This window comes from Ranitomeya imitator, chromosome 6 (assembly GCF_032444005.1).
Source record: "Ranitomeya imitator isolate aRanImi1 chromosome 6, aRanImi1.pri, whole genome shotgun sequence".
Lineage (NCBI taxonomy): Eukaryota > Metazoa > Chordata > Amphibia > Anura > Dendrobatidae > Ranitomeya > Ranitomeya imitator.
In genome coordinates, this window is record NC_091287.1 from 433,436,370 (window position 1) to 433,580,548 (window position 144,179).

The 144,179-nt window shown below is 46.4% G+C and overlaps 1 protein-coding gene across 1 annotated transcript; it reads right to left on the reverse strand.

Annotated features, from left to right (window-relative positions):
• Positions 1–26,965: 26,965 nt before the first annotated feature.
• On the reverse strand, positions 26,966–108,092 carry SDR16C5 (short chain dehydrogenase/reductase family 16C member 5). The gene is made up of 7 exons (XM_069731373.1): positions 107,973–108,092; positions 78,340–78,699; positions 47,327–47,458; positions 41,372–41,471; positions 30,056–30,200; positions 27,523–27,648; positions 26,966–27,362 (listed from the first exon to the last, which is right to left on the reverse strand). Exons 2-7 carry the CDS (start codon positions 78,658–78,660, stop codon positions 27,269–27,271), a joined length of 918 nt encoding a protein of 305 aa, XP_069587474.1. The 5' UTR covers positions 78,661–78,699; positions 107,973–108,092; the 3' UTR covers positions 26,966–27,268.
• Positions 108,093–144,179: the final 36,087 nt, after the last annotated feature.

Consider the following 144,179-nt stretch of genomic DNA (forward strand, 5'->3'; position numbering starts at 1 on the left):
TGATCCAGAATCAGACCCTGATGAGACTATGTTGCCCCATCACGAACGCTCTACCACCGACTTACACGGTGACACAGACGAAGTTGCGCACGAGCTAGAAGAGGAGGTTATAGATGACCCAGTTGTTGACCCCGATTGGCAGCCATTGGGGGAACAGGGTGCAGGCGGCAGTAGTTCTGAAGCGGAGGAGGAGGGGCCGCAGCAGGCATCAACATCGCAACAGGTTCCATCTGCCGGGCCCGTATCTGGCCCTAAACGCGTGGCAAAGCCAAAAACTGTTGGAGGACAGCGTGTCCATCCGGTTAAAGCTCAGTCTGCAATGGCTGAAAAGGGATCCGAGGCTCGAAAGAGTGCAGTCTGGAATTTTTTTAAACAACATCCAATAGATCCGCACAAAGTCATCTGTCAAAAATGTTCAACTAGCTTAAGCAGAGGTCAGAATCTGAAAAGTCTCAATACAAGTTGCATGCATAGACATTTAACCACCATGCATTTGCAAGCCTGGACTAACTACCAAACGTCCCTTAAGGTTGTAGCACCCTCGGCCAATGAAGCTAGTCAGCAACGCTACATCCCTTCCGTCACTGTAAGGCCACCATTTTCCGCACCACCAGCAGTATCTGTGCAGGTTTCTTTGCCAGCCCAAAGCAGTCAGGGTCAGGGAATCACCAGTTTCATAGGAGGAAATACTGCATCTAGGGCACCAGCGGAAACAATACCGTCTCCAACCGTCTCTCAGTCTGCCATGTCCACCGGCACATCCGCTAGTTCCACGATCTCCAGCTCTCCAGTCCAGCTCACCCTACATGAGACTCTGGTTAGAAAAAGGAAGTACTTATCCTCGCATCCGCGTACACAGGGTTTTAACGCCCACATAGCTAGACTAATCTCGTTAGAGATGATGCCCTACCGGTTAGTTGAAAGCGAAGCTTTCAAAGCCCTGATGGAGTACGCTGAACCATGCTACGAGCTACCCAGTCGACACTTCTTTTCGAGAAAAGCCATCCCAGCCCTGCACCAGCATGTTAAACAGCGCATCGTCCATGCACTCAGACAATCTGTGAGTACAAAGGTGCACCTGACTACAGATGCATGGACCAGTAGGCATGGCCAGGGACGTTACGTGTCCATCACGGCACACTGGGTGAATGTGGTGGATGCAGGGTCCACAGGGGACATCAATTTCGGGACAGTTGTGCCTAGCCCACGGTCTAGGAAACAGTTGGCTGTAGGCGTTTGCACCCCCTCCTCGTCCTCCTGCAGAAGGGAGAGCTCTTCCACAGACCGCAGTCGCCCAACCACTCCATCGGCAGCTGTCACTGTTGCACACCAGTTGTCTCATTATGGCCCAGCTACTGGCAAGCGTCAGCAGGCTGTATTGGCTATGAAGTGTTTGGGCGACAACAGACACACTGCGGAAGTTCTGTCCGAGTTCTTGCAGCAAGAAACGCAGTCGTGGCTGGGCACAGTAGATCTTGAGGCAGGCAAGGTAGTGAGTGATAACGGAAGGAATTTCATGGCTGCCATCTCCCTTTCCCAACTGAAACACATTCCTTGCCTGGCTCACACCTTAAACCTGGTGGTGCAGTGCTTATTGAAAACTTATCCTGGGTTCTCCGACCTGCTCCTCAAAGTGCGTGGACTTTGCTCACATATCCGCCGTTCGCCTGTACACTCCAGTCGCATGCAGACCTATCAGCGGTCTTTGAACCTTCCCCAGCATCGCCTAATCATAGACGTTGCAACAAGGTGGAACTCAACACTGCACATGCTTCAGAGACTGTGCGAACAGAGGTGGGCTGTTATGTTTTTGTGGGAGGATACACATACACGGGCAGGCAGTAGGATGGCAGACATGGAGTTGTCAGGTGTGCAGTGGTCGAAGATACAAGACATGTGTCAAGTCCTTCAGTGTTTTGAGGAATGCACACGGCTGGTTAGTGCAGACAACGCCATAATAAGCATGAGCATCCCCCTAATGTGTCTGCTGATGCAAAGTTTGACGCACATAAAGTATCAGGCGTCTGCACCAGAGGAAGAGGAAAGCCTTGTTGACAGTCAGCCATTGTCTGGTCAGGGCAGTGTACAGGACGAGGTAGCGGGCGAAGAGGAGGTGGAGGACGAAGAGGATGATGGGGATGAGTATATTTTTAATGAGGAAGCTTTCCCGGGGGCACTGGAAATTGGTGGCGTGGCAAGGCCGGGTTCTGGTTTTGTGAGGGACACAAGTGTCGTAGATTTGCCTGAAACTGCCCCTCAACCAATCACAACCGCAGATTTGACAACTAGAACTTTGGCCCACATGGCGGATTATGCCTTACGTATCCTCAAAAGGGACACACGCATTACTAAAATGATGAACGATGACGATTACTGGTTGGCCTGCCTCCTTGATCCTCGCTATAAAGGCAAATTGCAAAATATTATGCCACATGAGAACTTGGAACTAATATTAGCAACCAAACAATCAACTCTTGTTGACCGTTTGCTTCAGGCATTCCCAGCACACAGCGCCCGTGATCGTTCTCACACGAGCAGCAGGGGTCAGCAGAACAGAAGTGTTAGAGGTGCAGAAATCCGAAGTGGCGTTGGACAGAGGGGTTTTCTGACCAGGTTGTGGAGTGATTTTGCTATGACTGCAGACAGGACAGGTACTGCTGCATCAATTCAAAGTGACAGGAAACAATATTTGTCCAGTATGGTTACTAACTATTTTTCATCCCTTATCGATGTTCTACCTCAACCGTCATTCCCATTTGATTACTGGGCATCCAAATTAGACACCTGGCCAGAATTGGCAGAATATGCATTGCAGGAGCTTGCTTGCCCAGCAGCTAGTGTTCTATCAGAAAGAGTATTTAGTGCTGCAGGTTCAATATTAACCGAAAAAAGGACACGTCTGGCTACCCAAAATGTTGATGATCTAACCTTCATTAAAATGAACCACAACTGGATTTCGAATTCTTTTGCCCCACCTTGCCCGGCCGACACCTAGCTTTCCTATGAAAAGGTATTGCCTGTGGACTACTCTGAATGAATTTACCAATCTCGTAATTTGCAGCAGCTGATGGTCCAGCATACGACATGTTTACACCTCCCTAAATGGCCAACCTCCCCACACGGGGACGTGGTATCACCACTTGGCGCAAGCACCCGTGAGAGTGCTGTTTGTCTGAAGAGGTGGGTGTGCACGCTTTTGGTCGACGGCACTGCCACTGGGTCCCTCATAGTACAATAAAGTGTCTCTGGCGGTGGTGGCGCGCACCCAACGTCAGACACACTGTTGTAACATGAGGGGCCCTGGGCATGTACCGCCGGCCACAAGAGAGTTCCCCCACCCCCAGCTCAAACATTGCTCTACCACTTGCACAATCATCTCTCACAGTTCCACCTATGTTTAGTCTATGCGCTGACATCCGTAAATTCCTGCCACTGACAATACCATTGTGTTGACATGTATGATGGTACTTAACATAGTCAGGGGCAGTGTCCTATATTTACCCAAGTAAATACTTTGTGCCAAATTACTAGGTCTGAAACTACGCAGAGGAGCCCACTCCTGTACCTAATGATTGCACCCTTTTGGTTTTTCTTTTTCTTGTAATGCGAGACATTAACATGTATTTATTTTTTGGGACTACTAACTGGCAGACACTCATTACAATCGGCCGCCGCTGACAACACCAATGGTGCCCACTGCCTGTGTGCCCCTGCAAGAGAATTCAAAGTGCCTACAGCCCAAATTTATTACGTTAGGCCTTCGAAGCCTGTCTGAGGTCCCTCCTTCCACTAGGCCTCCACTGACCTGTCTACTGCTGCCCGTGTTCCCCTGGAACCAATTTTAAATTGCCTACAGCCTAATTTTATTATGTTAGGCCTTCGAAGCCTGTCTGCGGTCCCTCCTTCCACTAGGCCTCCACTGACCTGTCTACTGCTGCCCGTGTTCCCCTGGAACCAATTTTAAAATTGCCTACAGCCTAATCTTATTAGGTTAGGCCTTCGAAGCCTGTCTGCGGTCCCTCCTTCCACTAGGCCTCCACTGACCTGTCTACTGCTGCCCGTGTTCCCCTGGAACCAATTTTAAATTGCCTACAGCCTAATTTTATTATGTTAGGCCTTCGAAGCCTGTCTGCGGTCCCTCCTTCCACTAGGCCTCCACTTACCTGTCTACTGCTGCCCGTGTTCCCCTGGAACCAATTTTAAATTGCCTACAGCCTAATTTTATTATGTTAGGCCTTCGAAGCCTGTCTGCGGTCCCTCCTTCCACTAGGCCTCCACTGACCTGTCTACTGCTGCCCGTGTTCCCCTGGAACCAATTTTAAATTGCCTACAGCCTAATTTTATTATGTTAGGCCTTCGAAGCCTGTCTGCGGTCCCTCCTTCCACTAGGCCTCCACTGACCAGTCTACTGCTGCCCGTGTACCCCTGGAACCTATTTAAAAGTGCCTACAGCCCAATATTTTATTATGTTAGGCCTTCGAAGCCTGTCTGCGGCCCGTTCTTTCTACTACTCCTACACTGAGCAGACCACTGCTGCCCGTGTACCCCTGGAACCTATTTAAAAGTGCCTACAGCCCAATATTTTATTATGTTAGGCCTTCGAAGCCTGTCTGCGGCCCGTTCTTTCTACTACTCCTCCACTGACCAGACCACTGCTGCCCGTGTTCCCCTGGAACCAATTTTAAATTGCCTACAGCCTAATTTTATTATGTTAGGCCTTCGAAGCCTGTCTGCGGTCCCTCCTTCCACTAGGCCTCCACTGACCAGTCTACTGCTGCCCGTGTACCCCTGGAACCAATTTTAAATTGCCTACAGCCCAATATTTTATTATGTTAGGCCTTCGAAGCCTGTCTGCGGCCCGTTCTTTCTACTACTCCTACACTGAGCAGACCACTGCTGCCCGTGTACCCCTGGAACCTATTTAAAAGTGCCTACAGCCCAATATTTTATTATGTTAGGCCTTCGAAGCCTGTCTGCGGCCCGTTCTTTCTACTACTCCTCCACTGACCAGACCACTGCTGCCCGTGTACCCCTGGAACCTATTTAAAAGTGCCTACAGCCCAATATTTTATTATGTTAGGCCTTCGAAGCCTGTCTGCGGCCCGTTCTTTCTACTACTCCTCCACTGACCAGACCACTGCTGCCCGTGTACCCCTGGAACCTATTTTTAATTGCATAGAGCATCCTTTTTTTAATAGTAGGCGTACAAAGTCTGTCTGCGGTCCACTATTGAAATTGTCCTCCACTGCCCAGAGCAATGCTGCCTGTGTACCCCTGTAACCTTTTTTAAACTGCAGTGAGCCACATTTTTGGTTTAAGGCCTACTACCTGTGTCTGTCTGCGCCACTCAATACAGCTGTGTTCCTTTGAAAAAAGCTGAGCGTCAATAGTCTTGTTTTCAGCCTCTAGGAATTTTAAAACTGCATTGGGGCTACAACTTTGGTAGGGCCTACTAACTGTGTCTGCCGCCCCAAGGTGTGCCCCAGGTTTCGTCCACATTGCTTCGATCTTCCTACTCTCGTTTAGTAGTTGGTGAAAACTACACTGCATTAGGCCTACAAATTGGGTATGGGGTGTAGAGACGGTGTGTTCCTCTCCAAGGTGTTCCCCAGGTTTCCTCGCCATTGCTTCGGTATTCCGACTCTCGTTTAGTAGTTGTTGGAAACTACACTGCATTAGGCCTACAAATTGGGTATGGGGTGTAGAGACGGTGTCTTCCGCTCCAAGGTGTTCTCCAGGTTGCCTTTCCTGAGCTTCTATCTTCAGGCTCTTGTTAAATAGTGGTTAAATGGAACAACTGCATTTGGCGTACTGGTTGGTTTGGGGCCTACTAACAGTGTCTGCCGCTCCTTGCTGTTCTCCTGGTTTCCTGTCCTGAAATTCCATTTTCAGGCTCTCGTTAAGTAGTTGTTAATGTTAGACTGCATTTGGCCTACTAGTTGGGTTGGGGCCTACTATCGGTGTCTGCCACTCCTTGCTGTTCTCCTCCACTGAACAAAGCTGTGCCGCCTGTTTACTACGGTTGCCAATTTTGAACTGCATTTCGACTACTTACTGATTTGGGCCTACTCTCTGTGTCAGCCTCTCATTCCAGTTGTCCTCCACTGCAATGCCCCCTGGTTACTCCTGTGTTACCAATTTTGAACTGCATTTAGCACACTTTGGGCCCATATCTGTTTCCTCCTCATCCTGCCCATTGCCCTGCCATTGATAGATGAGTCTGCTGGTACATTGACCCATAACGCAACATTTCCCGTGCACGCTACACTGCAAGATTGTGACCCTGCTGAAAGTCAGGTCCCCCTTCCCGCATACCATACCACCTTACACGGGGACAAAGAGGAAGGTGCAGATGAAAGTGCAGGTTCCTTCATCAGGTGGGGGGAGGAATACTAGTTGGCGACGTCACTGGCACAGGGCCTCTCATAGTACGCAAAAGTGTTGCTGACGGTGGGAGGCGCCCCCGCCGTGCAAACACACCGCTGTACTTTGAGGGGCCCTGTGCCAGTGCCAATGCCAACGAGTGGGCCCCCCCTGCTTGCTCAGGATCACAGCACTTGCAAAGTTGATATACTTACCTCTCCCTGCTCCACTGCCGTGACGTGGTCCAGATTTACTGGGCCCACTAATTACTTGAACCAGCCCTACCCCCCACAACTTTAGCCAAATGACCCCCAATTTCAAATGCTTTCCAATTATTATAAGCTAAATTACGATTGACAAGCTTCTGTAACAAGAATGGATGTTTTTGCCATTAAAATGGGCAGTGTAGGTGTTTTCCTGGCCTCTACTCACTGCCGACTATGCTCCCCCATTGACTTGCATTGGGTTTTGTGTTTCGGTCGATACCCAACTTTTCGCGATAATCGGCCGATTCCACTCGACTCGACTTCTAAGATAGTCGGGTTTCATGAAACACGGCTCGACTCTAAAAAGGACAAGGTCGCTCAACCCTAGTGACATTAACCCCTTATTACCCCATATCCCACCGCTACACGAGTGGGAAGAGAGGGGCTAAGTGCCGGAATTGGCATCACAGATGCGCCATTTCTGGGGTGGCTGCGGACTGGTATTTGTAGCCGGGGGTGGGGGGGGTTTGAAAATCCATGTATCCATGGCCCCTCTCTAGGCTATGAATATCAGCCCGCAGCTGTCTGCGTAGCCTTTCTGGCTATAAAATATAGGGGACCCTTTGTTATTTTTTTTGGGGGGGGTCCCCTATTTTAATAGCCAGTAAAGGCTACGCAGTCAGCTGCAGGCTGATATTCATAGCCTCGGAGGGACCACGGGTATTACCCCCTTCCCAGGCTACAAATTTTGGCCCCCGGCCATCGGCTTTCCCCCTCTGGCGCAGAAAATTGCGCGGGACCCAACGCCATTTTTTTTTTTTTTTTTTTTTTTTAACTGAAACATTGTTCATTAACCCCTTTCTGCCAGCTGATGGAATAGTACGTCAGCTGGCAGTATCCCCCGCTTTGAGGTGGGCTTCAGCGGTGAGTCCACTTCAAAGCCGCAACAGGTCAGTTGTTTTCAGTACAACAAAAAAAATTTACATGATCGCTAAATGGCATAGCGATAAAAAAAATCAAAAGTCAAAATTATGTTTTTTTGGTCGCCGCGACATTGCATTAAAATGCAATAACGGGCAATAAAAAGAACGTATCTGCACAAAAGTGGTATCATTAAAAACCGTCAGCTCGGCACGCAAAAAATTAGCCCTCACCCAACCCGATATCTCAGAAAATATAGACGCTACACGTATTGGAAAATGGCGCAATCATAATGGCAGGTCAGTTTTATGCTGTGTGCACACCTTGCAGATTTGGGTGCAGAATTTACTGCACAAAATCTGCATCTCCTTGCAGAAAACGCAGCTGCCTTTTTGATGCATTTATTTCATGGTTTTTGCACAGTTTTGATGCAGTTCTTGGTGCGGTTTTTGGTGCATTTTTGGCGCGGTTTTGATTCCGTTTTTGCTGCAGTATTTGGTGCGGTTTTGATGCCATATTTGGTGCAGTTTTGATGCAGCTTTTGGTTGCGGTTTTGATGCAGTTTTAATGCAGCTTTTGGTTGCAGTTTTGATGCAGTTTTTGGTGTGGTTTTGATGCAGTTCTTGCTGCGGTTTTGATGCAGTTTTGGGTCATTTTTTGCGCGGTTTTGAGGTTTTAAAAAAAAAATTTGGGTGCGGTTTTTGAAAGCTAAATAAAGATGTATTATTGAACTAAAAATAAAAAAAAGGTTTGTGATGTCATTATTGTCCAACCTCCTCTTTTACATTTGTCCAACCCACACTCAATTACACACAGATAGACTTATAGATGATAGATGAAATGGATAGACAGATCTATATATAGACAGATCTATAGATGCATACATCTATCTATTCATATATCTATCTATAGATATATCTGGATAGATATATCTATTGATAGATGTGTGGATAGTGTAGGGTGCGTGTCCACTGTACGGATTACATCCGAATTAGCTGCAGATTGGATGCTGCGTACTTGTAGTCCCATCGGATGATGCCTGCACACACACCCCAAAAGACCCCCGGCACACACCCGAACACACCCACACACATCCGAACAGCCCGCAGACCCCGCACACACCTGAACAGTCCCGCACAGCACCGCACACATCCGAACAGACCGCAGAGCCCGCCTGCACACACTCGAACAGTCCCGCACACATCCGGACAGCCCGCAGACCCCGCCTGCACACACATACACGCACACAGTCACCACCCACACACTTCCCTCCTGCCGAACTGCTGCGTTTCTTGGACCCACATCTGCAGCAAAACTGCACATCTTTTTTACATCTGCGATTTTTCTGCGGATGTGTCCGACTCAATGAAAGTCTAAGGGTGCAGAAACGCTGCAGTTCGGCACAAAAGAAGTGACATGCTGCGGAAAAAAAAAGCTGCGTTTCGGTGTGGCTTTTTCCGCAGCATGTGCACAACAAGTCTACAGCTCCCATAGACTTACATTGGTTGTGCACTACACTGCGGATTTGATGCAATTCTGTGCAGCAAAAAGCCCTGCGGATCTGCAATCAAATCCGCAACGTGTGCACACAGCCTTAGCACTTAGTGAACCTAGCAAAAAAAGCCAAGCAGAAAACAAGTGTGGGATTGCACCTTTTTTGCAATTTCATCGCACTTTGAATTTTTTTCACATTTTCTGTTACACGACATGGTAAAACCAATGGTGTCGTTCAAAAGTAGAACTTGTCTCCCAAAAAATAAGCCCTCACATGGCCATATTGACGGAAAAATTATGGCTCTGGAAAGAAGGGGAGCGATAAACGAAAAAAGCTCCAGGGGTGAAGGGGTTTAGAAACATGGATATGGACATATCTATGGAAATAGACATATATATAGATACATATCTATCTATATCTGTGTGTAATGGAGTCTGGGTTGGACAAATGTAAAAGAGGAGTTGGACAGAAATGACATCACAAATCTTTTTGAAGAGAGAGGAGAGGAGGGAGGGGTTTGGGTGTGTTTTGGAGTGGGTGTGGTAGGTTCCGGCTTAGTGGCCAGTGCAATGCATCATGGAACTTGTAGTATTAGAGCACAATAACTCAGGAGAAAGGAAGTTGTTGATTAACCCCATAAGAGCTGGATCCAGCACTGAAGATGTGCTGCTACAGCATGATAAAAGGTAATATTGCTAAAATAAACAGTGGATGTTTTCAGTGGCACATAATAGCAAGATTTATGAAAACAAAAACAAACAAACATTGTTGTAGTGGACAACTTCTTTAAAAGGCACAAACCCATTGAAGGGGAAACCAATAGTCTTGAAGTCTTCCCAAAATTTGGGCATATATGTAGATCAGATACTCAGAACTTTTGTAGAATCACTCAATTCACATGTACGTAACAGCGTATCTTTTGAGCAAATTAGATGGATTTGTACTGAACCTAGATATGATCTTGGGAAGCATAGATGTTGAGGCTATACTATATATTCTTGTATTCCACATGATAAAGGCCTCATGGCTGTTTCACATCTAAAGCCGCACAACAGTATTCACATAGAGCCACTGTTGTCTTCAGGGTAAGGCAATTCACATGCCTACATACTCGCAAGAAAAATGGGCAGGTTACAGATTTAAAACCTGTGCCACAGGTCAGTTTACACTCCATAATAAAGAACAGGACATGAGATTTATATAAATCCCATCCAATCTGCTAGCACTGGAAAAGCTGCATTTTGGCACAACCAAAATTCACAGCATCAAAAACTCATCATGTGGAATACGAGGGGCGATCCAAAAGTAATGATAATCAATACTAAACACAATGAATATAGTCAAAAAATAAATTTATTTTTCTACACAGTCTCCTAACAAGTCTATACATTTAGTCCATCTCTTTTCTAAACTTAGAATTCCCTACAAAAAAAATTCTTGATCTTGACCCTCAAAAAAATCCCCAACAGCGGTTATCACGTCGCTATCGTCATCAAATTTCTTGCCCCGGAGGTGTTCCTTGAGCCGAGGAAAGAGAAAGAAGTCACTGGGGGCTAGATCTGGTGAATAGGGGGGGGGGGAGGGTGTTCCACCAGTTCAAAGCCCGCTTCTTGAATGGTAGCCATGGCAACAGCAGCTTTGTGAGCCGGCGCGTTATCTTGGTGAAACAACACTCCAGCCCGCAGTTTGCTGCGCCTTTTCTCCTTGATAGCCTCCCGCAATCTTATTTGTTCAGCGTAGTAGGAGCCCGTAATAGTGGCTCCCTTCTCCAAATAGTCCACCATAATAAATCCTTCAGCGTCCCAAAAAACGGACGCCATAACCTTACCTGCTGAGCTTGACACTTTGAATTTCCACTTTGAGTTCGTCGGCTCGTTTCCATGTCATCGATTGTTGTTTAGTTTCGGGATCAAAGTGGTGGATCCAGGTCTCGTCCATGGTCAAAAATTTTTTGGAACTTTGAGATTTGCTATTGAAATATCAACTCGTTTCTTCTTTTGTTCATCGGTTAACATTTTTGGCACCCAACGAGCGGAGACCTTTCTCATATGCAATTCTTTTGCAAGGATTATTTGAATACTGCCATATGAGATCCCTGTGACCTCAGCTACATGCCTGATAGTCACTCTTCGATCTGCCAATACAACTTCAACTTTTTTTCACGTTTTCTTCATTGAGGGACGTGGATGGGCGTCCTTCACGATGTTCATTTTCCGTCAATGTTCTTCCCAGCTTAAATTCCTTGGCCCAGCGTGCAACTGTGGAATATGGAGGAGAAGAGTCCCCCAATGTTTCCACCAAGTCACTGTGTATGTCTTCGGTAGTCATTTTTTTCAAGCAGAGGTATTTGATGACAGCTCTGAGCTCGTTTTTTTCCATTTTGATGTTCACTCCTCAACAGTTCATATTCAAATGAATGTAGCTCCCGGGAATCGTGGTCTATTTAAGTAATTTTTTTTCCTGCACTAGTGGGTACCTAAGAGAGAAGAAAACATTTTATTTTAATTTCTGTGTGCAATAGAAATAACCGATCATTACTTTTGGATCGCCCCTCGTATTAGCAAATTCCTTATGGGCAATGGCCTACACTTAAGGAAATAGGATGCTGTCCCTGGCTGCCAACAGATTCTTATGAAGAAAGGTGGTCAAAAACCCATGAATGACTGCAAAATACCTGCAGCAAGATTTTGGGGCAGCAGGCACTAAGATTTGTGGGCAAAATAAGGCACACAGTAAATGCTGCGGATCTCCATGCCTGGACTCCAAGATGTTCACTTTTACTGACCCTCAGCACAAGAAAATTGTGTTCCAATAAGCTCAAAACCACAAATAAGCCACAGAAGTTGTAGGATTTTATTGTTGAGCTTAGTGATGCTCTGGGGCTACTTTGTTTCCTCTGGCACTGGAGCCTGCAACATGCGGACATCAAGATGGAGTCAAAGTATCAATAAATCCTTGGAGAAAATATCTGGTCTTCTGTGAGAAAGATGGAGTTCGACCTTCCAACAGGACATTTATCCTAAGCATACCTCAAAGTCCACCAAGACTTGGTTCCTGAAGTACTAGTAGATTCTTGAGTGACAGTGTCTCCTACATCAACCCCTTAGAAGATCTTTGTTGAACATTGAAGAAGGCAGATGTAGCACACAAACCCAAGAATATTAGTGACCTGTAGGCCACTGTGCGTGACAATTGGGCTACGAATCCTTAGGAACGGTGGCAGAATCTGGTGTCATGCTATACCTCACATGTGCAGCAGCCAAAATGTGCTTTATTAAGTACGAAGAAAAAACTAAACACTTGTCATGAAGGGGTTGCATAATTTTGAACTTTCAGTAGGTGGCATTTGGTGTTAAATTTGAAGAAGCCATTAGTTGTGTTGAGCTTTTTAAATTGTTCTTGTTCTGTTTAGTGCAAACGTCAGAAAGATTTTGCTAATAAATCTGATATGCTCAGGCGGTAGGATAATTTTGAGTGCAACTGTAATTGCGATAGTTACAGAGTTAAATGGAAAGCACCGAAATTCTCTCTCATCCAAGCTATTAGGCCAACATATCCGACATTCACGGTCCTAGCTTTAACGTCAGAGAATCTCCTGGCCCAAATTTAGCCTCCTAGGCATATACCAGGCTGTTGAGTCTGGGCCAGGAGACCCACTTCCAGTCCAGACATTATTCAGACCTGAAAACCTCCAAGCATTTTAGACTGGATGGGTGGCTAAACTCAACGGCTCTACGGCTAGCAATTGCATGAGCACAGTTGATGTAAGGTATAAGTATGGCAATGTGTGGGAATTGCCTCCCAGTAATATCATCTGAAGTGTCAGATGATATAACATATATTGTATGTCCTAATCAGGTGTAATAGGGGGTATGCATACAATGTAGTGATATCATTTGGCCATAGTACAAATTGTGGACACTTTTCTGATAGTGTATAAAACTCAAAATTACTAGCTTTTAGCGAGTATACTCGTTGCTCGGGTGGTCTCCAAGTGTTAGTGCTCGGAGATTTAGTTTTTGTCGATGCAGCTGCATGATTTACGGCTGCTAGACAGCTTGAATACATGCGGGGATTCCCTAGCAACCAGGCAACCCCCACATGTACTCAGGCTGTCTAGCAGCCATAAATCATGCAGCTGCGTCAACAAAAACTAAATCTCCGAGCAGTTACAAATACTCAGGAGACCACACGAGTGTGCTCGGGAAAACCCAAGCAACGAGTATACTCGCTCATCACTACTAGCTTTATAAAAAAAAAAAACTAACACACTGGACATGCTAATAAAATATTTAATAAAACATTTTTTTTATTAAAACTTTTGCAAGATACAGCAGAAATATGGAAAAATCAAGAGACTTAGCAACAAACTGCATAAGGAGCTGGAATACGAATAAAGCCTCGCTGTATACTATACGCACATCTATGTATAGGCAGCGGCATACAGTATATAGTATATTTAGTGCTATTACAGCAAGCATTTCTTCACCCTTAATGACCGCAGATTGAGGATTATATATCAAGGGAAGCCATCATCTAAAAATGATCTATGTATTAAATCAAGTTTTTGTGTTAAATGTATTTTAAAATAGAATTTGGATTTTTTTTACATCACAATCAGTATAAAAAATTAAAAATATCAATCTTGCAAATTTTACACTGGTCAATGGGGTGTTTTTAAAATCCAATTACCGTATCTGTTTTAGGAAATGCCACATATAGATAGGTCAGTGATCCATCCATTGTGGCTATCGTTTGTACTTAAAGGGAATCTGTTGGCACAGAATGACGAGCCACTTTTTTTTTGCTATGAATATTGTAATATAAATACACAATAAAAACAAAAAAGCCCCAACATTGGCAATAAAAAAATAAATAAAATAACTAAAACCTGATGTCAACAGTGGATCAATTTCTGGTGAAAGCTTTGCATTAAAACAGGTATCTGTTTGCGAAAGCAGCCCATGTTATCTTTGTGCCCAACGACAACATCTATAATTTGCTGCAGTATAAGGCTCTGATCACCGCTGCATTTTCAATTCCATTTTTTAGGACAGAATTCATGTAGAAACCGGATCAGTTACAAAACCGATATAAACTGAAGAAGGCCCCACTGACCACAATGGGGGTCCGCTTGGTTACTGTTTTATGAAAGGAAGAAAAAAAAAAAATTCTCCATGCTGTATGTCTCGTTCCATGTATAACAAAACAGAGAGACCCTATTATGGTTAGTTCCGCTTCAGTTTGCATGGGTTTTGTAACGGATTCATTTTCCACATGAATTTTGTTTTTCTGCTCAAGAAGATGTAGTTAAACAGTCAGGTTATTAGAAGATGTGAACATAAGGATGAATGACCTCGGGGAGATCAAAACATCCAACACCGCAGAGACACCATCACGTGTTTCTCAACGCAGTGATCCAGAACACTGCCCCCATCCCTTATGGGAAATATGCAAATGCATGTAGAAAAGCCGCGGAGACAGCATCACGTGTTTCTCAACGCAAGCAATAAATAGCCAGGTCTTTCACCGGGAAGGAACAACTACGGGAAGGGCAGCATCCAAAAGGAAAACCACCTATGCCAAAACATGGTATCCATCCACAGACAGCTGTTTCGGGGTATTTGCCCCTCATCAGTGTGGAGTATGAAACTGGCTATTAGGAGCAGTGCCTAGTAAAAGGACTATAAACATAAGGATGAATGACCTCGGGGAGATCAAAACATCCAACACCGCGGAGACACCATCACGTGTTTCTCAACGCAGTGATCCAGAACACTGCCCCCATCCCTTATGGGAATTATGCAAATGTTTATAGTCCTTTTACTAGGCACTGCTCCTAATAGTCAGTTTCCTACTCCACACTGATGAGGGGCAAATACCCCGAAACAGCTGTCTGTGGATGGATACCATGTTTCGGCATAGGTGGTTTTCCTTTTGGATGCTGCCCTTCCCGTGGTTGTTCCTTCCTGGTGAAAGACATGGCTATTTATTGCTTGCGTTGAGAAACACGTGATGGTGTCTCCGCGGCTTTTCTACATGCATTAGAAGATGTGATGCTGAAATTAGTACAATGCCATGTTCTATATTCAGAAGCAAATAACCTATCGATATGGATCACACAAAAAAAACCTAAATATATTTTTACTGGTTCAATGCTCAGGTCTACAGTTTGTGTGGTCCCAGAACAATGGATGGTAGGAATATTTGGAGATAATGTACATGTCTGCGGCAATCACTGACCACTACTGCACATAGAGTCATAAGGGTCTATTCATACTGCATTTCTGACGTCTCAGATGGAACGGTATAGGCCTACAGTGGCATCAGTGTTCCATAAGGCTCCCACCATGTTTGCTGAACAATATACTTACTTGCAGGGAGACTTTGTAAGGCATGGGGTGTTGAAGACTGCAACAGTCTGTGCAGCAGAAAGGAGAAAAAAAAAAAAAAAAAACGCATGCTGCCATATATCAGCCCAACAGAAGCCATAAGAGACACATTTTAGCCTGTCGAGCTAATAGGGGCTTTCTTGCACAAGTGACAAATGTATGCTGCAAACGCTGTGTGGCTGCACCCTAAAAGTGGCAAGTGCTCCTTCACCAACCTACATTCATGAGGTCAAATGCAGAACACTACATATAGGGTCAGAAAGAATAAGGCACATAGGGCCCTGATCTTGCTGAAGAGAGAGAGATGTCAAAGATCCAGTTTTTACAACTAGGAATGGGAACTCTGCTTTTACTACCAGGGCTTGAAACGGACTATAGTTCATGTGATGAGCATGGACTAGTTGCTGTGCGTTTGAAAAACTTTGCATAGAATTCTCCAGATTAGGTGGACCTATCCCTACAGCCTGTTGTTGCTCACACCTAAGTGTTTGTGCTGTTATTTGTAGTTCGCAAAGATAGGTCATCCTCTTGAGTTTGCATTCAGGAAGCTGATCTACCATATAGTGCACAGATTTCCAGATATACAACATATAGATCTTTATATGCAGTGTATTAGGGCTGCAGAAATTCCTAAAACCAGGTGTTTTCTTAGGCTACTTTCACACTAGCGTCGGCCCGACGTACCGACGCAAGCTGTGAAAAAATGAACAATGGGGGCAGCGGATGCAGTTTTACAACGCATCTGCTGCCCCATTGTAATGTCCGGGGACGAGGGGGCGGAGTTCCGGCCACGCATGCGTGGTCGGAAATGGCAGACTCGACGCACAAAAAAAGTTACATGGAACTTTTTTTGTGCGATGTGTGGCCATACGTCGCAATGCGTCGGTAATACAAGTGTATTGAGAAAAAACGCATCCTGCAGGCACATTTGCAGGATGCGTTTTTTCACCAAAACGACGCATTGCGACGCACGCCAGAAAACGCTAGTGTGAAAGTAGCCTTAATGTACAAGAACACTCTAATTGTCAGACCATAAAATAGTCTGAGATGTCGGAGGATCTGACTAATAATATATAAAAGTTGCCGTATTTTTCAAACTAAGACGCACCTAAGTTATAGAGGAGGAAATTAGGAGAAAAAAAAAAATTGAAGCAAAAAAAAAAAAAAAAAGTGGTCAATTCTGTACTTAATATTCCTTATCCTGGTATATATGATCCCTATCATGGTATGCATGGCCCCCATCCATCATAAAACATTAAAATAAACCAAACCATTACACTTACCTTCCCGGCACTACCTTGCGGCGTCTTGGTCCAATGCCAGCAGCTGCTTTACGCTTGTAAGCAGCGCATGACAGGGACGTTGTGCGCTGCTTGCAAGCCGAAGGCCAGCTGCTAGAATACTCATTGCTCTGCACATGGGGACTATGTGCGTGGAGAACAGTGAGTATTTGTTGCTCTTTAATAGCAAGCACAGAGTCAGCTGGAACCTTCTTGCAGCTGCCGGCAGTCATTTTTTGATGGGGCCCATGCATACCAGGATTGGTGTGGGGGGCCAATCATACCTGGATGCTATTAAATAGAAATGAATATTCATTGCTCTCCACACCCATGGGTGTGGAATGCAGTGAATATTCATTTCTCTTTAGCAGCGGGCACAGGAGTTAGCCGCAGCAGCCAGCTCCTGCCTCTGGCAGCGGCGAAGCAGCGGGTCACACTCTCCCCCCCCCCCCAAAAAAAAAAAAAAAAAAACGGATTACTTACCGGTAATACTCTTTTATAGAGCCACGACAACACCCACTTGAGAAAGGTGATCCACCCCTAAGAACAGGAAACCCTATGGAGAGATAAAAGGGGCGGTCCCCCTCGCTCCCACAGTTGGGTTACAAAGAATGAGAGGAACCGCCCACCAGTATTAGTAGGCAATCCAATTTACATTTTATATTTAGTTAACTTAAATATGAGTAACTAAAAAAAACTATTCACCCTTAAAAGTGCAAAATAATTATTAGGGATGGAAGAGAAGGGGTGCTGTCGTGGCTCTATAAAAGAGCATTACCGGTAAGTAATACATTTCTTTCTCTTCGCCACGACAGCACCCACTTGAGAGACTTTCAGAGATAGTCATTTGGGAGGGATCACTGTGTTAAGAACTGATCTACCGAAAGATAAGTCAGATGAGGAAGATAAGTCCAATCTATAGGGACTATAAAAGGTAGTAGGAGAAGACCAAGTTGCGGCCTAACATATCAGTTCTATTGGGACCTCCGCTCTCTCAGCCCAGGATGATGCTATAGCCCGGGTGGAATGTGCTTTTAGGCCGGCGTCACACTGGCGTATCGCATCCGATGCGAGATCATCGGATGCGATATGCTAATGACTCTCGGCTCCTGCTCGCAGCAGAGCAGGAGCCGAGTGTCATGCGTCTGTGTTCCGATTCTCTCGCACAGGGAGGATCGGAGCACAGCTGGGGAGGAGGCGGAGAAATGAATTTCTCCATCTCCTCCATTACTGGGGTCCGCTTATAGCGCACATCACTCGGATGTTATCCGAGTGATGTGCGCTGTCTCACTCGCACCCATAGGCTTATATGGGTGCGAGTGAGCCGAGATTTTTCCTCGGTCCGAGACAATCGCAGCATGCTGCGATTGTCTCGGACCGAGGAAAACGGCCGACAAAAAGTCGGCTGCTGGGAGCGGCCCCATATGTTAACATTGGTCCGAGTGCAATGCGATTTTTTATCGCATTGCACTCGGCCGTTTTAAACGCCAGCCTTACGGTCTCAGGCGGATTCTCCCCTTTTGATGAATAGGCCAGGCATATTGCATCCCGAATCCACCGAGATAATGTACTTTTCATGACTCCAGATCCTTTTTTATGACCCTGGAAGGAAACAAAGAGCCCTGCTCTTCCTCCAGGGGCTAGTTCTGTCTAGGTAAGCTATTATGGCCCTTCTTACATCTAGTGTATGGTATTTTTCCTCTTCCTGATTTGCGAGGTTATTATAGAAGGAAGGAAGGAAAATTTCTTGAGATCTACAAAATTTGGTGCATACTTTAGGTAAATAGGAAGGGTCTGTTTTTAGGACGATTCTATCTGGAAGTATTGACAGAAAAGGAGGATTTATTGATAATGCCTGATGTCACTTACTCTTCTTGCCAACACCAAGGCGACCAGAAGAGCTGTCTTGAGGGAGACCTGTTTTATGTGAGCTGAGTGTAGTGGCTTGAAAGGGTGCCCTGTTAAAGCTTCGAGAACCAAATTAACATCCCAAGGTGGTATGTGGGGAATTTGGACTGACTCTGACCTTTGGCATGCTGAGATAAATCTGGCTACCCACTTGTCACCTGCGATATTGTGACTATATAAGGCTCCTAGGGCAGAAATCTGTACTTTCAAGGTACTGACTGATAGCCCTAAATCACACCTTCTTTGGAGAAATTCTAAAATAACAGAAATGGGAATTTTGTTTAACAAAGTTGTAGGGTAGAGGTTAAGAATTCTTCCACACCCTTACATATATAGATGTGGTGGATTTTTTTCTACTTTGTAGAAGGGTATCAATCTATCTGAAAAACCTCTGTTTTAGAAGCTGCCTCTCAAATTCCAGGCTGTCAACCGTAGGCCCTTCACATGAGGGTGGTTGAAGGGACCCTGGAAGAGAAGATCCTGAACCTCTGGGAGAATCCATGGATCCGAGATTGACATGGCTCTGAGCCAGGAAAACCATGGTCTCTTGGGCCAAAGTGGAGCAATTAGAATCACATTTGCTCTGTCCTCCCTTATCTTCCTGATCATGGTTGGAAGAAGTATCAATGGGGGAAAGGCGTATGCTTTTCGGAATGTCCATGGAACTTGGAGGGCATCGAGGATATTGGGATTGTCGGTCAAAAATAGTGAACCGAATTTTTTTACTTGTCTGTTGCTCCTTGTAGCGTAAAGATCTATTTCGGGTATGCCCCATTTCTCGATCATTATAATAATAATCTTTATTTTTATATAGCGCTAACATATTCCGCAGCGCTTTACAGTTTGCACACATTATCATCGCTGTCCCCGTTGGGGCTCACAATCTAAATTCTCTATCAGTATGTCTTTGGAATGTGGGAGGAAACCAGAGTACCTGGAGGAAACCCATGCAAACACGGAGAGAACATACAAACTCTTATGAAGATATGACGGTTGAGAACCCACTCTCCTTGGTGGAGGGTGTGACGGCTGAGAAAATCCGCTTTTGAATTGTCCACTCCTTTGACATGCAGTGCTGATAAGGATAGAAGATGTTTCTCGGCCATAGATAGGATGTCGTCGGCTATAGACACGAGAGCTCCCGATCTTGTTCCTCCTTGATGATTTATGTATGCGACTGATGTCATGTTGTCTGACAAAATTCTTTTATATGTTCCGTGTAGCTGCCCAAGGAATTTACACACAGCATGATGGCTTTTAACTTCCTTTCATTAGATGAATCGTTTGATTCCCTAATAGACCACTGACCTTGAACTATCTGATCCCCTAAGTGTGCTCCCCAACCACTAGAACTAGCATCAGTGAATATTATTTTTGAGGGTTTAACCACCCAGGGGACCCCACAAACAAAGTGATTCGGCTCTAGCCACCAGGTCAGGGATTGGATTACTTCTGCTGGAAGGGATAAACGACTATCTAAATGACCCTGTAATCTTTCTTCCTGTAAAATTGTATACTGTAATCGCCTAGTATGGAATTGAGCCCATGGGACAGCCGGAATGCATGATGTGAAAGAACCAAGAAGGGACATGCCTTCTCTTAGGGAAATTATGGGGTTATTAACCACTGATTGTACTTTGTTTCTAATTGTTAATTGTTTAGATTCTGGAAGAAAACATCTCTGGCTTACGGAGTCTAATATAAGACCTAGGAATGTTTGGTGACTTTTTGGAGACTGGATTTTTCCCAATTTATTAACCACCCCAATTCCTGCAGGGATGAAATTATATTAAACAGACGTTGCCGACACTGTGAAGGAGAATATCCCACTACCAATAGGTCATCTAAGTATGGTATTATAAGGGTGTCTTTTAACCTTAAATATCCTTAAATCTCTTCTGACATTAATTTGGTGAAGACTCTCGGAGCTATCGACAGTCCACAGGGCATTGCTGTATATTGAAAATGACGTATTTGCCCTTTCATCATGATTGCCACACGCAGATATTGCTGATGTTCGATAAAGATTGGTAGATGGTAATACGCATCTTTTAGGTCAAGTACTGCCATAAAGCAATGGGGAAATAGAAGTTTTATAGTGGATCGGATAGACTCCATTTTGAAGGTTTGATTTTCTAAGAAGATATTTAATCTCTTAAGGTTTATTATAGTTCTGTATGACCCATCTGGTTTTGGGACCAAAAACAAAGGGGAATAAAATCCTTTTCCTTTCTGATGAAACGGGACTTCCACTAACACCCCTTTAGATAGGAGAGTTATTGTTTCCTGCTCTAAAGACTCCTGTTGTGATTGAGACTTTAAGGAATTCAATAAAAAGGAGTCCGGAGGGACTCGGGCAAATTTTAGTTTTAGGCCAGAAGTTAAGAGGCTAGTTGCCCAAGAGTTGGAAGTTATTGTTTGCCATTGTCTGGAGAAAAAAAGACTATCTACCACCTACGGGTAGATCTGCTCTAACGGGGTTTGTCTTCTGTTTTAAATGGGCGATTTCCGAAAAATACACCTTTTTGTATGGTGTCTCTACTGGCCCAGCGGTCCTGGTTTTTAAAATCCTTTCTTTTATTAAATACGGACTTCCGGAATGCTCTCCTATAAGATGGAAAATAATTATTAGGGCTCCCTTTTTCCTCTCAGCCGCTTTAGTTAGGATTTCATCTAATTTGGTACCAAACAAGTACTCACCCTGGCATGGAAGGCCGCATAATTTAGATTTTGTTTGGGGATCTCCTTTCCAACCTTTTAGCCAAAGAGCCCAGCGTGCTGCGTTAGTCAGGCCTGCTGATTTGGCTGCTAACCGTATGGAGTCAGCAGATCAATCCGCTGTGGCACCTCTGATCAAGGGCATGGAAGAGATCAGTTTATCTCTGGAGAGCCCACCTTTTTACCCCTCTTCCAGGTCGCTTAACCAGACTAACATGGATCTAGCCGTACATGTAGCTGATATAGCCGGTCTGAATGCTCCTGTACATGATTCCCAAGCCCTCTTTAACCCCTTCCCGACCTGTGACAGCGTATGCATCATGAAAGTCGGTGCCAATCCGACCTGTGACGCATAAGCGTCACAGAATGATCCCGTCCCTGCAGATCGGGTGAAAGGGTTAACTCCAATTTCACCCGATCTGCATGGACAGGGGGAGTGGTACTTTAGCCCAGGGAGGGGGGAGGGGGGTGGCTTTGCCACCCCGTGGCTAAGATCGCTCTGATTTGGCTGTTGAAAGTGACGTTTCACTTTCAATCAGAGCGACAGTAATATTTCACCAATGAAAATTGGTGAAATATTACAATCCAGCCATGGCCGATGCTGCAATAGCATCAGCCATGGATGGAGATCGCGATCTGCCCCCCCCCCCCCCACCTCCACTGATCTCCTCCCTTCCGTCCGGTCATTTCCTGTTCTCCGCTCCCCTCCGTCCTCCTGTCCGCTCCCCCGCAGTCCAATCTCCCCCCCGCTGTCCGATTCCCCGCCCTCCCATCATACTTACCGACCTCCCATGTCCCTCCCGCTGTCCGTCCGCCTGCTCCATGGGTGCCGCCATCTTGGAAAATGGCGGGCGCATGAATCGTTACAAGTACATTTTGATCGCTGTGATAGAACCTATCACAGCGATCAAAATAAAAAAAATAATAAATACCCCCCCCCTCCTTTATCACCCCCATAGGTAGGGTAAAAAATAAAATAAAGAAAATATTTTTTCCCCCCAATAGGGTTAGGGCTAGAATTAGACTGGGTTCACATTGCGTTAGTGGCAGTCCGCTAACGGAATCCGTTACATAGCGCCACTAACGCAATGTAACGGATCCACTAGCGCAGCCATTGACCACAATGTATCTAACGCATCGCTAACGTATGCAATTTTTGGCATGCGTTAGCGATGTCCCGTTATTTTTTGACGGACCTCGAACGCTGCTTGCAGCGTTTTTGGGTCCGTTCTCGCTAGCGCAGATCGGGCATCTGCGCTAGCGGGATCGCTAAACGCAATCCCTTTTTGTACATTGTGTTAGCACATGCGCTAAACCGATTGCACTAACGCAATCTGAACCTAGCCTTAGGCTGTATGCACATGGTGCGGATTTTTGCCGCTGGGGATTCGAAGCAGTTTACAGTACCACGTAAACCTATGGAAAACCAAATCCGCTGTGCCCATGGTGCGGAAAATACCACGCGGAAACGTGGTGCTGTATTTTACGCAGCATGTCAATTCTTTGTGCGGATTCCGCAGCGTTTTACACCTGTTCCTCAATAGGAATCCGCAAGTCAAATCCGCACAAAAAACACTGGAAATCCGTGGTAAATCCGCAGGTAAAATGCAGTGCCTTTTACCTGCGCATTTTTCAAAAATGGTGCGGAAAAATAATTTTTGAGGAAAGAAAAATAATTTTTTATTTTCACGGCTCTGCGTTACAAACTTCTGTGAAGCACTTGAGGGTTTGAAGTGGTCACCGCACATCTAGATTAGTTCCATGGGAGGTCTAGTTTCCATAATGTGGTCACATGTGTGGGAGCTACAATGTTTAGGCACACAGGGGCTCTCCAAACGGGACATGGTGTCGGCTGACGATTGGAGCTAATTTTTCTTTCAAAAGTCAAATGGCGCTCCTTCCCTTCTGAGCCTTGCCGTGTGCACAAACAGTGGTTTGTGACCACATATGAGGTATCGGTGTACTCAGGAGAAATTGCCCAACACATTTTAGGATCCATTTTATCCTGTTGTCCATGTGAAAATGAAAAAATTGAGGCTAAAAGAAATTTTTTGTGAAAAAAAAGTACTTTTTCATTTTTACAGATCAATTTGTGAAGCACCTGGGGGTTCAAAGTGCTCACTATGCATGTAGATAAGCTCCTTGGGGGGGGGTTTAGTTTCCAAAATGGGGTCATTTGTGGGGGAGCTCCAATATTTAGGCACACAGGGGCTCTCCAAACACAACATGGTGTCCGCTAAAGATTGGAGCCAATTTTTCATTGAAAAAGTCAAATGGCGCTCCTTCCCTTCCGAGCCCTGTCGTGCGCCCAAACAGTGGTTCCCCCCACATATGGGGTATCGGCGTACTCAGGACAAATTGTACAATAACTTTTGGGGTCCAGTTTCCCTTTTTACCTTTGGGGAAAATAAAAAAATTGTTGCTAAAACATCATTTTTGTGACTAAAAAGTTAAATGTTAATTTTTTCCTTCCATGTTGCTTCTGCTGCTGTGAAGCACCTGAAGGGTTAATACACTTCTTGAATGTGGTTTTGAGTACCTTGAGGGGTGCAGATTTTAGAATGGTGTCACTTTTGGGTATTTTCAGCCATATAGACCCCTCAAACTGACTTCAAATGTGAGGTGGTCCCTAAAAAAAATGGTTTTGTAAATTTCGTTGTAAAAATGAGAAGTCGCTGGTCAAATTTTAACCCTTATAACTTCCTAGCAAAAAAAAATTTTGTTTCCAAAATTGTGCTGATGTAAACATGTGGGTAATGTTATTTGTTAACTATTTTGTGTCACATAACTCTCTCGTTTAACAGAATAAAAATTCAAAATTTGAAAATTGCGAAATTTTCAAACTTTTAGCCAAATTTCCATTTTTTTCACAAATAAACGCAAAAATTATCGACCTAACTTTACCACTATCATGGAGCCCAACATGTCACGAAAAAACAATCTCAGAACCGCTAGGATTCGTTGAAGCGTTCCTGAGTTATTACCTCATAAAGGGACACTGGTCCGAATTGCAAAAAACGGCCAGGTCATTAAGGTCAAAATAGGCTGGGTCATGAAGGGGTTAAGAGAGAGTCAGCTTTACGGTCCAGTGGGTCTTGTAAAGAACCTGAATCCTCTACTGGCAGTAAGGTTTTTCTACATGTGGATGCTACCGCCGCATCCACTTTTGGGGCTTTTGACCATGTGGAAAAATCTTCATCATTAAAGGGATAGCGTCTTTTTGATGATGATGGTAACCCTTTTTGCCCCTGGCTCTCCCATTCTTTTTAGACCAAATTTGTAATTGCTGCTATTACTGGAAAAGACGGTCTTTTCCTTTCTGATAGGCCAGTGAACATTATGTCCTGTGGCGTTTTAGGGTCTTTAGTGTCTTCAATGCCCACAGATTTAACAAGATTATCAATGCTATCTGTGGTAAAGCACGTGTCTTGTTCACCCTCTGAGGAAACGTATTCATGGGAAACGTCCGTATCTCTATCGTCAATATCAGAAGACTGGTCAGATTTTGGTGAATTGCATTTGCTCCTATCTTTAGTCTCAGGAATACTCTCGAAACCGCGTAAGGCATTTCTAATCATTTTTCTAATGTCTTCCGACCTTACTGAGGATTCTTCACGTAAGGTGGATTCAATGCATGTGTGACACAATCTTTTTGTATGAGAATCCGGGAGGGGCTGGGAACATAAAGCACACTGTTTGTGTTTTGTTTTTTCAGTTCTTTTTGCCTAAGGTGCACAGAAGAAGACGGAACAATAATCAGCTTAATAGGGTAGATACACACTTACCCCAGTGAAGCTATTTGCCAAGGTACTGGCTGAAGAGGAGGAGACGAAGGCACAGGCTGAGGTGAGGAATAGATCGGTCCGATCTTTTATCCTTGGTACTCCTTGTGGAGGACTCGCTTTGTTTGGAGCGTCCGCTGCTTGTACGGCCGCCAGGCGTAATTGCGGTGACTTCTACTGAAGACATCGCAGGGTCCTGAGGGGGTGCCATATTGGACGCCGAAGTATCAGCGCAGGCGTCCTTTTGATGATGGGGGCCGTCATCTTCTTCCTTTTGCGCCCAAAAGTGTTAGTCACTTCTGGGTCGCGGCCATCCTGTGTGCCACTGCTCTCAGCAGGCGCCGTCTATCCTCTTGGTTCACCCCGTAAGTTTTTAGCTTTACTTCAGGGGGAAAATACATTGACTGCTCGTGCACCCGCCGAGGGCGGCAGAACAACACCATTACACAAGCGCTTTGCTCCCCGCAGGTCTTGTGGATCTTCCGTGAGCCAGGCGACTCCCCGGACCTGGCCTCACCGCACCTGCCAGCAGAGGGGGAAGCTGACACCAGGACCCCCGACGCGGCTTCCAGCTCTGGAGCCCTTGCCGTCCTCAAGGTAAACTGCACAAGCAGCATCCAGGCTAGGCATCCTCTTCTCTCCATGAGTTCCCTTAAGAACAGGAAACCAACTGTGGGAGTGAGGGGGACCGCCCCTTTTATCTCTCCATAGGGTTTCCTGTTCCTAGGGGCGGATCCCCTCTCTCAAGGGGGTGCTGTCGTGGCGAAGAGAAAAATACAGTAATTAAAAGTCATATGTGCAGAACTAAACGCTACTACAGACTTGTATATTTTTGTTGACATGTTCCGATTAGTTTAATTAATTAGTTTAAGCAAAGCAGCGAGGATCATAAGGTATATTATACAATGAGCAATCTCAGATAAGATCAATATAGCTGGAAAAAAAACAAAAACAAAAACCACATACTACAATGTGATATTGCAATGCTTAACCAGCAGCTGAATTACCATAGAAAACTGTGTTGCTGCATTTTCCCCATTTTCTACAGCTCAACTTTGCAAAGCTGGAATATAATGCCCTTAATAAAGATGCAGGTTACAGAGCTAGATCTGAATAAAGGTACCGTCACATTAAGCGACACTGCAGCGATATAGGCAACGATGCCGATCGCTGCAGCGTCGCTGTTTCGTCGTTGTGTGGTCGCTGGAGAGCTGTCACACAGACAGCTCTCCAGCGACCAACGATGCCGAAGTCCCCTGGTAACCAGGGTAAACATCGGGTTACTAAGCGCAGGGCCGCGCTTAGTAACCCGATGTTTACCCTGGTTACCAATGTAAATGTAAAAAAAACCAAACACTACATACTTACATTCCGGTGTCTGTGGCGTCCCTCGCCGTCACCTTCCCTGCACTGTGTAAGCGCCGGCCATAAAGCAGAGAAGTGACGTCACCGCTGTGCTTTGCTTTACGGCCGGCCGGCGCTGACAGTGCAGGGTAGCTGACGGCGAGGGGACGCGACAGACACCGGAATGTAAGTATGTACTGTTTTTTTTTTTTTACATTTACAATGGTAACCAGGGTAAACATCGGGTTACTAAGCACGGCCCTGCACTTAGTAACCCGATGTTTACCCTGGTTACAAGTGAAGACATCGCTGAATCGGCGTCACACACGCCGATTCAGCGATATCAGCGGGTGATCCAGCGACGAAATAAAGTTCTGGCCTTCTAGCTCCGACCAGCGATCTCACAGCAGGATCCTGATCGCTGCTGCGTGTCAAACACAACGATATCGCTATCCAGGACGCTGCAACATCACAGATCGCTATCATTATCGCTGTAAAGTCGCTCAGTGTGAAGGTACCTTGAGAAAGAAAAATAAAAAATCTGTGTAGATCCAGCCGAGATCAATATAAAAATTTATGTAAAATAACTAAAAAGGGACAGAAAAAAACAATCACAACAATATCAAATATTTTTCACCTGTAAAGTATAAAGTGTTACATGTAAACAATGTTAAGTTTCTGGAGATTCTCAAAACTTTGGTCTATGGGTGCATAAAAGACAAAATACACAAAAATGTAATTAAATTTTATCAAAGCAAAGTAAAACTTTAGCGTCCTTTTGGGTTTGGAATGCTTGATCCAAGTGATTATTGATTCCCTGGACAGATCATCGTAAAGCTGGTAGCTGTGTAGCCACAGCTTAGTCCTTCTTGGCACGGCCCTTAAAATGATCCATGAAATGAAACGCTCCAAAATAGTCCCCAAGCACAAATCCCAGTTTTGCAGATATGATACTAAAGGCAACAAAAGAAAGAAGGGGATTATTATACGTAAAATAACGAAAAAAAAAATGTTGGACATTTCTAGGATTGGTAAAAGTGGCCATATATAAAATGTAAAATAGATGATTAATTCTGCTCATAATTTTCAGCATTATGTAAATTCATGACTCACTTTTTCAATGCAAATATGAGGTACAGGCCTCGAGGCATCACCAAGTACACTTGCTCTTTAAGGATGGCATCAACAATCTTCTTGGTAGCATATTCTGGCTCTAATATTGGCATAAATCTAGGCCATCTGGAGGACAGAATGAAAACTTGAATGAAAATGCTCCATACAGCAAGTTACTTTCTGCAACTTTATTCACTACATAGAAATTCTGTAATGATGATTTTATTAATGGATACAATAGTGCAGGTAAGGCTACTTTCACACTGGCGTTAACTGCAATCCGTCACAATGTGTCGTTTTGCAGAAAAAACGCATCCTGCAAAAGTGCTTGCAGGATGCGTTTTTTCCCCATAGACTTGTATTGACGACGCATTGCGACGGATTGCCACACGTCGCATCCGTCGTGCGACGGATGCGTCGTGCTTTGGCGGACTGTCGGGAGCAAAAAACGCTACATGTAACGTTTTTTGCTGCCGACGGACCGCTTTTTCCGACCGCGCATGCGCGGCCGGAACTCCTCCCCCACCTCCCCGCACCTCACAATGGGGCAGCGGATGCGATGAAAATCTGCATCCGCTGCACCCGTTGTGCGGCGCTTACAACGCTAGCGTCGGTAACCTCGGCCCGACACACTGCGACGGGCCGAGCCCGACGCTAGTGTGAAAGAAGCCTAAGAATTGGAGGTGTTGCCCATGTCAAACAAACAATCTGGTCACTCCTTTCATATGCAAACTTACTGGAAAAAAAAACAAAAAAAAAAACTCAAATTCTGACTTACTATGAGGTGTAAATACATGTCGGCAATAATCATCATTAATGCTTTTATGACACCTGGAGTAGACGTATAACTCTACTGGGAAGTCCTTCAAAAAATACATCAGAAATGTACATAGCTGTGTAATGTTATGGATTCCGGAGCTCAGCCGAGGCCATGTGCTAGATATTCTACGAGAACTGTAGAGTATGTAGTCAACAACAATGGAGACATCCAAGAGCATGGCCCTCTTGTTGACCAGCTTCGTACATCTATAGGATGCTTGCCGCTAACAGACAGTCAAAACCATTAATCCCCAAATCACAATGTGGTCTTATATGCACCAATAATATTCAATGTCAAATCTGTTTTGCACATCTCATTCCCCAAGGATGTCCCATCAGTTGCCATTGGATCCATCATGCTCCTGCGCACGTGTACTTCTCTGTCCTGTTGAGGGCAAAGTACTGCAGTCCGCAGGCGCCGGGCCTCTCTGACCTTTCCTGGCACCTGCGCACTGCAGTAAGTACTTTGCTCTGCCCTCAACAGGACAGAGAAATACGACTGCACAGGAATGCGACGCTGAGGAGACTGTTGAAAACGTAGGGACGGGTCAACCACACAAAGCAAGAGGGAAGATGGTGCTGGACCAAGACCAGAGAGACCCTTGGACCGGACCGACCCCCACGTGAGAATAATAAAATGTGTTTTTCCTTGCCTTTCAGGTCGGGTTGGAGACAGATATACACCATCATAGAATGCTGTATATAAGCCCTGAAAGGTGATGGCTGTATCTCATATGTCAAACATAGTAACATAGTAACATAGTTAGTAAGGCCGAAAAAAGACATTTGTCCATCCAGTTCAGCCTATATTCCATCATAATAAGTCCCCAGATCTACGTCCTTCTACAGAACCTAATTGTATGATACAATATTGTTCTGCTCCAGGAAGACATCCAGGCCTCTCTTGAACCCCCCGACTGAGTTCGCCATCACCACCTCCTCAGGCAAGCAATTCCAGATTCTCACTGCCCTAACAGTAAAGAATCCTCTTCTATGTTGGTGGAAAAACCTTCTCTCCTCCAGATGCAAAGAATGCCCCCTTGTGCCCGTTACCTTCCTTGGTATAAACAGATCCTCAGCGAGATATTTGTATTGTCCCCTTATATACTTATACATGGTTATTAGATCGCCCCTCAGTCGTCTTTTTTCTAGACTAAATAATCCTAATTTCGCTAATCTATCTGGGTATTGTAGTTCTCCCATCCCCTTTATTAATTTTGTTGCCCTCCTTTGTACTCTCTCTAGTTCCATTATATCCTTCCTGATGGAAGGTGACAGGTTCCCTTTAATACAGTGTGCTACAGATATGTATAATTTATTGTACCTGTGTTTTTGGATGTCAGGCCATCGCCATTCTCAGAACACAACAGTCAGAAGTCCATGATCTAAATTGACTTGTGCCTTCTAATGTCACACTAAACAGGTTTTAATTCAAGACTGTATTGGCCATAATTGGGTGGTGTACTTTCTGAAAGGGAGTTGGTATACTCTGCCATCATGAGGCGGATAATATTTCATTACATTTACTAGCAATATTGGTCTCTTCATAATAGGCTCTTTTGTACCACTAATCCGCCTCGTCTTATTGATTAATCTCAACCACTGCCTTGTGGTCTTGTAGTTACTGACAACTGTCAGGAATTGCTTTCTGAATAAGACACTATACATAGGTATATTATTTGATGTTGTACATTCACTTATTTAGAGTACATACTTAGAAGAACATCCGTCAAACATTCCAGTGTTAATAAAATACGGGCAAACAATTGTGGTCTTCACGCCAGTTTTTCCCAGAGCCAACATTTCGAGCCCAACAGATTCTGCAAAACCAATGGCTGCAAACTTACTAGCACAATAATCTGCAAGAGAACACATTTACATATACCGTATTTTAATACAAGGCAAACAGAAGTGCAGGGCGAGATCTAAAGATTGGAAAGTTAGGAGAAATGGACACAGAAGAGAACAAAAACAAAAAACTTTGGTGCTGCACAAGTTTCTGCAGCTTGAAATCTTAGTCTGACCATACACCGCATATGGCAGTTACCTTTACTATGGTGTTGGAAAACGGCATCCACGGTTGTGACCAGTTTAATAACGTGATGACTCATGTTATATGTTAGATGTCAACATTTGAGACCCCAATACAAAATAGAAATAATAAAATAATATATATACAATTGACCCTAATCTATTTAGTTTGGCAACACGAAAACTCAGGAGTCTCACTTAACCCGTTCATGGCATATGTGTCCATCGCATATTGGGCAATTGTGTATGGAGCAGGGCACAGGTATTGAGACCAGTCCACATTGAGGATGTCTGCTGTGTTGCATAGCCGGCATTTACCTCTGACAGCAGCAACTGAAGCTAGCGCCGGTAGCGGTTAACCCTTTACATGGCACCATCAACCTAAGGAGTGCAATCATAGAATTATGCAGTTTTGGGTGGCCATGATTGTAGGGGAACTGTTAAGTTGTCACGACAGCCAGGAGCCTACTGAATTCTCCCCCTACAACTTCCATGTTGGTACTTTTGTGAAAATAAAACACCACACGTACAACCTATTTAGTATTTTGGTAGAGCAAAAATGAAAATTGGCCAATGCAGTAGTGGGTTAAAGGGGGTTTTCAGCCCCAGCCATCATTGTGCTGCTGTCTGCCTTCCTGGATGCAGCTTATTGAATCCTAAAAATGTGCAATACGCATGCTGTCAGGATTCTACTTGGTCACACCGTAGTGGGCGCTCCCGGGTACTGCAGAGCAGCTCTTGTTCATCCAACTAATGAGAATTAAATATAAGCTGGTCTGCACTACCCACTGAACAGTGACGGAGCGGTGGTGTTCTACTCCATATACGGTTTACCTCCCAGCTTATAGCAGCAGAATGCTGATGTTCGAGAAGCACTCCCATGAAACCTCTGCCTTAAACCTGTGTAAGGCTATGTGCCCACGTTGCGGAATTTTTAGCATTTTTGCGGAGGATTTCAGCTGCTAAAACGCTTTAAAAAACGCATACATTAAGCATCCCATTATTTTAAGCATTAAGCATGGCAGAAAAAAAACGCAGCAGGTTCACTAATTTTGCGGAAAATCTGCAGATTTGCCGCTGTAGAATTGTATTTGGACCATAGGGAAAAAAAACGCTAAAAATCCGCGCAAAAAACATGATAAAAAAAAAGCAAGCGGATTTCCTGCGAAGGGAGTCTGGATTTCTTCAGGAAAATTCTGCATACTTTCAGCTATGTGGGCACATATACGGTTCTTACTGATCGCAGTCTTCCTCGGTTTCAAGTGCCGCTCTGCTCCTCTTCTCAGTCACGTGACTTATATTCTGACTGTGTGTGAGCCTGATGTCACTTTTACAGTGTAAGCCAATGAAGTGTCAGAACCAAGCTCCATAGGGCAAAGTGACTTTTGGGTCACACACAAAGCCCATTGTAATCCAGCGAGTCGGAATTGCAGCCACTTGACCCAGAAAAGGATCAGAGTGGAGCTGGAAACTGGGGAAGATGGCATCAATAAGTACTGTATATTATGGCACTTATCACTATACTTACGTACACATTTACACAGGTTTATGGCACAAAAACGTTCCATGGGAGTGCTTCTTTGATTACCTATTTTGAGGATATGTAATCAGTATCATACCGTAGTAGTGGACAACCATGTTAAGCAAATGACTGATCTATTCATTTCTTCCGAACCGGAGGAGGCTGTTGTACTTATATATCAGAATAGCTGCACGAATCTAACATTTAAAAAGGAGTGTTCTGTGTGTCTAAAATGTTCAGTTTAAGGTTAGGCAGGGAATCTTTCAGAAAGGACTATGCTGCCATTCAGATGTGGATTTCCAAAATAAATTACATGGGCCTCAGCTAAAAGGCTTTAATAATGTACACGGTATGCAGTCAAATCTGATCACATTCGTCTACGAGATAAGAGTAAAACAACCAGTGTCACAGGTTTTACAGGACAAGTCAATCATACACTTTGCCCTGCATTTGTGGCTTATGTACTCTAGCCTTGACATAACTTTGCATGATAAGATATCAGTTGCAATGATCTCAAAGATCACCATTTTTAACTAATACCAGTCTGCAGGTAACACAAATTTACTGATAAGATCTTCCATGAAAATACAGAGATTCTCTTGAATCTCTAGGAAGGCAGAGTTTTACCCCAAGAATATTGATCCAGGCCATGAGTGCACATAGGAGCAGATGGGTAATCCATACCTGCATTAGGTTGTGCACACTGTTTTCTCCACGTAGAAATGGGCCAAAGACACTATGGAATCCTTATGCAAGCTACTTTATTATTATTATTATTATTATTATACAATTTTATCAATGACAATCCTGAAGTGTTGTGCACAAGATCAGTAAAATTTCCTTAAGTATTTGCAGTGCGTTTCTTTCCGCAGCGCTTTTCACCCATTGACTTCAACTGAGTCAGTCAAATTTGCAGCAAAAACGCAGTTGATAAAAATGTTTGCGGGTTTTGCTGAGTTTTTGTTCGTGTTTTCACATACTTCCTATGGAGTTTCTCACACTGTAATCTGTGTGACAGCATGGGAATTGGGAAACACCGGCACGGAGGTCATTTTCGGAAACGCTACCCCCAGTAAGACTGTCGTTCTGAGCGCTACGGGGTCATGATGTCCGAGTGACCTGCAGCGGTAAACCGTGGTATAACGCTTACCACAGGTCAGCAGGCGTGGGGTGATGAGACTACTACTCCCATCAGATAACAGTGACAGCAGATGCCGATGATGGAAGAGTCTCTCGTCAGACGGCGAATGTGCTCACAGTGAATCTAGTGGTGGCGAGTGAATGGTGCAGTGTAGCGCAGCTCCGATCAATGTGTTTGCATCCAGCCACTACTACTATTAATCCCCAGGATAGGCCATCAATATCTTGTGACCGGACAGTCCCTTTTAAGCAATTATAAAAAGGTAATATGGAGCGGTTTTTGACAATTTATGTAAACAGCCTGGACAATTGTAAGGCCTACAGTAGCACGGTATCCAAAAATCTGTCTGGCTTCATAAACTGCCCCCCCAGGCAGTCATATTAAAGCTCACCTTGGTAGTCACTGAGCGAGCCCTTCACTTTAATAGGTTACACCGGCTCACCCTCACTAGTCACAACAGGGTTCAATCTCACCTCCGTAATAGTCACATTACTCAGACGACCATATAAAATCGGACAGAGATCGGAATGCAGTGTACGGATTTACCAGCGGCTCTCCTGAACTGAGTGTAACAGCTTCATGTATTTCTATGCAGGCGTCACGCCCGGGTCAGGAGAGCTGCTGGCCAGTTCGAGCATTGCATTCTGATCTCTGTCCGATTTAGATGGCCATCTGACTGCGTCCTTAGTGATCATAGTATTGCCACCTTTACAGCTTCCTCAACGAGAAATCACAGTAGGACATCCACCGAAAAATCCCTTACTAGTTACAACAATGCTTAGGAACCATGTCTGTGAATAGCAAAAGTGTTACAGGGTAAAACTTTATAAAATACACTGGCACTACAACTTTAAAACACACAAGTGCTGCTGGTAAATCAGACAGACGCTGTGCCTGTTCTGCCAAAAAAGAATAGGTAAACTAGATTAATAATGAGAAATACCACGCTACATGTGCCTGGAGAAAAAATTCCAATACTACCGTAACTGCTGTCATATAAACCACCTGGTGCACACCACCAGTGTGCGTGCCAACCAAGTTGCCTTATAAATAATGATAAATGAGCAGCCCCTCCTTATATTGCGCCTATATATACCGTACTTTAATTCTGATACACAATATAGATATAAATGTAATAGATGCCTGTTTGCGGGTTTGCATACCTCCTAAATTCCAAGTGAGCCTCATTCGTGGAAGGATTGACAGGTAAATTTCCCCTTGTGTAAATAAGGGTTGTGGACGGCGTACCACGGATACCACGAGGAATGAACCTGCACCTGTCGGTGCTGGCTAGGGCAGGACAATTACCCGTGTGCTCCAGAGAGTGGGCGCACACCTCCCGGTGCTGATGGCAGTAGACAGAGGGTTGGTTACCGCTGTTCCGTGCAGAGCCAGAGACATCCTGGCCGGTGGCGTCCCTGGTTGCACGGAAGAAGAATGGCCGACACTGGCAAGCAGCGTGTGACTGGCCTACTGAGCCTCGCTGAGGCCAACTAACCAACGCGTTTCAAAGTGTAACGCACTCCTTCATGCTTTACAAGGAGTGTGTTACACTTTGAAACGCATTGGTTAGTTGACCTCAGCGAGGCGCCGTAGGCAAGTGACGTCACATGCTGCTTGTCAATGTCGGCCATTCTTCTTCCGTGTAACCAGGGACGTCTCTGGCTCTGCATGGAACAGCGGTGACCCTCTGTCTACTGCTATAAGCACCGGGAGGTGCGCACCCACTCACTGGAGCACACGGGTAATTGTCCTGCCCTAGCTAGCACCGACAGGTGCAGGTTCATTCCTCGTGGTATCCGTTGTACGCCGTCCACAAACCTTATTTACACAAGGGGAAACTTACCTGTCAGTCCTTCCACGAAAAAGGCTCACTTGGAATTTAGAAGGTATGCAAACCTGCAAACAGGCATCTATTACATTTATATCTATACTAGCTGAAGAGCCCGGCGTTGCCTGGGCATAGTAAATATCTGTGGTTAGTTATAGCACCTCACTTCTCTTATTTTCCCATCACGCCTCATTTTCCCCCCCACATCGCTCATTTTCTCCTTTACACCTCTCATTTTCCCCCTCACTCCTCTCATTCCCCCCTAACACTGGTCATTTCGACCTCACATCTGTCATTTTCCGATCACTCCACTATTTTCCCTCACTCCTCATTTTGCACTCACACCTTTTAACTTTCACCTCATACCTCTCATTTTCACCTCACACCTCTCATTTTACCCTCAGTATATACATGTTTGTCATCTCCCTTATATATAGTATACACCTGTATGTCATCTCCTGTATATAGTATATAGCTGTATGTCATCTCCCCTGTAAATAGTATATACCTGCTGTATGTCATCTCCTCCTCTATATACCTATGTCATCTCCTCCTGTAAATAGTATATACCTGTATGTCATCTCTTCTGTATCTACTATATACCTGTATGTCATCTCCTCCTGTATATAGTATATACCTTTGTGTCATCTCCTCCTGTATATAGTATATATGTGTGTGTCATCTCCTCCTGTATATAGTATATACCTGTGTGTCATCTCCTCCTGTATATAGTATATATGTGTGTCATCTCCTCCTGTATATAGTATATATGTGTGTGTCATCTCCTCCTGTATATAGTATATACCTGTATGTCATCTCCTCCTGTATATAGTATATATGTGTCATCTCCTCCTGTATATAGTATATACCTGTGTGTCATCTCCCCTGTATATAGTATATATGTGTGTCATCTCCCCTGTATATAGTATATACCTGTGTGTCATCTCCCCTGTATATAGTATATATGTGTCATCTCCTCCTGTATATAGTAAATATCTGTGTGTCATCTCCTCCTGTATATAGTATATACCTGTGTGTCATCTCCTCCTGTATATAGTATATATCTGTATGTCATCTCCTCCTGTATTAGACCTCGTTCACACGTTATTTGCTCAGCATTTTTACCTCAGTATTTGTAAGCTAAATTGGCAGCCTGATAAATCCCCAGCCAACAGGAAGCCCTCCCCCTGGCAGTATATATTAGCTCACACATACATATAATAGACAGGTCATATGACTGACAGCTGCCGTATTTCCTATATGGTACAGTTGTTGCTCTTGTAGTTTGTCTGCTTATTAATCAGATTTTTTTTTTTGAAGGATAATACCAGACTTGTTTGTTTTAGGGCGAGTTTCATGTGTCAAGTTGTGTGTGTTGAGTTTTGTGTGGCGACATGCGTGTAGCAACTTTTTGTGTCGAGTTGCATGTGACATGTTAGTGTAGCAAGTTGTGTGCAGCAAGTTTTGCGCGTGGCGAGTTTTATGTGTGGTGCGTTTTGAGTATGTGCAAGTTTTGTGTGAGGCAACTTTTGCATGTGTTGCAACTTTTGTGCATGTGGCAATTTTTACGCGTGTGCAAGTTTTGCGTATGGCGAGGTTCCCATGAGGTGAGTTTTGCACGTGTGGCGAGTTTTGCGCGGCGACTTCTGTGTTTCGACTTTTATGTGGCGAGGTTTGTGTATGTGTGGTGAAATGTGTGCTGAGGGTGGTATATGTGTTCAAGCACGTGGTAGTGTGTGGCGCATTTTGTGTGTGTGCTCATATCCCCGTGTGTGGTGAGTATCCCATGTCGGGGCCCCACCTTAGCAACTGTACGGTATATACTCTTTGGTGCCATCGCTCTCATTCTTTAAGTCCCCCTTGTTCACATCTGGAAGCTGTCAATTTGCCTCCAACACTTTTCCTTTCACTTTTTCCCCATTATGTAGATTGGGGAAAAATTGTTTGGTGAATTGGAATGCGTAGGGTTAAAATTTCGCCTCACAACATAGCCTATGACGCTCTTGGGGTCCAGACGTGTGACTGTGCAAAATTTTGTGGCTGTAGCTGCGACGGTGCAGATGCCAATCCCGGACATACACACACATGTTCAGCTTTATATATTAGATTGTGTACCAGAATTAAAGTATATATAGGCGCAATATAAGGAGGGGCTGCTCATTTATCATTATTTATAAGGCAACTTGGTTGGCACGCATACTGGTGGTGTGCACCAGGTGGTTTATATGACAGCAGTTACGGTAGTATTGGAAATTTTTCTCCAGGCACATGCAGCGCGGTATTTCTCATTATTAAAAAAGTGTTACAGTGGTTGCCCATACTTAATGGGCCCAGGGTGGTGTAATATACCCTACCAGTTTTGTGGCACCAACATCTTGTGGGGGATTGTCATCGGTTGAAGGAATTACCAATCGTCAGTCTTCACATTTTTGTCCGAACAGGAAGAAACATTTCTCCTCTTGTTTGAAGGAAAAAGTGAAGGCTGCGGCAGATCAGTGTAAAAAAATTGTTACGGCACTCAAAATGTGTATGCTTGAAGAAGAAATTCTTTTATTGAAGATGCAAATTCCAGAATATCATTGTAACATTTCGGTCATAACATTGACCTTCATCAGACAGGAAAATATCAAACGTGCTCAAACATGTGCACTTTCTTGTTGGTCTCTAAGAGTGAGGGAGGACCATTCTCATTAGAAGTCCAGTGATTAGATCCGGGGCCGTGCGCTCTGCAAGTGCGAAAGTGTCCGGGGAAAAGGCGGCAGATCAGTGACGGTCATGATATGTACTTTTGCCCTGTCCTGTATTTGAATAATATGCCATTTGATGTAGGTAACTGTTGTCTGGTTTCTATTAGCTGTAATTTATGTATGTGCTGGGAGTTCACCTGTAACAATATGTCTCCTTCCCCCAATACTTGCAGCTCTAAGCTATAATGTAATTAAGCTTTGTCAACATCACTAGTGGAGAAATAGCCATTCTTCCTCACAGCAGGTGGCTAGTCAAATGTACATACTACATAGACTGCCTGGAGCCCACCAGTCTAGAATCTTCTGGTGGACCCAACCATTGAATAGAAGGTGTAACCCCTACCCCCTTCATGGGTGGATCCCAGGAGCTCAGACAATCCATTCTTATTTTGAGATCAGATGTGAGTTGATCCTTGAAGGAGAAGGAGTGGGGATTCTTAGCTGAGGCAAGACCCCATGTCCATCTGTGACTGCGGAAGCGAATGGGGCGAGACTTGAGCTGAGGACATATCTCTTCGTTCGTGAGATTGTTTTGGGATCCCTTGGACTCGTGTGGACTATTGCTTTGTTAGCTGGCACAAGGATTATCGGGAGGTGCCCCCAAACCTGTTCCATTGGACTAATTGTGGACTATTGCTTTGTTACCTGGCACAAGGATTATCGGGAGGTGCCCCCGAACCTGTTCTGTTGGACTAATTGTGGACTCTGTAGATCTACCTGCATGTGTTGTTCCAGCGTTCTTGATAATAAAGCTGTTGAATCATCACTCGGCCTGTTGTCCCTTCTTGCTCTGCCGTACACCCCGTCACAAACTGGTGGCAAGCAGTGGGACCAGAGCAGAAGGAATGGAGGACAACGGTCCATCAACATCGAGAACCAGCACCACAGAGTACAAGAACTGGAGTTTGGGGAGCCTACAATCAAAGGCCCGGGAAGTAGGAGTCCGTTTTAAAGGACTCTCCAAGGAGCAGCTTATTGAGGCTTTGGAAGGAGTTCGCCTGCAAGATGACGCTGAGGAAGGACCCTCACAGCAAATGGAGGAAAGACTGCAGCTGGAGGTAAATACCCAAAAAAGTCAGTGGGTTGTGTGGTACGAGGATGAGTTGGCATTGCTGGGAGAAGAGGCCACCATAGACTATAAGAAAGAGGCCATTCACCGAGCTCAAGAGAGGGAGAGGGAGGCCATTCACAGAGCCGAGGAGAGGGAGAGGGAGGCCATTCAGAGCCGAGGAGAGGGAGGCCATTCACAGAGCCGAGGACAGAGCTCAGGAGATGGCATTGCTGGAGAGGCAGATCGCTTTGGAAGCAGCTAGAAGCTCCAGACACACTGTAACCCCAGCACCCACCATGAGGGAACTCCCCAGAGTGTCCCGCAAAGACTTCAAGCCCTTTTTATGAGGCTGCAGGCGACATTGAGGGCTTCTTCCAGGACTTTGAGCATCAGTGTCGATTAATGGAAGTCCCGGAAAGGGACCGAGTCCGACATCTGGTGGGGCTCTTGGAGGGTGGAGCTGCCGCAGCCTATAGAGCTATGGACCCTCAGGGGAACTGTGAGTATGCGGAGATTAAACGGACTATTCTAGAACATTATGCTGTTACCCCAGACACTTACAGGACTCAGTTCCGTACTTTAGCCTGTGATGAGGAAGTGTCTTTCAAGATGTATGCCCACAGACTCAAACAGATATGTCATCGCTGGCTGGAGGCAGATGAGGCCTTAACCTGGGAGACCTTCCTCCAGGTTATCCTAAAAGAGCAGTTTTACTTCAAGTGCCCTGCTGAGATCCGGGAATGGGTGCGTGAGAGGAGACCAGCCACTGTGGAGGAAGCTGCAGCTCTAGCTGATGAGGCTCTCACCATCAAGCCTCAGTGGAGGGTTCTGTTGGAGGATGGAGAGAGGCCTACCAGCTCCACAACACCGGTGGCCCCCTGTTCTTCTGTCCCCATTGTTCCCCGTTCCTCTAAGCCCCCACCTCATGCTGATACCCGTGTAAATGTGCCTCCAGTTGCTTCTACTGCGTTTTCTGGAATACGACGAGGAGAGGAAGTAGCAGAGCGCAGGTGTTATGGTTGTGGACATCTGGGGCATCTGCAGGCCTCATGCCCAGCCAGCTCATGGAGAAGTCGTCCTCAAACCCCTACAGCACCTTCAGGTGGGAGCCGGCCTCCAGGTTCCCTTACCCCTCGCCCAAGAGGACGCCTTGGATGGAGTGAGACCCAGCAGAGATGCTATCGATGTGGACAGCCGGGGCATCTGCAAGCCTCCTGCCCAGCTGTTCAAATGAGGATTAATCATGTACCTAGTCGTATTATTAATTATGTACACCCAAGTGCCATGGAGGACGACGTGTCACCACTACGTGAGGACTGGCCTAGTGCCTCACCCACCCATGTTGCACCACTAGGAGTTTATGGTGTGCGACCTGCAGCTATGACGACTTCTGCTCATCGAGGTAAGCACTTGCAGGAGGTCGTGCTGGATGGACAGAGACTTATTGGATTTTGTGACTCAGGGGCTTTCCTCACACTGGCTGATCCCCGAGTGGTTCGGCCTGAGGCAATCCATCGAGGACCTGGGATTGTCATTGAACTGGCTGGTGGACAATGGAGGACTATTCCCACAGCCACTGTGGATCTGAACTTTGGTTTTGGGGTCAAGCGATGTGTGGTTGGGGTGATGGGTGGTCTGCCTGCAGATGTTCTCCTGGGCAATGATGTGGGAGAGCTACGATGCCAATTCGTGGCTGCATGAAGCCACATGTAAGTTACGCTCTGCCTGTGTGTACTTAACCAGCGACCTGTAGAGGTCCCTGGTACGTACACAAATGGGGAGGGGAAGGGATTGTCATGATATGTACTTTTGCCCTGTCCTGTATTTGAATAATATGCCATTTGATGTAGGTAACTGTTCTCTGGTTTCTATTAGCTGTAATTTATGTATGTGCTGGGAGTTCACCTGTAACAATATGTCTCCTTCCCCCAATACTTGCAGCTCTAAGCTATAATGTAATTAAGCTTTGTCAACATCACTAGTGGAGAAATAGCAATTCTTCCTCACAGCAGGTGGCTAGTCAAATGTACATACTACATAGACTGCCTGGAGCCCACCAGTCTAGAATCTTCTGGTGGACCCAACCATTGGATAGAAGGTGTAACCCCTACCCCCTTCATGGGCGGATTCCAGGAGCTCAGACAATCCATTCTTATTTTGAGATCAGATGTGAGTTGATCCTTGAAGGAGAAGGAGTGGGGATTCTTAGCTGAGGCAAGACCCCATGTCCATCTGTGAAGCGAATGGGGCGAGACTTGAGCTGAGGACATATCTCGTCGTTCGTGAGATTGTTTTGGGATCCCTTGGACTCGTGTGGACTATTGCTTTGTTAGCTGGCACAAGGATTATCGGGAGGTGCCCCCAAACCTGTTCCATTGGACTAATTGTGGACTATTGCTTTGTTACCTGGCACAAGGATTATCGGGAGGTGCCCCCGAACCTGTTCTGTTGGACTAATTGTGGACTCTGTAGATCTACCTGCATGTGTTGTTCCAGCGTTCTTGATAATAAATCTGTTGAATCATCCCTCGGCATGTTGTCCCTTCTTGCTCTGCCGTACACCCCGTCACAGTGACCACTGATTGGCATCATGTGAGGACACCAACCATTGACCCACCTTCCCTCCTTTATTTTAATTTCTTAAACTTATTGAGCCCAGAGTGATGTAACCCCGTTAAGGTGTACAACCCTTTCAGACATTTCTCACCTGCTAGTCCATTGACTCCAATCAGTCCAGCAGAACTTGCAATGCTCACAAGATGGCCATGATTGGAGGCCATCATTGCAGGAAGAAAAGCTTTATAAGTCTGTAAGTAAAGAAACATATATTTTTTCCCCACTAATATATTAAAAGATTATACCTGAAATCAAAAGCATTTTAGACACAAAAAACTGCACATCTAGAATTAGGTAGAGCAAGAAATTATTATGGTGGTCTAGGTTTTTGAGTATCTACATTGCCAGAGGGAAAAAAAAAATCTCAGAATTTTTTTTTTATAAGAATACAGTATAAGGAGCAGGATAAAAAAGTAATGTCTGTGTAACGATTCTGACTAAGAAAATGTGTTCACTTGATCATTCCCAATGGCTGTTTCCATGGAACACAACACAAAATGTAATTTAGAAAATCCTGTAAATCTGAGCGGTTTTATTAAAAGAAATGAAAAACATAAAAGTCAGACAATGGATATTGAATACAAGATGTTCTTATGAAAAGACAGAATAAGAACTTTTAAAAGAAAACTTAACCCAAAATCTGTGTTTTGTTGATGTGAGCCAGAAATGTGGCCTCGGTGGAGCATTTCTAACACTGTAGCTAGAGTAATACTATTTGGGGCATACTGAAAGTATATACCTATTTTTTGGATAATAAGACTCACTTTTGCCCCTCAAAATTTTTGGGGAAAATGGTGCATCTTATAATGCGGATATACCTTACCGGCCACAGGCTGGGGATGAGGGGGTGTTCGGCTGTGCGGTATGGCACACCACTGCGGGGGTCAGGTGCTGCGGGGGCTCTGCCGACATCTTGTGAAAGCTCAGAGCTCCAGCAGTGATTTAATATGCTGTGGATTGGACTCTGGGAAAATGGCTGCCGGCCGGGGGCGGCACATACGCAGATGGAGATCTCAGTGCCAAGATCTCAGGAGATGAGATTTCAGCACTGAGATCTCATCTCCCGAGATCTTGACGCCGAGATCTCCATCCGAACATCCCCTCATCCAAGCCTGCAGCCACGCTTCACTCTTGCCTCCTCCAGCAGTGACCCTGGGACCCTGCTTCACCGCAGCCACCACCCATGGTAAGCAATAAGACGCATGGATTATAAAAAGCACCACTGTTTTATTAAAAAAGGTTTTTTTCCCCTATTTTTCTCCTCAAAATTTGGGGTGCGACTTATAATCTGCAAAATACGGTATGTCATAAATGTTAGATATAGTGACGCATCTAATTCCAGGTCTTCCACCTAAAAGAATGGGGTCCCCTTAAGCCCTGTCTGCCCTCAAAAGGGGAAACATAAATAATAATCATCATTATACCACTATTAATAGAATTGTCCTGGGTAGTACATTCCAGAGAAGTGATGCAGTTCTTGAGAAGTCTTGGAGACGGGAGTGGGAGGCTCGGATTATTGAGGATGTTAGCCTTAGGTCATTAGCAGCATGGAGGACACTGGTAGGGTGATAGACAAAGTAGAGGCATCGGTGTAATAGTTGGAAAGGAATATGATCCTGGCTGCCGCATTCAGAACTGATGGGAGAGGAGAGAGTTTGGTAAGAGGGAGACCGATTAGTAGAGAGTTGCAATAGTCCAGACGAGAATGAATAAAAGCTACTGTAAGTTTTTGGAGAGTCAAATATAAGAGAAGGTCGAATTCTAACCCCTTCCCGACCTTTGACGCACCGTATGGTATGCGTCATGAAAACCTGTGCCAATCCGACCTGTGACGCAGTACTTTAGCCCAGGGGGGCTGGCTTCACCTCCCCCCATTTTTTTTCTCTTTGCCCCACTAGGGTTAGGGCTAGTTCACACTGCGTCTAAGCAGTCCGTTAGACGGACTAGGTTACACCACGGCATAAACGCGGTGTAATGTAGTCCGTTACGGCCGCCATTGACAGCAATGTCGGACGCATCACTAGCGCATGCCCACAATGAGTGACAATTGAGTGACGGACCCGGAGACGTGGGCTGCAGCGTTTCTGGGTCAGTCACTGCTAGCGCAGATAGAGCATCTTCTAGCTCTATCTGCGCTAGCACGATGCAAACGTCGGCACTTGCTCTAGCAGCAGCCCGTTAGCGTATGTGCTGAACGGGCTGCTGCTAGCGCAATGTGAACCTGGCCTTAGGGTTAGGGTTACGGCTAGAATTCGGGTTAGAACTAGGGTTAGGGTTAGAATTAGGCTTTGTGCACACGGTGCGGATTTGGCTGCGGATCTGCAGCGGATTTGTAGCAGTTTTCCATCAGGTTTACAGTACCATGTAAACCTATGGAAAACCAAATCCGCTGTGCCCATAGTGTGGAAAATATCGCGCGGAAACGCCGTGTTGTATTATCCGCAGCATGTCAATTCTTTGTGCGGATTCCGCAGCGTTTTACACCTGTTCCTCAATAGGAATCCACAGGTGAAATCCGCACAAAAAACACTGGAAATCCACCGTAAATCCGCAGGTAACATGCAGTGCCTTTTACCAGCGTATTTTTCAAAAATGGTGCGGAAAAATCTCAAACAAATCTGCAACGTGGGCCCATGGCCTTAGGGTTCGGGTTAGAATTAGGGCTAGGGTTGGAAATAGGGTTAAGATTAGGCTGTGGTTAGGGTTATGGGTGTGTTGGGGTTAGGGTTGGGATTAGGGTCTGGGGTGTGTTGGGGTTAGGGTTGTGGTTAGGGGTGTGTTGGGGTTAGGGTTATGGCTAGAGTTGGGATTAGGGTTAGGGGTGTGTTGGGGTTAGTGTTGGAGTTATAATTGATGGGTTTCCACTGTTTAGGCACATCAGGGGTCTCCAAACGCAATCAAAAAGTCAAATGGTGCTCCCTCCCTTCTGAGCCCCGACGTGCGCCCAAACAGTGGTTTACCCCCACATATTGGGTACCAGCATACTCAGGACAAACTTGGCAATTAAAAAATTGCTTGCTAAAACAATTTTTGAGGAAAGAAAAATTATTTTTTATTTTCACGGCTCTGCGTTGTAAACTTCTGTGAAGCACTTGGGGGTTCAAAGTGCTCACCACATATCTAGATAAGTTCCTTGGGGGGTCTAGTTTCCAAAGAGGGGTCACTTGTGGGGGTTTCTACTGTTTAGGCACATCAGGGGCTCTGCAAACGCAATGTGACGCCCGCAGACCAAGTCTGCATTTCAAAAGTCACTACTTCCCTTCCGAGCCCCGACGTGTGCCCAAACAGTGGTTCCCCCCCACATATGGGGTATCAGCGTACTCAGGACAAACTGGACAACAGCTTTTCAGGTCCAATTTCTCCGGTTACTCTTGTGAAAATAAAAAATTGTGGCCTAAAAAATAATTTTTGAGGAAAGAATAACGCTCTGTGTTATAAACTTCTGTGAAGCACTTGAGGGTTTAAAGTGGTCACCACACATCTAGATTAGTTCCTTGGGAGGTCTAGTTTCCAAAATGGGGTCACATGTGGGGAAGCTCCAATGTTTAGGCACACAGGGGCACTCCAAACGCGACATGGTGTCAGCTAACGATTGGAGCTAATTTTTCATTCAAAAAGTCAAATGGCGCTCCTTCCCTTCTGAGCCCTACCGTGTGCCCAAACAGTGGTTTACCCCCACATGTGAGGTATCAGTGTACTCAGGAGAAATTGCCCAATACATTTTAGGATCCATTTATCCTGTTGCCCATGTGGAAATGAACAAATTGAGGCTAAAAGAAATTTTTTGGAAAAAAAAAAAGTACTTTTTCATTTTTATGGATCAATTTGTGAAGCACCTGGGGGTTCAAAGTGCTCACTATGCATCTAGATAAGTTCCTTGGGGGGTCTAGTTTCCAAAATGGGGTCACATGTGGGGAAGCTCCAATGTTTAGGCACACTGGGGCTCTCCAAACGGGACATGGTATCCGCTAATGGTTGGAGCTAATTTTTCATTCAAAAGTCAAATGGCGCTCCTTCCCTTCCGAGCCTTGCCGTGTGCACAAACAGTGGTTTGTGACCACATATGAGGTATCGGTGTACTCAGGAGAAATTGCCCAACACATTTTAGGATCCATTTTATCCTGTTACCCATGTGAAAATGAAAAAATTGAGGCTAAAAGAAATTGTGAAAAAAAAGTACTTTTTCATTTTTACAGATCAATTTGTGAAGCACCTGGGGGTTCAACGTGCTCACTATGCATGTAGATAAGCTCCTTGGGGGGTCTAGTTTCCAAAATGGGGTCACTTGTGGGGGAGCTCCAATGTTTAGGCACACAGGGGCTCTCCAAACACGACATGGTGTCCGCTAAAGGTTGGAGCCAATTTTTCATTGAAAAAGTCAAATGGCGCACCTTCCCTTCCGAGCCCTGTCGTGCGCCCAAACAGTGGTTCCCCCCACATATGGGGTATCGGTGTACTCAGGACAAATTGTACAATAACTTTTGGTGTCCAGTTTCTCTTTTTACCCTTGGGAAAATAAAAAAAATTGTTGCTAAAACATCATTTTTGTGACTAAAAAGTTAAATGTTCATTTTTTCCTTCCATGTTGCTTCTGCTGCTGTGAAGCACCTGAAGGGTTAATAAACTTCTTGAATGTGGTTTTGAGTACCTTGAGGGGTGCAGTTTTTAGAATGGTGTCACTTTTGGGTATTTTCTCTCATATAGACCCCTCAAACTTACTTCAAATGTGAGGAGGTCCCTAAAAAAAATGGTTTTGTAAATTTTGCTGTAAAAATGATAAATCGCTGGTCAAATTTTAACCCTTATAACTTCCTAGCAAAAGAAATTTGGTTCCAAAATTGTGCTGATGTAAAGAAGACATGTGGGTAATGTTATTTATTAACTATTTTGTGTCACATAACTCTCTCGTTTAACAGAATAAAAATTCAAAATTTGAAAATTGCAAAATTTTCAAAATTTTAGCCAAATTTCCATTTTTTTCACAAATAAATGCAAAAATTATCGACCTAAATTTACAACTAACATGAAGCCCAATATGTCACGAAAAAACAATCTCAGAACCGCTAGGATTCGATGAAGCGTTCCTGAGTTATTACCTCATAAAGGGACACTGGTCAGAATTGCAAAAAACGGCAAGGTCTTTAAGGTCAAAATAGGCTGGGTCATGAAGGGGTTAACATGTTTTTGAGGTGTAGGTGACATGAGCGAGCGAGTGAAGGAAAGATCTGAATCAAATATGACCCCAAGACAGCGGGCATTCTGCTGGGGAGTAATGCTAGAACCACACACGGAAATGGCAATATTGGGTTTAGGTAAACTAGTAAAGGAAAGAAAACACGGGGAGTTCAGTTTTTGACAGATTCAGTTTTAGGGTATGCTCACGCTACCGTATAACACGGCAGAGTTGCATCAGATTTTATCGGATAGCAATGTTATATTTTGGGGCAGTGCAGATCTGCGGTTTTGTCATTTGTCATGAGAAAACAATAGCAGCATGATGCGAGTGGCTTGGATATTCGGATCACACGCACCCAAACAAGTCTATGGGTGCAAGTGAAACATCAAATTGCACTCAGATGCCATCCGAGTGCAGTCTGATGTACGCTCAGAGACAATGGATAAATCACATTTTCCATCTTCTCCACACGAGTGCTGCGATTCCCTCATGCGCAACAATCGGATCACAGTTGGATCAAAAGGACAGAATTTAGAGCAGAGTACGATTAGCATAAACGACTGGATTCGCTCGAACGCGAGAATCAATGCCCGTGTGAGCGTATTCTTAGATTCAGAAAGGACGTGATGTTAGAGATGGCGGATAGACAATCAGTAGTATTTTGTAGTAATGCAGGGGTGATGTCAGGAGACGATGTGTACAATTGGATGTCATCAGTATAGAGATTGTACTGATAACTGAATCTAATGATTGATTGAGGGCAGTATCCTTGAAAATATGGGACTAAAAATACATATAAATATAAGCTGCAGCTATGGCGTATACGGTACACATCTTTACAAAACACTTAGATGCTCAAACCAAAGTTACCCAGAAATGTGCCATTGTGTTCACTTGCATGGTTTTCTCCACGAGGGCATCAGGAGAATCGATAAACTTCTTTCCGGTCACAATGCCTGCGTTATTAATTAAGATAGTGATATCTCCAACCTCCTTTTTCACCTGATGGAGTGAGAAAAGAAACCGTGATCAGATCACACTATGAATTAGCGAGTGTAAACCAAGTATCACCTGTGAAGGCATAAGTGACATCCATGTAAGTCACATATTATATCTACAGAAATCAATGCAGGTAGTGGAACGGTCTCCCTTCAAATAGTCAGTAAAAAGGGGTTGGCCATTACTTTTTTATTTTCTTGGCGCATAGAAGAAAAAAATCCTTTAAGGAGAAAGATAAGGTTGACATCTCTGTTATATTCTTAAAGAATGAAGGGAAAGTCAGACATAAGTTCATTTCCCACTAATGCAGAGGAAGAAGGGAATATAATCCCACATAGGTGGCGTTAGGCCATTAACATCCATTTGCGCAGCATTTTTGGAGCACATTGGGGTTTGATGACAGGAACAGGAGAACATAACAAGTGACCATATGGCAAAACTCTAAAGAATTATTCCTAATCATATGGGAACAGAACAGCAATAGCTAGTAAAAAGAAAAAAGAATTATGATTGTGAGAAGTGTCAAACATTAATTGGTAGATTAATACTGATCAATCCGGAGGGGGCTGACTAGGTAGATAGGGACCACACAAGCTGGCAGGTTTATGCCACGATGACTATATACGTGCGATCGGATGAGCTTTTCCTTGACACAGGCAAAAAGAGAGAACAATTAAAAAAAAAAAAAAAAAAAGTGTGTGTTCGACTGATCATCCCAGAATAACTGGACAAGCCCCCCCATAGATCACTATATAAATATGCACAAATCAATTATCTGATGGCATTAATGGAACGATATTTTCTGATGTCATTGTTATATTAACAGAGTGACGCAGATCGGTCATTCTAGGAATCTGTAAATTGTGCAATCAATGACCTCAGAGAAGAAACGGAAGAAAAAAAAACAAAAACGACCACATCTGTCGGGTTCCCCAATTCTCTGTGCGTCTCTGTGGAGCTGCAGCCCGGATATCTCTGATCTACGGTATATTGAGCTTGTGTCTGAAAATTACGCTTTTAAACCACACCATAGTTATGTAAGACACTTTTGGAAAATTCCAATTAAATCCAAGTATCAAGCCAAGAACAGCGTTAACTGCAGTTACAGGCAGAACAAAGAGGGACATTGCCCAAAGCTGCAGATACCGGCCATTGCCCGTGTTATTCTATTCCATCCGTGTTATTAATGTTCACACGTATTATATAAGGCTATGTTCACACACAATGTTATTTGCAGCATTTTTTTTTCCTGCAACCAAAATCTGTTCTCTTTTAAATAAATACATAAATACGTCTGTTTTTTAGCTTTTTATGGTTGCTGATTACATGTGTGCCTTGTCTATTAAATATGCATAAAAATAATGTTATTCACTAAAAATGCAGAGAAAAACCATTGTGTTCTCATTGATTTCTATGGGTAAAACAACGGTGAAAGAATGGACATGCTTCAGATTACAGAAATTCAGTCAGAAACAAACAAACCCCCCTCCCCCCCAAAAAAAAGAAACAAACGTTTGCATGAGCTTCCTAAAATCTCATAAGTTTTGTTGCTAATGTAAAAAGCTGTTTTAGTTTGCATCTTAAAAAAAAAAAAAAAAAACTGCAGAAAACGCTGCATGCGAACATAACCTTGAAGTTTTTTTTGTTTAATCCTTTAGAGTCTTTTGATGCCTATAATAAAAGGACGACCAAGTGGTGAAATGCACGTTCTTTTGGCTACTGCTGATTTGATGGGGCTGCCAACAATACATCATTATTGTTCTGTCTCCGCCATCTAATATTGTTACCCTGATTATCTCTTTGCATAATTGCAGGTTTCTCAGTATGGATATATTTATACCTTTATTTGTTTGTGATGCTTTGGCTCCCTCTAGCGGTCAGAGTTATGTTGGCAGTTCGATTTTTCTGTTTTTGTATTATCCATGTCTGATTCTCCTCCTCCTTTGCAATGCATTATGGTAGCTCAGCCTCCATTTCCCTCCATTTTTCCTTTCACTTTCTTCAGTTTGCCTTCAAGGAAAGACGCTTCACTTCATCCCCCTTGCGATTGCATTGCCGGTATGTCTTTATGCTTTCTGTAGATATTTCTGCTCCATATTAGCCTAGCCTAGCCAGTTGTACTCCCAGTTCAGTTACTAGCTTTCTAAATGTTATGCATAATGTATATCATGTGTATTATGTATCTGTTCTATGCCATGCACTGATTCTATGTATATCATTGTTCACAGTTTCACCGCATCAATATACCACTACGTTTAATAAAGCACAGACTCAACCACAGTCTCCTTATTGGACCCCGGTATAGCGGTTTAGCTGACTGTATAGCTACGTATGAGCCTGCCTCAGCTAGTGAGGACAGAACAATTATGGTTTTGTTTTTATCTTGTTATATTTTATGCCAATATATTAAAGAATTTCCCATATTTAAAAAACCAAACGTATGCCCCAATGATTGCAAACAACAAACTCACCCTACGGCGGTGCAGCGCCGTCTCTCTATTCCCTCTTGTATTGGCTGCAGCGGTGCGGTGCACATTTAGGCTACTTTCACACTGGCGTTTTTTTTAATACATCGCAATGCGTCGTTTAGGGGAAAAAAAACGCATCCTGCAAAGTTGTTTGCAGGATGCGTTTTTGCCCCATAGAGTTACATTACCGACGTATTGACACACGTCGCAACCGTCTTGCGACGGTTGCGCCGTGTTGTGGCGGACTGCCTGGAGCAAAAAACGTTAAATGTGCATGCGCGGCCGGAACTCTGCCCCCACCTTCCCGCACCTCACAATGGGGCAGCGGATGCGCCGGAGAAATGCATCCGCTGTACCCGTTGTGCGGAACAAGCGCTAGCGTCGGAATCTCGGCTCGACGCAATGCGACGGGCTAAATCCGACGCTAGTGTGAAAGTAGCCTTACTGATGTGGGTGACATCAGCTGCTGATCTAAGATCGACTGCAATCACGATGAACGCTGTAGTTGTTGCTTCACTGCTGCAGCCAATACATAGACACCTGAGCAGAGGTAGAGAGCCAGCACTGGACCTGGGGAGGGCGAGAACTCTGTATTTCTCATTTTACAAGTACACAAATAATTTGAGCTCTGGTCTTTTTTGAAAGTGGAAAACTCCTGTAATTTTTGTATGTGGGTTTAGGGGCAGTGAAGCCAAAGTTGCTGCTCCAAAATGGGCAAAATGGCAAAAAGAAAAATCCCTGAACTGCTGACTGCAGCCACAAATACAAGAAACCAGTTTGGGGTAAAAAAAAAAAAACTTTGTGTTTCAGGCAGTTTCTGCAACGTTTTAGACTTTTAAAAAGTGGCTACAGAAAGTTGATAGAGTTGGGAGGAGGACCCTTAGTGACCACCAATACATCCATTTCCTAACCTGACATAGAAGTGAATAGCGTCCCCCGACACATGAAAATGCAGCAGCAGTCAGCTGTACACTACAGCCAACATCCTGCTGCCAACATCAGCCACAATCGGCATTAGCACCGGCCATGGTAGTTTAACCGCTTAGATGCTAATGTCAATTGTGACAACAGTCTCTGGATAGTAAGCATATTTTGGGGGCTCCCTCTTTAACCCCATCAGCACCCTGACATCATGATTCTGTGGTCCTGATGGTTGCCGTTGTAGTGCAAGGAGTCTGCGTCAACTACAGTGGCCTGTAAAAATGTTAGCAACATTTTAGTGGGAAGAACAACATTTTTCTTTCCAGTCAGTCCACTTTGTGTTAATTACCGAAAAGCACCGGAAGGGTTAATAAGCTACCCGACAGCAGTTTTTAATATGTTGAGGGGTCTTTTTTAAAATAAAGGTTATCACTTTTGGTTTTTTTTGCTAGATACCAGTCCCCCGACCCTCCAAGTCACTTCTAAATTGAATAGATCACCAATTTTTAAAACTTCTAACGAAATGAAAAGACCTGATAATGTAAGGCGACCGTAAGGTAAATGTTATATACCGTATATACTCGAGTATAAGCCGACCCGAGTATAAGCCGACCCCCCTAATTTTGCCACAAAAAACTGGGAAAACTTATTGACTCGAGTATAAGCCTAGGGTGGAAATGCAGCATTTACCGGTGAATTTCAAAAATAAAAATAGATAATTATTTCCCCATAGCTGTGCCATATAGTGCTCTGCACCGTTCACTGTGCCCCATAGCTGTGCCATATACGGTGCTCTGCACCGTTCACTGTGCCCCATAGGTGTGCCATATACGATGCTCTGCACCGTTCACTGTGCCCCATAGGTGTGCCATATACGATGCTCTGCACCGTTCACTGTGCCCCATAGGTGTGCCATATACGGTGCTCTGCACCGTTCACTGTGCCCCATAGGTGTGCCATATACGGTGCTCTGCACCGTTCATTGTGCCCCATAGCTGTGCCATATACGGTGCTCTGCACCGTTCACTGTGCCCCATAGATGTGCTCCATATACGGTGCTCTGCACCGTTCACTGTGCCCCATAGATGTGCCATATACGGTGCTCTGCACCGTTCACTGTGCCCCATAGATGTGCCATATACGGTGCTCTGCACCGTTCACTGTGCCCCATAGATGTGCTCCATATACGGTGCTCTGCACCGTTCACTGTGCCCCATAGATGTGCCATATACGGTGCTCTGCACCGTTCACTGTGCCCCATAGATGTGCTCCATATACGGTGCTCTGCACCGTTCACTGTGCCCCATAGATGTGCCATATACGGTGCTCTGCACCGTTCACTGTGCCCCATAGATGTGCTCCATATACGGTGCTCTGCACCGTTCACTGTGCCCCATAGATGTGCTCCATATACGGTGCTCTGCACCGTTCACTGTGCCCCATAGATGTGCTCCATATACGGTGCTCTGCACCGTTCACTGTGCCCCATAGATGTGCTCCATATACGGTGCTCTGCACTGTTCACTGTGCCCCACAGATGTGCTCCATATACGGTGTTCTGCTGTTGTGAATTCTGTGGCTGAGTTCACTTCTGTGGTCACAAGTGGTATTGCAGTCTCTGGGCTTCCTCCCTCAGGTGTTTTGGTGAGCTCGTTGGCTGCCTTGCTATTTAGCTCCACCTGAGTCTGTCTTCCTTGCTCCTTGTCAATGTTCCAGTGTTGGATCTGAGCTACTGCATCTTTCCTTGGGCCTGCTGCTCTGCTAGATAAGTGCTTCTAGTTTGTTTACTGTTTTTTCTGTCCAGCTTGCTATTATCTTTTGCTGGAAGCTCTGAGAAGCAAAGGGGTGCACCGCCGTGCTGTTAGTTCGGCACGGTGGGTCTTTTTGCCCCTTTGCGTGGTTTTCGTTTTAGGGTTTTTTGTAGACTGCATAGTTCTCTTTGCTATCCTCGCTCTGTCTAGAATATCGGGCCTCACTTTGCTGAATCTATTTCATTCCTACGTTTGTCTTTTCATCTTGCTAACAGTCATTATGTGTGGGGGGCTGCCTATTCCTTTGGGGTATTTCTCTGAGGTAAGTCAGGCTTGTATTTCTATCTTCAGGCTAGTCAGCTCCTCAGGCAGTGCCGAGTTGCATAGGTAGTTGTTAGGCGCAATCCACTGCTGCTTACAGTTGTGTGAGGATAGATCAGGTACTGCAGTTTACAGAGATTCCACGTCTCAGAGCTCGTCCTATTGTTTTTGGTTATTGCCAGATCTCTGTATGTGCGCTGATTACTGCACGCTGTGTTGCCTGATTGCCAGCCATAACACTCTGCACCGTTCACTGTGCCCCATAGATGTGCTCCATATACGGTGCTCTGCACCGTTCACTGTGCCCCATAGATGTGCTCCATATACGGTGCTCTGCACCGTTCACTGTGCCCCATAGATGTGCTCCATATACGGTGCTCTGCACCGTTCACTGTGCCCCATAGATGTGCTCCATATACGGTGCTCTGCACCGTTCACTGTGCCCCATAGATGTGCTCCATATACGGTGCTCTGCACCGTTCACTGTGCCCCATAGATGTGCTCCATATACGGTGCTCTGCACCGTTCACTGTGCCCCATAGATGTGCTCCATATACGGTGCTCTGCACCGTTCACTGTGCCCCATAGATGTGCTCCATATACGGTGCTCTGCACCGTTCACTGTGCCCCATAGATGTGCTCCATATACGGTGCTCTGCACCGTTCACTGTGCCCCATAGATGTGCTCCATATACGGTGCTCTGCACCGTTCACTGTGCCCCATAGATGTACTCCATATACGGTGCTCTGCACCGTTCATTGTGCCCCATAGATGTGCTCCATATACGGTGCTCTGCACCGTTCATTGTGCCCCATAGATGCTCCACATTAATCTGTTCTGCCGCTGCTACTGCTGCAATAAAAAAAAAAAAACACATACTCACCTCCCTTGATTGCAGCTCCCGGCGTCTCCATCTTCCCGGCGTCTCTGCTCTGACTGATCAGGCAGAGGGCGCCGCGCACACTGTATGCGTCATCGCGCCCTTTGACCTGAACAGTCAGAGTGCAGACGCCGGGAAGATGGAGACGCCGGGAAGATGGAGCGACGCCCGGCGGCTGGAACGTGGACAGGTGAATATAACATACTCACCTAGTCCTGGCGATCCTCGCGCTGTCCCTCTGCCTGGTCTTCGGTGCCGCAGCTTCTTTCTCTATCAGCGGTCACCGGCACCGCTGATTAGAGAAATGAATAAGCGGCTCCGCCCCTATGGGAGGTGGAGCCGCTTATTCATTTCTGTAATGAGCGGTCCCACGTGACCGCTGAAGAGAGGAAGAAGCTGCAGCGCCGAAGCCCGTGGGACGGCAGGGACAGCGCGAGGATCGCTGGGACTAGGTAAGTATACCCCAGCGCCCTCAGCCCCTCACCCGCCGACCCCAGCGCTACCGTGACTCGAGTATAAGCCGAGGGGGGCACTTTCAGCCCAAAAATTTGGGCTGAAAATCTCGGCTTATACTCGAGTATATACGGCGTATATACTCGAGTATAAGCCGACCCCCCTAATTTTGCCACAAAAAAATTGGGAAAACTTAATGACTCGAACCTAGGGTGGAAAATGCAGCAGCTACCGGTAAATGTCAAAAATAAAAATAGATACCAATAAAAGTAAAATTAATTGAGACATCAGTAGGTTAAGTGTTTTTGAATATCCATATTGAATCAGGAGCCCCACAATAATGCTCCATAAAGTTCATGATGGGCCCCGTAAGATGCTCCATATTAAAATATGCCCCATATAATGCTCCATAAAGTTTATGATGGGCCCCATAAGATGCTCCATACAAAATACACACCATATAATGCTTCATACAGTTCATGATGGGCCCCATAAGATGCTCCATATTAAAATATGCCCCATATAATGCTGCACAAATGCGGATTATGACCCCATAAGATGCTCCATAGAAATATTTGCCCCATATAACGCTGCACATGGCCCCATAAGATGCTCCATAGAGATAATTGCCCCATATGCTGTTGCTGCAGAAAAAAAAAAATGACATACTCACCTTTCGTCACTCAGGCCCCCAGCACTTGCTATACTCACCTTTCCTGTTCCACCACTGAGTCCCGCTGTGTCGTCTGCGTCCTCTGCACTGACTGTTCAGGCAGAGGGCGGCGCGCACACTAATCGCGCCTCTGACCTGAGCGTCACTGCAGAGGATGCGGAAGACGGAGCGGTGCCGACGGTGGAACGGGGGACAGGTGAATATGCCCCCGCTATGCTCACCTGCTCCTGGCGCGGTCCCTGGTTCTCCAGGCGCTGACAGCTTATTCCAGCAATGAGCGGTCACATGGTACCGCTCATTACAGTAATGAATATGCGGCTCAACCCCTATGGGAGTGGAGTCAGGTCCATATTCATTACTGTAATGAGAGGTACCATGTGACTGCTCATTGCTGGAATAAGCTGTCAGCACCCGGAGAACCAGGGACCGCACCAGGAGCAGGTGAGCATAGCGGGGGCATATTCACCTGTCCCCCGTTCCACCGTCGGCACCGCTCCGTCTAACGCATCCTCTGCAGTGACGCTCAGGTCAGAGGCGCGATTAGTGTGCGCGCCGCCCTCTGCCTGAACAGTCAGTGCAGAGGACGCAGACGACACAGCGGGACTCAGCGGTGGAACGGGAAAGGTGAGTATAGCAAGACAGCTGCTGCTCCCCCTCCCCTGCCGAATCCTGGGAATGACTCGAGTATAAGCCGAGAGGGGGACTTTCAGCCTAAAAAAAATGGGCTGAAATTCTCGGCTTATACTCGAATATATATGGTACTTTTGAAACCCCGACTCCCCATGTATTACCCATAAATACCTTTTGTATTTTCACCCGCGTTGTATGTTAATGAGTTAGGTCCGGTCCGATGGGCGTCGTCTTTGGTCCTTCACTCCACCTCTCCTTGGCTGCTGTACGCATTATTTCTTGTAAATTTCGTAGTTCGTCCATATTTCGCGCGTGCGCATTGCAATGTTCTCTCATGCGTATGCAGTATGCTTTGGTGTTAACTTTCTGACCTCGGACGGGATAGTACGTCCGAGGTCAGAACTCTCGCTTTGATGCGGGCTCCGGCGGTGAGCCCGCATGAAAGCCGGAACATGTCAGCTGTTTTGAACAGCTGACATGTGCCCGCAATAGTGACGGGTGGAATCGCGATCCACCCGCTGCTATTAACTAGTTAAATGCCGCTGTCAAACGCTGACCGCGGCATTTAACCGGCCGGAAATGAGTGCATCACCGACCCCCGTCACATGATCCTTGAGACCTCTATGGTTACTGATGCCGGCCTGCTGTGAGCGCCACCCTGTGGTCGGCGCTCATAGCAAGCCTGCAATTCAGCTACATAGCAGCGATCTGATGATCGCTGCTATGTAGCTGAGCCGCTCGAGTTGTGCCAGCTTCTAGCCTGCCATGGAGGCTATTGAAGCATGGCAAAAGTAAAAAAAAAAAAAAAAAGTAGAAAAAAAAAAATGAAAAAAATTTAAAGTTTTATATCACTCCCCTTTTGCCCCATTCAAAATAACAAAAAAAAAAACCTACACATTTGGTACCGCCACGTTCAGAATCGCCCGTTCTATCAATAAAAAAAAAAGGATTAACCTGATTGCTGAATGGCGTAGCGAGAAAAAAAATTTGAAACGCCAGAATTACGTTTTTTTGGTCGCCGCGACATTGCATTAAAATGCAATAACGGGCGATCAAAAGAACGTATCTGCACAAAAGTGGTATCTTTAAAAACATCAGCTCGGCACGCAAAAAGTAAGCCCTCACCCGACCCCAGATCACAAAAAATGGAGACGCTACGGGTATCGGAAAATGGCGCAATTTTTTTTTTTTTTTTTTTTTTAAGCCAAGTTTGGAATTTTTTTTCACCACTTACATAAAAAAGAACCAAGGCATGTTTGGTGTCTATGAACTCGTAATGACCTGGAGAATCAAAGTGGGAGGTCAGTTTTAGCGAACCTAGCAAAAAAGCCAAACAAAAAACAAGTGTGGCATTGCACTTTTTTTGTAATTTCACCGCACTTGGAATTTTTTTCCCGTTTTCTAGTACGCGACATGGTAAAACCAATGATGTCATTCAAAATTAAAACTCGTCTTGCAAAAAATAAGCCATCACATGGCCATATTGACGGAAAAATAAAAAAGTTATGGCTCTGGGAAGGAGGGGAGCGAAAAACAAACACTGAAAAATGGAAAATCCCAAGGTCATGAAGGGGTTAACCCCTCTGTGACCTTAGACGTACTATCCCGTCGAGGTGCCCTGGGCTTATCTGACCCTGGACGGGATAGTACGTCATAGCCGATTGGCCACGCTCATGGGGGGAGCGCGGCCGATCGCGGCCGGGTGTCAGCTGCTTATCGCAGCTGACATCCGGCACTATGTGCCAGGAGCGGTCACGGACCGCCCCCGGCACACCGCGATCAAAGATGATCGCGATGTGCCGGCGGTGCAGGGAAGCACCGCGCAGGGAGGGGGCTCCCTGCGGGCTTCCCTGAGACCCCCGGAGCAACGCGATGTGATCGCGTTGCTGCGAGGGTCTCACCTCCCTCCCTGCTCCCTCCAGCCCCGGATCCAAGATGGCCGCGGATCCGGGTCCTGCAGGGAGGGAGGTGGCTTCACAGAGCCTGCTCAGAGCAGGCACTGTGAAGCCTGCAGCGCTGCATGTCAGATCAGTGATCTGACAGAGTGCTGTGCAAACTGTCAGATCACTGATCTGTGATGTCCCCCCCTGGGACAAAGTAAAAAAGTAAAAAAAAAATTTTCCAAATGTGTAAAAAAAAATAAAAAAAAAATATTCCAAAATAATGAAAAAAAAAAAAAAATATTATTCCCATAAATACATTTCTTCATCTAAATAAAAAAAAAAAACCAATAAAAGTACACATATTTAGTATCGCCGCGTCCGTAACGACCCGACCTATAAAACTGTCCCACTAGTTAACCCCTTCAGTAAACACCGTAAGAAAAAAAAAAAAAAAACGAGGCAAAAAACAACGCTTTATTATCATACCGCCAAACAAAAAGTGGAATAACACGCGATCAAAAGGACAGATATAAATAACCATGGTACCGCTGAAAGCGTCATATTGTCCCGCAAAAAAAGAGCCGCCATACAGCATCATCAGCAAAAAAATAAAAAAGTTATAGTCCTGAGAATAAAGCGATGCAAAAATAATTATTTTTTCTGTAAAATAGTTTTTATCGTATAAAAGCGCCAAACCATAAAAAAATGATATAAATGAGGTATCGCTGTAATCGTACTGACCCGAAGAATAAAACTGATTTATCAATTTTACCAAACGCGGAACGGTATAAACGCCTCCCCCAATAGAAATTCATGAATAGCTGGCTTTTGGTCATTCTTCCTCACAAAAATCGGAATAAAAAGCGATCAAAAAATGTCACGTGCCCAAAAATGTTTTCAATAAAAACGTCAACTCGTCCCGCAAAAAACAAGACCTCACATGACTCTGTGGACCAAAATATGGAAAAATTATAGCTCTCAAAATGTGGTATTGCAAAAAATATTTTTTGCAATAAAAAGGGTCTTTCAGTGTGTGACGGCTGCCAATCATAAAAATCCGCTAAAAAACTCGCTATAAAAGTAAATCAAACCCCCCTTCATCACCCCCTTAGTTAGGGAAAAATAAAAAAAATGTATTTATTTCCATTTTCCCATTAGGGCTAGGGTTAGGGCTAGGGTTAGGGCTAGGGTTAGGGTTGGGGCTACAGTTAGGGTTGGGGCTAAAGTTAGGGTTAGGGTTTAGATTACATTTACAGTTGGGAATAGGGTTGGGATTAGGGTTAGGGGTGTGTCAGGGTTAGAGGTGTGGTTAGGGTTACCGTTGGAATTAGGGTGTGTTTAGATTAGGGTTTCAGTTATAATTGGGGGGTTTCCACTGTTTCGGCACATCAGGGGCTCTCCAAACACGACATGGCGTCCGATCTCAATTCCAGCCAATTCTGCGTTGAAAAAGTAAAACAGTGCTCCTTCCCTTCCGAGCTCTCCTGTGTGCCCAAACAGGGGTTTACCCCAACATATGGGGTATCAGCGTACTCAGGACAAATTGGACAACAACTTTTGTGGACCAATTTCTCCTGTTACCCTTGGGAAAATACAAAACTGGGGGCTAAAAAATAATTTTTGTGGGAAAACAAAAAGATTTTTTATTTTCACGGCTCTGCGTTATAAACTGTAGTGAAACACTTGGGGGTTCAAAGTTCTCACAACACATCTAGATAAGTTCATTGAGGGGTCTAGTTTCCAATATGGGGTCACTTGTGGGGGGTTTCTACTGTTTAGGTACATTAGGGGCTCTGCAAACGCAATGTGACGCCTGCAGACCAATCCATCTAAGTCTGCATTCCAAATGATGCTCCTTCCCTTCCGAGCCCTCCCATGCGCCCAAACGGTGGTTCCCCCCCACATATCGGGTATCAGCGTACTCAGGACAAATTGGACAACAACATTTAGGGTCCAATTTCTCCTGCTAACCTTGGAAAAATACAAAACTGGGGGCTAAAATATAATTTTTGTGGAAAAAATTTTTTTTTATTTGCATGGCTCTGCGTTATAAACTGTAGTGAAATACTTGGGGGTTCAAAGCTCTCAACACATCAAGATGAGTTCCTTAGGGGGTCTACTTTCCAAAATGGTGTCACTTGTGGGGGGTTTCTACTGTTTAGGTACATTAGGGGCTCTGCAAACGCAATGTGACGCCTGCAGACCATTCCATCTAAGTCTGCATTCCAAATGGCGCTCCTTCCATTCCGAACCCTCCCATGCGCCCAAACGGTGGTTCCCCCCCACATATGGGGTATCAGCGTACTCAGGACAAATTGGGCAACAACTTTTGGGGTCCAATTTCTCCTGTTACCCTAGGGAAAATACAAAACTGGGGGCTAAAAAAATAATTTTTGTGGGAAAAAAATTTTGTTTTATTTTTATGGCTCTGCATTATAAACTTCTGTGAAGCCCTTGGTGGGTCAAAGTGCTCACCACACCTCTAGATAAGTTCCTTAGGGGGTCTACTTTCCAAAATGGTGTCACTTGTGGGGGGTTTCAATGTTTAGGCACATCAGTGGCTCTCCAAACGCAACATGGCGTCCCATCTCAATTTCTGTCAATTTTGCATTGAAAAGTCAAACTGCGCTCCTTCCCTTCCGAGCTCTCCCATGCGCCCAAACAGTGGTTTACTGCCACATATGGGGTATCAGCGTACTCAGGACAAATTGGACAACAACTTTTTGGGTCCAATTTCTCCTGTTACCCTTGGTAAAATAAAACAAATTGGAGCTGAAGTAAATTTTTTGTGTAAAAAAGTTAAATGTTCATTTTTATTTAAACATTCCAAAAATTCCTATTAAACACCTGAAGGGTTAATAAACTTCTTGAATGTGGTTTTGAGCACCTTGAGGGGTGCAGTTTTTAGAATGGTGTCACACTTGGGCATTTTCTATCATATAGACCCCTCAAAATGACTTCAAATGAGACGTGGTCCCTAAAAAAAAATGGTGTTGTAAAAATGAGAAATTGCTGGTCAACTTTTAACCCTTATAACTCCCTAACAAAAAAAAAATTGGTTCCAAAATTATGCTGATGTAAAGGAGACATGTGGGAAATGTTACTTATTAAGTATTTTGTGTGACATATCTCTGTGATTTAATTGCATAAAAATTCAAAGTTTAAAAATTGCGAAATTTTCAAAATTTTCGCCAAATTTCCGTTTTTTTCACAAATAAACGCAGGTACTATCAAAGAAATTTTACCACCATCATGAAGTACAATATGTCACGAGAAAACAATGTCAGAATCACCAGGATCCGTTGAAGCGTTTCGGAGTTATAACCTCATAAAGGGACAGTGGTCAGAATTGTAAAAATTGGCCTGGTCATTGACGTGCAAACCACCCTTGGGGGTAAAGGGGTTAAAGGACGGGGGTTCCCTCCTCCAATCTAAAATAAAAATGCTAAACCTTATAGTATCAAAGGGGGGGGGGGGGAACTCTCCCTGCACCTCTAATGAGGTCAGATATCAACTATTAACGCCAAAATTGACTATGAATAATTGATATCCACAACGTTATTTTTACCTTATACTATACACTAACTTATCTATTCCTTATACTATATCATGATGTTCGTCCTTCGTTTTCGAAGATGACCATGACTTCAGGGTTAGAAGAGAATTAGTAGTTATGGGTCCGGAGGCGGCTGATGAGTCCAATCCAGGCCCTGAAGGTTCGCCCACATACATGACATAAGGAAGCAGATGTGGACAGTACACCAGATTCTACTTGTGCCTTGCGTACAGCGCGCTTTCTTTTTGCGTCAAAGATTTTCCTATCTTCAGCTGCACATGCTCTTGAGGTGATCCTGCCCCACCAACCTGGACGATCCAGGGTAAGCTCTTCCCATTCATTGGTGTTGACTTCCAGGTTTTTGAGAGACACCTTAAGGCAGTCTTTATAGCGCTTCTTCTGCCCCCCCCCAACTGCTCGCTTTCCTTGGCACAGTTCTCCATACAGCAGTTGTTTTGGTAGTCGGCTGTCAGGCATTCTAACCACGTGTCCAGCCCACATGGCTTGGACTTTCAGCAGGAGAGTGTAAACGCTGCAGAGCCCAGTTTCCCAGTTTGTTCCAGAATTGCCGTGTCCGGGACATTGTCTTGCCACCTGATGTGAAGGAGTCTGCGGAGGCAACTCATGTGGAAATGATTAAGCTGTTTAGCATGCCGGCTGTACACTGTCCAGGTCTCGCTAGCATAGAGAAGTGTGGTGAGGACCACCGCGCAGTAGACCTTCAGCTTGGTGGTAAGGCCGAGTCCCCTTCGTTCCCAGACGTTCTTACGCAGTCTCCCGAAGGCGGCACTGGCTTTGGCGATTCTATTATTAACCTCAGCGTCTATGGCTACTTCACGGGAAAGTGTGCTGCCTAAGTAGGTGAAGTTATCGACTGCTTCGAGGTTTTGCTCCTTCACCGTAATACGTGGCTCCTTGTACAGTTTTCCTGGAACCGGTTGATACATGACTTCAGTTTTTCTAATGTTGATCTCGAGACCAAAACTGTCGCAAGCTTGCGAAAAACAGTCCATTTCATGCTGCATCTGCTGTTCTGTGCAAGCGTTAAGTACACAGTCATAAGCAAATAATAATTCACGGATAACAGTCTCATGCACTTTCGTAACCGCCTTCAGGCTTTTGGGTTGAATAGCTTGCCATCAGTCCTGTACCTAACCTGGATTCCATCTTCACAGTTGTTAAAGGCATCACTTAACATTGCAGAGAACAGCATACTGAACAGGGTTGGAGCAAGCACACAGCCTTGTTTTACGCCGTTTGTTACTGGGAAAGCCTCAGATACGTCTCCATCGTTCAGAACCTTCACCATCATGCCAATCATGGAACTGCCGGATGACTGAGATGAACTTGCTCGGGCAGCTGAATTTTGCCATGATCTTCCACAGGCCGTCTCTACTGACTGTCGAAAGCCTTGGTCAAATCAACAAAAGTTACATAAAGATCACGGTGTTGCTCCTGGCACTTTTCCTGAAGTTGACGTGCTGAAAAGACCATATCTACTGTTCCACGTTTAGCACGGAAACCACACTGGCTTTCGGGTAATAGTCCTTGCTCAAGGTGATGTAAAAGGCGGTTGAGCAAGAGACGATCCAATATCTTGCCTGCAGTGGACAGAAGGGAGATGCCTTGATGGTTGTCACAAGATTGGCGATTACCTTTCCTCTTGTATAAGTGAATTTTGCTGGCATCTTTCATCTGTTGTGGAACCTGTTCCTTTGTCCACATATATATATACCGCCTCAATGCATTAACCTAACGATCCCTGTGTGGCCTATTTATAAAAAAAAAACCAAAAAAAAAACAAACAAACAAAACAATCAGGTTCCTCGCATCATGTTCTCATTCACTTTATGCAGTTAATAGCCCTCTGTGTCTGTACTGCTACATACTTAGGCAGTTAACTGGTTCATGCAGCTTTACATGAACACCCGAGCCTTACACTATGGCCGGTCCGAATAACTAAAGCAATTGTTATCATCCACCTCTCGTGTCTCCCCTTTTCCCCATAGTCTGTAAGCTTGCGAGCAGGGCCCTCATTCCTCCTGGGATCTGTTTTGAACTGTATTTCTGTTATGCTGTAATGTCTATTGTCTGTACAAGTCCCCTCTATAATTTGTAAAGCGCTGCGGAATATGTTGGCGCTATATAAATAAAAATTATTATTATATATTGGAATAGTTTGGTCACAGTTTGCATCAGAACAGGGCCGCCAGCTTTATATACCTCAGCAGGTATAGCATCATTTCCACGTGCTTTTCCACAAGAAAGTTGTTTTACTGCTTTCCTGACTTCATCTCCATTTGGAAGAACCTCAAGCTCCTTGTTGATTTCTACCTGGGGCAGGCGAGCAATAGCCTCATCATTGATATTGGCAGGGCGATTAAGATTATTATTAAAGTGCTCAGCCCACCGTTCCAGAATTTGATTTTCTGTCAGCAGCTTAGTTCCGTCTGCGTTAAGCAGAGATGAAGAGCTTGATGACTGGGGTCCATATACAGCTTTGAGCGCATCGTAGAAGCGTTTCTGGTCATGGGTATCTGCATAGCCCTGAATTTCGTCGGCCTTCTTGCTAAACCAGTTATCCTGCATCTCGTGTAGCTTGATTTGTACCTATCTTTTTATGTTGGTAAAGGCACCTTTCTTAGCTAACGACGTGAGGTCATTTTGAAACACCTTATACCGCTGATGTTTCTCTTCTAGGAGTGTCTATTTCCTCGTCGCTTTCATCGAACCAGTCTTGATTTTTTCTGGCTGCTGATCCGAGATGCTCCAGAGCAGTATTATAAACAGCATCTCTCATAATTGTCCACTGTTCCTCAACGCCAATCTCCTCTGCCTGTAGTATATTTAACAGTCTGCCATCAAGGTCATTGGCAAATTCCCTTGCAATTCTTTTATTTTGCAGCTTATAAACATTCAGCCTCTTTGTCGTTTTCTGCCCTTGGGGTCTCCTCGCAGGCAGGATGCGGAGCCTGCACTTAGACACAATGAGGCGATGGTCAGTCCAGCAGTCTGCACCGCACATGGCCCTCGTCACTCTAAAGTCCATCTCATCCCTTTTCCTGGCAATGATGTAATCAATGAGATGCCAATGCCTCGAGCGTGGGTGCATGTCTTCCTGCGTGTGGGTAAGCGGAATAAAGTGTTGGTGATGACAAGTTCATGTGTGGCATACATGTTGAGGAGCAACAGGCCATTACTGTTACACTTGCCAGTGGTCTGTTCCCACTCTGGCATTAAAGTCTCCAAGTATAATGAGCTTGTCTGCCTGTAGGATTGCTGAAATAAGTGTGTCAAGCTCATCGTGGAACTTATCTTTAATGTCATCCCGATTAGTCATCGTGGGAGCATAGGCACTGATCAGAGTCGCGTTTTTTCTTGTTTGTAAGTGGGAGCTGAAATGTCATCAGACGGTCGTTGATGCCCTCCGGAAGCCAGGAAAGTTTACGAGCAAGATGAGTTTTGATAGCAAATCCCTTCTGTCTTTCTGTCTGTCTCCGAAATCCCAAGTCGCTGATTGGTTGCGGCAAAACAGCCACAACCAATCAGCAACGGGCACAGTCAGGCGGCAATATGGCCGCTCCATACTCCCTGCAGTCAGTGCCCGATCCGTACTCCCTTCCAGTCAGCGCTCACACAGGGTTAATGGAAGCGTTAGCGGACCGCGTTATGCCGCGGTGTAACGCACTCCGTTAACGCTGCTATTAACTCTGTGTGACCAACTTTTTAATATTGAGGCTGCCTAAAAAGATCTAATGTTAAAAATAATAAAAAAAATAAAAAATCATTATATACTCACCCTCCGTCGGCCCCCCGGATCCAGCCCAGGCCTTTCCAGCTCCTCGCAACGCTCGGGTCCATGTATTGTGGTTTCGCGAGAAGATGATGATACTGCAGGAGAGTAGGGAGCGGCCGGACTGTGCCCGTCACTCCCAAGAGTGCATTGCGTTCTCGCGAGACCGCACGTCATCATCTCGCGAGACCACAATGCACTCTTGGGATTGACGGGCACAGTCCGGCCGCTCCCTACTCCCCTGCAGTCAGTGCCCCCTCTATACCCCCCCAGTCAGCGCCCGCCGCCCACATAGCGTTGTAGCAGTCTGTTAAACCGACTGCGTCACACCGCGGCATAATGCAGTGTAACGCAGTCTATTAACACTGCTATTAACCCTATGTGGCGAACTTTTTACTATTGATGCTGCATGTATGCAGCATCAATAGTAAAAAGATATAATGTTAAAAATAATTTAAAAAAAAAATCGTGATATTCTCACCTTCTGTCACCTCTGCAGCAGCTTTTCCTGCAGCTCGCGATGCTCCGGTCCCACCGCTTCGTTGATTGGTCACGCCGGCTGGTCGCGACCAATCAGCGCCATTGGCGCGGGATTTAAATTCCTCTTCGCTGATTTGGTCGCGTCCAGCCGGCGCAACCAATCAGCGCCATTGGCACGGGATCTAATGTTAAAAATAATTTAAAAAATCATTATATACTCACCTTCTGGATCCAGTCCCAGGCCTTTCCCGCTCCGGTGACCGATCCATGCATTGCGGTCTTGCGAGACCGATGCGTCATCGTCTCGCGAGACCGCAATGCACTCTTGGGACGCAAGCATCACGAGGAGCATCGGTAAACGCCTGGGCTGGATCCGGGGGCCGACGGAGGGTGAGTATATAACTTTTTTATTTTAATTCTTTTTTTTAACAGGGATATGGTGCCCACATTGCTATATGCTACGTGGGCTGTGTTAGATACTGCGTGGGCTGTGTGATATACATCTCTGTGCTATATACTATGTGGCTGTGGCTGGGCAATATACTACGTGGCTGTGCAATATACTACGTGGCTGTGCAATATACTACGTGGCTGTGCAATATACTACGTGGCTGTGCAATATACTACGTGGCTGTGCAATATACTACGTGGCTGTGCAATATACTACGTGGCCTGTGTTATATACTACGTCTCTGTGCTATATACTACGTGGCTGTGCAATATATGACATGGCTGCGCAATATATGACGTGGCTGCGCAATATATGATGTGCCTGTGCAATATATGATGTGCCTGTGCAATATACGACGTGTGCTATATACTACGTGGCTGGGCAATATACTACATGGCTGGGCAATATACCATGTGTCTTTGCTATATACTACGTGGGCTGTGCTATATACTACGTGGCTGGGCAATGTACTATGTGGCTGTGTTATACGTTATTTGGCTGTGCTATATTTCTCTGCTGTATCTGTGCATCATGAATCGTGGTAAGTGTTAAACAGGAGGGCCCACTGAGACTCCTTCGCCCGGGGCCCTCAAAAACCTGGGCTGTGCTATATACTATGTGGGCTGTGCTATATACTACGTGGGCTGTGCTATATACTACGTGGGCTGTGCTATATACTACGTGGGCTGTGCTATATTTCTCTGCTGTATCTGTGCATCATGAATCGTGGTATGTGTTAAAGGGGGCCCACTGCGACTCTTTCGCTCGGGGCCCTCAAAAACCTGGAGCCGACCCTGGCTTCACTGATTGTTTGCAACCGGCGGGGCGTGACCAGCGACAGGTGCAGTCCGCCCGCGAATTGGCGTGGAATTTGAACCATGCTTCGCTAATTGGTCGCGGCCGGCCGAATCCTGTGTATAAATTGCATTATTCTGAAATCTTCATAAATAAACTACATACATATTCTAGAATACCCGATGCGTTAGAATCGGGCCACCATCTAGTATATATATATATTTGTCTAAGGGGTATTTCCGTCTGTCACTTCCGTCACAGAAATCCCACGTCGCCGATTGGTCTCGCCAGCTGCCTGTCCTGGCTGCCGTGACCATGCAGCATCAATAGTAAAAAGATTTAATGTTAAAAATAAAAAAAAACAAAAAACCTGCTTTCTTTATCGCCTCTCATTGGGGGACACAGGAACCATGGGGTGTATGCTGCTGCCACTAGGAGGCTGACACTATGCAAATAAAAAAGTTAGCTCCTCCTCTGCAGTGTACACCCCACCGACTGGCATTATACTCTTCAGTTTAGCTTAGTGTCAGTAGGAGGTGGACACGGGTCTTTCATTAGACCCTTATCTACCTCAATGTGCGTCGTTCCTTTTCAGGTTTTTCCGGAAGGGATACAGGGTGAACAGTCACACCTGTACTCCCACAATACGGACTATGAGTACGGCGTGTACTGCCACCCCGTATCCTCACAGATCCCTCTCCAGGACCAAGAGCCTAGCACACAAGCGTGCTCAGAAGTCCGGTCCTGGCTCCGTCCCCCACCCACTCGCCCACCAGAGCCTGTCGGTCGGAGGAGACGAGGACGTCCACCACCAGCTCCTATGGACGTCTGATACCTTCCCAAGGTTAGTAGCAGACGACGTGGGATTTTACTAGGTGAGTATCCTAAAGGGGTTCCCAGGTTTCAGCGTGGGGTCATTGCTGCATTTGCAGCACTTTCCCCGTTCCCTGCGCGGTGGTCCTGTCTGACGCGGCGGTTTTTTTTTTTTCTGCCAGCCGCGCTACCTTTCCTCCTCAGACAGCACCTTGCCCCACCGCGTTCCTCCAGCGGTCGCCGCTTTTCCTTCAGGCCCCCCCCCCTTCTATGCGGCGGCCTCACAGGCTGCCGCGTCGCTCACCTCCACAGTCAGCCAGCACCGTTGCTTCCGACGGTCGCCGGCTCCTAATTTAGGCCCCGGTTCCGGGGCCTACTCCGGCGACACTTCATTAGCAGCAGCGCTCTCTCTATTTCATGCGGAGGCTGCCGCGCCGCTCCAGCCGGGCAGAGTCTGCGCCGCGGGGGATTTTTCCCGGCAGTCACCGGCTTCTAATTTAGGCCCCGTGGCCTACTTCCGGTGCTGCGCTCCGCCCACTTCCTTTTCATCGGGCGGGCTTTCTCCCGCCCAACAATCTGTACCCTGCTTTTCCCCACCCACCGGCGCCATCTCGCCTGGCTCCGCCCCTTCCACGCCGTTGCTGGACACTCAGGGAGTCGGGGCAGGAGTTTTTCTGCATCGGGCCGCGTACCTTCGCCGGAGAACTATCCTTTCTGGGGGCACAGCACACCATCTGCGCCGGAGATCCACAGCATCTTCCTCCAGACCTGCAGCAACCTGGTATCCGTGCTGTTCGTCTACCGTGAGTAGCTCTGCACTGCAGGCTGACACCCTCCTCTGCCCCACTGTCCCCTAACTCGATGGCATTGTCTTCAGACCGCCCAGGATCCCCCGGCCAATCCGCCCGAGAGTGATACCCCATCCCAGGCTGGGCCTCCTCTCTGTCACAATCGGTGGCCGATCTAACTCGGGTGTCTCATACTTTGGTGTCCGTGCTGGATCGGTTACCCCTGCAGATCCCCGCAGTAGCCAGCGGGTCGCAGGAGCCTCCGTCCGAGCCCTCCATTGCTAGCCGCAAAGGGTCCAGACAGGAACGCCGGTCTGAGTCCTCTTCTCGCTACATCTCGCCACTCGGTCCTCCTCTGCGGTCGGCTTCCTCCCGATCCTCCTCCCCTGAGTCAGGCGAGAGGCGTTCTCTGATGCGTCCTCGGAGGATATTTCGGAGCTGGATTCGAACCAAATCGCTACAATGAGGGATATGGTCCAGAATCTCATTGGAGCAACAAATCTAACCTGTGGCATCAAGGCGTCCTCTACGGAACCCGCAGATCAGGCGGTTTCGTTTAGACGGGCTAAACCACCTTCCAAGTTTTTTTCACTCCTCACCCGGAATTTGAGGAAATTATGACCAGAGAAAGAGAGAACCTGACCAGACGCTTTCAGACAGGAAAGCGACTTGGCGTTTTATATCCCTTAGCTCACCGCTAATTGGACGGCTTCTCCTTCGGTGGATCCTCCGGTTTCCAGACTATCCATCAACACGGTCCTCCCACTGTCCGGCGGAGCATCTTTGAAGGATTCTAACGATAGCCTAGAATCTTTCGCGAAGTCAGCCTTTGAAGCGGCGTCAGCCAGTCTTTGCCCGGCCTTTGTTTCCACTTGGATTTCAAAATCCATATCCAAATGGGCCAAACAGCTCCGTCAGGGCATTCTGGACGGGGTTCATTCCGGACAGCTGGCGGAACTTGCCAACCAGATTCCTCACGCGGGTGTATATCTGGTCTCCGCCTCCCTGGATGCCGCGTCTTGTGCGGCTCAGGCATCCAGCAACGCGGTTGCCATCCGCCGGACCGTTTGGCTTAAGGCCTGGCAGGCGGATTTGTCCTCTAAAAAGTCCCTTACCAGCCTGTCTTTTCAGGAGTCTCGTCCTTTTGGTTCCACGCTGGACCAAATCATTAAGGACGCTACTGGGGGCACAAGCTCCCTTCTTCCCCAGGCCAAGCCACGTCGCCCCCTCCTAGACGTCAATTTTCGTCGCTTCGCGGCATCAAACTCCCTCTCCCAGCAGCAACAGAGGCCACAGGCACGTCAAGAGAAGAAGGCAGTATCCTTTAGGCCCACTCCTTCCTGGCGTCCTCGCTACTCCCAGGGTAGGTCCTCCAGGTCCAGGACTGGAAGAACCACCTCGGCCTGACAACCCACCTCCCCGGCTGGGCGGCCGTCTCCTCTTCAGGGACGTCTGGATCTCCTCAGTAGAGGACGCATGGGTCAGGGGAAGTTGTATCCTCGGGATACAAGATAGAGTTCATTCCACGACCCCGGGATCGTTTTTTCGAATCCCGACCTCCAAGAGATCCCGCTCTAGTTCCGGGTTTCTTTGCAGCCATCTCTTCTCTTCTCAAAGCCGGTGTAATTGTTCCCGTCCCAGAAAAAGAGCGGTTCACAGGTTTCTATTCCAACCTTTTTGTGGTGCCGAAAAAAGATGGCAGGGTGCGTCCCATTCTGGACCTCAAATTGCAGAACAGGAGAGTTCGTCTGAAGCACTTCAGGATGGAATCCCTTCGTTCAGTAATTTCTTCCATGGAGGCTCTGGAATTTCTGTGTTCCATAGATATTCAGGACGCCTACCTCCACGTTCCGATATTCCCGGGACATCACTGATACCTGCGCTTTGCAGTGCTTCAGGAACATTTTCAGTTCGTCGCCCTGCCGTTCGGTCTTGCAACCGCCCCAAGAGTTTTCACAAAGATCTTGGCGGCGCTGATGGCCATTTTGAGGGTCAGAGGCCTGGTTCTGTTTCCATACCTCAACGACATCCTCATCAAGGCTCCGTCCTTTTCTTAGGCCCACGAAAGCCTGCCCATCGTTCTCGACACCCTAGCCCGTTTCGGGTGGCTGGTCAACCGGAAGAAGTCCTGCCTTATTCCTTCTCAGCGCTTCATCTTTCTGGGCATGCTCTTCGACACTCGTCAGACGAAGGTCTTTCTTCCCGAAGGCAAGAGATCCATCCTTTGTCGGGACATACGCGTGCTCCAGGGCCCTCGTCTCCCTCCTTCCGATCGGCCATGAAGGTTTTGGGGAGGATGGTAGCAACATTGGAAGCGATTCCCTTCGCCCAATTTCACTTACGACCTCTTCAGCAATCCATCCTGTCTCAGTGGAACAGGTCTGTCTTCTCCCTGGGCCGCCCGATCAGACTCTTCTCCCCGGGTCAAATGGTCTCTCAACTGGTGGCTCACGTCACCTCTCGTCTCCCAGGGCAGGTCCTTCCTTCCAGTTCTCTGGCAGGTGGTGACGACGGACGCCAGCCTGCTCGGCTGGGGTGCGGTGTTTCGCCAGCTGACTGTACAGGGCCGCTGGTCGGCGCAGGAGGCAACCTTGCTGATCAATGTCATCGAGATCCGGGCCATTTTTCTGTCCCTTCGTCACTGGGAAAGGATTCTCAGGGGTCTTCCAATCCGAATCCAGACGGACAATGCCACGGCGGTGGCATATGTCAACCATCAAGGGGGGACTCTGAGCTTCTTGGCCGAGGTATCCAAGATCCTTCTCTAGGCAGAGGCAACGGTTCCTGTGATATCCGCGGTGAATATCCCCGGCGTGGACAATTGGGCCGCTGACTTCCTCAGCCGCCAGGGCCTCGCGGCAGAGGAATGGTCCTTGCATCCGGAGGTCTTCCATCTGATTTGTCTTCGATGGGGGACTCCGGACGTGGATCTCACGGCGTCTCGATTGAACAGGAAGGTTCCGCAATTCATCTCCAGGTCTCGCGATCCTCTCGCAGTGGGCGTCGGCGCTCTGGCCATTCCTTGGTCACAGTTCGTGCTGCCCTACCTGTTCCCACCCCTTCCATTACTTCCCGAACTGTTGAACAAGATCAAAGCGGAAGGGGTGCCGGTCATTCTGATCGCCCCGGATTGACCCAGGAGATCTTGGTTCACGGAGCTCGTCAATCTTCTCGCGGACGCTCCCTGGCGCCTTCCAGACAGGCCCGATCTGCTGTCTCAGGGTCCGATCTGCCACCCGAATTCTCGGTCGCTTAGTTTAGCGGCGTGGCTGTTGAGACCGCAGTTCTAGAGCGTCCGGCCTTTCGGACCGGGTGGTTCACACCATGATTCAGGCTCGGAAGCCTTCGTCTTCCAGGATCTACTATCGTACCTGGAAGGGTTACTTCCGTTGGTGCGGGTCCAACCGCGTTTCACCCATGTCCTTTTCCTTGCCTTCCATCTTGGCTGTCCTTCAGACAGGACTGGATTCGGGCCTGGCTCTTCGTTCCCTGAAGGGCCAGGTTTCTGCGTTTTCCACCCTTTTTCAGAAGACTTTAGTTTCCCGACCACAGGTTAAGACTTTTCTTCAAGGAGTGGCCCACACTGTTCCTTCGTACAGGGCCCCTGTGGATTCGTGGGATTTAAACCTGGTACTGGACGTTCTGAGGGTTTCCCCCTTTGAGCCCCTCAGGGAGATTCCCCTGTCTGTCCTATCTTGGAAGGTGGCCTTTCTTGTGGCCATCACTTCTATCCGCCTGCGTTTTGGCGGCTCTATCATCCACCAGGACAAGGTGGTCCTCAGGCCTCCACCTTCCTTTCTTCCTAAGGCGGTTTCCACCTCAACGAGGACATCGTTCTACCTTCCTTTTGTCCAGCTCCTACTCATCCTTTGGAGCGATCGTTGAACAAGCCGGACTTAGTCAGGGCAGTGAGGATCTACCTGGATAGAACGTCCACTTTCCGGAAGACGGATTCTCTTTTCGTCTTTCCTGATGGCCCGCGCAGAGGCCAACCAGCTTCTAAGGCGACTATTGCTCGCTGGATCAGAACGGCAATTCTGGAGGCTTACCGGGTCAAGAACACAGTGCCCCTCCTGGGATCAAGGCTCACTCTACCCGGGCAGTCGGCGCCTCCTGGGCGGTGCCCATAGGGCTTCCGCCCTACAGCTTTGCAAAGCAGCAACTTGGTCTTCCATCCACACGTTCGCCAAATTTTACAAGGTCCATACCTACGCTTCGGCGGACGCCAGCCTAGGCAGAAGGACCTTGCAGGCGGCAGTGGTGAGTCCTCTGACCTGATGGAAGTCTGTTTTTCCCGCCCTTGGGACTGCTTTGGGACGTCCCATGGTTCCTGTGTCCCCCAATGAGAGGCGATAAAGAAAACAGGATTTTTGGTTGCTTACCGTAAAATCTGTTTCTTGGAGCCTCCATTGGGGGACACAGCTCCCTCCCAATGTTTTCTGTTATCTGTTCTATGACTGTTCTCACGTTTGCAGTTCTCAAGTTTGTGGTTATGGTTTTTCAACCTTGTTATTTATCTCCTACTGCTTTCTCACTAACTGAAGAGTATAATGCCAGTCGGTGGGGTGTACACTGCAGAGGAGGAGCTAACTTTTTTATTTGCATAGTGTCAGCCTCCTAGTGGCAGCAGCATACACCCCATGGTTCCTGTGTCCCCCAATGGAGGCTCCAAGAAACAGATTTTACGGTAAGCAACCAAAAATCCTGTTATTCTCACCTTCTGTTGTCCGCCGAGGTGCGCGCGGCTGCTGCCAGCTTCCGTTCCCAGAGATGCATTGCGAAATTACCCAGAAGACTTAGCGGTTTCGGAAGACCGCTAAGTCATCTGGGAAATTTCGCAATGCATCCTGGGAATGGAAGCTGGCAGCAGCCGTGCGCGCATCGACACAGCTTCGCTGGTCGCCGGAGGGTGAGTATATAACTATTTTTAATTGTAAGTATTATTATTAATTTTTTTTTTTTTTAACAGGGATATGGTGCCCACACTGCTATATACTACGTAGGCTGTTTCACACACACAGCACCAGTCACCTCTCAGCGCGCACACACACACATCTCTGCATACACACACCTCACCACACGGTATCCCAAATGATCGCACCATCGCCGGCAGCTTCTTGTCTCGCACAGCCGCGGTGCTGAATGATGATGTAATTCAGCCGCTGCTGTGCGAGTCATAACAGCTCCAGATCCATCCTGGCGGGCATGCTTTGACTTCAGCTTCCTCGGGTATATGGCGCCAGCTTGTGCCCTGTCCCCCAGTTATACAGCAGACATCTCGTCCTCGTTGTTTCATATCCGTACACCCCCCACCTCGGCGACGGACGCTGCTCCTCACCTGCAGCGGACTGCGCGGCTGGCGCCCAGTTGTGCTTGTGGTTGCCATGGTGTTGGGAGCAGCCACGAAAACGGGCCTCTGAATTTCTTGGGATCTTGTGGCCCCGCCCCCCACAATGTGCAGAGGATTGTGGGAGGATCGTTCAGTCAGCACTCACACTGCAGCAAGAAAGGCAGGAAGTGAGAGTGAAATGGATCAATTCCCTGCAGCTCTGCTTCCATTTTCTGTTGCAGGCAGCGGAGTGCAGGGAGCCGCCGCACATGAGAGCAATCTGGCTAGGGGCCCCTCGGGGCCGAATAAACTAGCCAGATTGCCCTCATTATTAGCTGCCCTGCTGGGGCCCCCTGGAGCATCTGGGCCCCGGTGCAGCGGCACTGGTTGAACCGGCGGTATGTCCGCCCATGGTGATATCCCAATAGTATCACATAGTAGTAACCCACAATATCACCACAATATAAGAGCCCATAATTAACTGCCAGATTACCCAAATCATACATGCAATATCAGCCCTACCATCTATAGCTTACTAACCCTAAGGCCTAAGGGGTTACAAGGCCTAGTAAGAAAAGGGGATACAGACATACTCAACCACCATGTGGATCCATGATCATACCAGCATGCAGGCACAGCAAAAGAGACCGAGCACGTGTCTTGTGCCTTTTATGTCCAGCTAGAAGAAAACAGGAACACATGGGCTACTTGCACAGTGAACAAGTCTGTAGGAACATGTTCACACACCAAGAAACTTGTCTCCAAGTTTCTTGGTGGTGTGTGAACATGTTCCTACAGACTTGTTCACTGTGCAAGTAGCCCATGTGTTCCTGTTTCCATAATTGTTCTCGTGTCTATGTCTACAAGACTAGGGAGTTACCCACCAATACTCTTGGTGCACAAAAGCTGTTCCACTCAGCATGTCCACATTGACCTTTCCTCTCTGAACCCTGTTCACACATGTAATATACAGATCATCAGGCTTTTAAATACATCAGATAAGGATTGCATACATCAGTTAGGACTGCTCTGATATGGGTATACCTTGACGATTGGTGGAGCAGCTTAGCATACATTTTTTGCAAAAAACGTATCAACCAAATACCCTGTTTTTTACATCTTTTACTAGCACTTGCGGATTAGCTAGAAGAGGTGTGTCCAGCCCCAGGTATGTGGGGATGAGGTCACAAGTCTATTGTCCACTGGCCTAAGTCCTAAATGAAACCTGATATACCAGCTTGAGGAGGGGGCTACTGAGCACATGTGGGGGAATTATATATCACTAAACACATCTCTATGTAAAGATATATTTTGCAGCACTTCCCTACTACAGCGGGCATAGCTGGAAATAAGTAGGGTGCATGCACACTACTTCTTTCTGGCTTTGCCCACAGTTGGGCAAAGCATACTGCGCTCACGCGAGAGAACATTGCACTCTGTATTAAAGGGAGTCTGTCACCCCCAAAATAGTATATGAGCTGAGGCCACTGGCATCAGGGGCTTATCTACAGCATTCTGTAATGCCGTAGATAAGCCCCCGATGTAACCTGAAAGATGAGAAATAAAGGTTTTATTATACTCACCCAGGGGCGGGCGGTCCCGGTCCGATGGGCGTCGCAGTCTGGGTTCGGCATCTCCTATCTTCATACGATGACGTCCTCTTCTTGTCCTCTTGCCGCGGATCCGGCACAGGCATACTTTGTCTGCCCTGTTGAGGGCAGAGCAAAGTACTGCAGTGCGCAGGCACCGGGAAAGGTCAGAGAGGCCCGGCGCCTGCACACTGCAGTACTTTGCTCTCCCCTCAACAAGGCAGACAAAGTACGCCTGTGCCGGGGCAAGAAGCCAAGATGAGGAGGTCATTGTATGAAGATAGGAGGTGCTGGACCGGACCGCGACGCCCATCAAACCCTGACCGCAGCGGGACCACCCCATGGTGAGTGTAATATAACCTTTATTTATCATCTTTCAGGTTACATCGGGGGCTTATCTACAGCATTACGGAATGCTGTAGATAAGCCCCTGATGCCGGTGGCCGCAGCTCATACATGATTTTGGGGGTGACAGATTCCCTTTAAATGGACTACGGCGGACACGGAGTATATGTTGGTTTATTATTTTATTTTTGCTGCAGGAGACGTGGGCGTCGGCAATTAGGTGTTTGGCGCGTATGTATTGTGTATGTAATTACCGTATATACTCGAGTATAAGCCGACCCCCCTAATTTTGCCACAAAAAAATGGGAAAACTTATTGACTCGAGTATAAGCCTAGGGTGGAAATGCAGCATTTACCGGTGAAATATAGTGCTCTGCACCGTTCATTATTGCCCCATACAGTGCTCTGCACCGTTCATTATTGCCCCATACAGTGCTCTGCACCGTTCATATTGCCCCATACAGTGCTCTGCACCGTTCACATTGCCCCATACAGTGCTCTGCACCGTTCATATTGTCCCATACAGTGCTCTGCACCGTTCATATTGCCCCATACAGTGCTCTGCACCGTTCATATTGCCCCATACAGTGCTCTGCACCGTTCATATTGCCCCATACAGTGCTTTGCACCGTTCATATTGCCCCATACAGTACTCTGCACCGTTTATATTGCCCCATACAGTGCTCTGCACCGTTCATATTGCCCCATACAGTGCTCTGCACCGTTCATATTGCCCCATACAGTGCTCTGCACCGTTCATATTGCCCCATACAGTGCTCTGCACCGTTCATATAGCCCCATGGATGCTCCACATAAATCTGTGCCGCTGCTGCTGCAATAAAAAAAAAAAAAAACACATACTCACCTCTCTTGATTGCAGCTCCCGGCGTCTCGTTCCGGCGTCCGGTCCCGGCGTCTCTCTGCTCTGACTGATCAGGCAGAGGGCGCCGCGCACACTATATGCGTCATCGCGCCCTCTGACCTACACAGTCAGAGCGGAGACGCTGGGAAGATGGAGCGGCGCCCGGCGGCTGGAACGCGGACAGGTGAATATTACATACTTACCTGGTCCCGTCGTCCGGCTCCTTCTCCCGGACAGCTGTCTTCGGTGCCGCAGCTTCTTCCTCTATCAGCGGTCACCGTTACCGCTGATTAGAGAAATGAATAGGCGGCTCCACCCCTATGGGAGGTGGAGCCGCTTATTCATTTTTCTAATGAGCGGTCCCACGTGACCGCTGAAGAGGGGAAGAAGCTGCAGCACCGAAGACCGTGGGACGGCAGGGACAGCGCCAGGATCGCTGGGACTAGGTAAGTATACCTCAGCGCCCTCAGCCCCTCACCCGCCGACCCTGCCGCCCACCTTGACTCGAGTATAAGCCGAGAGGGACACTTTCAGCCCAAAAATTTGGGCTGAAAATCTCGGCTTATACTCGAGTATATACGGTATGTCAATTTTTAATTCATTTTATTTTTTTACAATTGGAACACAGTCGCCGGATGATGGGACTATTCGCCCATCATCGGCTCATGCTGTCACTGTTATATGTATAAAAAAACTGACCGTCACATCCAAACATAAATCAGGTCTAAAACAGGTGCTTACCTAGAGTTGCCAACTCATATTCAATGAAACAGATAAGGCTCTGTAGAGCAATAGCATGCAAACGTAAAATATGAACAATGAATTGCATTACTGCACTAGAAATATAAAAAAAATTGAGAATACTTGGAGCATAAATTGGCCAATTCATGTGTACCTGGCAGCCATGTTAAGGTGATTCTCGTTGCGAGGACCTAATACCAGTCCTCTCTTAGACAGTCTAATTTTCTCTGGGAACCTAATATGAATCCTCTCTTCTTGGACTATAGTTTATATCTCTGTGGAGGGGTAGAATCCTGCTGCAATTAGAAACACCTACAAATATCAAAAAAACTGACCGTCACATCCAAACATAAATTAGGTCTAGGTAAGCACCTGTTCAGACCTGATTTATGTTTGGATGTGACGGTACCCTTAATTGCCGCCAATAAAGGGGTTAATACACGATGTAAACAGCGGATGCTGAATGCAACTCCCATGATTGTCACCTAGTAGAACTGATCTCAAGGAAACCAGGTGGCAATGATGAGAGCTGCTTTCAGCGCCCGCCAACCACACCTTTTCAAGGTCACAAGTTTTATTCAAGTTTACTCACTATGCAACAAATCCGTCAGACATGGATGCAAAATAGAAGGAAAAATTGGAAGCCTTCTAACTTGCATCAGTGACTCATGGATTATCCAACTTGAATGGCAGAGGGTGGTCCACAAACTATCAGAATAAAACTTGCTGCGCCTCATGGATCTCACTCATTTTAGCAAATGTGTAAACAAATCCACTCTACTTAAGGGTATGTGCACACGCTGCGGATTTTGCTGCGGATCCACAGCTGTTTCCCATGCGTTAGCATGCACATGCTGTGGAAAAAAACGCGCAGAAACGCAGCTGTTTACATTCCGCAGCATGTCAATTCTTTGTGCAGATTCTGCTGCGGGTTTACACCTGCTCCAATAGAAAACTGCCGGTGTAAACCTGCAGCGGAATCCGCCATAGAAACCATCATAAACCCGCAGAAAAAAAACGCAGCGGTTTAGCACTGCGGATTTATCAAATCCGCTGCGGAAAAATCCGCAGCCCTCACAGATACGTGTGCACATACCCTTAAGGGTCCAAATGCTGTCAGAAAATTAAAAACAAAAAAAAAAAAACGGGCAGCACTTGAACGTGTCACATGGATGTGTAAAACTAGCTTTATTTTGAATCACTTATTATAATGCGGCCTGTCACCCATTTATTGAAATCATTAATCCTTCCCAGAAATATATCTGATAAACGTAAACCAGCTTGGTAGAAGAGAATACATGTTTTAAATGCTTTATTGGAATACAAATTTGTTAATCTAATTAAAAAAAATAATAATGTACCTGATCGGCAGCTCTGTAAACGTCTTCCCTCTTGCTGCAGTCACATGTATATGTATGCACCCGGACAGCGCCATTTTTCTTAGCCAATCTGCTTGTTTCCTTATTGCCCTCCTCATTGATATCCCACAACACAAGGGTAGCACCAAGACGAGCAAACTGCAGTGCCATAAGACGTCCTATGCCACTTCCAGCTCCAGTAATAAGAACCAGTTCACCAGCAACATTCTTTCTTCTAGATGGGATCAACCATAAGATGATAGACTCGAACAGCAAATAAATTGTAAGAAGCAAAACTTTCAGCGTCTCTAAGAAAAAGTTCATGATGGAAGGTGGTTTGTAGGCGTTTTATGATGGGAAAATCTGCAGAAGATAAGTGACAATTAACACAGAGGAAAACAAACATTAGCGCAAGCTTAGGACGGCTTCAAATATCTGAAGCTTGGACAATGCATGGGTCACAATACCCGGCCTGATGGCTGGCTCTCCTGACCTGTGAAGAGCCTCATAAGCAGGGCAGACTAACCATCAGAAGATAAAGTCCACCATGGTTAGGCTTTGTTCTCATTCTTCAGGCAGGTTGGGGGTGTTCTCTGGGTATTCCACAATATATGCCAGTTACATATTTCATTGTATGGCATCTGTTGTCCATTAAAAACATAATACAATGGTATTTAATGCCCCAATGTGGCAGACCAATCTTTTCTATCCAGTAGTAAAAATGTATGTCAATGCACACAACCTTGGGGTATGCCAACAGGACACACTTGGCAAACAGTGATCTTGTGGGGAGAAAGTCATGAGCCAAACATGGTGCATACCTCAATGCTTTTCAATAGTGATATGAACGGAGCCTTTGTAGATATTTTTTCATAATAAATCTACAGTAGAGTGAAATCCGCTGTGAAAGTTTGCCATTCAGGCAAAAGAAATGGAATGGCTGGTTTCCCTTCACCTATGTGTGGAAACCAAATCCACATGTACTGTACTACAAACGGTTACCGGCCATACACCAGAAATCCATGGTAATACCACCAAACTGAACACTGCCTTTGGCCTCCTTCACATGTCCATATAAAACCGGTACTAGAGTCCGTGTTTATCCGGTAAGGCGAAAGAAAAAGCATCTCCTATACTTTGCAACGCTAAACACGTACAGATGTGCCGTACGTGTTTTACACCGATCTATAGATTTGTATTGACCCTTGTCATCCATGAAGCTGGAAAAAAACAGTCTCCCGGTGGTTTACAGACACACGGTTTGTGTAAAAATACAGACATGTGCACAGAGACTTACAGCATAACATTATAGCCTAGATGTTTGGCATTGGTAAAAAAAACGGATGCTACATGTACATATTTATTTATATAGCACCATTGATTCCATGGTGCTGTACATGAGAAGGGGTTATATACAAGTTACAGATACCACTTACAGTAAACAAACTAACAATGACAGACATACAGAGGGCCGAGGACCCTGCCCTTGCGGTTTTAAATTCTTCAGGATTATGGGGAAGGAGACAGTAGGTTCAGGGTTGTAGGAGCACTGGTGTTGGTGAGGTGGTAGCTTCGGTAGTGGTGAGGAGGCAGCAGGGTCAGTGCAGTTTGTAGGCTTTCCTGAAGACATGGGTTTTCAGGTTCCGTCTGAAGGATCCGAATGTGGTTGATAGTCGGACATGTTGGGGCAGAGAATTCCAGAGGATGGGGGATATTCGGGAGAAGTCTTGGAGGCGGTTGGGTGAGGAGCGAATAAGTGTGGAGGAGAGAAGGAGGTCATGGGAGAACCGGAGATTACGTGAGGGAAGATATCGGGAGATTAGTTCAGAAATATATGGAGGAGACAGGTTATGGATGGCTTTGTAGGTCAGTACTAGTAATGTGAACTGAATATGCTGAGGGAATGGGAGCCAGTGAAGAGATTTGCAGAGGGGGGAAGCAGAGGAGTAGCGAGGAGAGAGATGAATTAGTTGGGCAGCAGAGTTAAGGATGGACTGGAGAGGTGCAAGGGTGTTAGCAGGGAGGCCGCAGAAAAGAATGTTGCAGTAGTCAAGGCGGGAGATGATTAGGGCATGCACAAGCATTTTAGTAGGTTGACGGTTGAGGAAAGGACGGATTCTGGAGATATTTTTGAGCTGGAGGCGACAGGAGGTGGACAGAACTTGGATGTGCGGATTGAAGGACAGGGCAGAGTCGAAGGTTACCCAGAGGCAGCGGACGTCCGATACGGGGGAAAGCATGATGTAATTGATTGCGATAGATAGGTCAGGTAAGGAAGATCTATGGGATGGAGGAAAGATGATGAGTTCAGATTTGTCCACATTGAGTTTGAGGAAGCGAGAGAAGGAGGTGGATATGGCTGATAGACACTCTGGGATTCTGGACAGCAGAGCAGTGACGTCTGGGCCAGAGAGGTAGATCTGAATGTCATAAGCATAGAGGTGGTACTGGAATCCATGGGACTTTATAAGTTGTCCCAGGTCAAATGTATAAATTGAGAAGAGTAGGGGTCATAGAACAGAGCCTTGGGGGACTCCAACAGAGAGAGGGTGGGATGAGGAGGTAGTGTGGGAGACGCTGAATGTGCGGTTGGAAAGGTACGAGAAGATCCAGGATAGGGCGAGGTCTTTGATGCCAAAGGAGGAGAGCATCTGTAGTAGGAGGCAGTGGTCAACTGTGTCGAAAGCAGAGGACAGGTCTAGAAGGAGGAGTACAGAGTATTGTCAATTAGCTTTGGCGGTAAGTAGGTCGTTAGTGATTTTGGTCAGGGCTGTCTCAGTTGAGTGATGGGGGCGGAAACCAGATTGTAGATTGTCAAAGAGCAAGTTAGATGAGAGGTGGGAGGAAAGATCAGCATGGACGTGCTGCTCCAGGAGTTTGGAAGCGAATGGGAGCAGCGATATTGGGCGATAGGTGGACATAGCAGTTGGATCGAGGGTTGGCTTTTTAAGGATAGGCGTGATTGTGGCATGTTTGAAAGCAGAAGGGAAGATGCCAGAAGTTAGTGATAGAGGAGACAATTAAGCCCCCCTTCAGTGATGTTGGATAGGGAGGTTATGGGGTATAGCCTCACACTGGTACATCAACAACATTATGGCGAGGGCTCAGTTCAGACCCCAGTACTGTACCAGTAATAGTTAGGCACACCATTAATCTTTCATAGTTCTGTACATTGTGAAACCTATAAATGTATTACAGAAAGCACTTCAATTTACAATACAGACGTGTTAAGTGGAAGATCAGTGTATAGGATCAGCTAATGATGGTAGATACCAAACCTGCATAGTAATACCTTAGCTTATGGTTATAGTAAGCAAAAGAAAATCAGCCGAAACACTAAAGATTAAAATCTAATTTTTTTCCAAGTCCCTCTTAAGGGACTGTCATCATAATTATCTGACAAATGCAAATTTTATAAGGGATCCAGTATTTGCAGCGGAGGTTGAACCTTTCCGGTGTAAGTTTAGATTAGTCAGTACAGCTTCTCCATTTTTTTTTTACATTTACTTCCACTTCTGGGTTTCACATTTAGTAGAAGATAGAGACAAAATGACAGGAACTAGAATAGAGTCAAAATGAAAGAACTAGAAAAACTAAGGGGCAATTATTATCCATCTCCTAGCCAGTATCGCAGTGCCCTGGCATACAACTATGGTTTTACCTGATTAATGGAGAACAGAGCCAAACTTTCTCGCTTTAGATTAAAAAAAAAAATTACCGTAATAGAAATGAAGAAACCAAGCCAAGCCTGCTGTCTGTCCATCCCTCACTCCACCCATTCCTGTAATCAGTTTATACATTATAGTAAAAGGAACTGCTTTGTTGATTGGGGTCATAATTGCAACTGTATTTAGAAAAATTGCAAATATGTAACACTTTATGAGCAGTATTAATTATGCACAATTAAATCTGCAGACCCCTCCTTATCAAAGGCCCTCCATACAGATTAGACTAAAGACGGCTGAACCCACCGATATTGATGGATTTGGCCGACAGTCTAAATGTGTATGGGAACGACTACTGACTGATGGTCAGCAGAGATGTCGATCGCACATGTCCAATTTTGGATTGGCGATTGTACTGTTCTCAAAGATAAGCCACAGGCCAAGGTGTCAGTTGGCAGCTTTCTCAGAACACAGGTGCGCTCCTGTGCATGGGATTGTTGGATGACATGACTATTTTACCATTAATTGTATGGATATTTATCCCCTTATATACATGCCCTTGTACTTACCTGATATACTACTGTTTACACAATACTCTCCTGCTGCGTCTTGGCGCCTTATTGTATAAAGAAGTCTTTTTACATCTTCTTGCATTTTGTAATAAAGTTTTATAATTATTTACTGATTTTGGCTATATTTCTTGCAAATAGGGTTTTATAGATAAAAAATACCAACTCTTGGGCGCATGTGCGGACTCTGGTAGCGACGGACATGTCGCGCTAAGCTCCGCCACCCGACAGTCCCCAAACAACCCCTTTCAGCGACCAGGACACAGCGGAATTATCACCGCTGGATCGCTTACATTCCCGGGAGTGCAGGCGTCGGTAATGCCTAAAAAAGGCAGCGCAAACCAGCCCGCACTATCTCGGAGCTCCTGAGTGGCAACGCTCCCAAAATGGCCGCCGCAGCCGCCCCATCTCCGGCTGCAGCCCTGATGACAGAGGGAGAAGTGGAGCAGGAGGATGCCGCTGCAAGCGCAGAGACCACGATCTCCACAGCAGCGCTCACAAAATCTTTACAGGAGACATTACGGACAGAGTTGTCCTCTGCCATGCAAGGTATAGCGTCACAGCTACAGGACGTCCTGCAACGCACAAACTGCTTGGAGGAGAAGGTGGAGGCCATAAATGATGCATTAGAGGAGGACCATGACATGCTTAAACACCACACCGACCGCATCACTGAATTGGAGCTTCGGTGTGAAGACTATGAAAACAGGTCACGCAGGAGCAATTTGAGAATAAGAGGCCTCCCTGAGCATATAGTGGCCCTTAAGGATACAGCGACCGCTCTCTTTACAGCACTCCTACCTGATTTGGACTCAACCCTCCTCCATATCACCAGAATCCACAGGGCCCTGGGTAAGCCTCGATCTAGTGACGTACCTAGAGACGTAGTATTAAAATTACATTATGAGGAAACGCGGGATCTAATCCTAATGGCGGCCAGAAATCAGCCCTCATTACCCAGCTTACCAAGTACTGTTCATATATACGCTGACATTGCAACAGCCACACTGGCCAGAAGGAGATCACTCAAACCCATCACGGCCTCCCTCCAGGGGGCCCAGATTAAATATCGTTGGGGGTTTCCCTTTGCCTTAAATTTTACTGTTAACTCTAAACTGTATGTCTGCCAGTCACTAGAGGAGGGAAAGCAGGCGCTAACCAAAGCAGGAATACCGATAGCCGATGATATCTTCCCCTCTACCTCAAAGAAGATCCAGGCCGATAAGGGAATGGAAAGACTCCCCCAGAACAAGAAGCCAAAACGCTAGGGTCACCTGACCAGATGGAACAATAATATGAAAGGAAACTGCGACTCTCATGACCGTCTAGTTGGTCAATTGCGGCCTATCCAACGCCTGAACATGTCCAGTTTATTATATAACGGATCCAGATGAGTATTTTATCAATCTGTGCCTGGTATACCTACCACAAGTTTATCATTCCTACCCAAATTCCATCTATCCCATCCAACCCTCCATTTTTCCCTACCCTTACCTTTCGTCGTTATGTCCTTTTTTTCTTTATTTTCATTCCTACCCCTCCTACACCCTCCCCCCCCCTCTCTCCACCCCCTACCCCCCCTTTTTTTTTCTTGGGTGTTGTTTTGTTTTACTATACTTTTACAGGGGTTGGGACTCTCGGAAGTATAACATGCTGCCTGAAATTGGTGACCCCTGGTTTACTGCTTAATATGGGAACCCAGATCGCCATATTTCTTGGACTCTGTGTCCTTTTGAATGTACTATCTGTTTTGCTTGTCGTTGTCTCCCCCCTGTCTGACTCCTTCCTCATGTTACCTTTTGGGAATAGTCGTTCCAATTTCAAAATAACCAAACACGACGATAGGGTACATGTTGTGAATTCTGTGGCCAATCTCCCTCCTGTGGTCGAGAGTGGTACTTCGGCTGGTTCTGTCTATGAGCTTCCTTTGGTGGATGAGAGTGGTACTGCGGCTTCTGAGTTTCCTTCCTCAGGTGATGAGGTTAAGTCGTTAGGTGCTGCTCTATTTAACTCCACCTAGTGCTTTGATCCTGGCCTCCAGTCAATGTTCTAGTATTGGTCTTGCTTTCTCCTGGATCGTTCCTGTGGCCTGTCTATCCTGCATAAGCTAAGTTTTGCTTGTGTTATTTTTGTTTGCTATTTTTTCTGTCCAGCTTGCTATATTGGTTTTTCTTGCTTGCTGGAAGCTCTGGGACGCAGAGGAAGCACCTCCATACCGTTAGTCGGTGCGGAGGGTCTTTTTGCCCCCTCTGCGTGGTTGTTTGTAGGGTTTTGTGTTGACCGCAAAGCAATCTTTCCTATCTTCGGTCTGTTCAGTAAGTTGGGCCTCACTTTGCTAAATCTATTTCATCTCTGCGTTTGTATTTTCATCTCAACTCACAGTCATTATATGTGGGGGGCTGCCTTTTCCTTTGGGGTATTTCTCTGAGGCAAGCTAGGCTTATTTTTCTTTCTTAGGGCTAGCTAGTTTCTCAGGCTGTGCTCGAGGTGCATAGGACTGGTCAGGAGCGCTCCACGGCCACCTCTAGTGTGGTTGGATAAAATTAGGGATTGTGGTCATCAGAGTTCCCACGTCTCAGAGCTCGTCCTATGTTTTTGGTAATTGTCAGGTCACTTTGTGTGCTCTGAACTTCAAGGTCCATTGTGGTTCTGAATTACCTGTTCATAACAGTACTGGAGGCCCAAAGTACTAATGCTTCTCAATAGAGGGAAAAGAGAAGTTCTGAGACCATTTTTTTTTTTCTTTGCACTGTGTTCTGTCTTTTCCCCTTTACATCAGGGTGGTTCAGAACACAGGTGTGGACATGGGCATTCAGGGTCGGTTCTCTTTGATGGATAATCTCGCTATAAATGTACAGAACATTCAAGATTTAGTGGTTCAGAATCCTATGTTAGAACCTAAAATTCCTATTCCCGAGTTATTTTCTGGAGATAGAGCTAAGTTTTTGAATTTTAAAAATAATTGTAAACTATTTCTGGCTTTGAAACCCCGCTCCTCTGGTGACCCAGTTCAACAAGTTAAGATAATTATTTCTTTATTACGTGGCGACCCTCAAGACTGGGCATTTTCCCTTGCGCCAGGAGATCCTGCATTATGTAATATTGATGCGTTTTTTCTGGCGCTCGGATTGCTGTACGATGAACCTAATTCAGTGGATCAGGCAGAGAAAAATTTGCTGGCTCTGTGTCAGGGTCAGGATGAGATAGAGGTATATTGTCAGAAGTTTAGAAAGTGGTCCGTGCTCACTCAATGGAATGAATGTGCGCTGGCAGCTATTTTCAGAAAGGGTCTCTCTGAAGCCCTTAAGGATGTCATGGTGGGATTTCCTATGCCTGCTGGTCTGAATGAGTCTGTCTTTGGCCATTCAGATCGGTCGACGCTTGCGTGAGCGTAAATCTGTGCACCATTTGGCGGTATTATCTGAGCATAAACCTGAGCCTATGCAGTGCGATAGGACTTTGACCAGAGCTGAAAGGCAAGAACACAGACGTCAGAATGGGCTGTGTTTCTACTGTGGTGATTCCACTCATGCTATCTCCGATTGTCCTAAGCGCACTAAGCGGTTCGCTAGGTCTGCCACCATTGGTACGGTACAGTCGAAATTTCTTTTGTCCGTTACTTTGATCTGCTCTTTGTCTTCCTATTCTGTTATGGCATTTGTGGATTCAGGCGCTGCCCTGAATTTGATGGACTTGGAGTTTGCTAGGCGCTGTGGGTTTGTCTTGGAGCCCTTGCAGTGTCCTATTCCATTGAGAGGAATTGATGCTACGCCTTTGGCCAAGAATAAGCCTCAGTATTGGACCCAGCTGACCATGTGCATTGCTCCTGCGCACCAGGAGGATATTCGCTTTCTGGTGTTGCATAATCTGCATGATGTGGTCGTGTTGGGGTTGCCATAGCTACAAGTCCATAACCCAGTATTAGATTGGAAATCAATGTCTGTGTCTAGCTGGGGTTGTCAGGGGGTACATGGTGATGTTCCATTTCTGTCTATCATCATCCACCCCTTCTGAGGTCCCAGAGTTCTTGTCTGATTACCGGGATGTATTCGATGAGCCCAAGTCCAATGCCCTACCTCCGCATAGGGATTGTGATTGTGCTATCGATTTGATTCCTGGTAGTAAGTTTCCTAAGGGTCGACTGTTTAATTTATCTGTACCTGAGCACGCCGCTATGCGGAGTTACGTGAAGGAGTCTTTGGAGAAGGGTCATATTCGCCCGTCATAGTCGCCATTGGGAGCGGGGTTCTTTTTTGTGGCCAAGAAGGATGGTTCGCTGAGACCTTGTATTGATTACCGCCTTCTAAATAAAATTACGGTCAAATTTCAGTACCCCTTGCCGCTGCTGTCTGATTTGTTTGCTCGGATTAAGGGGGCTAGTTGGTTCACCAAGATAGATCTTCGTGGTGGATATAATCTTGTGCGTATTAAACGGGACGATGAATGGAAAACAGCATTTAATACGCCCGAAGGCCATTTTGAGTACCTGGTTATGCCATTCGGGCTTTCTAATGCTCCATCAGTGTTTCAGTCCTTTATGCATGACATCTTCCGAGAGTACCTGGATAAATTCCTGATTGTATACTTGGATGATATTTTGGTCTTCTCGGATGATTGGGAGTCTCATGTGAAGGTCAGAATGGTGTTCCAGGTCCTGCGTGCTAATTCTTTGTTTGTGAAGGGGTCAAAGTGTCTCTTTGGTGTTCAGAAGGTTTCATTTTTGGGGTTCATTTTTTCTCCTTCTACTATCGAGATGGACCCTGTTAAAGTTCAGGCCATTTATGATTGGACTCAGCCAACATCTCTGAAGAGTCTGCAGAAGTTCCTGGGCTTTGCTAATTTTTATCGTCGCTTCATCAATAATTTTTCTAGTATTGCTAAACCGTTGACTGATTTAACCAAGAAGGGTGCTGATGTGGTCAATTGGTCTTCTGCTGCTGTGGAAGCTTTTCAGGAGTTGAAGCGTCGTTTTTCTTCTGCCCCTGTGTTGTGCCAACCAGATGTTTCGCTTCCGTTCCAGGTCGAGGTTGATGCTTCTGAAATTGGAGCAGGGGCTGTTTTGTCGCAGAGAAGTTCTGATTGCTCGGTGATGAAACCATGCGCCTTCTTTTCCAGGAAATTTTCGCCTGCTGAGCGAAATTATGATGTTGGCAATCGAGAGTTGCTAGCCATGAAGTTGGCATTCGAGGAGTGGCGTCATTGGCTTGAAGGAGCTAAGCATCGCGTGTTGGTCTTGACTGATCACAAGAACTTGACTTATCTCGAGTCTGCCAAACGGTTGAATCCTAGACAGGCTCGTTGGTCGCTGTTTTTCTCCCGTTTTGACTTTGTGGTTTCGTACCTTCCGGGCTCTAAAAATGTGAAGGCGGATGCCCTGTCTAGGAGTTTTGTTCCCGATTCTCCGGGTTTGCCTGAGCCGGCGGGTGTTCTCAAAGAGGGGGTAATTTTGTCTGCCATCTCCCCTGATTTGCGGCGGGTGCTGCAAAAATTTCAGGCTCATAGACCTGACCGTTGCCCAGCGGAGAAACTGTTTGTCCCTGATAAATGGACTAGTAGAGTTATCTCTGAGGTTCATTGTTCGGTGTTGGCTGGTCATCCTGGAATCTTTGGTACCAGAGATTTGGTGGCTAGATCCTTTTGGTGGCCGTGTCTGTCGCGGGATGTGCGTTCTTTCGTGCAGTCCTGTGGGATGTGTGCTCGGGCTAAGCCCTGCTGTTCTCGTGCCAGTGGGTTGCTTTTGCCTTTGCCGGTCCCGAAGAGGCCTTGGACACATATCTCTATGGATTTTATTTCGGATCTCCCCGTCTCTCAAAGAATGTCGGTCATTTGGGTGGTTTGTGATCGCTTCTCTAAGATGGTCCATTTGGTGCCCTTGTCTAAATTGCCTTCCTCCTCTGATTTGGTGCCATTGTTTTTCCAGCATGTGGTTCGTTTACATGGCATTCCGGAGAACATCGTTTCTGACAGAGGTTCCCAGTTTGTTTCGAGGTTTTGGCGAGCCTTTTGTGCTAGGATGGGCATTGATTTGTCTTTTTCCTCGGCTTTCCATCCTCAGACAAATGGCCAGACTGAACGAACCAATCAGACCTTGGAAACATATCTGAGATGTTTTGTTTCTGCTGATCAGGATGATTGGGTGTCCTTTTTGCCTTTGGCTGAGTTCGCCCTTAATAATCGGGCCAGCTCGGCTACTTTGGTTTCGCCGTTTTTCTGCAATTCTGGGTTCCACCCTCATTTCTCTTCAGGGCAGGTTGAGTCTTCGGACTGTCCTGGTGTGGATACTGTGGTGGATAGGTTGCAGCAGATTTGGACTCATGTAGTGGACAATTTGACTTTGTCCCAGGAGAAGGCTCAACATTTCGCTAACCGCAGGCGCTGTGTGGGTCCCCGACTTCGTGTTGGGGATTTGGTTTGGTTGTCATCTCGTTATATTCCTATGAAGGTTTCCTCTCCTAAGTTTAAGCCTCGTTTCATTGGTCCATATAGGATTTCTGAGGTTCTTAATCCTGTGTCTTTTCGTTTGACTCTTCCAGCTTCTTTTTCCATCCATAACGTGTTCCATAGGTCATTGTTGCGGAGATACGTGGCACCTGTGGTTCCATCTATTGATCCTCCTGCTCCGGTTTTGGTTGAAGGGGAGTTGGAGTATATAGTGGAGAAGATTTTGGATTCTCGTGTTTCGAGACGGAAACTCCAGTATCTGGTTAAGTGGAAAGGTTATGGTCAGGAAGATAATTCCTGGGTCTTTGCCTCTGATGTCCATGCTGCCGATCTGGTTCGTGCCTTTCATGTGGCTCATCCTGGTCGGCCTGGGGGCTCTGGTGAGGGTTTGGTGACCCCTCCTCAAGGGGGGGGGTACTGTTGTGAATTCTGTGGCCAAGCTCCCTCCTGTGGTCGTGAGTGGTACTTCGGCTGGTTCTGTCTATGAGCTTCCTTTGGTGGATGAGAGTGGTACTGCGGCTTCTGAGTTTCCTTCCTCAGGTGATGAGGTTAAGTCGTTAGGTGCTGCTCTATTTAACTCCACCTAGTGCTTTGATCCTGGCCTCCAGTCAATGTTCTAGTATTGGTCTTGCTTTCTCCTGGATCGTTCCTGTGGCCTGTCAATCCTGCATAAGCTAAGTTTTGCTTGTGTTATTTTTGTTTGCTATTTTTTCTGTCCAGCTTGCTATATTGGTTTTTCTTGCTTGCTGGAAGCTCTGGGACGCAGAGGAAGCACCTCCGTACCGTTAGTCGGTGCGGAGGGTCTTTTTGCCCCCTCTGCGTGGTTGTTTGTAGGGTTTTGTGTTGACCGCAAAGCAATCTTTCCTATCTTCGGTCTGTTCAGTAAGTTGGGCCTCACTTTGCTAAATCTATTTCATCTCTGCGTTTGTATTTTCATCTCAACTCACAGTCATTATATGTGGGGGGCTGCCTTTTCCTTTGGGGTATTTCTCTGAGGCAAGCTAGGCTTATTTTTCTTTCTTAGGGCTAGCTAGTTTCTCAGGCTGTGCTCGAGGCGCATAGGACTGGTCAGGAGCGCTCCACGGCTACCTCTAGTGTGGTTGGATAGGATTAGGGATTGCGGTCAGCAGAGTTCCCACGTCTCAGAGCTCGTCCTATGTTTTTGGTAATTGTCAGGTCACTTTGTGTGCTCTGAACTTCAAGGTCCATTGTGGTTCTGAATTACCTGTTCATAACAGGTAGAGGTCATTGAGATCTTAGTTTGCTGCCTCACATTCAATAGCAATAGACACACATTTGATTATGTGTAGAGTCCTTTCTCACAATGTCCGGGGATTCAATTCGCCCATAAAGCGCAAGAAGGCTTTTCTCGATTATCAGCGACAAAGGCCCGACATAATATGCTTACAGGGGACCCACTTCACCAACTCCTCATTCCCTAAGTACTTTGACTCGCACTACTCACAACACTTTTTGTCATCCTGGGACCGCAGGAGGAGAGGTGTGGCCATCTTTATCAGAAATAACTTCCCATTCCACTGCACTAACACATACTCTGACCCAGAGGGTAGATTTATCATCCTCCTCGGAACTTTCCAGGGTCTCAATATATGTATCGTCAATAGTTACTCTCCCGCTGCGGCTCAGACCCGCACCTTCCAATTAATCCTATCAAAACTCGCCTCACTTACATACCACCACCTTATTTGTGGTGTGGTGATTTCAATCTTACTATAAACCCATCACTAGATAGCAGCTCCTTAAAGCGTACGGACATAACAAAAGCTGATAGGAAAAAGGTACTGCAGCTGAGGGAAAACCATATTGCGGATGTCTGGAGAGAATTAAATGGGCTCACACGGGGGTACACCTACTACTCGCCAGCACAAAAATCCTACTCAAGAATAGACCTTCGTCTAACCTCTGCTGCAACCCTCTCTTCGGTTCTCTTTTCTCGACATATCCCTTCATCATGGTCGGATCATGACGTTGTCCTGTCGATGTTCAAATTTGACATTACAACCTCTAGACTCTTTAAATGGAGGTTGAATGAATCCCTGCTTACTGACCCTACTATATTAGCAAACATTAAAAAAGGTCTGAATATCTACTTTGAAACTAATAACACTGGGCACGTTTCACCTGGCTCTGTGTGGATGGCGCATAAAAAGTTCATAACCGGATCTCTAATTAAAATTGCCTCTACTAAAAAGAAACAAAGATCGGAACAACCGTCACAATTAGAAAACAAACTTTCTAGGTTGGAGCAGGCAAACCAAACCAACACGTCGCTTTACTTAATCAAACAGATCCATGATGTTAAATTACAATTAAATGCGCTATTAACAAACAGAACTGAAAAAACATTGACATAGATGAAGTCATCCTTTTACAGACACGCTAACAAGCCCAGCAGCATGCTGGCTCGTATGCTCAGGAAAAGGGAACTACTAAACAATATCCCCTCTATCAAAGACCCATCTGGCCATATTACGGCTCACCCAGAGGTAATTTACAATACATTCCACAAATACTACCAAACATTATATAATACCCCCCAACCCCCCCACCGCGGCGTCTTCATTCTTTCCTAGAAAATTTGACACTCCCTAAACTATCTACCTTAGCCGCTACCTCCCTTCAAACACCTATCACTGCTGAAGAGGTTACGCTAGCAATCAAAAACCTCAAAAAAAAAAATAAAGCTCCTGGGCCCGATGGCCTTACTGCGGTCTATTATAAAAAATTTGGAGACATACTCACATCTCACATCCAACAATATTGTAATGCCCTACTAAATGGGAAGCAAATGCCACCTGAATTCTATACAGCTCATGTGACAATTATTCCCAAACCAAAGAAAGACCACTTCTATCCCAAGAATTACAGACCCATCTCCCTATTGAATGTAGACCTAAAAATCTTCACGTCCATCATTACTACCAGGCTTAATGAAATTTTACCTGCACTGGTTCACCGCGACCAAGTAGGATTTATACCCAAAAGGCAAGGCCCAGATAATATTAGATGAAATCTCAACCTCATACACTCAGCGAACCATCTCAAACAGTCCCTATTAGTGCTGGCTCTCGATATAGAGAAGGCCTTCGACTGTCTCCTGGTCCTACCTATTTGAAGTCTTGGCAAAATTCGGCATACCACCAAATATTATATTAAGCCTTAAGTTGCTATACGATAACCCTACGGCCTATTTAAAATTACCTTCCAACCGGCCTGCTCCTATCAATATACAGCGAGGCACGAGACAAGGTTGCCCACTGTCTCCCGCCCTGTTCGCACTAGCTATGGAGCCTTTGGCGGAGGCAATCCGAGCAAACCCCAATATACATAGGCCGCGGGACCTGGGCGAGCAGTATAAGACAAGTCTTTTTGCGGACGACCTACTCTTGACGCTCACCAACCCAACTGTCACTCTCCCGAATCTATTTGCAGTCCTTCAAGATTTTGAGATGATCTCAGGCCTTAAAAATCAACATAGCTAAGTCGGAGGCCCTATTCATCAATACTCCAGGAGATGTACAAAATAACAATTTCTCAATTTAAATTCACTAAAAAAAGATTATTACCTGACCTATCTGGGAGTAAACTTGACCTCACATAAGTCGTCCCTATTTAAATGGAATTACCTCCCGTTAATAAAGAGCCTCCAATCAGATCTCACCAGATGGTCCTCCATGACACTCTCATGGCTCGGCAGGTTACATGCCATTAAGATGGTCTCCCTCCCGAAATTTTTATACCTCTTTCGGTCCTTACCTATCCCGATACCGTCCAAGACACTGCATGAGATCCATACCATGATTTCAAAATTTCTTTGGCAGGGGAAGAGACCCCGGATCAGAGAAAAAACCCTATTTAGACACAGGAGGTTGGGTGGACTGTCCCTACCCAACTTTTTGCTATATTACTAATCAGCTCAGCTAGCCCAATTAGCTTCATCCTGCACTGATAAAGACACTCAACCTAGGTGGATTGGTCTAGAATCCTCCTTTCTGGCACCTTTCTCCTTCTCTGGCCTAATTTGGACTAGGCAGAAGCTCCCAAAAGGTCTCCACATAACAGCGCCTTTCACCTTCCATTCCTTAATCATTTGGCAAAAGGAAAGGTTTAAGCATAATCTTCAATCTAAATCCTCCCTATTGACCCACATCTTCCACAATCCTGATTTTATACCGGGACTAGACCCCCGTCCTTTCTCATGGTGGATCTCTAATGGCATATCCACCCCAAAACAGCTTTGCACCCCCTTCCACACGCTACTTACTCGACAAGAATTCACTCAAAAATTCTCCCCACCAGCAAGAGAGGCACTGCGCATGTGTCAAATATTCCACTTCGCTAATCAGATATTACGGCATAAAGTTCCCCCGCGCCCTACTAACTATGAACAAAGATGTATGATGGACCCCTTGGGTAGAGGAACCATTTCACTCATCTACTCATCCTTAAATGACACCCAGGGAGAAGAAAAACTAAAATTCATGGAGCAATGGGAGGCAGATCTGAACGTATCAATGTCCCTAGAGGAATGGCGTAGAAGTTGTATTACACTTACCAGGGGAAGTTGTCAAACATCGTTAGTTGAGACATCTATTAAACTCCTGCACAGAACCTATCTAGTTCCAAGTAAATTGAACGCCATATACCCAAACATATCAGATCGTTGTTTTCGAGGGTGTGGGGCACGGGGTGACCTGGTACATATCTGGTGGGGGTGCCCGGTGGTCTCGGCTCTATGGCGAGAGGTCCGGTCCGTAGTGGAGAGATTGTTCAGCAAAAGGGTTCTACTAAACCCTACAGTGTTTCTCCTGGGGGCTAAGGTGCCGGGTTTTTCTAATAAATTTCACAATTTGGTTGCTCAGCTCTGCATGGCAACAAGGCTACACATTGCGTCGAGATGGAGGACTCCTTCGCTTTCGATGTCGTCAGTAATGGACAAGATGAACACCATGCTTCTCTATGAGCGTATTCAAGCCATAAGAAATGATACATGGGACATCTTCTACCAGACTTGGCGACCCTGGATGTACTTGGATACCAATAATAACAGAGCAGACCTTAATACTATCTTTGTGATGGTTTTGATTCTATTTGCACTCATTCCTGTCGCATAATATATAATGGCTATTTAACCCCCCCCCCCCCCCTCCCCATGTGTCTTTCCTCTCCGTCTTTGTCGGTTTTAAATGTTTACTTTGTCTAAGTTTAGTCGTTCTTTTTATACGACTCATGTTCTTATGTTACATGATTTACAATTGAACAATAATCCCTTGCAAGGGAAATTTACTGTCAAAATTTATTGAGAAAATAAAATTTATTGAAACTAAAAAATACCAACTCTTAAAACCAAAGTAGTGTACAACTGATGCTTAAAGGGACTCTGCCACCTGAATTTGGCGGGCTATGTAAATGCCCTGTGTCCGGTCCGATGGGCGGTGTTTCTTCCTCTTTCATTCACCCCTTCCTTTCCCGCTGGCCGCAATATTTTCTTGAATTTCAGTAGGTTTCCTCCGTAGTTCACGCGTGCGCAATGCAATCTTGCCTTGCTCACGCGCAGTAGGCTTTGCCCAACTGCGGGCAAAGCCGGAAAGCATTAGTGCGCCGGCGCATGCGCACTATGTCCCGAAACACAGCAAAATACTTTTTTTTTTGTTAGGGAGTTAAGGGTTAAAAGTTGACCAGCAATTTCTCATTTTTACAACACCATTTTTTTTTTTTAGGGACCACATCTCATTTGAAGTCATTTTGAGGGGTCTATATGATAGAGAATAGCCAAGTGTGACACCATTCTAAAAACTGCACCCCTCAAGGTGCTCAAAACCATATTCAAGAAGTTTATTAACCCTTCTGGTGCTTCACAGGAATTTTTGGAATGTTTAAAGGGAACCTGTCACCTGAATTTGGCGGGACTGGTTTTGGGTCATATGGGCGGAGTTTTCGGGTGTTTGATTCACCCTTTCCTTACCTGCTGGCTGCATGCTGGCTGAAATATTGGATTGAAGTTCATTCTCTGTCCTCCGTAGTACACGCCTGCACAAGGTAAGATTGCCTTGTGCAGGCATGTACTACGGAGGACAGAGAATGAACTTCAATCCAATATTGCGGCCATCGTGCAGCCAGCGGATAAGGAAAGGGTTAATCAAACACCCAAAAACTCCGCCCATATGACCCAAAACCAGTCCCGCCAAATTCAGGTCACAGGTTCCCTTTAAATAAAAATGAACATTTAACTTTTTTTCACAAAAAAATTACTTCAGCTCCAATTTGTTTTATTTTCCAAGGGTAACAGGAGAAAATGGACCCCAAAAGTTGTTGTACAATTTGTCCCGAGTACACTGATACCCCATATGTGGGGGTAAACCACTGTTTGGGAGCATGACAGGGCTCGGAAGCAAAGGAGCGCCATTTGACTTTTCAATGCAAAATTGACTGGAATTGAGATGGGACACCATGTTGCGTTTGGAGGGCCCCTTATGTGCCTAAACATTGAAACCCCCACAAGTGACACCATTTTGGAAAGTAGACCCCCTAAGGAACTTATCTAGATGTGTGGTGAGCGCTTTGACCCACCAAGGGCTTCACAGAGGTTTATAATGCAGAGCCGTAAAAATAAAAAAATCTTTTTTTTCCCCCACAAAAGTTATTTTTTAGCCCCCAGTTTTGTATTTTCCCAAGGGTAACAGGAGAAATTGGACCCCAAAAGTTGTTGTCCTATTTGTCCTGAGTACACTGATACCTGATATGTTGGGGTAAACCCCTGTTTGGGCATACGGGAGAGCTCGGAAGGGAAGGAGCACCGTTTTACTATTTCAACGCAGAATTGGCTGGAATTGAGATCGGATGCCATGTCGCGTTTGGAGATCCCCTGATGTGCCTAAACAGTGGAAACCCCCCAATTATAACTGAAACCCTAATCCAAACACACCCCTAACCCTAATCCCAACCCTATTCCCAACCGTAAATGTAATCTAAACCCTAACTGTAACTTTAGCCCCAACCCTAACTGTAGCCTTAACCCTAGCCCCAACCCTTGCCCTTACAGGTAAAATGGAAATATATAATTTTTTTTAAATTTTTCCCTAACTAAGGGGGTGATGAAGGGGGGGTTTGATTTACTTTTATAGCGGGTTTTTTTAGCGGATTTTTATGATTGGCAGCAGTCACACACTGAAAGATGTTTTTTTATTGCAAAAAAATATTTTTTTGCGTTACCACATTTTGAGAGCTATAATTTTTCCATATTTTGGTCCACAGAGTCATGTGAGGTCTTGTTTTTTGCGGGACGAGTTGACGTTTTTATTGGTAACATTTTCCGGCATGTGACTTTTTTGATCACTTTTTATTCCGATTTTTGTGAGGCAGAATGACCAAAAACCAGCTATTCATGAATTTCTTTTGGGGGAAGCGTTTATACCGTTCCGCGATTGGTAAAATTGATAAAGCAGTTTTATTCTTCGGGTCAGTACGTTTACAGCAATACCTCATTTATATCATTTTTTTTATGTTTTGGTGCTTTTATACGATAAAAACTATTTTATAGAAAAAATAATTATTTAATAACTTATTTTTTTTGCTTATGATGCTATATGGCGGCTCGTTTTTTGCGGGACAAGATGACGTTTTCAGCGGTACCATTGTTATTTATATCTGTCTTTTTGATCGCGTGTTATTCCACTTTTTGTTCGGCGGTATGATAGAGGCAAAAAAACGCTTTTTTTTTCTTACGGTGTGTACTGAAGGGGTTAACTAGTGGGCCAGTTTTATAGGTCGGGTCGTTACGGACGCGGCGATACTAAATATGTGTACTTTTATTTATTTTTTTTATTTAGACAAAGAAATGTATTTATGGGAATATTATATATTTTTTCTTTCATTATTTAGGAATTTTTTTTTTTTTTTTTTTTTTAAGACCTGTCCTGGCCGTCTGCGACTTCTAAAATATTCAGACTTTCTAGTTTCTCCGGAGTTCTGTCTGTTACCTGTCACCGATCTGTTAGGACATCTTCCACGTATCTGCCTGCAGTTTCCAGGACGGCTTCCATAGCATTAGACTTTCTTGCTCTCCTCCTATCTGCCCAAGGTCTTCCTGTGGTCTCCTGAATGATCCCTGCCTGCCAGTGGTTTCCAGAATCCTGCCTGCTTGTCTGTGGTTTCCTGGCTGTTCCCCGCCAGCCTGCGATTTCCAGCATCCTGCCTGCTTGTCTGTGGTTTTCAGGACTTTATTAAACTTTTAGTTTGTATTCTACACATCCATTTTTCACATGCTCCACAGGGCTGCTGCACCGATGCCCGTTTGCCCACCCAGACCTTGGGCTTAGTGGATTCACACAGTGAGGTGGGTTTTCTATGTGCAACAGGGTTAATCAAGAGAGAGTAGATGTCATTTTATGGAATTTACTGCAGTCAGCGACATTTCAGTTGATCCCAGTAAACTCTTCTACTGCTACAGCATAAAACATATTAGACAGTGGTCTATAATAAATAGTCAATGGGATCAACCAGCTGAACCGAGTGCTACAATGTAGAGTAGCGGGAAGGCAGACTTCTGTTGTTCTACCCCATCTTAAGCCCCCTGTATATAATAGATACCAGTCAGCCTAATTATGGTTTAACTGATGGCTATCTATTGTGTACAGGGGGCTTAAAATGGAGCAAAAAATGTAAATGGTCAGCACAGATGTGAACAAAGCTTTAGAAACCTTATTGCAATCTATACTTTAGGTAAATATTCTGAGCCATGTGAACTACAAGAAAATACTGTCCCTATGTTAGGTCCACGCTATCAAGATATAAGTTCTACTATTTCAAAGTCCACGAAATAAGCAGCTTGAAATCCTAAGCCTCAATAATGAATCTTAAATCCTGTAGTCTCCTTAATGCTGGACTCAAAGAACAGCAATCATTCTAAATCAGTTTTGCCTGGTGATCAATAAAAAAATGGAACTCATTTTAAAACATTTTAGGTCTGATTCAAAGCTATTACGCCAGTATTCTGTTGTAAAAGTTTTTATAAGTTGCATAATTTTGGCTCAAATGGAGGCGGTGCTAAAATTATGCAACTTTTGGCATTCTTACACCATTGTCACCGAGCTGATCAAATGGCCGGAGCTCGGGCAGGACGGGGTGTGGTGACCACAGCGGGACAAATTCATCATGATAAGTGGAAGCGTTTGTAAAACCACAAAAACTCTCACTCCAGCGGGGACTGTAGTAGGATTTGTGGAGATGTGCACAGACATCTCCTTATCAAAACTAGCGTGAACAATGGCAATCTTAAGGAATCGGGATCTTTGTCTGAAAATTCAGAGTGGCATTGTGGTGCTTAAATCTTGATCTGAGACCTATAACTATAGGGAATAGAACATTCTCCTGCATTAAGGTACATTTACATTGCAAGTTTACAGTGAATGAGGATTCCCTCACATAATCCTGTCGATCACCCAATGAATGAACAAAATATCAGATGAAATAATCTTTTGAGCTACTCAAAAGATAATCACTCGGCAGTGAATTGGTGTAAACAGTACCTGTGCTGCTGATGACAATGGCAGATAACGTGCAGTCTGCCTGTGTAAACAGGATATAAAATGTCCACCGATCAGCAATGTGTATATTCACCTTAAAAGTGTGCGCTTTAAATTTCTGGCATCTTTGTTAGGCCATGCTGGCGTTATCCAACTCATTTTTCCTTTTTTTAAAACTGCAGCGAGCTCAGTTTACAGTGCTTTTCTTTACATTGAGATTATGGTAGTTAATCCATTCACTAATATACAGAATATTAAACGAGTTGTCCAGTGTTGTAATGCCTATTGTATAACAACCAGTGGCTAAAAAAATAAAACCCACACGGAGCCAGTCGCCTGCGGTCACCCACGTGGATCCATCATACGCCCGTCTGGTGATCAGAAAAAAGATCTGATATCACACTGTGCCAATCTCAAGTTCCAACAATACTGTGGGAAACCACTCACGGGAGATGACAGCAAGCGAGTATTTCTCTATTTGTTAATTTTACAACGCCCCATGCCTAAGAAAAAATAAAACCATTTTTAATGCCAGACAAGTCCTTTAGTCTACGTGCCCACAATCAGGAATAGCAGCATTTGCGCTGCCTACTAAACGCTGCATTCTACATTGTAAGCTCAGTGGATGGGATTTATAGAGACCCTGTGCCCACTGCACTTCTATTTAACGCTTTACGAGCCGCAGCATCCTAATTTCAGTAGCAGAGGCACCAGTCTCGCCTGCAGATTATGACATTACATGCGGTAAATCCACATGTACTGACAAACAAGTGCGGTAATTACAACGCTGCATCCAAAGCGCTACTATTCCTGATTGTGGGCACCGAGCCTTAAAGTTAGGGCTACACAGCGGCACAATTCAAAGCGATCATACATCTGCGTGCTTTGCTTGGGAAGGACTACTTTACACCTGTGACAAAAAAAAAACATTGATGTACCTTTCTAAAGTTACATATGCTAGTCGCGCTATAGTTGCCATGTGACATCCCTGACAGCCATGAAATACATGCCATCATGTAGGCCAAGCCTTGTCTGTTGTTGCCGAAGGGTAAACTGTCACTGGTCAAAGTGCAAAAGGAAAAACAACCATTTGACAGAAAAAATGTTATAATCTAGATCTTAAAAGGGTTGTTGAGTGCTTAAATATCAATTAGCATCAGGTCAGTCGGAATCAGACACTCGGCACCCCCAGCTTTTACTGATTGCTGCTCCTGCAGCTTCCGGGAGGTAACCAGCGTACAGAGGCAGAACACCGCAGCGTTGTATACTGGTGGAGCTGTATTTCTTGCATGTTGCAGATCAGCTCCCATTGAAGTGAGCAGGACCGGAGCTACAATGCCAAGAACTGCCAGTGCACAGTGTATGGTGCTGTACACTGGACTTTCTGGAGGCAGGAGACCCTGGCTGATCTGCTATCAATGACCTGTGCCAAGAGACCCCATACTAAATACATTAAAGTCAGTCGATGTGGGAAAGCTTGGCCAACAGGCTAACGAGTATGGGGGGGGAGGAGGGGGGCCTGACATATTACATAATGGAAATCAGGATCTGGACTGAATTCCAGCTGCTGGTCTTTTTGTTTCCCCCCTTCGTGACATAATCTGCTGCCAGAGGAGTCTGGCAGTGGCTTTATCACGTAGGACCCAGTAGCACCGAGCTATGCTGACTGCTCCCGAGTACAGGCGAGTCAGGAGGGACCGCTGTCAGCCAGATGATGGGGTATGGGGGCCTTTAGGATAGGTCTTCACCAAGTACTGGACAGCACATGTAAATTGCTGCATGCTTCATCATATCTGATTATGGTCTGTTCATCTTATCTGTGGGGCCAGCTGCTGCTCACTGATATCTGTAGACAAGTAAATAGCAAAGTTCCCCCACATTTTATCCTGGAGATACCATATGTTGTAATCTGTCTGTTTGGGTAACAACTTTCTACATCCTACAAGTAAAGGTACCGTCACATTAAGCGACGCTGCAGCGATACAGACAACAATGCCGATCGCTGCAGCGTCGCTGTGTGGTCGCTGGAGAGCTGTCTGTGTGACAACGATGCCGAGTTTACCCTGGTTACCCGGGGACTATCGGGTTACTAAGCGCAGGGCCGCGCTTAGTAACCCGATGTTTACCCTGGTTACCAGTGCTAATGTAAAAAAAAAAAAAAAACACCACATACTTACATTCCGGTGTCTGTCGCGTCCCTCGCCGTCATCTTCCCGCACTGACTGTGAGGGCCGGCCGTAAAGCAGAGCACAGCGGTGACATCACCGCTGTGCTTTACGGCCGGCCGGCGCTGACACAGTCAGTGCGGGAAGCTGACGGCGAGGGACGCGACAGACAACGGAATGTAAGTATGTAGTGTTTGTTTTTTTTTTTCCATTTACAATGGTAACCAGGGTAAACATCAGGATACTAAGCGCGGCCCTGCGCTTAGTAACCCGATCTTTACCCTGGTTACCAGTGAAGACATCGCTGGATTGGTGTCACACACGCTGATTCAGCGATGTCAGCGGGTGATCCAGCGACAAAATAAGGTGCTGGCCTTCTAGCTCCGATCAGCGATGTCACAGCAGGATCCAGATCGCTGCTGCGTCTCAAAGACAACGATATCGCTATCCAGGACGCTGCAACGTCACGGATCGCTATCGTTATCATTGTTAAGTTGCTCAGTGTGAAGGTACCTTAACAGACTCTGAGGAAAGTGCAAGATGTGCATGATGAAATACAGACAAAACACTCCATTCACACATATCTTTAGAACAAGCGCACTTATACATATGGTAGATCATACTGGACTAAGGCTACTTTCACACTAGCGTCGGTACGGGCCTGTCGCAGTTTTTCAACGCATCCGCTGCCCCATTGTAAGGTCTGGGGAGGAGGGGGCGGAGTTCCAGCCGCGCATGCGCGGTCGGTCGGAAATGGCGGACACGACGCACAAAAAAGTTACATGTAGCGTTTTTTTGTGCCGACGGTCCGGCAAAACACGACGCATCCGACGTGTGGCAATCCGTCGCTAATGAAAGTCTATGGAGAAAAAACACATCCTGCGGGCAACTTTGCAGGATGCGTTTTTTCTCCAAAATGACGCATTGCGATGGAGGCCAAACGACACTAGCGTGAAAGTTGCCTTACAACAAGGACTGACGTACCCGGCTGATGAACAACTCCCGACATTACCTACAGTATGATAACTAAAACAGCATTTCTCTAGGAGATAATAGGCAAAGGACTATGGCGTTCAATGGGGATGGCAAGTCATGTAAATCTGCAAAGCACGGCGCGACTAGCCTGTAAGCTTCATACACAGACTAATGTCAGATTTGGCCGACACTAGTGTGTATGCGGGCACCAGCAAACGGATCGCTGGGAACGAGGTCAATCGGGCATGTCTGACTTCACACTGACAATCACTCTGCTCTCCCGGTAGAGATGTCTGGTGATGGCTCCCATATGGAGAACGCAGGTAAGGCAAACAGCCATGTGCATATGGGCCCTTTCCAGGTGAAAGTGGCCCTCTTACACCTTGGGGATGTGCAGCCACACAGGTTGTGCCAATGGGACACACTGCCAATACCATGCACTTTATGGGGACAGAGCAATCGCATTAACAAGTCTGTTTAACGAGGCCGGTAAACGAGCGGCAAATAACGTATATAGCTGGCACATATTAAATACTCTGAAATAGGGCAGTGTACACAACGTAAGATACAAAGCGAATTTAGATGCATGTCTGTGATTAAAATAAAAATAAATAAAAAGAATAGTGGAATCATATAGTCGTAGTCGCGGGTGACTTACACAGTAGTATAACCTGTCAAAGTTGTGTGATTTGCGACCAAAAATCCAGCCGGCATGTGTTTTTTCAATGTATCGCCGGTTTTAACAAGACCACACTGACAATCATTACAGGTCATATCACATTGTGATCTTCACTTCGCACGTAGCCAAGGTCAAAGGCTAAAGGTAAGATGTCTAGTGAAGCCGGGGTAATAACACAGCTACAACACCACACTGATATCCTAAGTGATCTTGTGATTGTGGCAAGCCCACACAGCCACGCATCACCAGCAGCACGACAAGCGCACACAGCCACGCATCACAAGCGCACGCAGCCACACTTCACGACAAGAGCACGCAGCCACGCATCACGACAAGCGCACGCAGCCACGCATCACCAGCAGCACGACAAGCGCACGCAGCCACGCATCACAAGCGCACGCAGCCACGCTTCACAAGAGCACGCAGCCACGCATCACAAGCGCACGCAGCCACGCTTCACGACAAGAGCACGCAGCCACGCATCACAAGCGCACGCAGCCACGCATCACGACAAGAGCACGCAGCCACGCATCACAAGCGCACGCAGCCACGCATCACGACAAGCGCACGCAGCCACGCATCACAAGCGCACGCAGCCACGCATCACGACAAGCGCACGCAGCCACGCATCACAAGCAGCACGACAAGCGCACGCAGCCACGCATCTCCAGCAGCACGACAAGCGCACGCAGCCACGTATCACCAGCAGCACGACAAGCGCACGCAGCCACGTATCACCAGCAGCACAAGCGCACGCAGCCACGCATCACCAGCAGTGCGACAAGTGCACGCAGCAGCACACGACAAGCATCACTAGCAAGCGACAAGTGCAAGCAGCCACGTTTCACCAGCAGTGCGACAAGCCCACGCAGCCACGCATCACCAGCAGCATGCGACAAGCGCACGCAGCCACGCGTCACCAGCACGCGACAAGCACACGCAGCCACGCATCACCAGCACGCGACAAGCACACGCAGCCACGCATCACCAGCACGCGACAAGCACACGCAGCCACGCATCACCAGCACGCGACAAGCACACGCAGCCACGCATCACCAGCACGCGACAAGCACACGCAGCCACGCATCACCAGCACACGCATCACCAGCACACGCGCGCACGCAGCACCAGCAGCACGACAAGCGCACACAGCCACGCATCACGACAAGCACACGCAGCCACGCATCACAAGCGCACGCAGCCACGCATCACGACAAGCGCACGCAGCCACGCATCACAAGCAGCACGACAAGCGCACACAGCCACGCATCTCCAGCAGCACGACAAGCGCACGCAGCCACGTATCACCAGCAGCACGACAAGCGCACGCAGCCACGTATCACCAGCAGCACAAGCGCACGCAGCCACGCATCACCAGCAGTGCGACAAGTGCACGCAGCAGCACACGACAAGCATCACTAGCAAGCGACAAGTGCAAGCAGCCACGTTTCACCAGCAGTGTGACAAGCCCACGCAGCCACGCATCACCAGCAGCATGCGACAAGCGCACGCAGCCACGCATCACCAGCACGCGACAAGCACACGCAGCCACACATTACCAGCAGCGCACGCAGCCACGTATCACCAGCAGCACAAGCGCACGCAGCCACGCATCACCAGCAGTGCGACAAGTGCACGCAGCAGCACACGACAAGCATCACTAGCAAGCGACAAGCACACGCAGCCACGCATCACCAGCACGCGACAAGCACACGCAGCCACGCATCACCAGCATGCGACAAGCACACGCAGCCACGCATCACCAGCACGCGACAAGCACACGCAGCCACGCATCACCAGCACGCGACAAGCACACGCAGCCACGCATCACCAGCACACGCATCACCAGCACACGCGCGCACGCAGCACCAGCAGCACGAGAAGCGCACACAGCCACGCATCACAAGCGCACGCAGCCACGCTTCACGACAAGAGCACGCAGCCACGCATCACAAGCAGCACGACAAGCGCACGCAGCCACGCATCACAAGCGCACGCAGCCACGCTTCACGACAAGAGCACGCAGCCACGCATCACAAGCGCACGCAGCCACGCATCACGACAAGCGCACGCAGCCACGCATCACAAGCGCACGCAGCCACGCATCACAAGCAGCACGACAAGCGCACGCAGCCACGCATCTCCAGCAGCATGACAAGCGCACGCAGCCACGTATCACCAGCAGCACAAGCGCACGCAGCCACGCATCACCAGCAGTGCGACAAGTGCACGCAGCAGCACACGACAAGCATCACTAGCAAGCGACAAGTGCAAGCAGCCACGTTTCACCAGCAGTGCGACAAGCCCACGCAGCCACGCATCACCAGCAGCATGCGACAAGCGCACGCAGCCACGCGTCACCAGCACGCGACAAGCACACGCAGCCATGCATCACCAGCACGCGACAAGCACACGCAGCACCAGCACGCGACAAGCACACGCAGCCACACATTACCAGCAGCGCACGCAGCCACGTATCACCAGCAGCACAAGCGCACGCAGCCACGCATCACCAGCAGTGCGACAAGTGCACGCAGCAGCACACGACAAGCATCACTAGCAAGCGACAAGCACACGCAGCCACGCATCACCAGCACGCGACAAGCACACGCAGCCACGCATCACCAGCACGCGACAAGCACACGCAGCCACGCATCACCAGCACGCGACAAGCACACGCAGCCACGCATCACCAGCACGCGACAAGCACACGCAGCCACGCATCACCAGCACACGCAGCACCAGCACACGCGCGCACGCAGCACCAGCACACGACAAGCGCACGCAGCCACGCGACAAGCATCACTAGCAAGCGACAAGCGCACGCATCCACGTATCACCAGCAGTGCGACAAGCCCACGCATCACCAGCAGCACAAGTGCACGCAGCCACGCATCACCAGCAGTGTGACAAGCGCACGCAGCCATGCATCACCAGCATGACAAGCCCACGCATGCATGTATCACCAGCAGCATAAGCGCACTCAGCCACACTTCAGCAGCAGCGCGACAAGCGCACACAGCCACGTATCATCAGCAGCACAAGCGCACACAGCCACACATCAGCAGCACGCGACAAGCGCACAGCCACGCAGCGCAACAAGCGCACACCACGCATCAAACGCACAGCCACGCATCACAAGCAGCGCGACAAGTGCACACAGCCACGTATCACCAGCAGCACAAGCGCATGCAGCCACGCGACAAGCGCACACAGCCACACATCACCAGCAGCTCAACAAGCGCACACCACGCATCACAAACGCACAGCCACGTATCACCAGCAGCGCGACAAGCCCACGCAGCCACGCATCATCAGCAGCACAAGCGCACGCAGCCACGCATCACCAGCAGCGCAAAAAGCCCACGCAGCCACGTATGACAAGCGCAAATACATATATAAGAGCAGTGTGATGAATGCACATGGGTGTATGAGGTGAGGAGTGTGATGAATGCACATGGGTGTATGGGATGAGCAGTGTGATGAATGCACATGGGTGTATGAGGTGAGCAGTGTGATGAATGCACATGGGTGTATGAGGTGAGCAGTGTGATGAATGCACATGGGTGTATGAGGTGAGCAGTGTGATGAATGCACATGGGTGTATGAGGTGAGCAGTGTGATGAATGCACATGGGAGTATGGGATGAGCAGTGTGATGAATGCACATGGGTGTATGAGGTGAGCAGTGTGATGAATGCACATGGGTGTATGAGGTGAGCAGTGTGATGAATGCACATGGGTGTATGAGGTGAGCAGTGTGATGAATGCACATGGGTGTATGAGGTGAGCAGTGTGATGAATGCACATGGGTGTATGGGATGAGCAGTGTGATGAATGCACATGGGTGTATGAGGTGAGCAGTGTGATGAATGCACATGGGTGTATGGGATGAGCAGTGTGATGAATGCACATGGGTGTATGAGGTGAGCAGTGTGATGAATGCACATGGGTGTATGAGGTGAGCAGTGTGATGAATGCACATGGGTGTATGAGGTGAGCAGTGTGATGAATGCACATGGGTGTATGAGGTGAGCAGTGTGATGAATGCACATGGGTGTATGATGTGAGCAGTGTGATGAATGCACATGGGTGTATGAGGTGAGCAGTGTGATGAATGCACATGGGTGTATGGGATGAGCAGTGTGATGAATGCACATGGGTGTATGAGGTGCGCAGTGTGATGAATGCACATGGGTGTATGGGATGAGCAGTGTGATGAATGCACATGGGTGTATGAGGTGAGCAGTGTGATGAATGCACATGGGTGTATGAGGTGAGCAGTGTGATGAATGCACATGGGTGTATGAGGTGAGCAGTGTGATGAATGCACATGGGTGTATGAGGTGAGCAGTGTGATGAATGCACATGGGTGTATGAGGTGAGCAGTGTGATGAATGCACATGGGTGTATGAGGTGAGCAGTGTGATGAATGCACATGGGTGTATGAGGTGAGCAGTGTGATGAATGCACATGGGTGTATGAGGTGAGCAGTGTGATGAATGCACATGGGTGTATGGGATGAGCAGTGTGATGAATGCACATGGGTGTATGAGGTGCGCAGTGTGATGAATGCACATGGGTGTATGGGATGAGCAGTGTGATGAATGCACATGGGTGTATGAGGTGAGCAGTGTGATGAATGCACATGGGTGTATGAGGTGAGCAGTGTGATGAATGCACATGGGTGTATGAGGTGAGCAGTGTGATGAATGCACATGGGTGTATGAGGTGAGCAGTGTGATGAATGCACATGGGTGTATGAGGTGAGCAGTGTGATGAATGCACATGGGTGTATGAGGTGAGCAGTGTGATGAATGCACATGGGTGTATGAGGTGAGCAGTGTGATGAATGCACATGGGTGTATGAGGTGAGCAGTGTGATGAATGCACATGGGTGTATGAGGTGAGCAGTGTGATGAATGCACATGGGTGTATGAGGTGAGCAGTGTGATGAATGCACATGGGTGTATGGGATGAGCAGTGTGATGAATGCACATGGGTGTATGAGGTGCGCAGTGTGATGAATGCACATGGGTGTATGAGGTGAGCAGTGTGATGAATGCACATGGGTGTATGAGGTGAGCAGTGTGATGAATGCACATGGGTGTATGAGGTGAGCAGTGTGATGAATGCACATGGGTGTATGAGGTGAGCAGTGTGATGAATGCACATGGGTGTATGAGGTGAGCAGTGTGATGAATGCACATGGGTGTATGAGGTGAGCAGTGTGATGAATGCACATGGGTGTATGAGGTGAGCAGTGTGATGAATGCACATGGGTGTATGAGGTGAGCAGTGTGATGAATGCACATGGGTGTATGAGGTGAGCAGTGTGATGAATGCACATGGGTGTATGAGGTGAGCAGTGTGATGAATGCACATGGGTGTATGAGGTGAGCAGTGTGATGAATGCACATGGGTGTATGAGGTGAGCAGTGTGATGAATGCACATGGGTGTATGAGGTGAGCAGTGTGATGAATGCACATACATCCAGGACATTATCAGCCTATGCAGACAGCGCAGAGTAAACTCTTAATGCCGCTGCTCTGGATAAAGTAATGTGTCCCCGTCATGTCACCGAGCAGCAGACTCACCAGGCAGCGCACAGAAGACGACCACAGATCCAGGCACAGGGAAACTCTCTGACTTACGTCAAATACACAGGAAACTGTCCACACTGCGCAGGCGCAAGTGAGGCGCCACTTCCCTATCCCAGTTTCTGCCAGCCTCCTCCCATCCTGTGCGGTAAGCGCGATACTAAGTGGGCGGGGCTTACACAGAAGGAAACGTGACCGAGAGCCTGAGATGATGGAGGGCGAGCACACACAACAGGACACTCAGGAGACCACACTGGAGCTGATGGTGGACGGGTTGTCTGAAGACTATGTACAACTACACAATGATAAAGAAGGAGGGCAGCCGACAGCACATCAACAATGGGATGCACGCTCCAGTCCAACGACCCAATTGGAAATAAACAGTCTTCAAAGTAAAAGGAGCAGCATCCAGTCCAGGTGATGAAAGAATCCAATATCTTTATTCTGCCATAATGCAACGTTTCGCCCTAAAAACGTCTTGGATTCTTTCATCACCTGGACTGGATGCTGTTCCTTTTACTTTGAAGTATGTGCAACTATACGGCCATTTCTCCAAATTGTCCCCAAAGTCATTATTCAGTACACCAGGCCATGTGTTGCTCCTGCTACTGTGAGCGCCTGTTTCCTACAGCTGCTACCATAGGCTGCATCCTCTCCGGACTGGTCTCCCATCCAGCACATCTGGGATGTGTCCACAGCAGCAGAGGGAGCTGCCAGCAGCGGATCTTGATGATTTGCCCAAGTGCCTCCAGCGGGGCAGACCATCATTCAGACACCATTAAATAACCTGAGTGATAGCAGCCGAGGCTTAGGATGGGGATTTCTGCGTGTGGTGCTTAATACTTGATACTGAATAAATCAAGACGTTTTGAAAATGTGCCCATTTTTTCATGATTTTAATATTAAAATCACACTGTGGCAGACACAACTTTGTGGTTCAGTCACCGCAGTCCGATGCTGGCATCATACACTGACCATCATCATTTACCCCCTGTGAGAACCGTTCAGAAACTGCCAGCAACTCTCACTAGGGCGGTGGCTCATATGAATCACAAAAGGGAGCTGGCTTTTTGTGCTGGAGCAGTCAAGATACATATGCAATAATCATTCCTTTCTGACAATTCCATACAAATACTTGGTTTTGCCCTCTGCTCAGGGCCGTATTTAGAGTTTCTGCTGCCCTAGGCACTTTTAGTGCTGCCTCCCCATTGGTGAGTATGACACTATCCGCAGTGACTTTGGCAAGAATCGCTGCTGTGAAAGTCGCCTTTTGCAGCAGATAGGGCAGTTTTTCTGCATCTGCCACGTAACGGATCACTTAGGGTATGTGTCCACGTTCAGGATTGCATCAGGATTTGGTCAGGATTTTATGTCAGTATTTGTAGCCAAAACCAGGAGTGGAACAATTAGAGGAAAAGTGTAATAGAAACATATGCAGCACTTCTGTATTTATCACCCACTCCTGGTTTTGGCTTACAAATACTGACATAAAATCCTGACCAAATCCTGATGCAATCCTGAACGTGGACACATACCCTAAGAGTTCTTTCACACATCAGTTGTGTGGCGTCAGTTAGGTCCGACATCGTGGCAGATCTACGGATCCGTCAAATTTGTTGTGAAAACGGTTCTAACGGATCCGTTTTTTTGACGGATCAGCTGCCCTGATCCGTTAAAAAAAACGGATCCGTTAAAACCATTGCGACCGTTTTCACATCCGTTGTAACCGTTTTTTGACGGATCCGTTTTTTAAAAGGGGAGGATTTCAATGTGATTGGCTACTGGAAACTACTGGAAAACTATATATAGCGTGTATTTACACCACATCTTTGAAAGGTTGTAGAGAAAGTGGCAGAAATGGAAGGAGTCCTGGCGAACATTGCAAAGATCTATGCGGATTTTACTTTTGAGGCAAATCAGTTGGCAGTCAGCGTTAGAGAGAGGGAGGAACAAAGACTGCGCATCCTGCGGCAGCGGCGGAAGAGAAGGCTGTGGATCCATCACAGCACAACGCATGACCCGTGGTGTTTATTCCACGCTTTACATCGAACTAAGGGAAAACCCTCAAAAGTTCTTCAACTATGTGAGGATGAGAGCTGAAAATTTCGAAATTTTATTGGGCCATGGAAGACTGTATACGGAGACGAGACACCCAGATGCGCTTCTCCATATCACCATATTCGGTAAGTTATTTATTTTTTTTAAATGATTCGCATTCATCAGACTTATAACTGTAATGTTGTTTTTTCAATTTTTTATTAATTATTGTCTTTTCGTTTTGTCAACAGATTCCTTGCAACTGGAGAGTCGTTCTCATCCCTCCATTTTCAGTTTCGGCTTGGGATATCCACCATCTCGGGGATCATCAGAGATACCTGCCGGGCATTGTGGGAGTGCCTACAAGTGGAATACATCCCAGAGCCATCACAGGAGAGGTGGCTGGAGATCGCCCAAAATTTTCATCAAATTTGCCAGTTCCCAAATTGTGTTGGAGCAGTTGATGGAAAGCACATACGGATCGTCAAACCTTCAGGCTCTGGATCACAGTTTTATAACTATAAGAAGTACTTCTCTATTGTGTTGATGGCCATAGCCGATGCACAATGCAAGTTCATCGCTGTGGATATTGGTGCGTATGGACGCGCAAATGATTCACAAATCTTTAAAAATTCACCAATGGGGCGCCATTTATATAGAGAGACATTTGATTTTCCGCCCCCTAGACCTCTCCCTGGAACCACTAGTCCACAATTACCATTTGTTTGCGTTGGAGATGATGCGTTCCAGCTTTCCCCACATTTGCTGAAACCCTTTGGAAGTAGTGGACTGACCCAGAGGAAGAAAATTTACAATTACCGCTTAACCAGAGCACGAAGAGTAGTGGAATGTGCTTTTGGCATCTTAACTGCCAAATGGAGAGTCCTGCTAACTGCAATTAAACTGCAGACTGAAACTGTCGATGATGTGGTGAAAGCGTGCGTGGTCCTGCACAATTTTGTTTTATCAAAAGAACAAGTTTCCCTGGAGGATAATGTTTCTGAAAGCACCTTGCGGGATTACCACAACCCCACTTTTCGCAGTCCAGTAGCAGTCTCCAGAATGCGGGACAGTTTTGCAGACTACTTCATGTCTCCTGCAGGATCAGTTGACTGGCAGTATGAAATGGTGTAAATTTTTTTTTGCTTTTTACACTTGTAAAAATACAATTTTTTGTTTGCTTACAAAATCTTTGTACTTTAATGCAGTATTGTATGTTTTTCAACGGTACCCTTTAAACACTGTTTATTGTTACTATTACCATAACCTTGGTGGCTTTAAACCTTTTTTTTTTTTTTTAAAAAAAGAGAAAGACAATAAAATTGTTTTTAAACCAAAAAAAGTTTATTTATTTACAGATTCTCATAACTTTGGGTGGAGATAGTAGCGGAGGGGCTGACAAGTTGGACCACGTCAAGAGTGGGAGACAGGACATCACGGGGAGGAACAGAAGTAGAATGGGTGGTGAAAACATGAGTTTGGGCAGAGAGTTGAGGTGCAGATGTGGTGTGTGTGAGGTATGAAGGTGGTGGGATCGGGAACGGAGAAGTTAAAGGGGAAGAATGGAAAGGGGACGGTAAAAACTGTGAAAGACTAAGGGGGGAAGGAACGAATGACGAAGGAGTGGAATGGACGGGAGGAGGACGGACAGGAGGAGGACGGACGGGAGGATAGACGGTGGCTTGAGAGGGGAAAGGTGTTGAAACATGAAGGGTAGGTGGAGGGGCTTGGGACATCGCCTGCGCTAGAGCAGTGTGGCAGCCTTGCATCACATGCATCTGCAGGTCAGGAGTTAGATTTTCCATGTGCCTGAGGACCGACTGAAAAAAACAGTGTCTTGGTGACTGGTTTGCATCTGATTGCATCCTATCCAGACGACTGCTGAGTTCAAGTATGCTTTTGTTAAGCATATTGTACCCAGCAGACGTTTGCTCACTCAAAAGCTTGATGGCACTGTGGAAGGATGCATTCAGCTGCAAAAAGTCAGGCGCATAGCTCCTTTCCTGACCTCTCTGGCGCTGCCGTCCTGACCACAAAGTTGGTCTAGATGTTGCGGCAGTGGCAGAGGGGTGGGGTAAAGGGAACTCTAACTCATCACCTGCAACTTCAAGTGACGAAGTCCGCCCTGCTGCTCCAGCGCTGGTGAATGAGGCTGAGGGATCAAACGAAAGGGAAGGTGCAGAAACAGAGGGGTCGACGTGGTCCCCGGTGGCGGACTCTTGAGGGATCGCTCCAGAGGGGTGCAACTCTGATGCAGGCTCCCGAGAGCTGCAGAAAGTGCTGTTAAAGAAGAAGAAAAAAAAAAAAATTAGTATCTTGATATTACAATTGCCCTTGCTGCCAAAAAAAATTGAAAGTTACACATTTTTACAGTTTGACTGAAAATATGTGGTGTTGAATATTTACCTTCTGCTCAGCAGCGTCGACCGGAGGGACGACAGGGCTCTGGCATGTTTGTATCTGCTCCTGCGTCCTCTAGATCCACTCGGGGCCTGCATCTCCTTATTGAATTCCCTCTTGAAGCGATCCCTGAGTGACCGCCACCGCACGATAATCCTGTTACCTGGAAAGAGAAAGTAAAAATTGGTTACTATACACCACATTAAATCATGCTAACATAAGGTAATGAAGTGTGAATACTTACGCGCTAGATCCTGGGCCCTAGCATCGAGTTCCTCCCAGTTATCCATAACAGCACTGCACACTTCCTCCCATAGCCGTCGGGTGATTAACTGGTCAGCATGGCGGCGGTCCGACATGTTCCACAGCGGCTCCCGACTTTGTACTGCTTCGATGAGGGTGTTCACATCGATGCCCTCCTCTTCATCATCTTGTTCGGGAGCACGCTGTGAAGCCTAACAAAAAGATAATAAAAAGGGAAAGATTACACCACATGAATTTTACAGTTTACTAAACACCAAAACAAAAAGGAACTTACTCTTCGGCAACCGCCGCGATTATCATTCCGACGACTATGGGAGGTGCTTTGAGGAACTCTACGTCGAGCCCCGGATTGTGAAGACTAATAAAAAAAAAATAAAAAAAAAATTAATAATGTTCTTGGATCGAGGCATATGTATTGTGTGTGCTGTGCTGAATGTTTGTGTTGGGTGTAGTGCATTGTATGTGAGGATCGGTCTGTGCAAAACTTACACTATGCGCTCCCGCTCCTTGTATTTCTCCACCCTGTCCGTCTCCTTCTGTTAGTCCCTCTGCTTCATATTCCTGTGAATACAGAATAAACACATAAAGGGTTAAAATACAATTACCATAGTTGTACCCCCCAAAAAAAATTTATTAAGAAAAAAAAATAAACACCTCAGTTTGCTGATGATGTGCTGGGGGGCTCTCAGATGAAGACATGGTATTTCAAAAACTTGGGGGCTTGCTTCTTTGGTCGGTCCTTGCGTCCCTCTTGGTCCCTAGAATCTGTAAGTATAAAGAGAGTTCTAAGCTACTATACAAAAGGATAGATGCAGCTTTAGGGACTTTACACTTACAACTTTTTAAAAAAATTGGGAGCTTGCTTTTTGGTCGGTCCTTGCGTCCCTCTTGGTCCCTAGAATCTGTAAGTATAAAGAGAGTTCTAAGCTACTATACAAAAGGATAGATGCAACTTTAGGGACTTTACACTTACAACTTTTTAAAAAAATTGGGGAGCCTGCCTGTGTACGTCTTGGGTCAGTACCTACTACAGTACCTACAGTGCCAACTTATTTTTGATTTCCCCCACCACAAAAGAAAAAAAAAATTCTTAACCGTCAAACTTGATATGCTATATATGCTTGATGCACAAGCTGCCAAACCCTCTACCTCCTGTTTCCCCACAGAAAACCCCCCCCAAAAAATCCCTTTAAAGCAACACCAAAACTACTTAGAACTTGATATGCGCAATGCGCATGCTGGTAAAACCCACCTAAACAAAGTTTAGCCTTATAAAAAATGTTCCTCATTCAAAATTAAAATACCAATTCCCAAAATTGTTAATTATGATTACCCTACAGTTTGTATTTTCTAAAACCAGATAACATTTTCTATAGCAAAGATTTGCATTACGCATTTGTATATATAACCTTTACTGCATGTATACCCAATATTACATTTATCTTGAAATGAGACTACTGACAGTTTTGTGAAATTTTTATTACTATATTTTTTAAAATTTACTTTTTTTTAGGGTACAGTAGGAGCTACACTGCTCTTTATTTGAAATACAAGTACATTATGGAAAACAACAAAAATGCAGAACACATCACACAACATTTATACACACACAAAACACGTTACAGCACAGCTATTCAAAATACCAGCATAGTATGAAAAAAATATAAACAGGGCAGGCGCACGCACGCACGCGGACACACACACGCACGCACACGCACACACACGCACACACACACACGCTGGATGGCAGTACTCACATGGCTGTCTCAGGCAGGGTCTGGCTGGCAGGGCCTCTCTGGCTGGCTGGCAGGGCCTCTCTGGCTGGCTGGCAGGGCCTGGCTGGCAAGGTCTTGCTGGCAGGGTCTGGCTGGCAGGGCCTCTCTGGCTGGCTGGCAGGGCCTGGCTGGCAAGGTCTTGCTGGCAGGGTCTCTCTGGCTGGCTGGCAGGGCCTCTCTGGCTGGCTGGCAGGGCCTGGCTGGCAAGGTCTTGCTGGCAGGGTCTGGCTGGCAGGGCCTCTCTGGCTGGCTGGCAGGGCCTCTCTGGCTGGCTGACAGGGACTGGCTGGCAGGGCCTCTCTGGCTGGCTGGCAGGGCCTGGCTGGCAAGGTCTTGCTGGCAGGGTCTCTCTGGCTGGCTGGCAGGGCCTGGCTGTAAAGGTCTTGCTGGCAGGGTCTGGCTGGGTCTCTCTTGCAGGCAGGGTCTCTCTTGCTGGCTGGTACATTTGGGAATGACCTGTCCTCTTTATATAGTTTTGGGGTTGTCTGGGCAAAGTATCCACTTTTTGGAGCATGCTCAATTAAAAAAGCGGATTGGGGCGACGGATCCGCCAAAAAGCGGATCGCGACGGATCCGTCGCCCATAGGCGCCCATTCTAAAAAGTGGCGGACGCAACGGATCCGCCGCGGTCCGCCTTTTCGACGGCGACAAAAAACGTTACAAAGTCAGTCAATGTCTAGACAACGTCCGCCAAATATCGGCGGATCCGTCGCATGGCGGATGGAACGGACGACCATCCACCACAATCCGTCGCTAATGCAAGTCAATGGGAAAATAACGGATCCGCCAAAAAAAATAGGCGGATCCGCTATTTGACGAAAATGGCAGTTTGTAGCTGACAACAAAAGACTGAAGTGTGAAAGAGGCTTTACGGCAACATTGCGTTTGGTTTCATTCATTCCCTATGGGATTTGCGGTACTTGCTGTGATCTGGGAAATGCGGTACCATACCTCCCAACTTTTGAAGAAGGGAAAAAGGTGTAAAGGTTGCGGCAAATTTTGGGCCACGCCTATGACCACACCCATTTCACAACTAATCACACCCATATCCAAGTCCCAACCACACCCATTCAGCACTGCTGATCACACTGTTTCATATACAATAATTAAAACCAAAAAAATATGGCCACGCAGTGCTCCATACTGTATAATGGCTACGCAGTGCTCCACATACTGTATAATGGCCCTACATGATGCTCCATACTGTATAATGGCCACACATGATGCTCCATACTGTATAATGGCCCCACATGATGCTCCATACTGTATAATGGTCACACATGATGTTCCATACTGTATAATGACCACACATGATGCTCCATACTGTACAATGACCGCACATGATGCTCAATACTGTATAATGGCCACACATGATGCTCCATACTGTATAATGACCTCACATGATGCTCAATACTGTATAATGACCTCACATGATGCTCAATACTGTATAATGACCTCACATGATGCTCACTACTGTATAATGGCCATACATGATGCTCCATACTGTATAATGGCCACACATGATGCTCAATACTGTATAATGACCTCACATGATGCTCAATACTGTATAATGGCCATACATGATGCTCCATACTTTATAATGGCCCCACATGATGCTCCATATTGTATAATGACCTCACATGATGCTCAATACTGTATAATGACCGAACATGATGCTCCATACTGTATAATGGCCCCACATGATGCTCCATATTGTATAATGGCCATGGCTCATATCCCCCTCCCCTCCTCCTGTATGCATGGCTCATAATTTCCCCCCCCCCTGTATGCATGGCTGATGGCTCATAATTCCCGCCCCCTCCCTCCCTATGCATGGCTGATGGCGCTCATAATTCCCCCCTTCCTCCCTATGCATGGCTGATGGCGCTCATAATTCCCCCCTTCCTCCCTATGCATGGCTGATGGCTCATAATTCCCCCCCCCTCCCTCCCTATGCATGGCTGATGGCGCTCATAATTCCCCCCCCCATGCATGGCTCATCTCTCCACCCCCTCCCCCGCTCCTCCCGGGCCATCTTGCATGGCGCGGGTGGCTTACCATCCTCCCCACGGCCCCCGTCCCTCATCCCTCATACTCACCTGTCAGCTGCCTGCCCCACACATCGCGCCGACATCCCTCCGGCTCCGGCTCTGGCTCTGTCCCGCGGCACCGCAGCGCCTTCTTCCTGAGTGAGCGGTCATGTGGTACCGCTAATTAAGGTCATGAATATGCGCATATTCATGACCTTAATTAGCGGTACCACATGACCGCTCACTCAGGACGCGCTACAGACGCTGAGACCAGGCATCGCTGGAGCAGGTGAGTATCGTCTTCAAGGAGGGTGGGTGGGACTCGGAGGCGGGGGGACTCGGAGACTTGGAGGTGGGGGGACTCGGAGGCGGGGGGGGGGGGGTGCAGGGCCATCGGTCGCGTTTTTGACCCGGGCCGGGACTAAAAAAAAAAAAAAAAAAAACACCTTGCTCAGGTGCCGCCCCCCGCAATGTCGCCGCCCTAGGCACGTGCCCTCGCGTGCCTTGTGGCAAATACGGCCAGCTTTCAGAAGAATGATGAGGTCTTGGAAAGAACTACTTTACTTTGGACATAAAGCAACCAGGGCTGGACTGGCAATTATGGCAAATGCCAGATGGGGTGGTTCCGCATGGGCTGCATTTTCTGCTATGCTGTTAAACTGTTAAAGGGAAACTGTCACCCCCCCCCCAGGCGTTTTTAACTAAAAGAGCCATCTTGTGCAACACTAATGCTGCATTCTGTCCAGGTGGCTCTTTTAGTTCGGGTCCCACCGTCCCTGCCAATGCTGCAATAATCGCTTTTATAATGTGCCCCCTCATACCTCGAATTAGACCTGGGGACAGGTCTTTCTCCCCTAACATAGAGGCACCACAGCAGTCACTCAGGGCCTCTGCGCGCTGGGCGCCGCCTCTTCCTTCATTAGCGTCCTCGGCGCTTGCGCTGTAAGTTCGAAGGGCAGTGCATCTGCACACGCCCGGAAAAAAATTACAGCGCAGGCGCCGGGGACGCTACTGAAGCGTTCTCCCCTCATGTGCTGTCCTGTTTGAGCCGTCTACCCCCTGTGTCCTGTCTCACCCCTGTGCTCTTTGATCGCAGAGGATACATTTTGTGAGGTGAAATATTTTACCTGATAAAAGAAATCCTCTGTGATCCCCTGCTGTAATGTCAGTATTGTCTTTTGCTTCCTACCCTGCCCAGGAGATGTGCTATGCTCCGTACACGGTCAGACACAGACAATATTTAAAATGAACTTTCATTCGTGGGAACACCCCTTTAATGTGACCGGCTTCCTCTGCTTGTAGATACATCGCCCATCTGCCGCTGGGATCAGCTGAATGATTAACTGCACCTGTGCGGAGTTTTCTCAGGCGCAGTAAATCAAATTGCCGCCATCTTTCTGCAGACAGATAGCGGCGGTCACATTAAAACTGCGCTTCTCCTGTACAAAGATAGCGGCGGTCAGTGAATCAATCAGCTGATCCTGGCGGTGGCGTGTTCGTGACTGTGTTCTGCTGGTGGTGCCGTGCAAGAGGCTGTGTACGGCATATACAGTGTGTGTGTGTGGTGTGTACAGTGTATACAGTGTGTGTGTATTGTGTACGGCGTATACAGTGTGTGTGTGTTGTGTACGGCATATACAGTGTGTGTTTGTGTGTGTGTGGTACAAAAAGCGTATACAGTGTGTGTGGTGCGTATGGCGTATGCAGTGTGTGGGTGTGGTGCATATGGCGTATACAGTGTGTGTGTGTGTGTGTGTGCGTGTGTCGTACGTACGGCATATACAGTGTGTGTTTGTGTGTGTGTGGTACATAAAGCGTATACAGTGTGTGTGTGGTGCGTATGGCGAATGCAGTGTGTGGGTGTGGTGCTTTATGGCTTATACAGTGTGTGTGTGTGTGTGTGTGTCGTATGTACGGCATATACAGTGTGTGGTGTGTACGGTGTATACAGTGTGTGTATGTGGTGCAACGGTGTTCCGCTGGTGGAACTGCGCAAGAGGATGGTCCCATCAGCAGTTTCCATATTGAGACCTCCATCACTTGAGTGTCCCAATATGGAGGTCGGCGAACTTCCGCCGCTTGGAATTGTGGGATCCGGACACATCTAGATGGAACAGGATGTGAAGACATTACAAGATATATTAAGATGGAGAGCGGTCAGCTGGACATTCAAACTATATATTGGATTGTTGAGGCAACAATCATACTATATAGGGGACTGTGAAGTGGACCATCATCTATATATATAATTGCCTAAGGGTTTTTCCGTCTGTCTGTCTGTCTGTCTTTCTGTCTGTCTGTCTTTCTGTCTGTCTGTCTGTCCTGGAAATCCCGGCTCTCTGATTGGTCGAGGCCGCCAGGCTTCGACCAATCAGAGACCGGCACAGCATCGACGTAGAAATCCCGCGTCTCTGATTGGTCAAGGCCGCCAGGCCTCGACCAATCAGCAACGGGCACAGCGACGATGATGTCATAAAGGACGTAGAAATCCCGCATCTCACGTTTCTGATTCAGCGACGGGCACAGTATCGACGTAGATGTCATAATGGTTGCCATGGCGACGATGATGTCATAAAGGTTGCCTCGACCAATCAGCGACGGGCACAGTGTGCCGCGAATTCTGGAATCATCATTGTCCATATACTACGGGGACATGCATATTCTAGAATACCCAATGCGTTAGAATCGGGCCACAATCTAGTACTATATAAAGGGCTTTGAGGTAGACCATCAATCTTTATAAGGGGTTTTGAGGTGGACCATCATCTATATATATAATTGTCTAAGGGTTTTTCCGTCTGTCTGTCTTGGAAATCCCGCGTCTCTGACTGGTCGAGGCCGCCAGGCCTCGACCAATCAGAGACGGGGACAGTATCGGCGTAGAAATCCCGCGTCTCTGATTGGTCGAGGCCTGGCGACCTCGACCAATCAGCGACGGGCACAGTCTGCCACGAATTCTGGAATCATCATTGTCCATATACTACGGGGACATGCATATTCTAGAATACCCGATGCGTTAGAATCGGGCCACAATCTAGTACTATATAAAGGGCTTTGAGGTGGACCATCACACTATATAAGGGGCTTTGAGGTGGACCATCATACTATATAAAGGGCTTTGAGGTGGACCATCACACTATATAAGGGGCTTTGAGGTGGACCATCATACTATATAAGGGGCTTTGAGGTGGACCATCACACTATATAAGGGGCTTTGAGGTGGACCATCATCTATATATATAATTGTCTAAGGGTTTTTCCGTCTGCCTGTCTGTCCTGGAAATCCTGCGTCTCTGATTGGCGGCCTCGACCAATCAGTGACCGACAAAGCGACGATGATGTCATAAAGGACGTAGACATCCCGCGTCTCTGATTGGTCGAGGCCGCCATGCCTCGACCAATCAGCAACGGGCACAGCGACGATGATGTCATAAAGGACGTAGATATCCCACGTTTCTGATTCAGCGACGGGCACAGTATCGATGTAGATGTCATAATGGTTGCCATGGCGACGATGATGTCATAAAGGTTGCCTCGACCAATCAGCGACGGGCACAGTCTGCCGCGAATTCTGGAATCATCATTGTCCATATACTACGTGGACATGCATATTCTAGAAGGCCGCCAGGCCTCGACCAATCAGCGACGGGCACAGCATGGCGACGATGATGTCATAAAGGTTGCCTCAACCAATCAGCGACGGGCACAGTCTGCCGCGAATTCTGGAATCATCATTGTCCATATACTACGGGGACATGCATATTCTAGAATACCCGATGCGTTAGACTAGGCCTCGACCAATCAGCGACGGGCACAGTATCGACGTAGAAATCCCGCGTCTCTGATTGGTCGAGGCCACCAGGCCAGACGGAAAAACCCTTAGACAATTATATATATAGATGATGGTCCACTTCAAAGCTCCTTATATAGTACTAGATTGTGGCCCGATTCTAACGCATCGGGTATTCTAGAATATGCATGTCCCCGTAGTATATGGACAATGTCTTTCTGTAGTATATGTCTTTCTGTCTGTCTGTCTGTCTGTCCTGGAAATCCCACCGCCAGGCCTCGACCAATCAGCGACGGGCACAGTATCGACGTAGAAATCCCGCGTCTCTGATTGGTCGAGGCCGCCGACGGGCACAGTATCGACATAGATGTCATAATGGTTGCCATGGCGACGATGATGTCATAAAGGTTGCCTCGACCAATCAGCGACGGGCACAGTCTGGAATCATCACTGTCCTTATACTACGGGGACATGCATATTCTAGAATACCTGATGCGTTAGAATCGGGCCACAATCTAGTCTACTATATAATTGTCTAAGGGCTGTTTTCCACTTGCGAGATACACGTCCGTGTCTCACATGTGGAAACGATGCTCTGGCACCGGCAATCCAGAGCAGAGCGTGCGGCTCCATGTGTTGCTATGCAGTCGCAAGCTTCGCTCTGGATTGCCGGCGCCAGAGCTTCGTTTCCACATGCGAGACACGGACGTGTATCTCGCAAGTGGAAAACAGCCCTAAGGGTCACTTCCGTCTGTCTGTCCTTCTGTCACGGTTATTCATTCGCTGATTGGTCTCGGCAGCTGCCTGTCATGGCTGCCGCGACCAATCAGCGACGGGCACAGTCCGATTAGTCCCTCCCCTACTCCCCTGCACTCACTGCCTGGCGCCCGCTCCGTAATCCCCTCCACTCACCGCTCACACAGGGTTAATGGCAGCGGTAACGGCCCGCGGTGTAACGCACTCCGTTACTGCTGCTATTAACCCTGTGTGTCCCCAACTATTTACTATTGATGCTGCCTATGCAGCATCAATAGTAAAAATATGTTATGTTAAAAATAATAAAAAAAACAAAAAACCTGCTATACTCACCATCCGCCGCCTTTCCTGCTTCTCACGACGCTCCCGGGACCGCTCCATTGCAAGCGGCAGCTTCCGGTCCCAGGGCTGGTGTGCGACAAGGACCTGCCATGATGTCACGGTCATGTGACCGCGACATCATCACAGGTCCTGCTCATACCAGCCCTGGGACCGGAAGCTGGCGCTTGCAATGGAGCGGGCCCGGGAGCATTGCGAGGAGCGGGAAAGGCGGTGGATGGTGAGTATAGCAGGACTTCAACGGGCCTTCGTAAGGTGAGTATATGTTTATTTATTTTTTTAAGTCTCTATACTACGTGGCTCTGTGCTGTATACTCCGTCGCTGTCCAATATACTATGTGGCTAGGCAATATACTACGTGCCTGGGCAATATACTATGTGACTGGGCAATATACTACGTAGCTCTGCTATATACTATGTGGCTGGGCAATATACTACGTGGCTGGGCAATATGCTACGTGGCTGGGCAATATACTACGTGAATGAGCAATATACTACGTCGCTGGGCAATATACTACGTGGGCTGGGCAATATACTATGTGACTGGGCAATATACTACGTGGCTGGGCAATATACTACGTGACTGGGCAATATACTACGTGACTGGGCAATATACTACGTCGCTGGGCAATATACTACGTGGGCTGGGCAATATACTATGTGACTGGGCAATATACTACGTGGCTGGGTAATATACTACGTGGCTGGGCAATATACTACGTCACTGGGCAGTATACTACGTGACTGGGCAATATACTACGTGACTGGGCAATATATTACGTGGGCTGGGCAATATACTACGTGGGCTGGGCAATATACCACGTGGCTGGGCAATATACTACGTGGCTGGGCAATGTACTACGTGACTGGGCAGTATACTACGTGACTGGGCAATATACTACGTCGCCGGGCAATATACTACATGGACATGCATATTCTAGAATACCCAATGCGTTAGAATCGGGCCACCATCTAGTACTATATAAGGGGCTTTGAGGTGGACCATCATCTATATATATAATTGTCTAAGGGTTTTTCCGTCTGTCTGTCTGTCTGTCTGTCCTGGAAATCCCGCGTCTCTGATTGGTCGAGGCCGCCAGGCCTCGACCAATCAGAGACCGGCACAGCATCGACGTAGAAATCCCACGTCTCTGATTGGTCGAGGCCGCCAGGCCTCGACCAATCAGCAACGGGCACAGCGACGATGATGTCATAAAGGACGTAGACATCCCGTGTCTCTGATTGGTCGAGGCCGCCAGGCCTCGACCAATCAGCAACGGGCACAACGACGATGATGTCATAATGGTTGCCATGGCGACAATGATGTCATAAAGGTTGCCTCGACCAATCAGCGATGGGCACACCGACGATGATGTCATAATGGTTGCCATGGTGACGATGATGTCATAAAGGTTGCCTCGACCAATCAGCGACGGGCACAGTCTGCCGCAAATTCTGGAATCATCATTGTCCATATACTACGGGGACATGCATATTCTAGAATACCCGATGCGTTAGAATCGGGCCACAATCTAGTATATATATAATTGCCTAAGGGTACCGTCACACTATAACATTTCGATCGCTACGACGGTACGATTCGTGACGTTCCAGCGATATCGTTACGATATCGCTGTGTCTGACACGCAGCAGCGATCAGGGATCCTGCTGAGAATCGTACGTCGTAGCAGATCGTTTAGAACTTTCTTTCATCGCTGGATCTCCCGCTGTCATCGCTAGATCGGTGTGTGTGACACCGATCTAGCGATGCGATCCAGCGATGCGTTCGCTTGTAACCAGGGTAAACATCGGGTAACTAAGCGCAGGACCGCGCTTAGTTACCCGATGTTTACCCTGGTTACAAGCGTTAAACTAAAAAAAAACAAACAGCACATACTTACATCTGGTGTCCGTCACGTCCCTTGCCGTCTCTGCTTCCCGCACTGTGACTGCCGGCCGTAAAGTGAAAGCAGAGCACAGCGGCTGTGCTTTCACTTTCACTTTACGGCCGGCAGTCACAATGCGGGAAGCAGAGACGGCAAGGGACGTGACGGACACCAGATGTAAGTATGTGCTGTTTGTTTTTTTTTTAGTTTAACGCTTGTAACCAGGGTAAACATCGGGTAACTAAGCGCGGTCCTGCGCTTAGTTACCCGATGTTTACCCTGGTTACCCGGGGACCTCGGCATCGTTGGTCGCTGGAGAACTGTCTGTGTGACAGCTCCCCAGCGACCACACTACGATTTACCTACGATCACGGCCAGGTCATATCGCTGGTCGTGATCGTAGGTAAATCGTATAGTGTGACGGTACCCTAAGGGTTTTTCCGTCTGTCTGTCTTTCTGTCTGTCTGTCTTTCTGTCTGTCCTGGAAATACCGCGTCTCTGATTGGTCGAGGCCGCCAGGCCTCGACCAATCAGCGACGGGCACAGTATCGACGTAGAAATCCTGCGTCTCTGATTGGTCGAGGCCGCCAGGCCTCGACCAATCAGCGACCGGCACAGCGACGATGATGTCATAAAGGACGTAGACATCCCGCGTCTCTGATTCAGCGGCGGGCACAGTATCGACATAGATGTCATAATGGTTGCCATGGCGACGATGATGTCATAAAGGTTGCCTCGACCAATCAGCGACGGACACAGTCTGCCGCGAATTCTGAAATCATCATTGTCCATATACTACGGGGACATGCATATTCTAGAATACCCGATGCGTTAGAATCGGGCCACAATCTAGTACTATATAAGGGGCTTTGAGGTGAACCATCATCTAATATATAAAGCTGAATGTGTGTGTGTGTGTATGTATGTCCAGGATTGGCATCTGCACCGTCGCAGCTACAGCCACAAAATTTTGCACAGTCACACGTCTGGACCCCGAGAGCGTCATAGGCTATGTTGTGAGGCGAAATTTTAACCCCGCGCGTTCCAATTCACCAAACAATTTTGCCCCTATCTACATAATGGGGAAAAAAGTGAAAGGAAAAGTGTTTGAGGCGTCGCAGCTACAGCCACAAAATTTTGCACAGTCACACGTCTGGACCCTGAGAGCATCATAGGCTATGTTGTGAGGTGAAATTTTAACCCCGCGCTTTCCAATTCACCAAACAATTTTGCCCCTATCTACATAATGGGGAAAAAGTGAAAGGAAAAGTGTTGGAGGCGTCGCAGCTACAGCCACAAAATTTTGCACAGTCACACGTCTGGACCCCGAGAACGTCATAGGCTATGTTGTGAGGGGAGATTTTAACCCTGCACTTTCCAATTCACCAAACAATTTTGCCCCTATCTACATAATGGGGAAAAGTGAAAGGAAAAGTGTTGGAGGCAAATTGACAGCTGCCAGATGTGAACAAGAGCGATGGCGCCAAAGAGTATATACCGTACAGTTGCTAAGGTGGGGCCCCGACATGGGATACTTACCACACACGGGGATATGAACACACACACAAAATGGGCCACAGACTACCACGTGCTTGAACACATATACCACCCTCAGCACACATTTCACCACACATACACCAACCTCGCCACATAAAAGTCGAAACACAAAAGTCGCCACTCAACACTCGCCACGCGCAAAACTCGCCACATGCAAAAACTAGGCTCACGCAAAACGCACCACAAGTGCAAAACTCACCTCATGGAAAACTCGCCACACGCAAAACTTGCACACGCGGAAAAATTGCCACATGCACAAAAGTTGCAACACATGCAAAAGTTGCCTCACACAAAACTTGCACATACTCAAAAGGCACCACACATAAAACTCGCCATGCGCAAAACTCGCCATGTACAAAACTTGCTGCACACAACTTGCTACACTAACCTGTCACATGCAACTCAACACACAAAAAGTTGCTACACGCATGTTGCCACACAAAACTCATCTCACAAAAGTCGCTACATGCATGTCGCCACACGCAACTCAACACACACAACTTGACACATGAAACTCGCCCTAAAACACACACAAGTCTGGTATTATCCTTCAAAAATAAAAATCTGATTAATAAGCAGACAAACTACAAGAGCAACAAATGTACCATATTGGAAATACGGCAGCTGTCAGTCACATGACCTGTCTATTATGTGTATGTGTGAGCTAATATATACTGCCAGGGGGAGGGCTTCCTGTTGGCTGGGGATTTATCAGGCTGCCAATTTAGCTTACAAATACTGAGGTAAAAATACTGAGCAAATAACGTGTGAACGAGGTCTAATACAGGAGGAGATGACACACAGGTATATACTATATACAGGAGGAGATGACACACAGATATATACTATATACAGGAGAGATGACACACAGGTATATACTATATAGAGGAGGAGATGACATACAGGTACATACTGTATACAGGAGGAGATGACATACAGGTATAAACTATATACAGGAGGAGATGACACACAGGTCTATACTATATACAGGAGCAGATGACCTACAAGTATGTACTATATACAGGAGGAGATGACATACAGGTATATGCTATATATAGAAGATGACATACAGGTATATACTATATACAGGAGGAGATGACACAGATATATACTATATACAGGAGGAGATGACATACAGGTATATACTATATATAGAAGGAGATGACATACAGGTATATACTATATATAGAAGATGACATACAGGTATATACTATATACAGGGGAGATGACACACAGCAGGTATATACTATATACAGGGGAGATGACATACAGGTATATACTATATACAGGAGATGACATACAGGTGTATACTATATATAAGGGAGATGCAAACATGTATATACTGAGGTGAAAATGAGGGGTGTGAGGTGAAAATGAAAAGGTGTGAGTGCAAAATGAGAGGAGCGAGGGAAAATAGGGGAGTGATCGGAAAATGACAGATGTGAGGTCGAAATGACAAGTGTTAGGGGGGAATGAGAGGAGTGAGGGAGAAAATGAGAGGTGTGAGGGAGAAAATGAGAGATGTGAGGGGGAAAATGAAAGATGTGATTGGGAAAATGAGAGGTGTGATGGGAAAATAAGAGAAGTGAGGTGCTATAACTAACCACAGGTATTTACTATGCCCAGGCAACGCCGGGCTCTTCAGCTAGTACTATATAAAAGGCTTGAGGTGGACCATTATACTATATGAAGGGCTTTGAGGTGAACCATCATACTATATAAAGGTCTTTAAGGTGGACCCTCACACTATATAAGGGGCTTTGAGGTGGACCATCAGACTATATTATTATTATTATTATTATTTATTGTTATAGCGCCATTTATTCCATGGCGCTTTACATGTGAGGAGGGGTATACATAATGAAAACAAGTACAATAATCTTAAACAATACAAGTCATAACTGGTACAAGAGGAATGAGGACCCTGCCCGCGAGGGCTCACAATCTACAAATATATAAGGGGCTTTGAGGTGGAGCATCATATTATATAATGGGCTTTGAGGTGGACCATCATACTATATAAGGAGCTTTGAGGTGGACCATCATCTACTATATAATTGTCTAAGGGGTACTTCCGTCTGTCTGTCCCGGAAATCCCGCGTCGCTGATTGGTCTCGCCAGCTGCCTGTCCTGGCTGCCGCAACCAATCAGCGATGGCCACAGCCCGGCCGAGAATTAGTCCCTCCCTACTTTCGTCCAGTCAGTGCACGGTGCCCGCTCCATACTCCCCTCCACTCAGCGCTCACACAGGGTTAATGCCAGCATTATCGGACCGCATTATGCTGCGGGTAACGCACTCCGTTAACGCTGCTATTAACCCTGTGTGTCCCCAACTTTTTACTATTGATGCTGCCTATGCAGCATCACAAGTAAAAAGATGTGATGTTAAAAATAATAATAAAAAAAAAACTTGCTATTCTCACCTTCCTTAGGCCGCCGAGCCGGGCGCGTATGCCGCCAGCTTCCGTTCCCAGAGATGCATTGCGAAATTACCCAGAAGACTTGCTGCCTATGCAGCCTCAATATTAAAAAGATATCATGTTAAAAATAATAAAAGAAAAATAAAAAACGGTGCTATTCTCACCTTCCACCATCCATCGATGGATACAGATGTAAATCATTCAGCTGCGGCAAGAAAAACTAAATCTCTGAGCGCTAAAAAATACTCGGAGGACCCCCGAGCATGCTCGAGAAATCTCGAGTAACAAGTATATTCGCTCATCACTACTATGCAGCATCAATAGTAAAAACATTTAATGTTAAAAATAGTAATACTAAAAAAAATCATTATATTCTCACCTTCCGGCGTCCAAGGCAGCCATTCCCGCTCCTCGCGACGGTCTGGTCCCAAGAATGCATTGCGGCAATGACCCAGGATCACGTAGCGGTCTTTTGAGTCTTTTGGGTTATTGCCGCAAGGCATTACTGGGAACGGAGCGTCGCGAGAAGCATCGCTAAAGGCCTGGGCTGGATCCGGGGGTCGCTGGAAGGTGAGTATATAGCTACAGTGGGGCAAAAAAGTATTTAGTCAGTCAGCAATAGTGCAAGTTCCACCACTTAAAAAGATGAGAGACGTCTGTAATTTACATCATAGGTAGACCTCAACTATGGGAGACAAACTGAGAAAAAAAAATCCAGAAAGTCACGTTGTCTGTTTTTTTAACATTTTATTTGCATATTATGGTGGAAAATAAGTATTTGGTCAGAAACAAAATTTCATCTCAATACTTTGTAATATATCCTTTGTTGGCAACGACAGAGGTCAAACATTTTCTGTAAGTCTTCACAAGGTTGCCACACACTGTTGTTGGTATGTTGGCCCATTCCTCCATGCAGATCTCCTCTAGAGCAGTGATGTTTTTGGCTTTTCGCTTGGCAACACGGACTTTCAACTCCCTCCAAAGGTTTTCTATAGGGTTGAGATCTGGAGACTTTCTAGGCCACTCTAGGACCTTGAAATGCTTCTTACGAAGCCACTCCTTCGTTGCCCTGGCGGTGTGCTTTGGATCATTGTCATGTTGAAAGACCCAGCCACGTTTCATCTTCAATGCCCTTGCTGATGGAAGGAGGTTTGCACTCAAAATCTCACGATACATGGCCCCATTCATTCTTTCATGTACCCGGATCAGTCGTCCTGGCCCCTTTGCAGAGAAACAGCCCCAAAGCATGATGTTTCCACCACCATGCTTTACAGTAGGTATGGTGTTTGATGGATGCAACTCAGTATTCTTTTTCCTCCAAACACGACAAGTTGTGTTTCTACCAAACAGTTCCAGTTTGGTTTCATCAGACCATAGGACATTCTCCCAAAACTCCTCTGGATCATCCAAATGCTCTCTAGCAAACTTCAGACGGGCCCGGACATGTACTGGCTTAAGCAGTGGGACACGTCTGGCACTGCAGGATCTGAGTCCATGGTGGCGTAGTGTGTTACTTATGGTAGGCCTTGTTACATTGGTCCCAGCTCTCTGCAGTTCATTCACTAGGTCCCACCGCGTGGTTCTGGGATTTTTGCTCACCGTTCTTGTGATCATTCTGACCCCACGGGGTGGGATTTTGCGTGGAGCCCCAGATCGAGGGAGATTATCAGTGGTCTTGTATGTCTTCCATTTTCTAATTATTGCTCCCACTGTTGATTTCTTCACTCCAAGCTGGTTGGCTATTGCAGATTCAGTCTCAGTCTTCCCAGCCTGGTGCAGGGCTACAATTTTGTTTCTGGTGTCCTTTGACAGCTCTTTGGTCTTCACCATAGTGGAGTTTGGAGTCAGACTGTTTGAGGGTGTGCACAAGTGTCTTTTTATACTGATAACAAGTTTAAACAGGTGCCATTACTACAGGTAATGAGTGGAGGAAAGAGGAGACTCTTAAAGAAAAAGTTACAGGTCTGTGAGAGCCAGAAATCTTGATTGTTTGTTTCTGACCAAATACTTATTTTCCACCATAATATGCAAATAAAATGTTAAAAAAACAGAGAATGTGATTTTCTGGATTTTTTTTCTCAGTTTGTCTCCCATAGTTGAGGTCTACCTATGATGTAAATTACAGACGCCTCTCATCTTTTTAAGTGGTGGAACTTGCACTATTGCTGACTGACTAAACACTTTTTTGCCCCACTGTATTTTTTATTTTAATTCATTTTTTAACAAGGATATGGTGCCCACATTGCTATATACTATGTGGGCTGTGTTATATACTACATGGGCTGTGTTATGTACTGGGTGGGCTGTGTTATATACTGCGTGGGCTGTGTTATATACTACGTGGCTGTGCTATATACTACGTGGGCTGAGCTATATACTATGTGGCTGTGCAATATACTACGTGGCTTGTTGTGAATTCTGTTGTTGAACTCCCTCCTGTGGTCGTGAATGGTACTTCGGCGAGTTCTGTCCATGGACTCCCTCTGGTGGCTGTGAGTGAAGCTGCTGCTTCTGAGGTTCCTTACACAGGTGACGTGGTTTATCCTTTGGTTGGCTGCTCTATTTAACTCCACTCAGATCGTTACTCCAGGCCAGCTGTCAATGTTCCTCTGCTGATTCTGTTCGCTCTTGGATCTTCTAGAGACCTGTCTCTTCCTGCAAGAAGCTAAGTCCCCGTTTGTTATTTTCTGTTCATTGTTTTCTAGTCCAGCTTGCTTTCATGATTTTGTCTTGCTAGCTGGAAGCTCTGGGATGCAGGGTGGCGCCTCCGCACCGTGAGTCGGTGCGGGGGTATTTTTGCACACTCTGCGTGGTCTTTTGTAGTTTTGTGCTGACCGCAAAGATACCTTTCCTATCCTCTGTCTATTTAGTTAGTCTGGCCTCCCTTTGCTAAACCTGTTTCATTTCTGTGTTTGTGACTTTCATCTTAACTCACAGTTAATATTTGTGGGGGGCTGCCTTTTCCTTTGGGGAAATTTCTCTGAGGCAAGGTAGGCTTTATTTCCTTTCTCTAGGGCTAGCTAGTTCTTAGGCTGTGTCCGAGGCGTCTAGGCCTGTTAGGTACGCTCCACGGCTATTTCTAGTGTGTGTGATAGGATTAGGGATTGCGGTCAGCAAAGTTCCCACTTCCCAGAGCTTGTCCTGTGAGTTTAACCATCAGGTCATTCCTGGTGCTCCTAACCACCAGGTCATAACAGTACAGCTGGCCCAAAGTATTAATGCATCTCAATAGAGGGATAAGAGAAGCTCTGAGACCATTTTTTTTTCTTTGCACTGTGTTTTGTCTTTCATTTCCTCTAGACCTTTGGGTGGTTCAGGACACCGGTGTAGAGATGGACATTCAAGGTCTGTCCTCTTGTGTGGATCATCTCACTGCAAGGGTACAAAACATTCAAGATTTTGTGGTTCAGAATCCTATGTTAGAGCCTAGAATTCCTATTCCTGATTTATTTTCTGGGAATAGATCTAAGTTTCTGAATTTCAAAAATAATTGTAAACTGTTTCTAGCTTTGAAACCCCGCTCCTCTGGTGACCCCGTTCAACAAGTAAAAATCATTATTTCTTTCTTGCGTGGTGACCCTCAAGAATGGGCATTTTCCCTTGCGCCAGGAGATCCTGCATTGCGTGATGTTGATGCGTTTTTTCTGGCGCTTGGATTGCTTTATGATGAACAAAATTCAGTGGATCAGGCAGAGAAAATCTTGCTGGCTTTGTGTCAGGGTCAGGATGAAGCGGAGGTGTACTGTCAGAAGTTTAGAAAGTGGTCTGTGCTTACTCAGTGGAATGAGTGTGCCCTGGCGGCAATTTTCAGAAAGGGTCTTTCTGAAGCCCTTAAGGATGTCATGGTGGGATTTCCCACGCCTGCTGGTCTGAATGAGCCTATGTCCTTGGCCATTCAGATCGATCGGCGCTTGCGTGAGCGCAAAGCTGTGCACCATCTGGCGGTATTCTCTGAGCATAGGCCTGAGCCTATGCAGTGTGATAGGACTTTGACCAGAGCTCTACGGCAAGAACACAGACGTCGGAATGGGCTGTGTTTTTACTGTGGTGAATCCACTCATGCTATCTCCGATTGTCCTAAGCGCACTGAGCGGTTCGCTAGGTCTGCCACCATTGGTACTGTACAGTCTAAATTTCTTTTGTCCATTACTCTGATTTGCTCTCTGTCGTCCTATTCTGTTATGGCATTTGTGGATTCAAGCGCTGCCCTGAACTTGATGGACTTGGAGTTTGCCAGGCGCTGTGGTTTTCTCTTGGAGCCCTTGCAGTATCCTATTCCATTGAGAGGAATTGATGCTACGCCTTTGGCCAAGAATAAGCCTCAGTACTGGACTCATTTGACCATGTGCATGGCTCCTGCACATCAGGAGGATATTCGCTTTTTGATGTTGCATAATCTGCATGATGTGGTCGTTTTGGGGTTACCATGGCTACAGGTCCACAACCCAGTATTGGATTGGAAATCAATGTCTGTGTCCAGCTGGGGTTGTCAAGGGGTACATGGTGATGTTCCATTGCTGTCAATTTCATCTTCCACTCCTTCTGAAGTCCCTGAGTTTTTGTCGGATTACCGGGATGTATTTGATGAGCCCAAATCCGGTGCCCTACCTCCTCATAGGGATTGTGATTGTGCTATTGATTTGATTCCTGGTAGTAAGTTTCCTAAGGGTCGACTGTTCAATTTATCAGTGCCAGAACACGCCGCTATGCGGAGTTATATAAAGGAGTCCTTGGAGAAGGGTCATATTCGCCCGTCGTCTTCACCATTGGGAGCAGGGTTCTTTTTTGTGGCCAAGAAGGATGGCTCTTTGAGACCTTGTATTGATTACCGCCTTCTTAATAAGATCACAGTCAAATTTCAGTATCCTTTGCTGCTGCTTACTAATTTGTTTGCTCGGATTAAGGGGGCTAGTTGGTTCACCAAGATAGATCTTCGAGGGGCGTATAATCTTGTGCGAATTAAACAGGGCGATGAATGGAAAACAGCATTTAATACGCCCGAGGGCCATTTTGAGTACCTGGTTATGCCATTCGGGCTTTCTAATGCTCCATCTGTGTTTCAGTCCTTTATGCATGACATCTTTCGAGAGTACCTGGATAGATTCATGATTGTATATTTGGATGACATTTTGGTCTTTTCGGATGATTGGGAGTCTCATGTGAAGCAGGTCAGAATGGTGTTCCAGGTCCTTCGTGCGAATTCCTTGTTTGTGAAGGGGTCAAAGTGTCTCTTTGGAGTTCAGAAGGTTTCATTTTTGGGTTTCATTTTTTCCCCTTCTACTATCGAGATGGACCCTGTTAAAGTTCAGGCCATTTATGATTGGACTCAGCCGACATCTGTGAAGAGCCTGCATAAGTTCCTGGGCTTTGCTAATGTTTACCGTCGCTTCATCGCTAATTTTTCTAGTATTGCTAAACCGTTGACTGATTTGACCAAGAAAGGTGCTGATGTGGTCAGTTGGTCCTCTGCGGCTGTAGAGGCTTTTCAGGAGTTGAAGCGTCGTTTTTCCTCTGCCCCTGTGTTGTGCCAGCCAGATGTTTCTCTCCCGTTTCAGGTCGAGGTTGATGCTTCTGAGATTGGAGCAGGGGCTGTTTTGTCGCAAAGAAGTTCTGATGGCTCGGTGATGAAACCATGTGCCTTCTTTTCTAGAAAATTCTCGCCTGCAGAGCGCAATTATGATGTTGGCAATCGAGAGTTGTTGGCCATGAAGTGGGCATTCGAGGAGTAGCGACATTGGCTTGAAGGAGCTAAACATCGCGTGGTGGTCTTGACGGATCACAAGAATTTGATTTATCTCGAGTCTGCCAAACGGTTGAATCCTAGACAGGCTCGATGGTCGCTCTTTTTCTCCCGTTTTGATTTTGTGGTTTCATACCTTCCGGGATCTAAGAATGTGAAGGCTGATGCCCTGTCAAGGAGTTTTGTGCCTGACTCTCTGGGTGTTCCGGAGCCGGCGGGTATTCTTAAAGAGGGGGTAATTTTGTCTGCCATCTCCCCTGATTTGCGGCGCGTGCTGCAGAAGTTTCAGGCTGATAGACCTGACCGTTGTCCAGCGGAGAGACTGTTTGTCCCTGATAGATGGACTAGTAGAGTTATCTCTGAGGTTCATTGTTCGGTGTTGGCTGGTCATCCTGGAATCTTTGGTACCAGAGATTTGGTGGCTAGATCCTTTTGGTGGCCTTCTTTGTCACGGGATGTGTGTTCTTTTGTGCAGTCCTGTGGGACTTGTGCTCGGGCTAAGCCCTGCTGTTCTCGGGCCAGTGGGTTGCTTTTGCCCTTGCCGGTCCCGAAGAGGCCCTAGACGCATATTTCCATGGATTTTATTTCTGATCTCCCTGTTTCTCAAAGGATGTCGGTCATTTGGGTGGTTTGTGATCGCTTCTCTAAGATGGTCCATTTGGTACCCTTGTCTAAATTGCCTTCCTCCTCTGATTTGGTGCCATTGTTTTTCCAGCATGTGGTTCGTTTGCATGGCATTCCGGAGAACATCGTCTCGAACAGAGGTTCCCAGTTTGTTTCGAGGTTTTGGCGGTCCTTTTGTGCTAAGATGGGCATTGATTAGGGCAGCACGGTGGCGCAGTGGTTAGCACTGCAGCCTTGCAGCGCTGGGGTCCTGGGTTCTAATCCCACCTAGGACAACATCTGCAAAGAGTTTGTATGTTCTCTCCGTGTTTGCGTGGGTTTCCTCCGGGCACTCCGGTTTCCTCCCACATTCCAAAGACATACTGATAGAGATTCTAGATTGTGAGCCCCATCAGGGACAGTGATGAAAATCCGTGCAAACTGTAAAGCGCTGCGGAATCTGTTAGCGCTATATAAAAATAAAGATTTATTTATTTTTTTTATTGATTTGTCTTTTTCTTCGGCTTTCCATCCTCAGACTAATGGCCAAACCGAACGAACTAATCAGACTTTGGAAACATATCTGAGATGCTTTGTTTAACATATCTGAGATGCTTTGTTTCTGCTGATCAGGATGATTGGGTGTCCTTCTTGCCTTTGGCTGAGTTCGCCCTTAATAATCGGGCCAGCTCAGCTACTTTAGTTTCTCCTTTTTTCTGTAATTCTGGTTTCCATCCTCGTTTCTCTTCGGTGCAGGTTGAGCCTTCGGACTGTCCTGGTGTGGATACGGTGGTGGACAGGTTGCAGCAGATTTGGACTCATGTGGTGGACAATTTGACATTGTCCCAGGAGAATGCTCAACCTTTTGCTAACCGCCGGCGCTGTGTTGGTCCCCGACTTCGTGTTGGGGATTTGGTTTGGTTGTCATCTCGTCATGTTCCTATGAAGGTTTCCTCTCCTAAGTTTAAGCCTCGTTTCATTGGGCCATATAAGATTTCTGAAGTTCTTAATCCTGTGTCATTTCGTTTGGACCTTCCAGCTTCTTTTGCCATCCATAATGTGTTCCATAGGTCGTTGTTGCGGAGATACGTGGCGCCTATGGTTCCCTCCGTTGATCCTCCTGCCCCGGTGTTGGTCGAGGGGGAGTTGGAGTATGTGGTGGAGAAGATTTTGGATTCTCGTATTTCGAGACCGAAACTCCAGTACCTGGTCAAGTGGAAGGGTTATGGTCAGGAAGATAATTCCTGGGTTTTTGCCTCTGATGTCCATGCTGCCGATCTAGTTCGTGCCTTTCATTTGGCTCATCCTGATCGGCCTGGGGGCTCTGGTGAGGGTTCGGTGACCCCTCCTCAAGGGGGGGTACTGTTGTGAATTCTGTTGTTGAACTCCCTCCTGTGGTCATGAATGGTACTTCGGCGAGTTCTGTCTATGGGCTCCCTCTGGTGGCTTTGAGTGAAGCTGCTGCTTCTGAGGTTCCTTACACAGGTGACGTGGTTTATCCTTTGGTTGGCTGCTCTATTTAACTCCACTCAGATCGTTACTCCAGGCCAGCTGTCAATGTTCCTGTGCTGGTTCAGTTCGCTCTTGTATCTTCTAGAGACCTGTCTCTTCCTGCAAGAAGCTAAGTCCCCGTTTGTTATTTTCTGTTCATGGTTTTCTAGTCCAGCTTGCTTTCATGATTTTGTCTTGCTAGCTGGAAGCTCTGGGATGCAGGGTGGCGCCTCCGCACCGTGAGTCGGTGCGGGGGTCTTTTTGCACACTCTGCGTGGTCTTTTGTAGTTTTGTGCTGACCGCAAAGATACCTTTCCTATCCTCTGTCTATTTAGTTAGTCTGGCCTCCCTTTGCTAAACCTGTTTCATTTCTGTGTTTGTGACTTTCATCTTAACTCACAGTTAATATTTGTGGGGGGCTGCCTTTTCCTTTGGGGAAATTTCTCTGAGGCAAGGTAGGCTTTATTTCCTTTCTCTAGGGCTAGCTAGTTCTTAGGCTGTGTCCGAGGCATCTAGGCCTGTTAGGTACGCTCCACGGCTATTTCTAGTGTGTGTGATAGGATTAGGGATTGCGGTCAGCAAAGTTCCCACTTCCCAGAGCTTGTCCTGTGAGTTTAACCATCAGGTCATTCCTGGTGCTCCTAACCACCAGGTCATAACAGTGGCTGTGCTATATACTACGTGGCTGTGATATATACTACGTGGGCTGTGTTATATACTGCGTGGGCTGTGCTATACACTACGTGGGCTGTGCTATATACTACGTGGGCTGTGTTATATACTGCATGGGCTGTGTTATATACTGCGTGGGCTGTGCTATATACTACGTGGGCTGTGCTATATACTACATGGCTGTACATTATACTACGTGGCTGTGTTATATACTACATGGGCTGTGTTACATACTGCGTGGGCTGTGCTATATACTATGTGGGCTGTGCAATATACTACGTGAGCTGTGATATATACTGCGTGGGCTGTGTTATATACTTCATGGCTGTGCTATATAATACGTGGGCTGTGCTATATACTACGTGGGCTGTGTTATATACTGCGTGGGCTGTGCTATATACTACGTGGCTGTGCTATATATAAATATATAGGAGGCTGATTGGGGGATCATCACAGTATAAAGGGGGCTGTTAGGTGGACCATTATACCATATAAGATGAGGTGGAACGGGCTTTTTTTTATCACTATTGTATATGCTGGTATTATTTTGTTATCACTTGTTGGTATTTGTTATATTGCTACATTATTATTGCGGTATTATTATTATATCTTATATAGCGGTATTAGTAGAAATATTGATAGTAAATATTGTAGTAAATCTTCATTACCTCCAGGCAGGGTAATATTAGTAACAGATAATTCCATCTGAGGCTCAGACACAGGGACAGCATGGGCTTTCAATACAATTTGTTATTGTGCATTAATGCCAGGGCTGAATTTCAGTCTCAGTCCCTCCCTGACAGCAACCATTGTCTTCATGATCACAACATGGAGCATTACCGGAAGGAACTGAAACAAACAAGACTGAGAGGTCACACAGCACAGACGATCACATATTGTGTTATTTTAGTGACACACGTTGTTGATGAGGCCCAGAAAGAGCATGTGCTCAAGTGAATGGCAAGCGCATCTTCAAGTGGCCTCTCATCCTTTTCCTCCATCTCAACATCACTCCCACTACAGTCTAGAGAAGTAGCACACAAATGACCCTTACTTCCCCCCATGTCACAACTCTTTAACCGATCAACTGACTGTAGAGAACAACAGAATGAGTGAGAATGTACTCAAAGCATTCACAGAGTCAAGAGGAAGAAATAATCTGCCCCGATGCCCAACATTTTTAGCTTGTCTCCGGGGCAGCATAAAGTAGGGTCTGAGCAGCATCCTGACCCTCATCATCACCAATACATTAACTCTCAGGGGGGAGGTTATCATGATGGGACTCAGATTTCTGAGGTTCACGCGGACTATACTGAGTTGTCAGGGTAGAAAGACAAAAAGGATGATTCTCAGGGTGGGGAATGAGATAACAGAAGATGATAATGAGGTGGTGGATCCCAGTTGGCATGAACACAGAGGCACACAGATGAGTAGGTCATCTGCGGAGGTGGAGGAGGAAGATGAAGAGATTTATGTTGCACTGTATGGCGAAGACATGCAGTTGTGCAGCCACGATGAGCAATACATCCTCAGTCATAACCGTGGCTGTGACCAGCAGCATCCATGGGTCTTCAGCTCGCAGGGTCAGCAAGCGTTGCGAAGGAAGGAGATATTCTAGCGAGATTAGTTTTATTCGAAAACATTAAAAAAAATAGTGGTAGAATAACCTGAAGCACACTGACCAACGCGTTGCAGCTTAAAAAGCCTTATTAATGGTTGCAAGTAACATACACAGTTATGGTTATATACTGCATATCTACTATATAAAGCTGAATGTGTGTGTGTGTGTGTGTGTGTGTATGTGTGTATGTCCGGGATTGGCATCTGCACCGTCGCAGCTACAGCCACAAAATTTTGCACAGTCACACGTCTGGACCCCGAGAGCGTCATAGGCTACGTTGTGAGGCGAAATTTTAACCCCGCGTGTTCCAATTCACCAAACAATTTTGCCCCTATCTACATAATGGGGAAAAAAGTGAAAGGAAAAGTGTTGGAGGCGTCGCAGCTACAGAAACAAAATTTTGCACAGTCACACGTCTGGACCCTGAGAGCGTCATAGGCTATGTTGTGAGGTGAAATTTTAACCCCGCGCTTTCCAATTCACCAAACAATTTTGCCCCTATCTACATAATGGGGAAAAAGTGAAATGAAAAGTGTTGGAGGAGTCGCAGCTACAGCCACAAAATTTTGCACAGTCACACGTCTGGACCCCGAGAGCGTCATAGGCTATGTTGTGAGGTGAAATTTTAACCCCGCGCTTTCCAATTCACCAAACAATTTTGCCCCTATCTACATAATGGGGAAAAAGTGAAATGAAAAGTGTTGGAGGCGTCGTAGCTACAGCCACAAAATTTTGCACAGTCACACGTCTGGACCCTGAGAGCGTCATAGGCTACGTTGTGAGGTGAAATTTTAACCCCGCGCGTTCCAATTCACCAAACAATTTTGCCCCTATCTACATAATGGGGAAAAAAGTGAAAGGAAAAGTGTTGGAAGCGTCGCAGCTACAGCAACAAAATTTTGCACAGTCACACGTCTGTACCCTGAGAGCGTCATAGGCTACATTGTGAGGTGAAATTTTAACCCCGCGCTTTCCAATTCACAAAACAATTTTGCCCCTATCTACATAATGGGGAAAAAAGTGAAAGGAAAAGTGTTGGAGGCGTCGCAGCTACAGAAACAAAATTTTGCACAGTCACACGTCTGGACCCTGAGAGCATCATAGGCTACGTTGTGAGGTGAAATTTTAACCCCGCGCTTTCCAATTCACCAAACTATTTTTCCCCTATCTACATAATGGGGAAAAGTGAAAGGAAAAGTGTTGGAGGCAAATTGACAGCTGCCAGATGTGAACAAGGGGGACTTAAAGAATGAGAGCGATGGCGCCAAAGAGTATATACCGATCAGTTGCTAAGGTGGGGCCCTGACATGAGATACTCACCACACATGGGGATATGAACACACACACAAAATGCGCCACACACTACCACGTGCTTGAACACATATACCACCCTCAGCACACATTTCACCACACATACACCAACCTCGCCACATAAAAGTCGAAACACAAAAGTCGCCGCTCAAAACTCGCCACATGCAAAACTAGGCTCACGCAAAACTCACCACACGTGCAAAACTCACCTCATGGGAAAACTCGCCACACGCAAAACTTGCACCCGCGGAAAAATTGCCACATGCACAAAAGTTGCAACACATGCAAAAGTTGCCTCACACAAAACTTGCACATACTCAAAAGGCACCACACATAAAACTCGCCACGTGCAAAACTTGCCATGCGCAAAACTTGCTGCACACAACTTACTACACTAACCTGTCACATGCAACTCGACACACAATAAGTTGCTACACGCATGTTGCCACACAAAACTCATCTCACAAAAGTCGCTACATGCATGTCACCACACACAACTCAACACACACAACTTGACACACGAAACTCGCCCTAGAGCACACACAAGTCTGGTATTATCCTTCAAAAATAAAAATCTGATTAATAAGCAGACAAACTACAAGAGCAACAAATATACCATATTGGAAATACGGCAGCTGTCAGTCACATGACCTGTCTATTATGTGTATGTGTGAGCTAATATATACTGCCAAGGGGAGGGCTTCCTGTTGGCTGGGGATTTATCAGGCTGCCAATTTAGCTTACAAATACTGAGGTAAAAATACTGACCAAATAACGTGTGAATGAGGTCTAATACAGGAGGAGATGACATACAGATATATACTATGTACAGGGGAGATAACACACAGGTATATACTATATACAGGAGAGATGACACAGGTATATACTATATAGAGGAGGAGATGACATACAGGTACATACTATATACAGGAGGAGATGACATACAAGTATATACTATATACAGGAGGAGATGATACACAGGTATATACTATATACAGGAGCAGATGACCTACAAGTACATACTATATACAGGAGGAGATGACTTACAGGTATATATTATATACAGGGGAGATGACACACAGGTATATACTATATATAGAAGGAGATGACATACAGGTATCTACTATATATAGGAGGAGATGACATACAGGTATATACTACATACAGGAGATGACATACAGGTGTATACTATATATAAGGGAGATGACAAACATGTATATACTGAAGTGAAAATGAGAGGTGTGAGGTGAAAATGAAAAGGTGTGAGTGCAAAATGAGAGGAGTGAGGGAAAATAGTGGAGTGATCGGAAAATGACAGATGTGAGGTCGAAATGACAAGTGTTAGGGGGGAATGAGAGGAGTAAGGGGGAAAATAAGAGGAGTGAGGGGGTAAATGAGAGGTGTGAGGGAGAAAATGAGAGATGTGAGAGGGAAAATGAAAGATGTGATGGGGAAAATGAGAGACGTGATGGGAAAATAAGAGAAGTGAGGTGCTATAACTAAACCACAGATATTTACTATGCCCAGGCAGCGCCGGGCTCTTCAGCTAGTCTAATATATAAAGCTGAATGTGTATGTATGTATGTCTGGGATTAGCATCTGCACCGTCGCAGCTACAGCCACAAAATTTTGCACAGTCACACGTCTGGACCCCGAGAGCTTCATAGGCTATGTTGTGAGGCGAAATTTTAACCATGTGTGTTCCAATTCACAAAACAATTTTGCCACTATCTACATAATGGGGAAAAAGTGAAAGGAAAAGTGTTGGAGGCAAATTGACAGCTGCCAGATGTGAACAAGGGGGACTTAAAGAGTGAGAGCGATGGCGCCAAAGAGTATATACCGTACAGTTGCTATGGTGGGGCCCCGACATGGGATACTCACCACACACGGGGATATGAACACACACACAAAATGCGCCACACACTACCACGTGCTTGAACACATATCACCCTCAGTACACATTTCACCACACATACACCAACCTCGCCACATAAAAGATGAAACACAAAAGTTACCGCTCAAAACTCGCCACACGCAAAACTCGCCACATGCAAAACTCGCCACATGCAAAACTAGGCTCACGCAAAACTCGGCACACGTGCAAAACTCACCTCATGGAAAACTCGCCACATACAAAACTTGCACATGCGAAAAAATTGCCATATGCACAAAAGATGCAACACATGCAAAAGTTACCTCACACAAAACTTGCACATACTCAAAACGCACCATGTTATGACCTGATGGTAAGGACAATAATGGACCTAGTGGGTAAGAGCACACGGAATGACCTAATAGTTACTAATAATATAGGACGAGCTCTGAGATGTGGGGACTCTGCTGACCGCAATCCCTAATCCTATCACACACACTAGAAATAGCCGTGGATTGCTCATAACGCTCCCTATGCAACTCGACACAGCCTAAGAAACTAGCTAGCCCTAGAGATAGAAAAATAAAGCTTACCTTGCCTCAGAGAAATTCCCCAAAGGAAAAGGCAGCCCCCCACATATAATGACTGTGAGTAAAGATGAAAATTACAAACACAGAGATGAAATAGATTTTGCACAGTGAGGCCCGACTTACTGAACAGACAGAGGATAGGAAAGGTAACTTTGCTGTCAGCACAAAAACCTACAAAAAGACCACGCAGAGAGCGCAAAAAGACCCTCCGCACCGACTCACGGTGCGGAGGCGCTCCCTCTGCGTCCCAGAGCTTCCAGCAAGCAAGACAAAAATAAAAATAGCAAGCTGGACAGAAAAATAGCAAACCAGAGAAAAACAAGCAGTAACTTAGCTTCAGCTGGGAAGACAGGTCACAAGAACGATCCAGGAGAGAGCAAGACCAATACTGGAACATTGACAGGTGGCATGGAGCAATGATCTAAGTGGAGTTAAATAGAGCAGCTAGCTAACGAATTAACCTCGTCAACTGTAGAAGGAAACTCAGAAGCCGCAACTCCACTCACAACCACCAGAGGAAGCCCATGGACAGAACCAGCCGAAGTACCATTCATGACCACAGGAGGGAGCTTGACAACAGAATTCACAACAGTACCCCTTCCTTGAGGAGGGGTCACCGAACCCTCACCAGAGCCCCCAGGCCGACCAGGACGAGCCAAATGAAAGGCACGAACCAAATCGGCAGCATGAACATCGGAGGCAAAGACCCAGGAATTATCTTCCTGACCATAACCCTTCCACTTGACCAGGTACTGGAGATTCCGTCTCGAAATACGAGAATCCAAAATCTTCTCCACCACATACTCCAACTCCCCTCAACCAACACCGGGGCAGGAGGATCAACGGATGGAACAACAGGCGCCACGTATCTCCGCAACAATGACCTATGGAATACATTATGGATGGCAAAAGATGCTGGAAGGGTCAAACGAAACGACACAGGATTGAGAACCTCAGAAATCTTATATGGACCAATGAAACGAGGCTTAAACTTAGGAGAGGAAACCTTCATAGGAACATAACGAGACGACAACCAAACCAAATCCCCAACACGAAGTCGGGGACCCACACAGCGCCGGCGGTTAGCGAAACGTTGAGCCTTCTCCTGGGACAATGTTAAATTGTCCACCACATGAGTCCAAATCTGCTGCAACCTATCCACCACAGTATCTACACCAGGACAGTCCGAAGACTCAACCTGCCCTGAAGAGAAACGAGGATGGAAACCAGAATTGCAGAAAAACGGCGAAACCAAAGTAGCCGAGCTGGCCCGATTATTAAGGGCGAACTCAGCCAAAGGCAAAAAGGACACCTAATCATCCTGATCAGCAGAAACAAAGCATCTCAGATATGTTTCCAAAATCTGATTAGTTCGTTCGGTTTGGCCATTTGTCTGAGGATGGAAAGCCGAGGAAAAAGACAAATCAAAGGCTCGCCAAAACCTCGAAACAAACTGGGAACCTCTGTCCGAAACGATGTTCTCCGGAATGCCATGTAAACGAACCACATGCTGGAAAAACAATGGCACCAAATCAGAGGAGGAAGGCAATTTAGACAAGGGTACCAAATGGACCATCTTAGAGAAGCGATCACAAACCACCCAAATGACCGACATCTTTTGAGAGACAGGGAGATCCGAAATAAAATCCATAGAGATATGCGTCCAGGGCCTCTTCGGGACCGGCAAGGGCAAAAGCAACCCACTGGCACGAGAACAGCAGGGCTTAGCCCGAGCACAAGTCCCACAGGACTGCACAAAGGAACGCACATCCCGCAACAAAGACGGCCACCAAAAGGATCTAGCCACCAAATCTCTGGTACCAAAGATTCCAGGATGACCAGCCAACACCGAACAATGAACCTCAGAGATAACTCTACTAGTCCATTTATCAGGGACAAACAGTTTCTCCGCTGGGCAACGGTCAGGTCTATCAGCCTGAAATTTTTGCAGCACCCGCCGCAAATCAGGGGAGATGGCAGACAAAATTACCCCCTCTTTGAGAATACCCGCCGGCTCAGGAACACCCGGAGAGTCGGGCACAAAACTCCTTGACAGGGCATCAGCCTTCACATTCTTAGAGCCTGGAAAAATCAAGCTCTTCCCATGGTAAAAAATCCAAAAAACTAATCAAGACAAGGATATAATCATAAAATATAATTTTATTAAATTCCACATATAAAAACAATTTATTACAAGAGAAAAAAATGAAAAAAATAAATATCAATATATATGCAACCAAATAATTAATATGTGCCCCAATGCAACTGGCTATTTATAGTCTGAATCACCATAAGGTCACTACTCATTCCTACCACCTGTTACTAATATTAAAAAATATATATATTAAAAAACCAATTGAATAGAAAGTGAAAAAGTGCAATGTGCCTCAGTGCAATAACATACATGTGATGTAATGGATCTAGTTGTAATAGCTTGCAAGAAACAATAAAGTGCTACTGTAAAAAGTGTAAACACAGGACAGGTAGGCAGAAGCCAGAAGACACTTACTCTGATTATCTCTTATGTACTCCACTGTGGGTAGCCAGGACATTTAGGGGCACCCCGACGCGCGTTTCGGACGCACTTGCTCCTTCGTCAGGGGGGATTCTTAGAGCCTGGAAGGTACGAAACCACAAAATCAAAACGGGAGAAAAATAGCGACCAACGAGCCTGTCTAGGATTCAACCGTTTGGCAGACTCGAGATAAGTCAAATTCTTGTGATCCGTCAAGACCACCACGCGATGCTTGGCTCCTTCAAGCCAATGACGCCACTCCTCGAATGCCCACTTCATGGCCAACAACTCTCGATTGCCAACATCATAATTGCGCTCAGCAGGCGAAAACTTTCTAGGAAAGAAGGCACATGGTTTCATCACCGAGCCATCAGAACTTTTTTGCGACAAAACAGCCCCTGCTCCAATCTCAGAAGCATCAACCTCGACCTGAAATGGAAGCGAAACATCTGGCTGGCACAACACAGGGGCAGAAGAAAAACTACGCTTCAACTCCTGAAAAGGTTCCACAGCCGCAGAAGACCAATTGAC

Excerpts from the sequence above, each read along its gene's own strand:
- SDR16C5 (XM_069731373.1), bottom strand. The coding sequence starts at position 78,660 with ATGAACTTTTTCTTAGAGACGCTGAAAGTTTTGCTTCTTACAATTTAT. Across the intron at positions 47,459-78,339 it reads TTTACAGAGCTGCCGATCAG|GTGAAAAAGGAGGTTGGAGA; the intron begins GTACATTATTAT and ends TCACTCCATCAG. Across the intron at positions 27,363-27,522 it reads CTCATATTTGCATTGAAAAA|TATCATATCTGCAAAACTGG; the intron begins GTGAGTCATGAA and ends TGTTGCCTTTAG.